The sequence below is a fragment of the Malus sylvestris genome, chromosome 13 (genome assembly GCF_916048215.2).
Source record: "Malus sylvestris chromosome 13, drMalSylv7.2, whole genome shotgun sequence".
Lineage (NCBI taxonomy): Eukaryota > Viridiplantae > Streptophyta > Magnoliopsida > Rosales > Rosaceae > Malus > Malus sylvestris.
In genome coordinates this window covers 19,403,282-19,506,566 of record NC_062272.1, presented here as the reverse complement: position 1 = coordinate 19,506,566, position 103,285 = coordinate 19,403,282, and the positions used below count along the sequence as shown (strand labels likewise).

General features: G+C 36.1%; 4 protein-coding genes, 1 long non-coding RNA gene and 2 pseudogenes across 13 annotated transcripts; 1 reads left to right on the top strand and 6 right to left on the bottom strand.

The window, feature by feature from the left end:
• Window positions 1-15,789: 15,789 nt before the first annotated feature.
• Window positions 15,790-23,118, bottom strand: LOC126596126 (casein kinase 1-like protein 10). 4 transcript variants are annotated; one of them, XM_050262608.1, is made up of 14 exons: window positions 22,296-23,116; window positions 22,107-22,147; window positions 21,185-21,254; window positions 20,929-21,077; window positions 20,751-20,846; window positions 19,362-19,432; window positions 18,185-18,246; window positions 18,015-18,078; window positions 17,831-17,915; window positions 17,267-17,393; window positions 17,064-17,137; window positions 16,891-16,951; window positions 16,512-16,645; window positions 15,790-16,389 (listed from the first exon to the last, which is right to left on the bottom strand). In XM_050262608.1, the coding sequence occupies exons 1-14, from the start codon at window positions 22,369-22,371 to the stop codon at window positions 16,111-16,113; spliced, it is 1,389 nt and encodes a 462-aa protein (XP_050118565.1). In that variant the 5' UTR covers window positions 22,372-23,116; the 3' UTR covers window positions 15,790-16,110. The 4 variants fall into 4 exon arrangements, with proteins under 4 accessions (XP_050118565.1, XP_050118566.1, XP_050118564.1 ...); XM_050262609.1 differs by having other exon boundaries at window positions 16,512-16,642; XM_050262607.1 differs by having other exon boundaries at window positions 17,831-18,078; window positions 22,296-23,118.
• On the bottom strand, window positions 18,768-30,827 carry LOC126596125 (putative pentatricopeptide repeat-containing protein At3g23330). Of its 4 annotated transcripts, none has more exons than XM_050262604.1 (3): window positions 28,029-30,827; window positions 27,107-27,463; window positions 18,768-18,798 (listed from the first exon to the last, which is right to left on the bottom strand). In XM_050262604.1, exon 1 carries the CDS (start codon window positions 30,614-30,616, stop codon window positions 28,277-28,279), a length of 2,340 nt encoding a protein of 779 aa, XP_050118561.1. In that variant the 5' UTR covers window positions 30,617-30,827; the 3' UTR covers window positions 18,768-18,798; window positions 27,107-27,463; window positions 28,029-28,276. The 4 variants fall into 4 exon arrangements, with proteins under 4 accessions (XP_050118561.1, XP_050118562.1, XP_050118563.1 ...); XM_050262605.1 differs by lacking the exon at window positions 18,768-18,798 and having other exon boundaries at window positions 27,073-27,295; window positions 27,376-27,463; XM_050262606.1 differs by lacking the exon at window positions 18,768-18,798 and having other exon boundaries at window positions 27,073-27,276; window positions 27,376-27,463.
• A 1,209-nt stretch (window positions 30,828-32,036) lies between these two features.
• LOC126596128 (uncharacterized) lies at window positions 32,037-45,575 on the bottom strand (annotated as a pseudogene).
• Window positions 45,576-59,192: 13,617 nt separating this feature from the next.
• On the bottom strand, window positions 59,193-63,931 carry LOC126595984 (probable methyltransferase PMT8). 2 transcript variants are annotated; one of them, XM_050262393.1, is made up of 5 exons: window positions 62,236-63,931; window positions 61,909-61,979; window positions 61,624-61,784; window positions 60,276-60,397; window positions 59,193-59,986 (listed from the first exon to the last, which is right to left on the bottom strand). In XM_050262393.1, the coding sequence occupies exons 1-4, from the start codon at window positions 62,512-62,514 to the stop codon at window positions 60,375-60,377; spliced, it is 534 nt and encodes a 177-aa protein (XP_050118350.1). In that variant the 5' UTR covers window positions 62,515-63,931; the 3' UTR covers window positions 59,193-59,986; window positions 60,276-60,374. The 2 variants fall into 2 exon arrangements, with proteins under 2 accessions (XP_050118350.1, XP_050118349.1); XM_050262392.1 differs by having other exon boundaries at window positions 59,194-59,986; window positions 61,602-61,784.
• A 635-nt stretch (window positions 63,932-64,566) lies between these two features.
• LOC126595985 (uncharacterized) lies at window positions 64,567-72,113 on the bottom strand. Its single transcript, XR_007613793.1, has 2 exons — window positions 65,678-72,113; window positions 64,567-64,775 (listed from the first exon to the last, which is right to left on the bottom strand). It is a non-coding gene; the product is annotated as an uncharacterized LOC126595985 (long non-coding RNA).
• A 9,670-nt stretch (window positions 72,114-81,783) lies between these two features.
• On the bottom strand, window positions 81,784-86,709 carry LOC126595983 (protein LIGHT-DEPENDENT SHORT HYPOCOTYLS 4-like). 2 transcript variants are annotated; one of them, XR_007613792.1, is made up of 3 exons: window positions 85,808-86,709; window positions 85,537-85,630; window positions 81,784-84,630 (listed from the first exon to the last, which is right to left on the bottom strand). XR_007613792.1 is itself a non-coding variant. In XM_050262390.1 (2 exons), exon 1 carries the CDS (start codon window positions 86,408-86,410, stop codon window positions 85,811-85,813), a length of 600 nt encoding a protein of 199 aa, XP_050118347.1. In that variant the 5' UTR covers window positions 86,411-86,709; the 3' UTR covers window positions 85,264-85,630; window positions 85,808-85,810. The 2 variants fall into 2 exon arrangements, 1 of the variants encoding a protein (XP_050118347.1); XM_050262390.1 differs by lacking the exon at window positions 81,784-84,630 and having other exon boundaries at window positions 85,264-85,630.
• A 3,287-nt stretch (window positions 86,710-89,996) lies between these two features.
• Window positions 89,997-96,093, top strand: LOC126595326 (uncharacterized; annotated as a pseudogene).
• The last annotated feature ends 7,192 nt before the right edge of the window (window positions 96,094-103,285 follow it).

Genomic DNA, 103,285 nt, shown 5'->3' with positions numbered 1-103,285 from the left:
GGTCAAATTGGAAGCAAGCAATCCAAGTTGAACACGATTCGTGTGTGAAACGTAAGGTGTTTGGACATGTAGCTTCTGCTCCTCCACATATGAAGCTCATTGGCTACAAGTGGGTTTTCATTCGGAAGCGTAATGAGAAAAATGAAATTATGCGTTACAAAGCTCGTCTTGTTGCGCAAGGCTTCTCACAATGTTCTAGGATTAACTATGATGAAACTTATTCACCCATTATGGATGTGATTACTTTACCTTATCAATTTGGTAATTTTCGAAAAATTGAGTATGCAACTGATGGATGTAGTAACTGCATATCTCTATGGGGATCTTGATACTGAAATCTATACGAAAGTTCTCGAATGACTTCCATTGACTGGATCAAATATTTCCAAACCCCAAAACACGCTCTCAGTTTGGCTAAGGCGTTCACTCTATGGTTTGAAGCAATCTGAAAGAATGCGGTATAACCATCTAAGTGAGTATTTGACTAGTTAGGGATATGTGAACAACGAACTATATCTTTGTGTGTTCATTAAGAAGTCACATTCTAGTTTTGCGATTGTTATACTTTATGTCGATGACATAAACCTCTTCGGAACTCCTGAAAAGCTTGAGAGAACTGTCGTGCACCTTAAGTCAAAATTTGAGATGAAAGATCTAGGAAAGACTCGATATTGTCTCGGTCTCAAGACAGAGTATCGTTCAGATGGAATCTTAGTACATCAATCGAACTATACCCAGAAGGTGTTGCACCACTTTAACGAAGATAAAGTGAAGCCTTCCAGTACTCATATGGTCGTTCGATCACTTGATGCAAAACGAGATTTGTTCCGTCTGAATGAGGATGATGAAGAGATATTAGTGCATGAAGTTCCTTATCTAAGTGCGATAGGCACTTTATTGTATTTAGCTCAATGCACTAGACTCGACGTCTCCTTCGCTGTTAATCTTTTGGCAAGATACAGTAATGCACTAACACACAAACACTGGATTGGTGTTAAAGACATCTTCCGTTATCTTAAGGGTACTATGGATCTGGGTTTATTCTATCCCTACGGATCCTTGAGTAATATTGCACCGCCCTTATCTCGAGTTGATTCTCGCCTTGTTGGTTATGTCGATGCAAGATACTTATTTGATCTGCTCAAGGCACATTCTCAAGCGGGTTATGTCTTTATTGTTTGAGGCACCGCAATCTCTTAGAGGTCAACTAAACAGACCTTAGTTACCACTTCGTCTAACCATGCTGAAATTCTCACCTTATACGAAGCAACTCAATAATGCTTGTGGTTGAGAGCAGTTGTGGGCTATATTCGAAGCTCCTACAATCTTTACCCCGTCATTGATGTCCCAATGATGATCTATGAAGATAACACAACATGGATCGAACAACTGAAGAAGGGTTACATCAAAAGAGACAACACCAAGCACATTGCGTCGAAGTTCTTCTTCTCACATCAACAGCAAAAGCATTAGAAAATTGAAGTCATGCCAATCCGTTCATAAGACAAACTGGCCGACCTCTTCACCAAATCACTAACGAATGCGATGTTTCAGAAGCCTATTCAAGGAATAGGTATGCATAAACTTTCTGAGTTGTAACATTGTTAGTTCTTTTTTGAATTATGTCAAACTCAGGGGAAGTATCCTGAAGTATACTTACTTGATCTTAATGTACTCTTTTCCCTGATATTAGGAACATTTTTCCCTTTGGATTTTTGCTACCTAACGAGGTTTTGACGAGGCACCCACCTTAGGTTGATCATATCCCTGATGACGTCCCATAGACATTTCATTTGACTTTGCATTTCTCATGCATTTTTCCTTAGACTATGGATTGTCTCCCTACTTTGGTTTTTGTCATAGCCATTGGTTTTTTGTGACACTTAGTTCCATATGCAAGTTCCTACCTTATTTAAAACTAGCGTGTTCCCAGAATTAGTGCCGACGAGTCGACTTCCTCAACTATATATGATGCCGAATCTACCTGAGTATTTACACACTCAAGGAGGAGTGTTATAAAATTTGTATTTAAGTATGATTGTGTAAATCATAGATTAGATTTTATTCTAGTTATTCTCCCTTATAAGGACTTGTATTCCTTGGATGAGAAAGATTCTTCCCTCCATTATTACTATAAACAAGGGCACTGTGTAGGGAGAATAACAAATCCTCTACACAACCCTACAAAAACATCTATCTCCATTCTCTCTCTCTGCCATGCCCTCTCTCTCCCTTGTCAGTTAAATATAGGCGACAACAATTAATTAGTTGTTTGTATATACATGGTGTAGAGTTGGCAACCACATCAGCACAAATGCGAAACCACATGTGCCACGTCATCACTTAACGGTAAACTTAACAGATTTTTGAATGGATGTAGGATATTGAAGTAAAATGTAAGTAAATGTATGTGATTTAAATGTTTTTAAACATATTGTATTAAGTTGCACCCAAACCTGATAAGGTAAAATGTAATTTACCCTAATATTTAATTAAAGTGCTTTAAAGCCTAAGAGCTCGTTTGGATGTGCTTTTAAAATAACTAAAGGCACTTTTGGTGAAAATGTTTTTGGAAGCAATCCTTAGTAAAATGCAAGTAAATTATAGAAAAACACTTAAAGTGCTTCCTGGAAGAAGCACATAACTGGTGCTTCTTGCAGAAAGCACTTTAAGTGCTTTTAGAATCAAAAAACATTTTCTCTTAAAGCACTTTCAGTCATTTTCAAAGCACATCCAAACAAGCCCTAATTAAAGTTCTTTCACCTTTATCCATGTCATTTTTTTTAACTTCTAACTCAACATTTTATTATAAACAAAAAAAAGTTCCTTTATAATTAAAACTGAGATCTAAACTAGAGAGCCTAAATTCATGCAACCGAAAGTAAATTTGAATTTTCGACAACTTATAGTAGAACCATGAACTAAGAGATTTCATATTATTATTTTTTATTTAAAATGAGTCCTTATGCCAATAATTGATTACTAAGAGTTGACAAAATATTTTTTTAGTACAATGTTGTAATGTGAAAAGTTATAATTCTTTTGGGTTACACAACTTACACATAACATGCCATAAGTTTTTTACATACTAAAATAAAGATAACACAATGTACTAATAGCTTGGTATGTATCAAATAAAGAATTGCATAACGCACCAAAAGTTATATTTTATAACGTACCAAAATACTAATAGGTAACCAAATTAGATTTATATAACGTACCAATAATTCGGTACGTTATATTTTTTATATATTTGCATGCATATATTGTATCTCATAATTGTATGTTAATAGGATGTTTGATATGTTTTAGAATTTAAAGCAAAAAAAGTATTTGAGTAAGGAAGAATTTCTTTTGAAACAAATTATGATAAGATAAGATAGGGTGTTTGTTGTGATTTTAGGAGTTTTGTGAACTAATTGATAAATTAAATATAATAAAGAATCATACGTTTTTTCGTTAGAAATTAGTAGAAAAATGTTTGATAAAAAGTTTAAAAGCAATAGATGTTTGATTCAAAAAATTCAAAATTGAGGCACTTACATCAAAATGTCCCATAAGATAATTCATAATACAAAACAAGGGGATTGCACAAAAAGATAACTTCAAGAAAGAAAACGGTCACATTTTATTGTTATTATAATAATTATAATAATTATTATTGTTATTGACATCACATTAGTCCCTATATGTATACAACCCGTTGTATTGTTTGTATACGATTACAACGAAGAATTACTCTGATGTCTACACTGGAAATTCAGGAAGAAAAAAACGGCTACAATAAATAGTTGTTCATGCATGATTTAGAGTTTCAGTGCTAAATCCAAATTATCGAAATTGGCGTTACCACTAGCATCCAACCCAAAATTAATTGACGGAATAGGGCGCTGCAACTGACTGAGGAACGGCCTGGTAGAATCACTATGGTTCTCCTCCCTCACCACATGTGCCATTTGATTACCATATGGCATCATCATGTGATGTGATCCAGCAGCTCCTGAGTTAACATTAGGATTTCTTGGCAACAAATAATGAGGAACTTGTGGTTGTTGTGGATGTGGAGATTGATAATGAGTTTGTGATGGTGGAGGCGGCGCCGGAGAGGGTACAAAACAAATTTGGTTATTAACACCATGAAAAAGGCTTCTTTGATGAAAAGGGTTGGTCGATGGACGTAGCGGAGCGTTGGAGGAGATGAAGGGGTCGGTGCTGTTTGGAAGATTAAGTTGCCTTAATCTCGCGGTGGTGGAGAGGTCGTCATCAGCTAGGTGAGACTCGATGTGGGCTATGAGGGCTTTAGTGCTCATAAACACACGGTCACATAGTTTGCATGCAATTTGTGTTGGATCAGTTGCCCTAGGTGGTGCAGGATTTGATGACCCAAACATATTTCCTTGCCTCCAGTTCCAGTTGTATCGAGACATGGTTGTGCTTGAAAACCCCGACTCGAAAGATACGAAAACTGGAAATAGGGTTTCAGGTTTTCTTTCCTTCTGGGAGCCCTAGGATTTTGGGAAGGATTGGTGCACACAGGGCCATGGGGGTACGAAGGAATTTATACGCAGTTTTTGCCCATTCCAGAATGGCATGTAAATTGTGGTTGCATGCAAATTAATTACATTTTCCATAAAAGGTTTTGTCGTCTATGCAGAAATTTAATGCATTCTACAACAAAGCTTTGACTCTTGAATTTGTTACCAAAATATATAACCTCAGTGTTAGGTTTATGCATGAGAAAAAAATGAAAATTTAAAAAATATAGCCTGTGTGTTTTTATTAAAAAATCTATGGGGGTAGCCAAACGAGTGTTTTGTTAGATATTGTTTTAAAGAAATGAGAACAATGATGGATATTAGTTAATTTCGAAATTAAATTGGTGGTAAGTACTAAAAAAATTTTAACCTAACCCGTTTTTCTTCCATATCCTCTGCTGCTAAATATTCAAATAAAACTTTTTAAAGAAAGAAAATCAATTTGTGCATGGTATTTGTCTGTGTGCTCTGCTCCTCTCTCCCAAATTATCAGTGACAGTATCTGCTTATCTGATAGTATATATGGGATTTCATTCCATGTATGAAAACAAAGACTGATTTTTAATTAATAATACAGATAATTATTAGCAGACGCCTAAGCAATATGATAAACTCCAATTAATGATTCGAGTTGTGTTTATCTCGTGTGGGCAAGGAAGGCATGGCACTGTAATGATTCAAAATGGATTTTATTAAACCATTAATTTCTTCAGCCAAGAAAGTTATATATCTTTAAGGGAAATGTAACCACTTTCGTTATTTGAGCAGTTACGTAAGGAAGGTACAAGAATTACAGCTAAACTCTCAAGGTGGCAAAATCTACTGATTGGGCACTAATAAGTTAATACGGTATTAACTACTTTTTTGGGCCCACTCCATAATGTCATTTCATAATTTGAACCATTTATAATTGGGAACTTTAACGAAAAGCACCCGGTACTGTTCACTTTAACGAAAAACCACATTTTTACACTAAAAAGTCAATCCTGGTACTATTCATTTTACCCTTTATTTTGTCCTTATCATTAAAACTCAAAGTTTTCAAGCCCTTTTCATTAGTTTTCCTTTTATAATTTTATAAGACAATGATCATTTCCTGATCTTTTAAGTTCGGAGCCTCTGGACGTCTAATCTCAATCGTTCACATAAACCGTGCGGCTAGGAAAACCATTTGCTTCTCTCCTCTCACATCCATCTTGAGTCTCTCCTTTCCTTCATGGACTCTCTCTTCACTCAAAGTTCTCTCTTCTCCATCTCTCTGACCCTATTTTATTTCAATTCTAATCCCGAAATCAGTTTATTGGTACTCAAATTAGATATAAATTTGAAAACAAGAAGACTATAATTTGGTCTCAAAAGCAATGGCGTAGCCAGGAATCATGCGGTGGGTGGGTTAAGCTAAAATTATTACTACGAAATCAATTTTTTAATCTTTTGTTGCCTACGTAAAGCTATATAATAGTAAAACTGAAAGTAATAACTTGAAGTAAGAAATTTATACTATGTTTTTCAAGCTTCTCGCCTTCAAAAATTTCAAGTGAATAAAATAAGGAACCCTTTTTGGAGCGAGGCGCCGAAGTCGAATACTAGTTCAGATTAATCAAGGGCTGAGACTGAATACCACTTTTCAGATTAATCAAATAAGGCCGAGGTTCTGAAAGAAAGCGTATCAACGACAATAGCATGAAATACATAACCCTATATATGTCATTATTATGTATAGTAGGCCAAGACAAGAATAAAACGTAGTAAAGGAGTCCTAATTCCCTTATCCTTTTCCGGCACGAATTCTCTATCTCTTTCTTCGCAGTGAAACAAGAAAACCCCTCTTCTGCCTGCCTTGCAGTGAATGAATGAGCCCCAGGCCTCTTATACCACTTTTGGACAGCAAACAAGTAACAACACTTTAACGGAAGAAATAGAGGTTTTTCTCGAGAAGGTTCTGAAAGAACGACTGCCCGGGTAAAATAGACTTCTTTTCTTTGATAATGGCACTAATTACAGGTAAATTAAGAGCTTGAGCATGAGCTTAGATAATATATGTCTTGTTCTCTGCACATGTGCACTGCGCATTACTTGCAAGGCTGGCCGTAGGCCAAAGCCCCTTTAGCATAATCTAGGGACATAATGGTAACTTCCACTGCTCAGAAGTCACCTGCGAATTATGGTCCCACACCGTCAAAGGGGTCCATTTTTCGCGATTGAACGACGAACGTCACGACACACTTGGAAAGTGTTGTGGCGGGACCCACGCATGAGAAACTTGGATAAGAGATAGATAGCGGCCCAAAGGAACGGCCCACGGAGCCCTGTGAGGCCCAACTGACAAATAAATTATTGGACTTAGAGCTCGACCAGAGGCACTGAACGCAGTGAAGTGGGCAGCGAAGAAGTGAGGAAGTGGGGAAAGGTACTTGCCAAGATTCGTAGTAAGAGGAGAGCCACAAATAATAGAAAGACTTGAAGCCAGGTCTTCATCAACATTTGGGGAGCAAAAGAGCCTAGATTTGTCATAACTAACCTCCTGACAGGCAAAAAGAATCAAGACAATCCCTCATAGCATCGGCTTGATCCATAGAAGCTCCAGAAAAGAGGATTAAGTCATCTGCACAGATGAGACACACAGGGGCCATCTTTAGATAGCTTAACAGGCTTCCATCCCCATACAAAGAACAAAAAGGTAAGATTCTGAAAGTAAAGCTTTAGAAACCCTAAATTTTTTCGGAATCTCTTGAGCCACAACTATATTATCAGCGATATGGCGCCCAGGCACAAAGCTCGCCTGTGTAGGAGACACCAATTTAGTCAGCAGGGGTCTCAATCTTCTCATAATCATTTTAGACACAATCTTGTACAAGGTTCTGAAAGAACGGATTGATCTAGGTATCCACTTTAGGAAAGAGATTAAAAATTGGTATGAAAACTCCCACAGTCCACTTCTTACTAAAAAGACCTTTCATGTCACGCCCCGATCCCAACATACGTCCAGGATCGACACGCAATGTCACCAAATACTCGTATATCTAACATACCTTGCCTCCTGGATATGAATAAAGCACCACTCAAGGTCCAAATTGCGTAGTAATTTCCATATATTTTATGGCTGCATCTAACCTTCTCGTTAGACTGCCTACATACCATTAACAGGAATCAAGCCATTCGTAGTTCGTCACTCACTACCCATCTACATTTACCATAGTACATTCAAGCTGAAAGATATAACATTCCTCAATCAATCATTAGAACTTGACAAGTATGGAAGTACTACATTCAAGGCTACATAACAATCCAATATGACAATCAAGGTTTCCATTCCACCCATAATATAAGTCACTATGTTTTCAACATAATATCGCAATCCAGTCATGTAACATATCAAGGATCAACCAAGCACACTATTTTTCTCTAGTCACATTCATTAACTAATCTAATAGTATTAATAGCAACTATATCCAACGTCATTCCACAATCCCGTCAATTAATCAATTCATGAATCAAAGATGCACGATTTTAACTTTTAACTATATTAATCAACCAATGAGATAACATGCCATTTCACCAATTCAATTAGAGAACTCTGTATAATTCTCTACTTAGGTTATGAGTAATAACATGGTATATAAATTCACAAGGTCTATTATGGGTAATTCCCATTCACTCGAATCTAGGGTTCTAGACTAATCTTATGGGAATGAGCGAAAGCAAGGATTCTGGACCACTCAACGAAATCCAACAACATCGGGTTCTGGACCCCTCAACAGAAACAAAATATCAAGTATAGAATCATGCTTTATGAAATCATAATCAAGTCGTTGAAAACTGCAAAGGAGTCACCTAGACATCCAACGACTTTTCTAATTCAAACCACAAGATTCCCAAAAACCATTGTTCATATGTACATTAAAAACTAGGCTAAAGGGACGCAGTTTGGCCGAAGCCTACATCTTGGAAGCTATCTCAATCCAACTCAATGAAACCCGAGGTGGATACAATCCCGGACCATCACTCAACGGAATCGCGGAGTAGGAAGTATTCCGCACCATCTCTTAACATAATCCGAGTGGATACAATTCCGGACCATCACTCAATGGAAACGCGGAAGGCCAACAACCATATATACAACGGCTCAAAGAAATGAGACAAGCACAAGTTACTTAATTTACAAAAGCTCAACCAAGGGAAATAAGGCACAAATACTAAATTTAGAACGAATCAACAAAACAGGAGATGAAACCATATCGAAGCAACAAATCCCCATCACCATGGGTTAACGGTCTACCACTAGTCCTCACATTTCATCACAACATGTCAATCAAACCAATCAAACCATATTTCAATATATATATGTCAAATCTCATTTCATAAACTTAAATCATTGGCTAAACATTAAAAATAACAATTCAATAGAAAACATATTTATAAGACCAAGTCATATCCACATAGGATAACAATTACGAAAACAAGGTAATCACCAATATCACATATATTAAAGTCACTCACCTGAGGTCCACACTAACGCACTCTAGCATGGAATTCAAGGCATCAAGCTCTATCACCGCCAAAAACAAAGCACAAGTCCACATTTAGATTTCTCTCAATAAATTCACATACCCAAAACTCTCATAAGTCTCCCACAACGACATTTAATGAGAATCAAACCGTCGATCAAAGGTATGGTCCATGATCTTACATCACTTGCTCCATAAGATCCAACCACTAGATTTTCACTAGTAAGTTCCTAAGGTCCAACAACTGATAACTGGGGTGCTCACAAAATTGTACGACGATCCAACAATCGGATTGTTGTCAATCGTGCAAACAAGTGGTAGTCCAATTTGATCACCACACCAAACAATTGAATTTCGGGAAACCGAGCTAGACATAGGTTCATAGGGTCACTAGAAGGTATTTGGTACTTAGACAACATTCATGGACGGTCCCATGCACCGCCACACACGATGCTAGTCATGGTGAAGGGTTTGAAAACCCAAATTTTCAACATTAACTAGATGAGCTCAAATTTATGTGGTAACTAGAGCTCAACAAGGGAAACATTAATCATAACTAGACCAACGATAAATTCTAACCGGAAACCATCCAAATTCATCGGGGAAAACCGAGTTTCTAGGGTTCTAACACCCAACTCTAAAACGAATATGAAAGCACAAACCAAGCATACCAACTTGAATATTATGAAGAGTAGATGAAGTTTCATACCTCACTCGAAGGAAATGATTGCCGGAATCACCGGAAAAATGATAAAACCGCCGGAAAACCCACGGAACTTTGCTGCCTCGAACTGGACAAATGGATAAGAAAATGGAAATCTAACACTACAAAGAGTTAGGGCTCGTCAAGAGCTTTCCATGGACACCAAGATCACCCAAAACGGAGCTCGGATGAAGGAGATACAAGTGGTTCAAGTTTGTGGGTTAAAAGGTTGAAAACACCCCAAAAACGGGTCAAAACCAGACCCCTCCTTCCTTTTTTTGAAAACTTTTTTCTTTCTAATTGGTCCCTCACTCTTTTATTAAGCTCACTTAACCTTTAACCCACATGTGGGAATTAAATAGTTCACACAATCTATAGTTCACAACTTCAAACGTCTGTAACTATACCGTTATAACTCAGACTCGCAAACTGCTTTCTCCTATGCACTCGTGGCTTCGAGACCTATTCGAAAACGTTACTTGTGACCTCAAAAGGTCAACAAATTTTAAATAATTATTTTCCAAACTTCACTTTTCGTAACTAGTTTAATTAAAATCTAAATCCAAACAATTTAAAATAAATTCTTGAGAAATAATATAAAATTTCAATGGTACAAATACGTAGATTATAACTAAGGGTGGGTTCGGTACGGTTACCGTACCAAAACCCTTATACCAATTACCGTACCAAATTTTCGGTTTGGTAAAATCTATTACCATTACCGTACCAAACTTTCGGTATACCGAAGTTCGGTATTGCCAAAAGTTCGGTTGGCATGGTATGGCAATGGTAATTGCCATTTTATTTTGGGACAAAATCTGTTTTTGTTTTTTTAACCCAATTCAAGGGCAAAACTTTTTTTTTTGTACCTTTATCTCATACATTATAGATTAAATTCATCTATTATTCATCATTCACAATTCACACATAATAATTCAAATGAAGCATCAAGATTCATCATGAAAATTAAGCTTACAATCCAAATAGAAGTTATGAACCAAAACAAATAGAAGTTAACAATCCAAATAGAAATTAAAGTTTCAAACCAAATGAAAATAGGAAGTAAACTTCAAAAAGGAGAATTCATTGATCAGTTATTCAAGCTTGAGATGTCGAAGCTTTTGGAGGAGGCATTGAACTTGTAGAAGATTGAGTTTGTGTCAAGCCTACATTACAAACAAAGAAAAAAAATTAATTAGTAGCAAGAAGAATTAAAGTTGAAAACCATTTAATAACAAATTTACTAAAAAAATTAAAGCATATCTTTCTTGTTTTCTCTTCTTCCATTTCCTTGTAAAATTGAAGCATATCTTCCGTTGGTCCTTGTAGAAGTTTACTTCATCTGCCCTAAGCCAACCACTAGTACAAACTAGTGCCTCCATTATTTTAGGAGTCAAGGATACTCTAAAAGGGTTCACAACCCTCCTCCCTAGGCTAAATGCATTTTCACTAGCAACAGTAGAAATGGGGGTTACAAAGATATTTTGGCTATTTGTGAAAGAATTAGGAACTCTTTTGTGTTTGATTTCCACAATTTTAAGAGATCAAAGTCACCAACAACAATGCTAATATAAGTAGGGTTTTATTTTCAAATTATTGGAATATTATAAATATGTGTTATATAATTATCTATTATATAATTTACAAATTATAAATTATATTGTATTTTCGGTATGGTACGGTAATACCGTGGTAATGGTATCCATTACCAATACCGTACCATGAAATTTCGGTATGGTACAATACCGTACCATTACCAATTGGTACAAAAAATTTGGCACAAAATCGGTATGACACGGTTGGCAATTCGGTTGGCACGGCAATTTGGCAAAAAAATCCACCCCTTATAACAGTTAAATCCGGGAACGGGATTTCACATTTCAAATAAGAAAGAGCAGTAGCCCGCGAATCACTTTTATCAGTCTTCCAATTTCCCTCATCATCATTAAGGCCCTCTACTTCGTAGCCTTCTTTGAGCCAGGTATTCCCGGATTTCTGGAGCCAACGTTCTTGCAGAACCTCTTGGGCAATAACCTCATTATATTCCTTAGTCAGTTCATGCTCCAAATTGACAAGGAAGGGAACACATCTCCTACATAAAATCTTTTTCAATACCCTCCTCTTTTTCCTTCTAATTCCCAAACACATCAACATTCAGCTTCTGATATGGAAGTTTTAGTTTATTACTATTAAATTATAATATTGCTTAAAGTGATGAGTTTATTGAACATTTATTAGCTCTTATTTTCCTTAAAAGCAACCTTAAAATTTAAATTTTCATTTGCTAAGTGGAATATGACAATTAAAATCATAAAATAGCCCAAAATATTAATATTTTTAAGCTTAAAGATTTACAATTCTCCCTATACCATAGCCTAAGGGAGCCTTGTACTTCACTTCGCTAGGGCTTCGAAGCTTATGATGTGAATGATAAAGCTCAAAGCTTGAAGCTTTGCAATGAAGAAATGATGAAGATGGAGGAGAGTTTAGATTGGAGATATTTTAAATGTTGGGTGTAAGAGCATCTCTAAAGAAAACGTCAAATTCAAAACATTAAATTTCAATTTGATAGCTGACTTGGCAATTTAACATATTGTCAATATTTTTCTTCCACCCGATATGCCAAAATTTATTACTTCATTTTGGTTTTTTTAAAACCAAGATAATAAAAGTTGGGTTGTTGTTAGTTTAAAAATAATAAAATAATACTTAAATATTCTAGTATTTAAGGTAAGGCAAGTAGAATGCATTTAGAAATAACAAAAACGATATTTTAAGGCAATGTCAATTTAACATCTCTTTATCCATGTTAACTTAGTCTTTTTTTTCATATCAGCTTTGACATTTCGATTGAAGTAAATGGTATGTTATTTGTTACTGTTATATATCTATATGACATTTTTGACATCTCATTTGAAGATGGTATAAAATTTGCAAAGATTTCAACTTAATGCAAAAGCAAATTTCGTTGATTTTTTCTTTTAATTATCTTGTTTAAAACTTGTTGCTTGAGTTAGTTCTGTAAAGGAACCGTTTGATGTTTTTCTAAGGCCTTGTTGCGTACAAAGTTTCTCAGAGCCTTGTTTTATGTATGGGGTTACAAATTGAGAGAGAGAGAGAGAGAGAGAGAGAGAGAGAGAGAGAGAGAAATGAAAATACGAAATTGCAGATTTTTTTCTGTTCAAAATTAGTGGAAGGATAGAAAATATTTTAGGATTTTCAGCCATTTTGAAGCTCTGGGTCTTTCTTCAATAGATAGATTAATGGGAGAATTGTTGGATAGGGAGATAGGAGAAGATAGAAGACGGTGAACAGGGAAGGGAAAATCACAGAGAAGAGAAAATGCAAGGAAGGAAAATGTGGAGGAGATGCATCGGTTGTTGCGAAAAAGGAAAAAAAACTGTTAATGATTTTTGGCTGCATGATTTGGTGTGAACGGAGGGAATTGATTGATCCCTACAAATCCCGAAGGAAGGCTCCGGAGAGGATTTCATTCCCCACATATAAAATCATTTGAACAAATTAAGCCAAAACGAAGTGGATAGTGACTTACCTCGGAAAGCAATCATGCTTTATACGGGTTTAATTCCCACCAGTTTTCCTCCCTTTCAACAACTAAATATTTAACCAACTAACACAATTGCTTGTAATTATAGTATCATGAAAATTTTCGTTTTTATAGGAAACATTGTGTTCATCTGTTTGGTTTATTATAGTTCAATCACAAAATGTTGTCTGCTTCAACTACTTTTTTGTAGAGATTATATTTTAGGGATAATATTTTTTCAGGCAAAATGATAATATTTTATTAAATATTAAAAAGATGAACAAGCTTTAAAGAGCACACTGCGGATGGCAATCTTCAAACCAAAAAGACTTCAACTTAATAAACAAGGCCAACTTGGGCAAGCTAGTTGTGGAACCATGATTTTTCAGGCCTGGAGTAAGGATGATCATAATATAGTTATCTCAGAAGTCCGGTCACGAACTCAACAGCTCTGAGTGGTGCTGGATTAGACGGAGTAGCAGTGCCACCATCACCATGTTCTGGGGCAATAGGCGAAGTCCAAGTGAATCCGCTAGTATGACCATACTTATTCCGCCAGACACGATATCTAATAAAGATACAAAATCAATCAAATTCTTCATATGTCTTGGAGTTTTTACAATCTAGGAATTGTCATGCACTGAAAGTATTCACACCTCCGAAGAGGGTGCAATAGCTATTTCTAGTTCGTCTTTGGTAACGCAATCTCTATACTGTAATTTTCTCATCTACTAGTTCAGTCTAAAACTTTCTTACTAACTTGACTGTCGGAGGGCCTTTAGTCAGCAGCACACTCCCTACCCCCCATCCCAGCGCCAGTTTTGCAGGTTACTCAAACTTGGCCATCAGAGAGGCTTTGGCCAACATACTCTCCCTCGGTCCTAGGCTTACTCACGATTGTTCTCTATTTTGCAAGTTACTTGAATTTGTGCCTCCACCATTTGCGGCGGTGCGCAAATTTGTTTCCAGTAATTAGTGATTTAATTGAAAACGAACTCATATTCCTCTTGACTAGATCACTCTACCACAAGCACAACTACTGTAGAAAGCTTTGTTAACGCCAATGCTAACCCTGTTATTTTCCAATGCATCCACTGTCCCAAGAATGGGGTAACCCACTACCTGAACAACTCTGCCACTCCTAGAGCAAGTAACAATCCGCAAGAAATGATGGTCACTATTTTTTTTAGGAATTGTTATTAGCACTCCAAAAATATCATTCTACACTCCTCACAAGTGTATTTTTCTTTCTAATTATGGAAAGTTTGGAGTGCCAAATGAGATTTTTGGAATGCTAATAACAATTGCCTTTTTTTATGCAATATAAATATCAATATTCATGGATTATACCTTTCATTCCACTTCTAGTTCCTATCTTAATTGGAGCAGGACTTCTACTTTTTCTAACGGCAATGGAATTTGTGGTGTCAACCTATAGGGTTTATCATTTTTATTATTTTCTTCCGAACGCTACTTCGCTGCTGAACATTTTAGGAGGAGGTCCTGCTTACAACCAATCTCGGGTGGACATGTGTCCAAGTTTTGATTTTTGTCCACCCGAGATTGGCTGTAGGCAGGACCTCCTCCTGAAATTTTAGCAACCAAGTCTTATTCTTTTCTTCCCTAGCAGAATGTGAGAGATTACATTTTGATTTACCAGAAGCAGAATGAGGGTCCTGCCAGTAGACCCCCTCTTCCATGGATCAGATTTGTGAGACCCTAATGAAAATCAAAGTGACAACTTGGGTGGAGAGTTACTTCGGCTTCATCGACATGGAGAATCGCATGAAGAACCTGGTGAAAGAGAGCCCATAGTGTCACCCACTACTCCAACTTCAACAAACATCACTAATCTAAGAAGAGGTCCTTGAAGATGCAGCCAAATCTTTCCAAAATATTCGTCATGCCTCCTTCCTTCCCTCTCGGTAGCCACTTTCAAGCCATGACATCCTCCAAATCATAAGCAGCATCTCTAATATGGGCAACCCATCTGCATCTTTCAGAAAGTCCTGCATTAATTGTAGCTCAGTTTGTGCAACCTCTGTTTGAGCTTCAAGCTATTTGCACCACCTACAGCTGATTAATGAGATGGCACCACCGGCACAGAGGGAACGCCTTAACCACCAACAAAATCTACCATTACACATATCAAGTTTAATAGTGCGCATAAGATCGAAACACTGTTTTGGTCATGACTCATGAATCCAAGCCTCCCACGCAAGTTGGAAAAATAAATTCTTCCTGAAATGCTTTTATCCATTGCTCCAAATAAACCGAATACCGCTAGGTATACCAATTATTGCCGCATCATTTGGTGCACAAATTTAGTGTATGTAACACCACTTGTAAACGATTTACATGAATGTCATGGACAATTCATTCCACTGGCACCTAAACCAATTATAGCAAGATTACTCGGGCAAACTCGGATACAAAGATGGCACCAGATTTCAACTTAGAAAATTAAGCGAGCATAATAGCACTTGACGGCACGCGTTTTAAGCAACGGTATATTTTCAGGTAAGAAAAATGACAAGAGTTTTATTATAGCCATCAGTATCTCAAATACATAGACAATCCCCTGACGTGAGATGGTTAATCTCTTCTTTGGGTGAGTCTCCGATGCATCGTAACGGTGAGAATCCATGAAGATGGTAAAACAGAAGGGTAGTAGTGTCTAAGGAGAAACTTCATTGAGCTTTTCAACAGTGAAAATGAACCCAACAATGGATACACATATACAGAGTAAGCTGTTGCAAAACCATTTTAGTGCCGAGACATATCTTTGATAGATAATACAAAAGGAATCTTGAGACCTTACTTCCTCTTTCCTGTGCCGATTGAAAGGAGTTCAAAGCTCCGAAGTGTGTCATCACGGCCACCTCTTGCAGCGGATGCTCGGGTGAAAGATGTTTTGGGTTCATACCCAGGTTGAACCCTTTGGGTGGTGGACAGGCGGCCACTACTTGAGACCAGCCGGCTTGACCGACTCTCGCTGGGCTCACCAGATGAGCTTGGCCGGCTGCTTGATATGACTGGCCTCCTTGAACTACTGCCATTTCTAGATGAACTACGAGCCCTTTCTGAATCAGCTTGCTGCAAGAAACATGCAAAGAATGTGCAACTTCATTAGGCTCCATAGTAAGGAAATATAACCTGCATTTAAAATCATTTGAATACAAAATCCAAGACATAAATGAAAACATTTGAAAACTCACGACGTCTTTGGACGATGGCGCATCATCGGTCGACCTATGTCTGGAGTGATCGCCATAACCATGACCAGAACTATTCCTTCTAGAAAATGCCTCTACTGCACCTGAGAGTCTTTCTCGAAAATCTTGTGCCACTGCTAAAAGATATAAAAATACTTGAAAAACCCTAACATATATAACAAGAGTATAAAACAAATAAATAAAAGAAAATAAAACACCTGAAATATAAAGTTCATCCAAATTATTTGCATAAAACAAATAAAAGACCATACTTGAGAACTCAGATACAAAGACAACATATAAACGAAACTGTAAGGCATCTATAAGAATATAAGTAATTAAAAACCGAACCATTCAAGCCTTGCTCGAGAAAATAACCAACCTGTAGGTCTTTCTGTTCTTTCTGCAGATGGTCCAGGGTTTAAAGCTGGTTTTGTACTTGGCTGCAAGAAAAATGGCATCCATATGAAAGCCAGAATCATTACCCAACACACATATGAATGTGAAGAACTTTTCTTCTTTACATAGAAAATCCTCAATAAATTAGGTACTGACTCGTGTTCTGGAACTGGAGCCAATTTGCGGATACTTCAATATAGTCCAATCAAATACATAGTCAAATTGATACCCTGCACCAATTACAACCAATTAGGTTTCAACAGTTTTTAAGAGCCAATTAGATTCATCATGAAGTTTAAAGAAGAATGCTTCCACGAGATACAAACTAAAATTTGGGCTTAAAACGCCTACAAGCTAACCTTCTCGAATAAAAAGGTCCCGGAAAAGCCTCTTCAGGTACGAATAATCTGGTTTATCTTCAAAGCGTAATGATCGACAATAATGGAAGTACGATGTAAATTCTGAAGGATATGATTTGCAGAGCACCTGCAGAGAAAAATATCAGTAATTCATATACATTCGTTAAACAGCATCAGAAACAGTAATTGGAAAAATAGAACAGGATCGCAGAAAATCATGATTTCATAGACAGTGAGTCAGTGACTGCACAGTTACAACTAAATACCATAACACTTTAACGGCTATAAATCCTCTCCATTTCATATGCTTCCTACCTTATCTATTAGGGAACTTTAACGAAAAGCTCTCGGTACTGTTCACTTTAACGAAAAACCACATTTTTACACTAAAAAGTCAATCCTGGTACTATTCACTTTACCCTTTATTTTGTCCTTATCATTAAAACTCAAAGTTTTCAAACCCTTTTCATTAGTTTTCCTTATCTATTATTCCTATTCTCCTTCGAACCAATATGGTACAATTGTTAGTTGTTATACACCACACATAAAAGCAAGTGTTGATACCTCAACTGGAATTAGCATCTTCTTCTCACTGATCTTGTCATATTTTTGCTTTTTTGTACCTGCTTTCAAGCCCTGCCAGGGAAGGCTGAAACAGTAATCGTACCACCAAGTTAAATATGTGAAGTTCAAGAAATAAAGAAACACAAGATACTGGTGATTTAAGCTTCTCGGACAAGAATGCAACCTCCCCCTCAGAAAATACATGAGTACATAACCAAGAGACTCTAGATCATCCCTTCTGCTTTGCTCTGCAAATAAAATTAATATTACAATTAGATATATGTAAAATATTTGTAAATCCAGAACACAAGACCTTCCTGAAGCATCAACTCCAATAGCTTTAAGTTGACTAACCAACGCCAAGGTGAGTGTTAACACTAGCATAGCGGGCTGTCCCTGTCAGATTCTTGTTTTCCCTGTCAGAAATGCCACAATGTCAACTACTTCTAGAAATGAAAACCGAAAAGTAAAGTAGAATAGAAAGGGACAATCTTTATATTTTGATAATCTTAGAAGGTTACATAAAATTCTATCCACATCGATTGGATCAAATCAAGGAAAACACAGAAAGGATAACTTAAAAAATACGAACATTAAATTGCCTATTGTTGAAAAACTTAAGTAAGAATTTAAGAATTGGTATATAAGTGTAAAGCCATTTTTATGTTCAGTAAAATTATAGATGTAGTCCTTACAAGGACGTAACAATTTGGATGTAAGAACCTCATAAAAGAGTTATCCGATTATGATTTTTTTTTGTCTCTAAATAATTCAAATATTCCAGCAGAGAATACAGTCTGTAACACGAGAGCAAATATTTTAAAGGGAAAAAAAACACAACTATAACAACTTATCAATGTTATAATCGAAAAGATACTGAAACAATGCCCAAGATACCCCAGGATAAAAGTACATAAATATTGAAGAACTATCTTTATAAAGCGGGAGCCTTGTGCACTGGGTACGACCTTTTTTATCTTTATAAAAACCCATCCAGTGATATTTTAGTTTTTTATTCTAAAATATTAAATAAGCAGAAAACAGAGACACAGATGCGTGTGCAAGCGGCATTTTCCCCTCCCCCCAACATGACACAACCAAGATGAAGAATGTTGATTTCAGTTAAATATCAATAAAACTTCAGGAGCAAAAAATAAAATCATAACAGGAAAGTCTCGATAAAAATTTAGGATCCATCAATAGTGGAACAGTTAAACATGTAGGTTCACACATGATATGACCTTTAAACCCGTCTCTAAGCATCTCTGAATCATATCTGTGAGATGCCAGAAACTGATTCCCTTTGTTTGTTTGGTGGAAACCCAAAATGTGTTGTTCAACATTTTGAACACTAGACACAAGTGTAGTGAATAACTTTCAGTATAAGATACCCCAACACTGCAAGGCTAGCTTTTTACAAAATACAATAAACGGGGAGGGGAAATTTCAACTTCCTCTTTAGACAAGATGTAGTACAAACTAGGGATGCACGATAAACTAAAATACTACAAATATTTCTTGTATCTGATACCTGTATGGTATGTGCTTGTGCGTTTGAAGATCTCTGTACTTTTTTGCAAGGCCATAATCAATGATATATACCTGTGGCAGAAACAAAATCCAGAAAATAAATGTTCAGTGCCTGTTCTGCGACAAAGCGAGTAGTTAATTTAGTGCTGTGCGCACTTTCATCTGAGCTTGGCAAGATGATTAATCTAGATAAAAGCAACAATAAGATACAGGTGTTTCAGTCCCTAAGTTTCAGTTCCTAAGAGCAGATACCATATGGAAAGGACAGACATGAATAAATACAGTATATTTGTGACTGTGTAAGTAAAGACCTAATAATCAAAAGTGGTGTCAGCAAAAAAAAAAAAGACTCATCAAAGATACTTCCATGACAAATGAAAGAACAAAAGCCAGTTCTCCATCACAGCACAATAGATGGAAGGTAATAGTTCTAATTTGATGGCTGGCAACATTTAAAGATAAATTAAAGTTAGAGGTTTGTGACATTTATAGACTGGTTATCCTTCCAAGCGCATCTATTTATACCATTTTTAGAATGGAATCTGGTGTGAAATTTGAATTCCTCCACTACTTAAATGAGTTCAAGCTTTCAATTAATTTACACTAGCGCATCAAGGGCGTTTATGTTATTAAAATGTTACAAATCCCTGTAAACAAGCTATGACCTTATGGAAGAAAGATTTGACCACGTAACCTGTTATGTATATCATGCAAAATAATATGTCCATAATGTGGAGACATAAAATCATAAGAACCAATTAGCATACCTGACAGACCTCATTAACTTTACTGTCCTATGGATGAGCCAGGTTTTAAAATAATATATTAACCTGTCTTCACTGGCTGCATCTTCTGCAAGCACTCGACTCATAACTAGCACTCAAAATTTACTATAGTTGCATCGACTTTTAACGAACTCAACTAAAGAAGCCATTACCAACAACAACAACAAAGCCTTTTCTCACTAAGTGGGGTCAGCTAAAAGAAGCCATTACCAATTTATTAAAAATAAATAAATAACACTTATCTGTAGAACTAGAAGAATATATTAAACGGCTTATAGCTTAAGAGATTAGATCATATCATTTTTGTAGTATAATATATTCAAGGAGAATAACAGCCACAGAACTTGCAAATTTATGCATTCATACAATAATCACCATGCGCAATACCCATGACTCTCTTACAAGGTCTACTTTCGGTTTTATTAGGTATTCAGATTTTTCCCCACAAAAGTAAGTCTCAACCATCCAAAATCTCAATGGAAGTGACAAAAAAGAATCTTAAGTGGAAAAAATGATTCACAATGCATATATATTCATACAGAAAAATTTCAAAACATAACAAAGATGACCATTACAGACAAAAGCAGCGTAAAGTCTACAAGTACCTGATTAGCTTTGCGTCCCAGGCCCATTAAAAAGTTGTCAGGCTTTATATCACGGTGAAGAAACCCCCGTGAGTGCATGTACTCAACTCTGTTTATCTACAGAAGATAATGTAGAAGCATAAGCATGGCAGCCATGTTAACAACATAAACCTACATACAAAATAATTTGATAACTTACTAATTGATCTGCAAGCATCAAAACTGTCTTCAAAGATAACTTCCGATTGCAATAGTTGAACAGGTCTTCAAGGCTGGGACCAAGCAGGTCAATAACCATGACATTGTATTCACCCTCAACACCGAACCATTTAAGATGGGGTACACCCGCTAAATAGATATTCAAATACAAGCGTTAAGTTAGGCCTTTGAAAGTAAACATTCACTTGAATTCACAACAAAAGAAAAGAAAAAAGAAACGCAGTAGAGTAACCCACTTCCTCCTTGAAGAAGCATGTACAACTTTGACTCATAATGAAGCTGGGGGTGTTTTGTCTTCACTGGTTCCTGAGAGAACAAAAATATAAAAACAAAATGTTTAGGTGTAAGTACTCAGTTTTGTGCTAGGTGAAGTTTAACTACTATGAAGAACCATCAAAAGACATCTGAATCGTAATAAAGGATACAAGATAAAAGTAGAGCACCTACTCCAATTTTGTGTTATACTTCAAAATTCAAATACCACGGAACAATGTGGTCAAATCAATTGCTTAATGAGGCCTATTTGGTTTCTTAACCTCAAAACTAATATTACACATCTCAGTAAACTAAAACAAAAAACATAAAAGCATTTAAACTTGCTCCTTCTATCTTTCCACTATTTCGACATCTGTCAGCTACGTTCACCAGCATGAATATCCATCAGTATTATAATACTCAATCCCATGCTAAATAAACCACTCAGAAGAATAACTCTGAGGTCATTGCATAGGGTGTCTACAAGTATATGCTAATGCAGATTTTGGTAAAGAAAAACTCTAACAAAAATTTGGATACTACAATTTCTAGAACTTAAAATAGCACAAAATGAATACGTTTTGCTCTTACATGCATATTAACTCAGAAGTAATGGCGGTGAGCAAAATGCTAATCCAAGTATATGAACATGCTAACTGTATTCAGATTATTAAAAATGCAACCAACTCCATATGATCTAACAGTGCTATACCAACTTTCTTCTATGATCAATTACTTTTAGTACATTCACAACCTCATGTCAAGGTCAAATATAACCAATTACATTACCAAAAACTGATCATATCATTCAATGTGTAAGAGCTCAATACCATCAACGAGAATAGTCAACCTTCCCCACAATTTTTCATTTAAAACTAAGAACAAAGCATGTCCAAGACATACCAGCTTGACAGCTACCTCGTCTCCAGTTTGTACATTAACACCTGAAACAAAGCAAAACCAAACCAACATAATTCTCAGAAACCCGAAAAACAAGGCCACCATCTAAAAAAAAGCTAAACAATCAAGCAATGCCACTAAAACAACAATTTTTTTTCTCCAACAATCGAAATGGTGATACAAATTGCATACCCAAATAAAGCTCTCCAAACGATCCACTACCGATCTTTCGCCCTAGCTTAAACTTCCCACCAATTACATGCTCCATGATCTGAACAATCCCAATCAAATACCATACAAAAAAAAAAAGTCTAAAACCCCACACCCCCACTTCACCCCCCTTAACTTACAACCCAATCCAGCACTAAACTACGAACCAAATCTGCTCCAAAAGCTCATCCGCTATCAGACTCGAACTCCTCCTATTCCACTCAACACTCAATTCCTCTCATGCAATCTCAGATCCATCAAATTTTAGCTCCAATGCAACCCCCTAAAAAATCCTTATTCTATATACGAAAAATTTGAAATGAATGCTTGAACCTACAGTCCAAAATCCACAAAATTGATGTGAAATTTGAAAATCCAAAAGAAACCCACTAATCAGTGGAGCCAAAAACTGGACTTTTGGGCCTTTTTTCTTAGGAGAAGAATTGGAGCAAGAATGCGAAGAGAGGGCTACTTCGGGATGATTATTTTCAATTTCTCAGACGAAATGGGAAAAAAATTCAGCCTGGAAAAAGAATGAAGTAGGAGAAGAATCTATCGCTTGCGACTATTGACGGTGAGAGAAGGAAAAAAATATGAATTTTTGGAAGAAAGAAGGGATCTTTGGATCTGGGTTGAGGATAAATGGTTTTGGGTTTTCTGGGAAAGTTATGATTTTCTCGGGAAAATTTGGACGGTGCGAGAAAGGGGGAATATTTGGGATGATAGAGAGGAGAGAAGGGAGAGGGGAAGGAAGGAAGGAAAGAGGATTGATTGATGCAAGGAATAGGAAAAGAGATGGATTCGTGGGTACTATATGATATCATACTATTACATTTTCTTATAGCTACATAAACTTTGTTTATTTAACTTTATCATTTACATTTATCTATGTAAATATTTGTTTTTATTTATTTAATTTTGTTGGATTGTATCTGATATGTGAGAAATAAACAAAAAAAGAAAATGTTAATTTGGTGAATGATTGTCCAACTACCATCTTTGAGCTCTTCCAAGCTTCAAATTCCACTTGAGTTGGAACTTGTACAAGTTCACTATTTTCTTTCAACATAACAATCACTAAAAACATGAGTGTGTAATGCGTGTTTATGTAATTTTTCTCACAATAAGTGATCACGCAGCTTAAATTTGATGACTTGTTCTTAGCATACAAACCATTACTGATTATTTTTTCTTGGAAATAAGCTTTGATTTTATACACATTGTCATAGTGTCGTGAAATTCACTGTTTTCTTACATATAAAATGAACAAAAACTGGTATGTGTAACGTGTGTGTGCACCCTTTTTTCTCCTAAAAACAATGAGCAGGACTGGATGACAAATTGTCAAAGCAGACACTTGTTCCAGATAAATTTTTCTTGCAGTTATAACCGTATGCATTGTAGCGTGATGTGACATATCTAATATTTTTATTTTTTGAATTTTGAGAGTACCGTTGTCCTCGATGCTAAAAACACTTCCAAATAATAATTAAAGCATTTCTTATATCGTATTTGCAGAAATAGTAGAGCATTCTTGTCAGTTACAAGAGCAATTTAAATCCTTGTTGAAACAGCAGATGTAAGTGTTTTCACTTATGCTGATTTGCTGTCTTCCTAATAAGTGCTATTATAGAAAGTGCTTTTACCTGAACAATCTGTGACTGTTAGGCATACAGATCACTCATCAAGAATTCCGTGTAATTTGAATTTAGTAATCAAATTTTCCATTATTAAGTATTTGGTGTAAGATTTCAGATTTGGGAACCAATCATTCCGGATAGCCACCAACTGGATTTCGATAACTTCTTCAGGTCTTTTTCATACTATAATAATATATATACATATTTATATCATAACAGGCGACAAAAATGTCTCTCTATTATTATTTTTGTTTTTCTTTCTTAGTTATGTTCAACATTAAATATTTAATGCAGGTATGAGTTTAGCTAAGTTAAATAGAATCTCAAGTTCTCATTATCGTTCAACTTACTTTTTTTGGTAAAATTTTCCCGTAGTCCAACTTTGAGCAATTACCCATGAAAACAATATGACTTTCAAAAAAATCTGTCATTAACGTGAAAGCGTATCAAGAAGCTAGTAGCCTAGTAAATTGAAATGAAGTGGTAACATTATTAAACCATGGAAGCAATCATTTTGTGCATGAAAGATGATTTTCATATACTATTTTTAGCTTCTCACACTCTGAATTTTGACCAACGAATTTGGATAAATCAAACAAAAATCAATGGATATAATTTCAAGAGAGTACGTGAAAAGCTAAAAAAAGAGTATGCGTTTATAATTTCTTGTACAAACAGTCACATATTTTGAGAAATTAACATGACAACTGATAGTTTTGGTACGCTTAAGTCATTGCTTAAAATCATTAAAACTAGAAAGTGAAATCAATATTTACTTTGAAAGTTTCAGGTGAGTGAGTAAAGTGTGTCTCACTCACTCACAGAATTGTATTCAAGGGTGGCTTCCAGCTTCCAATCCATATTATTAGAGTATTAGTGCAGAACAGATAAATAGTTGGTGACTGATTTGACCTTAACAATTGTTTATTTATTGGATTTGGAGACTGGAATTGTAGTTTTGTGGATCAATGGGAGATGGTGGCCTCTACCTAAAACCACAACTACTCAATATTCATAATATATCTGTACAATACGAGCAAGAAGCAACTCTCTCTCTCTCTCTCTCTCTCTCGAAATATATATATATATTTCAAAGACAAAGACACTACTCCAATAAATTTAATTAATGAATGCATACAGTATACAGAATGAAACAACAACAACAACAACAACAACAAAGCCTTTTCCCACTAAGTGGGGTCGGCTATATGAATCCTAGAACGCCATTGCGCTCGGTTTTGTGTCATGCCCTCCGTTAGATCCAAGTACTCTAAGTCTTTTCTTAGAGTCTCTTCCAAAGTTTTCCTAGGTCTTCCTCTACCCCTTCGGCCCTGAACCTCTGTCCCGTAGTCACATCTTCGAACCGGAGCGTCAGTCGGCCTTCTTTGCACATGTCCAAATCACCAGAGCCGATTTTCTCTCATCTTTCCTACAATTTCGGCTACTCCTACTTTACCTCGGATATCCTCATTCCCAATCTTATCCTTTCTCGTGTGCCCACACATCCCACGAAGCATCCTCATCTCCGCTACACCCATTTTGTGTACGTGTTGATGCTTCACCACCCAACATTCTCTGCCATACAACATCGCTGGCCTTATTGCCGTCCTATAAAATTTTTCCTTGAGCTTCAGTGGCCTACGACGGTCACACAACACGCCGGATGCACTCTTTCCATCCAGCTCGTATTCTATGGTTGAGATCTCCATCTAATTCTCCGTTCTCTTGCAAGATAGATCCTAGGTAACGAAAACGGTCGCTTTTTGTGATCTTCGCTAGATTGCTCCGGTCATTAGTGTGGATAAGTATATAAATGGATAGAGATAGGAAAGCAAACACAAGATGTACGTGGTTCACCCAGATTGGCTACGTCCACGGAATAGAAGAGTTCTCATTAATTGTGAAGGGTTTACACAAGTACATAGGTTCAAGCTCTCCTTTAGTGAGTACGAGTGAATGATTTAGTACAAATGACATTAGGAAATATTGTGGGAGAATGATCTCGTAATCACGAAACTTCTAAGTATCGGAGTGTGGTGTCGTCTTGACTTGCCTTATCTGTCTCATAGGTAGATGTGGCATCTTCTCTGGAAGTACTCTTCCTCCATCCAGGGGTGGTATCTTTAACTGGTGGAGATGCACAAGGTAATGTATCAATTTCACTTGAAGCTTACTTGTAGTTTCAGGCTTGGTCAAGCGCGATACAAACCATGTAGTAGGAGTCCCCCAAGTCGCCGAGCTAGGGGGTCTGCTGAAAGAGGTGACAGACAAGGTAAGCAATCAGAGCTCCGACTGATTGTTCACCTTCTCCCCATCTTGCAGCAGCATGAAGGATAAAGAGAAGAAAAATGAGAAGAGATGATATGAGATACTTTTGCTTTTGAAGAAGTAACTTTCCACAGGCTTATTCTTGAACTGAGCTGGAGGGTTTTCTGGTTTCCTCCAGAGTATAAGGCCGACTGAAGAATTTGAGGGTCAAAACAAGTCCATCAAATCTAGAGTACGTTCCACCCTGCTGATATGGGATACTTTTGCTTTTGACAGAGTAATGGATGTATCGGCACGTGTGCTGTTACGCTTGTCTCCACATGCTTCCTTGTATCCTTCGCACTTGCCCTATCTGTTCCTCAAGCAGATGCGGAATCTTCCCTGGAAACATAAGATGATGAAGATGAGTACTCGAGAGCAATGTCAGGTAAGTAATCAGGTAAGGGGTTCCAGGCAGTCAGTTCCTGGCTGGAAGCTTGATTCCAAGTGCTGACATATTGCTCTCTTTCTCCTTGTCTTGCAGGTAAAAACAAGGCCAAAAGAAAAAACAGGGAAAAAGCATGATATGGGATACTCTTGCTTTTAACCCTGATGATATGAGATATTCTTGCTCTAGTATAGCTTGTTTGCAGAGGTATTATCGGGGGGAAAGAAAGCTGAATATTTCGAAAGGCTTTGTTGGGAGTGCCCTCTCAGATATGATGAAGGGTTGAGCATTTTTGCAGGTCTGCCTGTCCGTTGGGATGGAGGTCGACATATATAGGAGTCTCCCTAACAACAAGTAGTAATGCTATTCCTTTACCCTGCTTGGTCATAGCACGGTAGTGGGAGCTGCCAGTTAGTATACAGAATGAAAAACAGAAACAAATATTTTTACTTTACTACCAAGCCCGCCTCATCGTTTGAATTTTGGTCCGGCCCCATTCCAACCAATGAGTCAGGGCCGGTATTGCCTTTTAAAATCCTAAAAAACAAATAAGACGACTATTTATCCTGGAAGCAGCAACAGAGCTTGAGGATAGAATTACCGCCAACCTCTACAAGTAGACTTCTCTCTGCTTTCACATGCACAAACTATATAAAACGATACACTAAGGCCAGTGAAGAAAAATTCAATTTGATTGAGGAACATGTTCGAATGGATGAATGTATACCTGGCCTTCCCCAAGCATCTCTGATTTCTTAAGCTTCGTAACTGCAGGTACATGATCAGTTGCTTTCTTTCTCCCTGTAGACTCTAACCTGTACGAGTGGAGAAAGAAATAGGTAACACAAAGACAAAGACAAAGAAAAGGAAAAACCAATATGTTGATTACAAATTTACAATGTAGTAAGGCATAATGCAATAATGCTACTTTTGTTATCAACGCTAACTAGAGCTAACATGACAGATGGAACTAATTCCAGCACAGGCATGGTAATGTGTTTTGCAACTCGAGACCTAACCCACGCACAGATGCCACAACTCCTAAACTGAATCCACAATTCAACTAGAGCTAAAACGTTTATTATCCTAACCAGCGCTCCCAGAATCCGTCCATCAATTTACAATAACTAAAAAGCAATAGAAATGAAATCCCAGAGGGACAAAGTTTAAGTTTAAGTTTTTTTGCATCTCTTCTTTGTTTGGAGGGAGGTAGGAACAGCGTATGCAGTATCTATATATAGAACTTAATCTGCAGTCGTGAACTATATTGACTGCAAGCGCTATTCATATGGTCAAATATAATAATATAACAGGTCGTGGTATGTGGATGCAACCGGACAAAAATGATACACTACTTCATTATCAAAAGAAAACGTGTACCTCTCCAAAGATCATTGGCAGTTTACTTTGTCTAACACCACCACTGTAAAGAGAGATGAAGGAAACTCATACTGCTCCTGTAAACTTCTTATTTTTTTTCTTGTAATGATCGTCTGTATATTGATTTGCAGCTGCAACCTTCTGCTTGGTGGCATTTGAAGACACTTCTTCTGCGTTGGTGTTTTTTACCCCTCTTTCCTCCTCTTTACCTAAAAATGTGCCAATGACTGTGTCTGGAAAGAGATTCCTTACCAGTAATCTCCACAGGAACACTCTCCACCCTTGAAATGGTGAAACCGGCTGTTATCTCTGACAATGAACTCCCTCCCAACGATCTTTGACATAAATTTTATTGCTATGTGGCAGTCCACACATACCCTAATGTTCTTTGTTACTCGAATTGTTGTCCCAGCAGGAGTGCTAATGATGCCAAATCCTATGGCAAGCCTTTCACTGTGGTGACACAATAAGTACTTCTTTTGCTCCTCTTCAACATCATGGAGCACCTCATTTGTGTTGGGCGCATACCCTTCTCGTTCCATCTGCTCCAAAATGACTCCTAGAGCCTCAATTATTCGATCATAATGTGGGTGGGATTTATCTCCCGCCACAAAAGCATGAACCTTGCTTTTAACTTCAATCCAGCTGCAGGCTGGCTTCTTTTTCAATCCCTTATCCCTCATAGTGATCCTCAATTTTGCTGCATCTTTCCACCTCTTAGCAGCAGAATATGTGTTTGACAATAGAACATAAGCACCCATGTTCCCAGGATCAACTGTAAATATTTTCTCAGCAACCTTCTCAGCTAATTCAACATTCTTGTGAACTCTACAAGCAGCCAACAATGTTGACCATACACTTCCCGTTGGTAATATATGCATGGTGGAGATAAACTGATAAGCTTCCTCCAACCTTCCAGCTCGACCAAGAACGTCTGCAACAGCAGCATAGTGCTCTATACCGGGAGCAATCCCATATTCCCCAGTCATACTATTAAAATACTTCCAAGCTTTGTCTACCAATCCAGCATGGCTACATGCGGTCAATACAGCCATGAAAGAAACATAGTTGGGCTTTACAGCCTCTTCTTTCATCTGCTCAAAAGAGGAAATGGCATCATGTGCATGACCATGCAAAGCATATCCCATAATCATGGCTGTCCATGACACCATGTCATGTCTCTCCATTTTGTGAAAAATCCACCTTGCCATCCTAATGTTACCGCATTTGGCGTACATGTCCACCAGTGAGCTCGCTACATACACATTATCCTTGAATCCACCCCTAGTTATGTATCCATGGAGCTGCTTTCCCAAATGTAGAGTTGTCAGGTGAGCGCAAGCTGGAATAATACTTGAAAGGGATACATGCACAGGCTTAACTTTATTCATCAACATCTGGCGAAAGAATGTCAGTCCTTCATCAAACATACCGTTCTGCACACATCCTGCAATGATCGAGTTCCATGAAATGGCATCACGCTTAGGTAGCAGGTTGAACACCCACAGGGAATCTTGCACTCGAGTGCAATTGGCATACATGTCAATTAAGCTACTCCCAATGAATACATCTGCATCAAGCCCACGTCTTATAGCATACCCATGAATCTCCTTTCCCTTGATAACATCTACATATTCTGCAAAAACTGGAAGGACACTAGACAAAGTAAAAGCATCAGGCTGCAAGTCAGCATTCCCCATATGTCTGACCATTGCCAAAGCTTCTTGAAACATCCCATTCTGTGCATTCCCAGCAATGACTGTATTCCAGGAAACAATATCTCTTTTTTGCATCAAGTTAAAGACCTTTCTCACACTATCCACTCTGGCAACTCTTTTCCCTTCCTCTTGCTCAAAAGCTTTATGACACTGATCATTGAATTGCCGGTATGCACGAAGTGGAGGGTCTACATCTACAGATGCAGTCAAACCAACAATCCTATCAATACCATTACCCTGCATCTGCAAGTCATTAACCAGTTTATTTGATTGACTACTACACAAAGCCTCACCTTCTACCTCCAAAGACCCAATTCTACAAACTTGATTTCGTTGAGGCATTCTATCAAACAACTTGGGCGCACCAAACCTCTGCCCACCAATCCCCTCCAAAGTCTCTAACTTTGCGTACATATTCATAAGTGCATTACAAGTATACAAATCACAATCTATACCGAACCGTACAGCACACCCGTGGACGGACTCGCCCAACCTCAAGTCCCCAAGCAATGCGCATGATTTGAGCACAGAAGGGAACACATTGTGGTCTGGGTATATCCCAAAACCCATCATTTCCACAAAGGAGGCCAAGGAACGGTGGTAGAGGCCGTGGGAGGCGTAGCATCGGATAACCGACTTCCAAGCGAGAGTGGGGGGAGGAGAAGGGAGGGAGTTGAAGACGGTGAGGGTGTCGTGTAGGAGGTTCAGGGTGGAGTAAACAGAGAGGACAAAGGAGAGGTCGGGAGCCGAAGGGCCGCAGTTGGATTTGAGGATCTGGGCGTGGAGCTGTTTGGCATGGGATTGACATTTGATGGTGCTGGGGTTCTTGAAGCGGGTTTTTAGCAGTGTTTGGATGGAGGTGGAGCTCATTTCATGGGGTTTAGAGGTTTTTGGCGATTTGGTTTTTTTTTGGAAACTAGGGTTATGAGATCAATGTTGTTCGTTAATCTTCCTTACGGAGATGAGAATCTGCCTCCTGGATTTCCCGAGTCATGGGTGGAGCCGCCGTGCCGGAGAGGGAGAGAGGGTGGCGGGGAGGAAGTGACTTTTTTGTTTTCAAATTTATGTTTGCCTTAAAAATTTGACTCACGTGCTTATAACGTGACATTTTAACAATTTTTTTTCTCCTCTCCACACCCGAATCATGTATGTTTTTTTTTTATTATTATTATTATCATTATTTGTGTTTGATTTATCAATTCAGTCACCATAAATAAAAAAGCGGGTTGTAAGACGCTAAAAAAGATTTGTGAGAATCAGTTCTTGGGTTTACACAGTTGTGCTTTTATCATCTTTATAGGCAGAGCAACATAGCACGAACACACTACATTGTGACATTTTATGCTAATAATACAGCGCAACGTAGAGAAAATTTAACATATAACGTTAAATCATTGGCACAAGATGTACAATAACAATATAATCATGTCATCAAAGTCCTTTATATAAGAGTTGTTAACAACGATAAACGTGTGATTTTCATCCTAAAACATTTGTTCAGGTTTTAGTTGGTGAGGTTTTTATTATTGTCCTTTTGTTGAAGGACTAAAACGTACAAGTTTGTTGAGGGCAATGCAGAATGCACAGCAGAGTCCACCTTGATGTATGTAGGACGTTAAAGACATGAAGCGTTGCCGTAAACAAAAATATAAAGAAAAAAAGGTTCAACTTCATCCCGTTTATTGACGTAGTTGATTTCTAAGCTTCAATTTTAGACGCGAAGTAACAAATTTCGGGCTAAAAGCCTATCAATAAAAGGTTTCAAATTACTCTTTCTTTATATATAGCATTAGTATGATAATCATCAACAAAAGTTAAATACATGAACAAATATGTAACAATTGGACGCGGATTTTTGAATCTTGACAAAAAAGGGGGTAAAAATAAAGAATACACAACCATTTCCAAAGAATATATACTTTGCAGAAAATATGTAACAAAAACCATTTGTTTCCGAGGCCTTTGCCCCTCATCTACGGATCTACAGATAAATTAATCACCGGAAAATATTCTGTTTGGTTGGATCTCTACAGCAGCTGAAAGTTATGAGATAAACTGTGTACTTGGCCCGGATTCACTCTCTTTGTTTCTCAGGGACTTCTAGTTGGGGAGGAAGGACTTCAAAACTCATACAACTGAAACTAATAGTACCAACCTTTCTCCATGGACCAGCTCTCGTTGAAGTTTCAATCTGGTTGTCTCCCTACCACCAGCAAATAAGGGTAAAGGGATAAAAAGGATTAGGAAAAACATGCCCCGAGAATGGCTAATACCGCTATGCATACATACACAAACATACAAGAAACTAAATATCTACCTCATCATTGACCTCGGGGATAAATGCAGCCTTCATTTGATACAATTTGTCCCATTCAATTCCTTTATTTCATCTGCCCCTTTTGTTCCAAGCCTCTGGTCAACATTACATAAGAGTTTACTAATGAGATCCTTGGCTTCCGGAGAGAGTTTGGCTTCTTCAGGAAAATTCAGATGAGTTCTCCAATTAACTATCTGGATAAACAAGAAACAAGGTACTTTTCGACCATAAATGCCAAAACAAACAAGAATAAATTGAGATTAAACGTGTGAATAAAAGCAAGAAAAAGAAATAATTAGCCATAGACCCAAAAAAAAAAACCGATTTTTTTCCTTTTTGATAAACCGACAAGGATTGAAATTTTTATTACAAGTCGCAAAGCTGTAGCAAGATGGCAATTATGAGATAAATTGAAGGGAAAAAGAGAACAAAGTAATATTTAAAAGAGACACAAGGAAATTGCCATTAATACAAACAGGAAAAACAGGGTTTAAGAAGAAAAAATGTAAATTAATACATAAATATGAAGAGACCATAAGGATCAGAAGACAACGAATAACGACAGCTTCATGTATGGAGGTAAATGTGACGAATTGAGATCAAATACAGGATCCCATCCTCTACACAGCGCCAATGCAAATCTGTTACTCCAGGAACTTCTCAAATCATAACAATGACCTCACTTATCCTAAGCCTGTATACAGTAATCAGTAAAGATGTAACCTCCATACACTTCTAAAAGGATGGGCAACGTAACAAAAATGGGAGAAACATTTCCCTTGATATACAAGTCATATATTACATTGAAAGTACCCTTTCATTGTGTGACGTAATTTTCAAACAATTCTGTGGGAATAACTTACACATGCCCCAGAAAATACCTAGCACTAAACCTTGACAAAAGCACCATATGTCAGGGACCTCAACGAACAAGGAAAAATAAAAAAAGTAGACCTCATAAAAGTTAAGATAATTTTGCTACAAGAGTAGTATCAAAAACTATGCTACCCAAAGACAAGGTCTTTAGAGTTTGTTCGATGTTTGTTATTTTCTTGTTATTCAAGTAAACTTAATCAGAATCGACACTGACCATCACCCGAAAGAAAGTTCCATATAATGATATATCTATGAGGATCATGATAACAAAATTGCATCCTATCAGTGCCATGTCTATGACACATATCCCCTAAAGGCATAGCATGGTATTGCTGACATATCAAATGAAAAATAAAAACTAGTACTCTTGATATTACCTTTCTACAAGTTGACATGGGGTCATCTGAATAAAAGGGTGGATATCCCACAAGCATTTCGTACATAATAGCCCCAAGGGACCACCTGGGACTGTATTAACAATATCTCAGCTGAAAGTACAACAAGAAATACAAAGTTGAAAAGGATAGCCAAGTCTTATACACTGAACAATCACATTCCATTCCATATCCTTTCTTCAGCAAAACTTCTGGGGCAATATAGTCTGGGGTTCCAACCATTGAATAAGCCTACAACATGAAAAATGGTATGAAAATTCTGAACACAATGACATCACAAAGAATGAACTCGAGATATCTCTAGGTATATGATAATTATAAAGATATTTCTGTATATTGATGAGAAAATGAAGGAATGCCATTTGAGTTAGACCAGCTCAGGTGTAACTAAGACCTAAGGATGCACTACAATTAAGTATCAATATGATCATGAGTTGTCAATTGAAATGATAAACTCTAGAGTTTAAACATTTACGATAATGGCATAGGTTACCAATAACCAAGAGCATGCTGAATTTGTATTAACAATGTCAGTACTATAGTAATGATAACCATATCAAGAACATGTTATTAGAACTTACAAGCATCCTCCGGTTTCTCTGCCAATGCTGCAGTTGCTCCTGTTGTGTACGCTTTGGTGGTGCAGGCCGTCCATCGCTTTGAAGAGCCCCGCTAAGATTTTTTCCCACAGAAAAATCCTTTTCTTGAAGTATACTACAGTCTAATGGTTTGCATAATCCAAAATCTGATAATTTCATGTGACCATTTCTATCCAGCAGCAAATTGTCAGGCTTAATATCTCTGTAACAAATTAAAAAGGAAAGGATCATTCATCATTAGGCCTGGCAAACGGGTCGTGTCATTTTCGTGTAACACCTGTTATCTTAATGGGTCGTGTCGTGTCACACCCGTTATCTTAACGGGTCCTTAACAGGTCGTGTCACTTTACCCAACGGGTAAAGTGACCCGACCCGTTATGACCCATTAAGAAAAATATATTTTTTTTCTTAAATTTGCACATACCACACATTGCCACATAAATATTACTTCAAAACATTAAAACACATTTGTCGTTTAAGTACTACATCTACACTCGAAAATAAAAGCCTAATAAAAAAATAATACATACACTACTAATCTATTACAAATTTTAAATGTGCAAGGATATGCAAAATGAAACAGTTTTTGTTTTCAAGGTTGTGAAATCTTTCTCAAAAGTTTAAACCTCAATTTACAAAATCCTCGATTTACATCGATCATCATGAAATTGCATTGGAACTTTGGCTTGATCTATTGCCTTCAAGAGTTATGTTGATGATGTTTTCAGTAAGGTTTTCCACGTCATAACTATCTTCTGCATAAACTAAGCATAGAAAAACCAAACATTAAAAATCATTCAAATTATGAGAAGTTTACCAAAATAATTATGAAAAAAAATAAAACAATAGTACTATACCATACTTTTATTAAGTATAAACATAAGATTTTGTGGTATCCACTAGTGTAAATATTTTAAATTGAAGATCGAATTCAATCATTGTATTCATATAAGGTCAAGGAGTGTAGTTGTAAAAAATCATCAAAATCAAAGTTAAATTAACCGTTAAATCGTGATTTTTCGTTTATAACCGTCGAAAAGTTTTGTCCCGTTACGTGCTCTCTGAATGTTTGTTTTTCGCAATTTTTGGCGTATGCGATCTCAAAATATATACAAACATGTTTGACGGTTGGATCATTGAAACTAGTTTTGTAGAATGAGTATCCCATCAAAACAATAGATTCACTAATACTTAAGAGTTTATTCGTACTTTTATTAAGTATAACATAAGATTTTGTGGTTTCCACTAGTGTAAATATTTTAAATTGAAGATCGAATTCAATCATTGTATTCATCTAGGGTCAAGGAGTGTAGTTGTAAAAAATCATCAAAATCAGAGTTAAAATGACCGTTAAATCGTGATTTTTCGTTTATAACCGTCGAAAAGTTTTGTCCCGTTACTTGATCTCTGAATGTTTGTTTTTTGCAATTTTTGGCGTATGAAATCTCGAAGTATATATAAACATGTTTGACGATTGGATCATTGAAACTAGTTTCGTAGAATGAGTATCCCATCAAAACAATAGATTCACTAATACTTAATAGTTTATTCATACTTTTATTAAGTATAATATAAGATTTTGTGGTATCCACTAGTGTAAATATTTTAAATTGAAGATCGAATTCAATCATTGTATTCATATAGGGTCAAGGAGTGTGGTTGTAAAAAAACATCAAAATCGGAGTTACAATGACCGTTAAATCGTGATTTTTCGTTTATAACCGTCGAAAAGTTTTGTCCCGTTACTTGATCTCTGAATGTTTGTTTTTTGTAATTTTTGACGTATGCGATCTTGAAGTATATACAAACATGTTTGACGGTTGGATCTTTGAAACTAGTTTCGTAGAATGAATATCCCATCAAAACAATAAATTCACTAATACGTAATAGTTTATTCATACTTTTATTAAGTATAATATAAGATTTTGTGGTTTCCACTAGTGTAAATATTTTAAATTGAAGATCGAATTCAATCATTGTATTCATATAAGGTCAAGGAGTGTAGCTGCAAAAAATCATCAAAATCAGAGTTAAAATGACCGTTAAATCGTGATTTTTCTTTTTATAACCGTCGAAAAGTTTTGTCCCGTTAATTGATCTCTGAATGTTTGTTTTTTGTAATTTTTGACGTATGCGATCTCGAAGTATATACAAACATGTTTGACGGTTGGATCTTTGAAACTAGTTTCGTAGAACGAGTATCCCATCAAAACAATAGATTCACTAATACTTAATAGTTTATTCATACTTTTATTAAGTATAACATAAGATTTTGTGGTATCCACTAGTGTAAATATTTTAAATTGAAGATCGAATTCAATCATTGTATTCATATAAGGTCAAGGAGTGTGGTTGTAAAAAAGCATCAAAATCGGAGTTAAATTAACCGTTAAATCGTGATTTTTCGTTTATAACCGTCGAAAAGTTTTGTCCCGTTACTTGCTCTCTGAATGTTTTTTTTTTGCAATTTTTGGCGTATGCGATCTCGAAATATATACAAACATATTTGACGGTTGAATCATTGAAAATAGTTTCGTAGAATGAGTATCCCATTAAAACAATAGATTCACTAATACTTAAGAGTTTATTCATACTTTTATTAAGTATAACATAAGATTTTGTGGTATCCACTAGTGTAAATATTTTAAATTGAAGATTGAATTCCATCATTGTATTCATATAAGGTCAAGGAGTGTAGTTGTAAAAAATCATCAAAATCGGCGTTAAATTAACCGTTAAATCGTGATTTTTCGTTTATAACCGTCGAAAAGTTTTGTCCCGTTACTTGCACTCTGAATGTTTGTTTTTTGCAATTTTTGGCGTATGCGATCTCGAAATATATAAAAATATGTTTGACGGTTGGATCATTGAAACTAGTTTCGTAGAATGAGTATCCCATCAAAACAATAGATTCACTAATACTTAAGAGTTTATTCATACTTTTATTAAGTATAACATAAGATTTTGTGGTATCCACTAGTGTAAATATTTTAAATTGAAGATCGAATTCAATAATTGTATTCATATAGGGTCAAGGAGTGTAGTTGTAAAAAATCATCAAAATCAGAGTTAAAATGACCGTTAAATCGTGCTTTTTGATTTATAACCGTCGAAATGTTTTGTCACGTTACTTGATCTCTGAATGTTTGTTTTTTGCAATTTTTGGCGTATGCGATCTCGAAGTATATATAAACATGTTTGACGGTTGGATCATTGAAACTAGTTTCGTAGAATGAGTATCCCATCAAAACAATAGATTCACTAATACTTAATAGTTTATTCATACTTTTATTAAGTATAATATAAGATTTTGTGGTATCCACTAGTGTAAATATTTTAAATTGAAGATCGAATTCAATCATTGTATTCATATAAGGTCAAGGAGTGTAGCTGCAAAAAATCATCAAAATCAAAGTTAAAATGACCGTTAAATCGTAATTTTTCTTTTTATAACCGTCGAAAACTTTTGTCCCGTTAATTGATCTCTGAATGTTTGTTTTTTGTAATTTTTGACGTATGCGATCTCAAAGTATATACAAACATGTTTGACGGTTGGATCTTTGAAACTAGTTTCGTAGAACGAGTATCCCATCAAAACAATAGATTCACTAATACTTAATAGTTTATTCATACTTTTATTAAGTATAACATAAGATTTTGTGGTAACCACTAGTGTAAATATTTTAAATTGAAGATCTAATTCATTACTTGTATTCATATAGGGTCAAGGAGTGTTGTTGTAAAAAATCATCAAAATCGGAGTTAAAATAAACGTTAAATCGTGATTTTTCGTTTATAACCGTCGAAAACTTTTGTCCCATTACTTGATCTCTGAATGTTTGTTTTTTGCAATTTTTGGCGTATGCGATCTCGAAGTATATACAAACATGTTTGACGGTTGGATCATTGAAACTAGTTTTGTAGAATGAGTATCCCATCAAAACTATAGATTCACTAATACTTAAGAGTTTATTCATCCTTTTATTAAGTATAACATAAGATTTTGTGGTATCCACTAGTGTAAATATTTTAAATTGAAGATCGAATTCAATCATTGTATTCATATAAGGTCAAGGAGTGTGGTTGTAAAAAAGCATCAAAATCGGAGTTAAATTAACCGTTAAATCGTGATTTTTCGTTTATAACCGTCGAAAAGTTTTGTCCCGTTACTTGCTCTCTGAATGTTTTTTTTTTGCAATTTTTGGCGTATGCGATCTCGAAATATATACAAACATATTTGACGGTTGGATCATTGAAAATAGTTTCGTAGAATGAGTATCCCATTAAAACAATAGATTCACTAATACTTAAGAGTTTATTCATACTTTTATTAAGTATAACATAAGATTTTGTGGTATCCACTAGTGTAAATATTTTAAATTGAAGATTGAATTCCATCATTGTATTCATATAAGGTCAAGGAGTGTAGTTGTAAAAAATCATCAAAATCGGAGTTAAATTAACCGTTAAATCGTGATTTTTCGTTTATAACCGTCGAAAAGTTTTGTCCCGTTACTTGCACTCTGAATGTTTGTTTTTTGCAATTTTTGGCGTATGCGATCTCGAAATATATAAAAATATGTTTGACGGTTGGATCATTGAAACTAGTTTCGTAGAATGAGTATCCCATCAAAACAATAGATTCACTAATACTTAAGAGTTTATTCATACTTTTATTAAGTATAACATAAGATTTTGTGGTATCCACTAGTGTAAATATTTTAAATTGAAGATCGAATTCAATAATTGTATTCATATAGGGTCAAGGAGTGTAGTTGTAAAAAATCATCAAAATCAGAGTTAAAATGACCGTTAAATCGTGCTTTTTGATTTATAACCGTCGAAATGTTTTGTCACGTTACTTGATCTCTGAATGTTTGTTTTTTGCAATTTTTGGCGTATGCGATCTCGAAGTATATATAAACATGTTTGACGGTTGGATCATTGAAACTAGTTTCGTAGAATGAGTATCCCATCAAAACAATAGATTCACTAATACTTAATAGTTTATTCATACTTTTATTAAGTATAATATAAGATTTTGTGGTATCCACTAGTGTAAATATTTTAAATTGAAGATCGAATTCAATCATTGTATTCATATAAGGTCAAGGAGTGTAGCTGCAAAAAATCATCAAAATCAAAGTTAAAATGACCGTTAAATCGTAATTTTTCTTTTTATAACCGTCGAAAAGTTTTGTCCCGTTAATTGATCTCTGAATGTTTGTTTTTTGTAATTTTTGACGTATGCGATCTCAAAGTATATACAAACATGTTTGATGGTTGGATCTTTGAAACTAGTTTCGTAGAACGAGTATCCCATCAAAACAATAGATTCACTAATACTTAATAGTTTATTCATACTTTTATTAAGTATAACATAAGATTTTGTGGTAACCACTAGTGTAAATATTTTAAATTGAAGATCTAATTCATTACTTGTATTCATATAGGGTCAAGGAGTGTTGTTGTAAAAAATCATCAAAATCGGAGTTAAAATAACCGTTAAATCGTGATTTTTCGTTTATAACCGTCGAAAACTTTTGTCCCATTACTTGATCTCTGAATGTTTTTTTTTTGCAATTTTTGGCGTATGCGATCTCGAAGTATATACAAACATGTTTGACGGTTGGATCATTGAAACTAGTTTTGTAGAATGAGTATCCCATCAAAACTATAGATTCACTAATACTTAAGAGTTTATTCATCCTTTTATTAAGTATAACATAAGATTTTGTGGTATCCACTAGTGTAAATATTTTAAATTGAAGATCGAATTCAATCATTGTATTCATATAAGGTCAAGGAGTGTGGTTGTAAAAAAGCATCAAAATCGGAGTTAAATTAACCGTTAAATCGTGATTTTTCGTTTATAACCGTCGAAAAGTTTTGTCCCGTTACTTGCTCTCTGAATGTTTTTTTTTTGCAATTTTTGGCGTATGCGATCTCGAAATATATACAAACATATTTGACGGTTGGATCATTGAAACTAGTTTCGTAGAATGAGTATCCCATGAAGTTCAATGGTGTGTGTGTGTATATATATATATATTTATTAAGTAGATTTAAATCTATTTATTTTGTATGTATAATTATTATAGTTTTTAGGGGTATAAAATTTAATATATATATATATATATATATAATTATTATAGTTAATATTTTGGGTATAATTATTATAGTATGTATAATTATTATAATTATTATAGTTAATTTAATATATATATATATATATATATATATATATAATTATTATAGTTTTTAGGGGTATAAAATTGTTAAATTAATATATATATATAATTATTATAGTATTTTTTAGGGTTATAAATTATTAAATTAATATTCTGTTTATCGTGTATTGTGTTACCCACGTGTATACCCGAACAAACTCGTTATCTTAACAGGTGCTTATCGGGTTACCCGATAACGACCCGTTTCGTTATCGTGTCGACCCGAACACCTGTTAATTTTGTGTCGTGTCATGTCAGGTTATCGGGTCGTGTCAGGAATTGCCAGGCCTATTCATCATGATAAGACATAAGAATTAGATAACAGGGCATCTACATATGTATATATCATGTACAACTGTACAATTAGATAATCAAACTAACATCAATGTACCTATGGATGTAATTGTGTTTATGAATGGACTCAATAGCTAGGACGGTTTCCCCAATATAAAATCTAGCTTCATCTTCTGTCAATGTATCCTTGCGCATCAATAACGTCATCATATCCCCACCAGGAAGATATTCCATAATTAGATACAAGTACTCTTCATCCTGGAACGAACAATAGAGCTTGACGATACAATTACTGTCAACCTCAGCAAGTAGATTCCTCTCAGCTTTCACATGTTCCACCTAAACAGAAAAAAATCAATTGTACTAAGCCCAGTGAAGAAAAATTAAATTAGATTAAAAAAAAAGGTATGAGAGAATGTAAACGTGGCCTCTCTGAAGCATCTCTGATTTCTTAAGCTTCTTCATTGCATATACGTGACCAGTTGCTTTCTCCCTACAGATTCTAACCTGTATCAGAGAAAGGAATAGGTCAGATGTTGTAAGGCGTACATAATGCATTAAGGCCACTTTTATTTCTCAAGATGAGTAATATATGCCAAAAACAGTCAGAAGATCCACCAAGTTGCAATGCAATCTATGCATGTGGATGCTAACTAGAGCTAATACGACACATGAGAACCAACTCCAGGTATCATGATGTGGTTTGCTGCTAACCCAAAGTTGAGATGACATGTGAGACCTAATCCATCCACAGATGCCACTTCCAAAACCATAACCATAATGCAACTAGAGCCTAAGAGCATCTTCAAAGGAGATGTCAAATTTTAAACATAAAATTTAAATTTGATAGCCTCTTCTAAAATTTTGGTCTCTACCCAATATGTCAAATTGAACTATTATTTTATTACATTATTTTCTTTTTATCATTTTAATTTTATATTTATATTTTACAAATATAAATAACTTCTACAATTTCAGCAAAAAATATAAATAAATAATGAATCATTTGGCTTTCATTTTTTCCTATTTATCAAAATTAACTTTTACAATTGTGAAACCCTAAGTCACAATTCCTTCTTGTTTCAATCTTGTGTTGCAGAAATTAAACTTTCGTGGTTGTGTGGATCAAGATCGAAGAGAAATCCCACCCGACCTCTTCGAAGGCCCCCAAATCCGATCTTGACCCAAATCCCAGCCTCTTTCACTTCTTCCCTGTTGACCTAAACCCTAACCCTTCTCGATATTCCAAACCTCACCCCACCTCTTCGAAGGCCCCCAAATCCCATCTTGATGGTGGAGACGAGCTTGACTGGCTGACATTGTAAGTGATCAAGCGGAGGTGCAGAGAGAAAAGACGACGACGAAGAGGGAGAAGGGGCGATGAGAAGGGTTTTGGGGGGATTCTGAAAATGGTTAGAGACGAAGAAGTTTGAAGGTTTTGGAATTCCAGGTGAAAGGAATTAAAAATGATGAAGAAGATTTTTTTTTCTTTTTCAGTTTGCTTTGAAAGAAGGTGGATATGCGACATGGAAAAGTGTTTAATAATGAATTAAAAATATTTGACATTGCTGTCAAATTTGACAGCAAGGGTGTGGGCTGCTATTCCATGTCATGCCACATCAAATTTGGCTTCTTGGTTGGAAAATTTTGTTGGTGCCTTTTATGACTGTTAAAGCTGGTTTGGACATTTTGACAACTCCTTTGGAGATGCTCTAAAAGTTTATTCTCCCAAGTCCTGACTATCACTACAAGAATACCTTTAAAACATATATATACAGAACTTAATTTTCAGTCATGACCTATATTGACTGCAAACACTCTTCAAATGGTCAAATATAATATGCACACAGAAAAGACGTGTCATGGTGTGTGGATACTTCAGGACAAAATTGATAGAGTACTACATTATTAAAAAGAAAAGATATACCTCTCCAAATGCACCCTTTCCTATCATTGTCAGTGGTTTAAAATCATCAGCACCCATTTTATGCCTCTGAATACGCATATATTCTGTTTCTTTCTTCTCCAAGTACTTTAGCAAGTTGTTTTGCTCTTCCTTAGACACATCAGCATCAGCCAACTTCTTTTCTAGTATATTACGTCTGTATTAAATTAAAAGTATGATCAACCATTACTCCAAGTCATAAAAATGGAGAAAAACTCAACAATCAGGCACGACAATCAAGATAAGCATCAAGTAGTTTAGCAAGTGGTGTCAGACAGTTTACCCTGTCCAACACCACCACTATAAAGAGAATTATTTAAACACATACCGCTCCTTCCTCTCCTGCAAACTTTTCATCTGCTTCTTGTAATGATCCTCTATATACTGCTTTGCAGCTGCAACCCTCTGCTTGGTTGCATTTGAAGGCACTTCTTCCGTTGTTGGGGTTTTTGATACCTCTTTCCCATGTCCTGTAGTGTCCTTGTTCTTTGACGACTTCACTTTCTCCTTGGACTTGAATCTTTTAAACCATGACCTTGCAAACTCCATTTGTATCGCTCAACTAACGTCAAACCACTTAACCAGTGTATTATATGTGCATTTTATCTCCCAATCACTAAAGCAACCAAAATTCAGCAAACAAGAGTCTCATAAAAAAATTTCCATTCCAATGCATGATTGATTACCACATTGAGGAATGCAGGCTTCCTGCATTGACAAAAACCAAAGACCGGTTAATTAACCAATTCTATCTGAAATTGCATCCTCAATAAGTATCTGTTTTAACCAATTATAAAACTAAAATGCACAGCATTTGGTTTCCAATGCCAGGTTCTCATTCAAAAGATGTCAGAAATTAGAAAATCACAAACATGAGAAAGAAATGACATTTTACTGCTAATGACAATAAAATTACACAGGTGGACAAGATGTCAGCGAAGCAAAAATGAAAGCCTCCTAAAAAGAAGCGGCTATGACAACTTATAAAGGTAATTGATAGCAGCTTTCTAGTCAAGCCAAATAACTGAGAAGGATAAATCTTTCAAATCTGACAAAACCAAGCCCATAATGAAGACCAAAAACGAACTTTCTCCCATAACTCCCCTCTGCTGCTATTTACAAAATCCTCAAAATCACCCAATTCCTTTCTGTCCAGATTACCAATAACGCAACCAAAACTATACATCCCCATAAAGTCTTCGCTTCTTTCCATTTCCTGATAATTTATGCTTCTTTGGCATAAAAGCAACGCAGCCTTTGGATATGACCCAACTAATTCCGAACTCTGTAAAAGTTGCAGCCAAAGAGTCAGTACCACTGGTAATGTAACCAGATATTTAACTAACATCTGGGTTCATAGATTAGGGCCCGGTTATGGACCCAAGATAGCCAAAACTATACATCCCCATAAAGTCTTCACTTTCCTTCCATTTCCTGATAATTTATGCTTCTCTGGCATAAAAGCAACACAGCCTTTAGATATGACCTAACTAATTCCGAACTCTGAAAATTTGCAGCAAAAATTCAGAACCACTGGTTATGTAACCAGACATTTAACTAACATGTTCATAGATTAGGGCCCAGTTATGTACCCAAGATCCCTCATTATGCCGCCAATGTAGTACTTAAAAACTACTCAAAACAAGCACGTGCTAAGTATCACATGTACAATTGATAAACTTCCCCTTTGTTGTTTTCAGAAGGATCGTCAGATTAAGAAAACAAATAAAAAGTACCTACAAGTGGCTTTGGCACAATGTTCTTGACATAAAACTAGTCAATACAAGCACGTGACACACGTGAACAATTCATAAACTTTTTCAAGGATCTTTAGGAAAGCAAATAAAGAGTTCCTATGAAGTGACTTCAACACAATGTCCTGGAAATAAAACTAGTCAATACAAGCACGTGTGAAGTATCACATGTACAATTCATAAACTTGCCCTTTTATGTTTTCAGAAGGATCACTAGATTAAGAAAGCACATAAAAAGTTCATACAAGTGGCTTCGACACAATGTTCTTGAAATAAAACTAGTCAATACAAGCACAACCGAAGTATCACGTGAACAAGTCATAAACTTGCAACCTTTTTGTCTTCAGCAGGATCACTAAATTGGGAAAACAAATAAACAGTTCCTACTGGCTTCGGGGTGTTCTTGAAATAAAACTAGTCAATAAAAGTAAGTGCGAAGTATCATGTGAACAATTCATAAACTTGCCTTCTATTTTCAGAAGGATCACTAGATTGAGAAAACAAATAAAGAGTTCCGACAAGTGGCTTTGGCGCAATGTTCTGGAAACAAGACACAATACGCACGTGTGAAGTATCATGTGAACAATTCATAAACTTGCCTTTTTCTGTTTTCAGAAGTATAAAACAAATGAAGAGTTCCTACAAGTGGCTTCAGCACAATGTTCTAGGGAAAAAAAGAAACATCGTTACAATATGCCTACATTTTACAGTTGTAACTTGTAACCAACCAAATAAGCTCTTAAATCTGCTTAAAAGCAACAACAATAAAAAACAGCAAATCTATTGTCCGAAATTTACTATTTTCTCACATTGACACTCCAATCAATCAATCAGATGAGCAAACCCCAAAACTCAACTCACCAATTCCGAAAACTCCAACTCCAAGCTCAACCAGGAAAACGAATCCTACTTTACGATCCAATAAATTTAGCACCAAATTTTACCCAATGACAAAAAGTAAACAACTTTCCACCCACAATTTCTCGCCAAACAAACCCATAAATTTGATCAACCGACAAACTAAAATTAAACAATAATTAAAAGGCAAAACGAAGCAAATCAACCAAATTAGACAATGAGAGACAGTGACAGAATCACATCAAAAAATCCCAAATTTAAGTAACGCAAAGCAAATCAGAGTTCGATTCAAGAGAGAGAGAAGCGCACCAGCAGGAGAAGTGCAGTGGAGGCAATGGTGATGTGGGAGAGTGAAAACCCTAGAGAGAGATGGATGGTTTGTTGGGTGTTGAAGAAGAAAGTGGGGAAGTGAAGAGAGAGGAGCACTTGGTGTGTTCATGTCATATCATGAGAAATAGGACTCTGATGCCTCCCCGTTCCATTCATCCATTCCCCCTCTCCTCTCTCTCCTCTTTCTCTCTTTACTCTCTCTCCTGTTTTTTTTACTGTTTTTTTCGCCTTTTCCAAAGGGTTGCAAGTTCCTTTGACTCTATATCATTCTCTTTTAATTTATATAATATTTTCACTTTCAAGTTTAGTTTTTTAATATTTATTGCTTCAGTGACTGTCTGACTGTCTGTCATTGTTTTTCTTTCTTTCCTCTATCTGTAAATTTATATTTCTTATCCAAAATATTCAATGTATTTTAAAGAAAAATTCAGTTTCTGGGTGGTGCTTAAGCTTAATGAGGAAACAGTTGCCTCAAGTTTTACCAACGTAAACACTTGTCGGATCAAAAGCTTAAGTAAATCAAACATTCTTAGTCGAACAAATTACAAGATTAGGAGGAGAGAAGCGGAATCAACAACATAAATAATACCATTATTTAAGGCAATAGCACGAACTAAGTTTTCTCCTTTTCGACTGTAATCTTTTCTATTAATATATGATCGGATTTCTCTCAAAGAGAAAGACCATACTACTAGTCTACTAGTTTAGTTGGTTTCAATGTTTTAAGAACGAAGTTAATTCAACGTTTTAATATAAAATTGTTTGGATTTGAGATACCAGGCTGGGGCCGAGTGTAACTGTGGGCTCGACCCAGCGCGAAGATCTTTGACTCATGTCAAATTTCTAAGACAAGCTAACCCAAGGTGGGATGGCCGAGTCCTAATAAGTGAAGGACTCTTGGGTAGATTCGGCTAAGTCCTAATGTGAGTAAAATTGTTTAAGGATTAGGATGAACATTGATAAGATTTGTAATATTCCAGGAATCAAGGTTTATGGCTGATTAATATTAGAAGTGGATTAAATATAGAAAAGAGACTGGGTTCAAGGTCCTAAGTCCGATAGGAGTGACTGAGCTATACACAGAAATCAGGATTAGATCAGGAAATGCTGAAGAAGTATAATCTAGGTGGGACTATACTTCGACATAAGAAGATCAGCACTAAAATCACTCATATAAATAGAAGAGGTTGTGCAACACTCAAGGGATCTTCAACAAAACACAAATCTGCCTTGCACAATTTCTCCCTTTATGCGAAACCTTCTTATCTTTGACAAAAAACACTAACCTTCCTAACTTTGTCAAACACATCTTCAATTTGGATTAACAACATTGCGGTTGACAACCGGCGACATCTTTAGCTTGGATTAGCAGCACTGGAATCGTAGAGTCAGGCAATCGAAGAGCACCTTCAGTTTGGATTGATAGCATTGCTTCAAGTTTGGTTAACTATTTATCCCCGTCTTTGTCAACAAGGAGTCTTTGTTGGAAGAGTTTATCTTATTAGCCTCTCGGCGAGTTGAGACGTTACCAGGTTACGTTGTCGGGGCATTGAAAGTCGAATCCATTATATGATTGGATCTTCTCAAGTGCATTATAGAGTTCGGCATTCCAATTGTTGAACCATATTTACAGTCAAGACACATATCTCATGTGAGTATTTATGTCCTTATAATTTGATATCGATTCGACAGACTTATATTTTCACAAATATATTTGAAGCAACCAAACAAGGTGCAAACAATTCCTAAACTTCACAGTGACTAAAAGCCTTGTTTTCAAGCTCTAGAACCCATATGCCAAGACGAGTTCATTCCTCGATTGTGATCGCTCTAATACAGAAGTTAGTAGCTCGTTTGACACCACCACCACATTCATTTACTCACTGACCGAGATCAGTCGACGAGTTGGGACTATGGATGGCAACTGGGTGGATTGGGTTTGAATCTGCCATCCCCATAACTGAACCCGTTTGTTTTCCCCATACCCGAAATCGTAAAAAACCTAAACGGGTTGTTGATGCACAAAACCGGAGGTCTTGGTACAATGTAATTCCGACCATGAATCTGCATGAATGTAAATAACACAAGATGTATCGTGGTTCACCCCCAAGGTTTGGGCTACGTCCACACTGATTATGTATTCATTTGAGAGTATTTGTGAAGGAGAGAGTGTGAGAGCTTTACTCTAGATAAGAGAGACTTAGGGTTTATGAGGGTGAAGAGGCCCTTTTATAGAATAAGGGCTCTTCCCCTAATTACATATTTGCCCCTTCCTTTATTACATAATTACATTTAAGTCCCTCGAGTATTTATACGAGGCCCTAAATATGGTATAAACAATAGTCCCCTAAGTCTTCAGTCATGAGAGTCTTTTGGCTGGAGACTTGAAATTTAGTCCATGTGTAGACTGAAGTAACTAGATGCTATCTTGAACTGATGCTCGATATAAGGCAATGCTCAATCTGAAATGATGCTCAACTAGAAGTAGCACACGCTGCGAGGCTACTCGGCTCGTGGCTTTTGTTGCCTTGGTTGGCTCGGCTTGCGGCGTTTGAAGGTGAGGGAGTTCCTTTTATAGAATAAAGGCTCGCTCCTCAATACATGAATGATGGGCTAGAGTTGATGCTCTCTAATGATGGTGAGGGAGTCCCTTTTATAGAATAAGGGCTCATTCCTCAATACATAAATGATGGGCTAGAGTTGATGCTCGCGGCGAGGCGGTTGCTTAATAGGCGGCGATGCTCTCTAATGGTGGTGAGGGAGTCCCTTTTATAGAATAAGGGCTCGCTCCTCAATACATAAGTGATGGGTTAAAAGTGATGCTCGCGGCGAGGCGGTTGCTTAGTTGGCGGCGTTGCTCTCTAATGATGGTGAGGGAGTCCTTTTTATAGAATAAGGACTCGCTCCTCAATACATAAGTGATGGGTTAGGAGTTATGCTTGCGAAGAGGCGGTTGCTCTGCTGGCGGCGTTGCTCTCTAATGATGGTGAGGGAGTCCCTTTTATAAAATAAGGGCTCTCTCCTCAGTACATGAATAATAGGTGCTCTCCTAATGAAAGTGAGGGAGTCCCTTTTATAGAATAAAGGTTCGCTCCTCAATACATAAGTAATGGGCTAAGTCCCCCGAGTATTTTTCCTGAGGCCCAATATATGGTACATAATGTAGTCCCCTAAGTCTTCGGTTAATAGAGTCTGTTGGCTGGAGACTTCAAATTGAATCCATGTATGGGCCGAAGTGGCGGTTGTTCGGAGGCGGTATTTGTATACCCTGCACTGAAGCTTTGTAGGTGAAGCTTTGCAAGTGAAGCTTTGAAGCTAGAGCTCTGTAAATGAAGCTTTCGAAGCTGGAACTTTTGTAAATGAAGCTTTTGAAGCTAGAGCTCTGTAAATGAAGCTTTTGAAGCTAGAGCTTTGTAAATGAAGCTTTTGAAGCTGTTTGACATGAGTGATGCTCATGAATGTTTATGTTGATTGACATGAGTGATGCTCATGGATGTTGTCATGGGTGATGCTCATGAATGTTAACATGAGTGATGCTCATGAATGTTGACATAAATGATGGTCATGAATGTTTATGTATGATTGTCATGAGTGATGCTCATGAATGTTTATGTATGAATGACCTGAGTAATGCTAATGTATAATTTGGAGTACTGGGCGTACTTTTGATCACCTGGTTGGTGGCATGAAGGAAAGTACAGGTTGTACATTTCATTACCTGGTTGGTGGTAATAACGGCGGGTTGTCGAATAATTTTAGAGTATTGGGCGTACTTTTGGTCACCTGGTTAGTGGTAATAGCGGTGGTTAGTGGTAATAGCGGCGGGTTGCCGAATAATTTTGGAGTATTGGGCGTACTTTTGATCACCTGGTTGGTGGTAATAGCGTCGGGTTGCCGAATAATTTTTGGTAGTATTGGGCATACTTTTGGTCATCTGGTTGGTGTTATTTTGGGCTCATGGGCTTTCGCCCTCCACCCAATGTTCCAGCCCATTTATTTTGGGCTTTGCCGTTTTTTTTTTACCCTCTGATGGGGTTTATACAGATATCTCCAAAAGATAGGAAAAAATACATCACATCATACAAAAACAAAAAAAGCAAATCACATTATTCTGATGGGGTGTTTATTCCTTGCTTTTGCTTTCTCTTTTGCTTTGCTTTTGCTTTTGTCTCTGTTTTCCACTGCGCCTCTTTTTCTGTCTGTCTGTGCGCTGCTGTCATGCATGTGCACCTAATTAATCTTTACAGTGTCTTTGAGTCGAGAGGAGTGAGTAGAAACAATGGAGTCAAATTAGAGACCCCATCGCACCAAAAGCTGCAGCTTCATTGTCACCTCCATGTGAAGCCCATCTTGTATTTGATACTGGAGGCTGATGAATAAACCATTGGATGCTGAGGCCTGCACACCCATGTAGAGTGAGATATTATCGGGTCAGAAGGGATGAGGATGTTGGACCAATAGTCGGCCCACCTGGGGTCGTTCTCTTAGTCGTAAGTCGCTGCTCTCTTGAGCTGTTGTGGGTTCTGAAGCTCCTCAGAGCCGAGAAGAATTATCACGCCGCATTCGCACTGCTCGACTAAGAACCGAGAAGAATTCCCACTGCCATGATTCGCTGCTGTCACTGCCAGGACCTGGCTCAACAACCGACTTCTCCTCAGATACATTTGGAGGCCACACGCAGGCGACTGCAGCGCTACGCACAGCCGACGCGCCACCAGTACAGCTCGCACTCGCCTTCTCCGACGAGGCCAAGAGTGGTCGTTTTCTGGGGGATCCTTCCAGAGCTCGATTTGAGCTCGTTCCTCCGAGTCGATTTGATTTAAACCTCTGCTGGATTCGACGATATTTATCGTCGCGATGTCGAGCTGCGACGGTGCTCGTTGATTTCCCGTTCGATTTTCTCTGATAGACCTCTTCGTCGTCGTCTCCGGTGACGGAGGTGCCCAGACAACACCCCATTTGAAAAGATGCGTCTGATGGAGGTGGACCATTGGAGCTTCACGGTGCAAGGAAGAAAGAGGTGGAGAGAGAGCAGCGCTCAATGTTTTTTCAAAGCTTAAGAATAGAGATGGAGAAGTTGGGTTTGGGCAGAAACTTCGAGGGTTGGGCCTGGATTTGGGCTAGTAGATCCGGCTGCGTCAAACGAGCTAGGATAACTATGGCACTGGGTCAGCCTGTGGCATATGGTGAGCTTGGTGAGAGCTAAACCTGGGCTTGCTGTAGAATTTGACTAAGATTGCTTTGCTCTATCCAAGGAGACCACATACTTAAAATCGAACAAGGCCGTAATCTGTCAGTATGGATTTCTGGATGTGAGCCTGGGTGGGCTTGTGCTTCTGCTGAGCAAGTTGAACTGAAAAATCAAACGTATGTGCCTGGGCTCACTCTCTGGTACCTCATTATCATCCGATTTTGTCTGTTTTGTCGGTGCTCAGTTTCGAATTTTCTAGAAATAGGGAATGGCTGATGAGAGATAGATCTGCGAAGGTTTTTTTTTTTTTTTTTTTTTTTTTCTGGAAAAGCCCCAGGGGGAGGTTCTGGGTTTCTGCAGATTCACGACGGAGGTGAAAAATTGAGAGAGAACCGACATAACTTTTCATGTCTTTTCCCATAGACAGCGCCAAATGTTGATGCACAAAACCGGAGGTCTTGGTACAATGTAATTCCGACCGTGAATCTGCATGAATGTAAAGAACACAAGATGTATCGTGGTTCACCCCAAGGTTTGGGCTACGTCCACACTGATTATGTATTCATTTGAGAGTATTTGTGAGGGAGAGAGTGTGAGAGCTTTACTCTAGATAGGAGAGACTTAGGGTTTGTGAGGGTGAAGGGACTCTTTTATAGAATAAGGGCTCCTCCCCTAATTACATATTTGCCATTTCCTTTATTACATAATTACATTTAAGTCCCTCAAGTATTTATATGAGGTCTAAATACGAGACCCTAAATATGGTATAAACACGGGTATTCCCCGTATCCGAACTTGTTGGGTAACGGATTCCCCATCAGGTAACGGTTTTTCCATTATGAATTTATATATTTCTTTCTTATGAAAAATTAAGCAAGTGTTACAACACACTTGCTAAAATTTAATTGATTAAACAATGATTCTTAAACAAACAAAATGGACACTATAAAGATCATATCCAAAACATCAATCACTTTCAAATTGAAATCTTAAAAGCATAACAACAATACTTAGATGTTTTGGAAAAGTTGATCATAATTCAATATACTCCAACAAAAACAAGAAATTCAATAGCGAAAAAGAAAAGAAATCCAAAATGCTCCGGTTAATGCCTTGCCCACAGTAACTCAATTTCTTATTGTTATTCTCCATGTTGCCCATTTCTTGACCGAGTTGTACTGTGTCTATTAGGCGCATGCTTCTTCTGATGGAAACATTAATGGCGGTGCTGTAGAGTTGCTGAGGGAATCAAAAAGTAGTAAGAAACAAAGAGGGAAGAAAAATATAAGATTTGTGGGTGACTCTGGTGAGAAGATTCTAAGAGAATGTGAGTGAGTGGGAAATTGGGGCCTCTAGTTATTGTAGTAGTCTTTGAGAGAGAGAGAGAGAGAGGGAGAGAGAGAGAGAGAGAGAGGAATTTGGACTTTTGTGTGAAAACGTGGCTGGAAACTAGTTTGTTGGGTTCTTGGCTTTGAATTCTTCCAGATTCTATGAAACTTGAAAGCATTAAAATTTTTGGAATAAAGATAAAGAACTTTGAAGTCTGCACTACACTGCACGCTTAAGACCTTTGGAGTCTCCCAATGAGTATTAAAGTTGCTGGAGAAAAAAAAATAGGGATTTCATTATTTTATAAAAAAATATAAATAATAAATAATTATATTTTTTTATTAAAAAATAAAAATGGGGCAGGTTCGGGTACTGGTTCGGTGTAGATACCCTTATAACCATAACCGATCCCGAAACCGAACAATTTACCCAATGGTTACCCATAACTGTAAAAAACCCGAAATTTGATCCCCGAAACCGAACTGTTCAGGTCGGTTACTCGCGAGGATCAGATTTGACGGATTAAATTGCCATCCCTAGTTGGGACGCCCAACTTTCAACCGAATGATGTAGTTAGTTCATTAGCTATTCGGTCTGCACGCCATGTAGACTTAGGGTGTACAATAATACAAGCAAAATGGTTGTGCCTCTCTTCCTCTCTCTCCCTCTATATTGAAGAAAAAACCCCAAATGCCAAAGGGAGGAAGGCAGAGCGTCTTTGCTTCCCTCCCCTCCTCCTCTATTTCTTTCTTCCTTCTTGTTTGTGCCATCCTTCAATTGAATAATATTCTTTTAATTTCTAGAGATTTTATTGCGGTAACTTCTTATGTGGTGGCTTAGATTTGAATTCTATATCATTGTTTCCTACTCATTCGTCCTAAGTTACCCCTAATATAATTTCTTTAATATCTTATCACTAAATGCAATTTGAAGAGCTGAGCAATCTATTTGTTTAGACCCCATGCGAAATTAAATTGATTTTATCATCCAAGTACGGGCACATAATTTTAGACGAACACAACAATTCAATAAATTTTGAGATTTTCGCAAGAATAATAAATGGTCAAACAATTTTTAGTTTTATAGATTTTATGCAATGATGCTTTATTACTAAGTTCTAAATATAAATTGTTCAAATCGTTGAATAATATTATAAAGTTACTTCATCAATGCAATCTTACTCTCATCAAAAGTAATCCCTCTTAAACAATGGTACTTACTAAGGTACTTTACAAGTGAGTCTAGATGATGATAGAAGTTTCTCTTCATTGTTGTCACATAACGAGAGAAATAAGAAAGATGACATACAATGCATATATAAAAAAATTTCAATCAAATGATGAGAAAGATAAAAATAAACGCATGACATGCATTGACTTCCAATTACGTACCTGTGCTCGAACTTTTATTTTTGAGACTCAAAGAACCTTAAAATCTCTACACATCACAATACAAATCCATTTTACTCCTGTCAAATGTTCATATAGCAAAGTACCAAAAGTACAACTAAAACGGTGCCTAATATGGCGTGCTTAGCTGGACCACCAAGAATACTGACATCTCCATTAGCAAACTGTCTAGAATAATTGCCAATGACTTTTTATTAAGTTGCTTCACCTAAACTAAAACTACGATTTTCTCTCAAACACATTCAAAGCCTTGACTTCCGCCCGAAATGCTACAAATCCCTTGCCATGGGTGAGGATGGATGCTGGGGCACCCCAAAACATTTCCTTGCTTTCACTACCTTTTTGGGCTTAGCTTTTTTCTAAAACTTTCTTACCAGTTATTGATACAATTCACATTAAGCTACACAATGAATTAGCCTGACCATATAATGAATCAACATATTTAAGGATTAAATTCGTCAGTCGTGAGAGTTGAATCCAAAATAATACACTTATAAACACCAACAATTCTATTGTAGTATAGAATACTCCAAACTTTTTCACAGTTAAATCTTTATTTTTTTTGTTTTGACCAAAGATCTAACGGTTAAAAGTCGAATATTTCGAAGTATTATAAAAAAATCCCTACAAATAAAGAATAGTACCATTACATTGTAATACTAGTGACAACTTTTTTGCTAAATATTACAAAAGGGATTTGCATGATAAGGCAACCGATAACAATGTCACTATCTAAATCACATGAGGTCATATGTTTCATATATATAGTATGCTTTTTACCATTTGTGAAGTGGGACCATCTCACTTTAGTATTGGAAACCCTACACTCCACGTAATATATGGATCTTAGTCCTTGATTCATTTTAAAATTTGTAACGTTTTGGTTCATATCATGTACCCTTTCAAATGCCTTTTGGTCATTTTATGACTTATATTATTGCGCTAATGGACTGTTGTCATAATTGAGGATGGGATGGTGCTGATGACCAAAACCGGACATATCATAGTCTCGTCCCTTGCCGTTCTGGTTAAGATGATAGTAACTTAACTTCTTGTTAGTAAAGTCCATATATGTTTTAGGGCTGTTTACTTACAAAGAATAGGAATTGAAATTAATTTCTTTGAACAAATGATATTATCTACAGTAAGCGGGAGGGGGAATAGGCTAAGCCTCACAATAAGTTAGCAATAATATGGTTCAAATTCGTCTTTGGCGAGAATCAAATCTAAAAGCCCACTTGCCTATGATGAGTGCTCCTAGGGTTTTGTGTATAGAAAAGATTTCTCACTTTTGGTGGAGAAATAGGGTATTTATAGAGGACGTGGCCAGCCATTTAGGGTTGATTTGGTGAGAATATTCCCAAGATATTGTGCAAATAATATAGTGGAAATAAAGGTAATTATCCCATAATAAATGTGATACCTCTGACTTTTGGTGCAGTGGAGCTCTGAGCAGTCGTAGTTTGCTATGTTGAGGTGAGCGTGGGACGCCCTGCTCGTTTAATAAGAGCAATCATGTCTTTCGTGGCTAAAAAAACCATGTGTTGCCTCCAGGATTTTTGGGAGTATTTTTGGCCCCACAAATACCACTATACGTACTAATTGACAGAATTGAAATCATTTTGATTATTAAGTTTTATAGGTTTACTAAAATATGTTAAGGGAATCATTTCACTTCTAAGCTTTCACATGCATTTATTTACACGTAAAGAATTGAAAAAGTATAAATTTTCTCTTAAAATCCGTAAATAATAACAAAAATTAAGATATCGGATCGACTAGGAGGACTAGTGGTTTAGATTCACTTTCCTTACTTCTCCTATTTTCAAGCCTTTCGGTTTATTTCTTCTCCCATTTCTGTTAAGTAAACATGTTCAAGTACTTGTGGCGAAATAAGGATTAGAAATAAGATAGGTCAACAAGTCTGACTTTATATGGTCCATCTGAAAAATTAATTTTAAAGGGGAGGACCTATATTTCAATATTTGTTCTATTGATTCAAAATTCTACTGAACTTGACCAATATTGGTTCTAAATTTTTGGAAAAAAGTATAAGAATATTAGATATAATATATCTATTCCTTCTAAATTATATCCATAATAAAAAAAATTAAAAAAAAAGTGTGATTATGTAAATTAGGAGTAGGGTTAGACATGGACTAGATCCATATACTTATTGTATTTCTTGTATGATTCTTAAGCTCCAGAAGGATTAGCACAAATAAATATACCGAGAAGGAGAAAACACACATAAAAAATATCTAGGCGCCCTTTTATCTTTCTCTACCGTACCCTCTCTCTATATTCTTCTATAACAAATACAAAATATTACATATAGTATCTACTAATCATAATTAATTTTTTTAGTATAACGATATATTTTACATTATCAAGAAGTAGAGTTCGGCTAAACCATACAATGGAAAACATAATTTGGAATCGAATTCCCTATCCACGAGATTTGAATCTAAGATTTCTCACTTATAAGTGAAAAGACATACCACCAGACCGTAATACTAAATAACAACTAATCACAATTAATTTAATTCAAAGGTTAGTATTATTCTTCACTAAAATAATTCCTAAAAGTTGCCTGCAATATATAAATCATTTTGGCCGTTAACATAAAAATCTTAGACCTTGCATACGACTGATCCCAATGAAAAAGTGCATTGAGAAGTAGATTAATTAATCAAAATTTATAACACGTAGAGATTAATTCGAATGAGGATCCTCCTCGGATTCTCTTTGTAAAGATTCATGAGATCCTTTAATCATATCCGTTAATTGTACATTGTATGATCAGAAATCATTGTAAATTTTTTTATTTAAAATTGAATATAAATAATATCTGACGAAAACTGATCATACGATATACAATCAATGAACGTGATTGAAAGATCCTCATAATCCTCACAAAGAGGGTTCGGAAAGGATCCTCATTTGTTTAATTCAACAAAGCTCATATATAATTAGTGGATTTTTTTCTCAAAAAAAAAAAATAGTGGATTTTTATTCAAACTAACAGATGTAAGCAGAAAATATGGTTTGACTTTAGGGACAATCCTTCTCTTTGTATGGACGTGACATTTTCTTTTCCTTTCTAATTTTCTTTTTATTTTCTGGATGACTTTCAAACTAAACATAAAAATTATAAAATTGCGAGTGAGATTATTACTATTGTTATTATAATGTAATTAATTAGCATATACTACTCACTCAATCATGTTCTACAGACATGCAATCAGGCAAAGATAGTCCCACAACATGGTTTGTCCCACAAACATTGGTTACTTGATTTGTAGTGGTCGAGTAGGTTTCCTTAGAACCAGGGTACCACTATGGACACTATTTTCACTAGTAAATCACTGCATACGTACACTATGACTATATGTGTGTTAAGATTTATTTAGATCGTCGTTGTAATGGTAACTTATTCAAAACTATATATAAATATATGTGCATTAAGGATAATTGAATGAGTCACTTAGTACTACAATCTCGTAGGATTCTTTTTCATTTATAACTGAAAGTTCGTAGGTTCGACATTTATGCATATCGAATTTGATACCAAAGAAAACTCATTGTGCAACTTAACCCAAATTCTTACTCCTTGATGTAAATATACCATTGTATTACAAGCAAAATATTGTTTAAATTCAAAGGAACGGAATGGAAAGAAATACGTTATGAATGCTATGTAAATTAGTTTATCACGTTTTGTTTTAACAAATAACAGAACGTAGAACAATAATTTGTATATTATGTTAGGCATATGGAGCATTTTTTTAGGGAAGAAGCATCGGGCCAAAGGTCTTTGACAATTAAATTTGTCACATTATCCCGACAAATTACTCAGGTTATGGATAAGATTGGTACCCATTTCAAAACTTTTCTTAGCATTTCAACTAGGAGCATCATACCTGAAGGCTGAAGCCATATTTTTTATGTTATCATTAATTTGTTTGTGATTTGGAGGGAAGGAGGGAGATCTTAACTTTTTGATTAATTAAGGAGGGAGCTGGAAGCTTAAAATTTAGAATCTCTTTAAATATTGAAAAAAGAAATATCACTAGATTAAGAGATAGTTGGTAAGAAGATTTAAACTTGAGCATTCTCATCCTCTCGAGCGCCAATGGAGCTGAAACTTTGCTACAAAACATCCAACAACCATAAAAAGGTGCTCTTAAAATTTCATGTAATTCTAAGCACATTAAGGCACTCTACACAACACAGTAAGTGAGTGCGTAAATAATACATTTCTCCTACTAATGCATCTGTACTTTCCAAGTCAAAGTTACCATCCTAAACTTAAATATTATAACTTAGTTATGTTAGAACAACTAACATTGCTTGGACTTGCGCTTTGATTGTCATCTCCAACATGATAATTTATTTAGCACAACCAATTTTAACATTTAAGACTCAACTTACTAACATAGTTCATTACACATAAACATTTAAGCTAAAAAAATTACCCATTACAATCAGTGTTTTATTATGTTTTCCTCTGTGAACCAACTACCTTCTAAAAAGAGGAGATTTGAAGGTCGATTATTGACCACAAAATTTGAAATTTACTTGGCATATACATATACATTATATATATATATATATATATATATATATATATATGAGAAATTAACCAAATAAAATATTTCTAAAGTATTTTAGACCCGAACCGGCCCAACTCAAATCATATTCATATTTTGCACCTGGCCAAACAGTAGGACAAATCCAAAAGGCTGTAGTTTCCTTGCCACATTTGTTACATGGCAGTTGACAACAACACTCTCAATTCAATTTCACATGCTGTCTTTTGGAAAAATTGAATTCCAACGACATAACAGAACAAAAATGAAGGACAAAGAGAAGTGAGAATTAGTGTAGCCCTAAATAGAAAGGGCCATGAACCCAAATAAGGGGTCCTCTGTGTCCTACAAAATGGTAGAAATTCAAGTCAAAAGCATGATATATGTTCACATAAATGGAGTGATTGTGATCCATCTTAGAGAAGATTAAACATTACCACATGCAACAGCCAGAGCTTGTGTTTTTGGGCCTTTGGGCGGTGGAGGATATAAATGATTATTCAACATCTTTTCACACATGGATAGCGATTTTCGCACATTTTTTTTCCGTTTGACTTGTTTCTTTTTTCCTTGTAATAAGAAACAATAAATTACAAATGCTTAGGGCAACCAAGCCAATGAGCCTCATACAGAAGATTCTGCATCCAAACACGATTACATGAGAATAAGATGAGCAACATCAGCCAAAACATCTGCCACAAAATTACTTATTTCCTTATACCATTATGAAGTTCATAGTTCAAAACATATAAATTCCTTAATCTTAAACTTACATAAGGACGAGATCAACACACGAACGATGTTGGTATCAAAGTTGGGTTACAAATAAAACCAATTGTTGTTCGTTGTGCGGTTGTGGTTGATCTTGTAGAATTTTCTTTGTTGAATGTCAAAACAAATGTAAAAGATGAGCGTAACATATCCGTTTTTGCTTTATGTTGTTTATAGCTACTTTGTTGATTATTTTGATCCAAACAAGAACAATATGTCATGGCAATTAACATTATGGTTGGATGAGGTTGGCACATTACTTACACCCTTGACATGGGATGTCTCCTCAACTTGATAGATTCCACAGATATAGATCAAATACTAAATGCTAACTTAGGTTATTTGTTTTCTTCTCACTTGAGCTTAACTCATTCCCTAAGTCACAAATATTTTAGTAGGATCTTAAAATCATACATTTCAAATTCTAATTGTAGAAATATTACAAAGGGAAAAATTTCCTAAACCTGACACAAGACAGATTATAAGTACACTCTAACGAAGCAAAGCCATATTTGCAACGCGATATTGCTTGATGAGCGTGCATGTCTTATAGCCAAGTGTAATTGTCAATTGCTGATAACATTATTTCAAAACTCCAAAGTATAATATAACATGTCTTTCCATGATCCCACAAATAACAAATAGAAAATGTTGACAAAAAAAACAAAAACAAAATATATAATAAAATAACTAATAACAAACAAAAAGAACATGAAAAAAATAAATTTCCATAATTTGGAAGCCAAAGCAGAACATCCATGCATATTTTTTTTAGAACAAACAATAGTATCTACACTAGTGATCTAAGCCTTACAATGGGCTTGCCATAATAATGTGGTTCAACTTCGCCTTTGGCGAGAATCGAACCTAAGAAGAAGAAGAAGAAGAAGAAGAAATGATGTAAACATCATTGTAATGCCACAAAATGTAGTGTTTACCAAATCATTGCTTGGGACCATGGTTTTAATCCCTTTGGGCAGCAGATAATTAAGGAGAAACCGAAACGGGGGATTGAAGAGGCACTTTCCTATTTTGAATCCCTGAGGCTTTCACTTGTCAACCATATTTTCTTTTGGATAATAAACACAACGTCATCTCCATCTTAGTCTGAACTAAACTGGCGTTGGATACTGCCACTACTTCCCAGTGCAATGCCGTTAGATACTTTTTTACAAAATCTACTACTGATTGTTTGTCGTAGATTATTACAAAGCCAGTGGGCCTGCGTATGCGATCCATCCCAAGCAGTAGATCCTCAGCACTGCATTCTTTCATTTCTATGTCTGAGAATACAGTCCAACCATGGAGTAAATCATAAGTCTGAGGGTACGTTGAATAGGCTTCACACACCTTTCAAAGTAAAGAATCAAGTTACTCACTAACACAATATCAAATGCATCAAAACTTCAGTATGGATCTTTTTTATCCTATATGGTCATGATTTTGATTTTGATTTCTACAAGTTTTATGACTTGATGCATGAAGAGCATGATCGATGAACATACCATAAACGGACAAAATATTAAGTGAATTGCTTTATCAAAGTGACATGCTCAACATATTTCAGTAACTTGATTTGCATACTAGCATATATCAACTTAAGTGTATTTGGTCCATCTTCAGAGACAACATTCATTACCCAAACATCCTTGTCCTTCAGAGCAGATGCAAATGATCTCATGTTTCGTTCCTCATAGTGTTTGGCTTGATCTTTTTACTCATGAGATTCCAATAACTCTCAACTCTGTGTCGCCAAACTTCCTGCATAACAAGAGAAATGCTGAAGCAATACATTCATTTAAAATGTTTATGAGTAGTGCAATTAGTTAAAAATTACAATCTAAAACATATATAAAGAGTGTTGTCATTTATATCGTATCATTTTCGAACATTTCATTTAAATAGCCAAAATCAGCAAGTTGTGGAGGAAGAGTTGTCAATCTATCTAGCCACGGAGCTAATTCACTGCCCTTTTCTCTATGATTATCTGATTATATTGAGAAAAAAAATTGTTTAGCAAAATAGTTCGTAAACTACCAAATTAATTGGCAAAGAATCACCTTAAATGCACAATGATATTGCTAAGAGATTGATATTAGTTTATTTCAACAAAGTCCCACTGCGGATAAAAAAGACATAGAAGAAAGAAATACTCATGACCAGAGTATGTTGAGATGAAAGCGTCCATTGGCACACCCCATACTGCATCCGATCATCATCAAATTGGCAAAGAAGAGGTTGAGTACTAGGTTCTCTTTCCACATAACAATCATTTGTTAGTGGTTTTTGCCAAACGACAGTTTGTTTCTGCTTCGCAACTATTCTCTAACACATGTGTTCCACAAGGGCACTCATCTTTCTCCATATCTTAAGATCATCCCTCATCCTGTGCATATGCTTAAAGAGATGAGTACGCAAAGTGGCCTCCTGGTCTGATCAACCTATCCAGCTTAAGAAGGAGGATTTCATCTTGTTGAAGCCAATCAATTCTACAGCGGGAACAATGAGCAAGTTCAAAGGATTTGCTAGGGTAAGGAAGCCTTTTGATTCCTAGAACACCAAAAAAGGCTGGAATTTCTATTTCTAAAGCAAATTGGATCAGGTTTTGATGCCCATCATTGGGTGCTAATGAAATTGCTATAATATCAAATGAAAGTAAATATGCTCCAAAACTTGCAACTTCATAGCCAACATAAAAAACTGTTCATAACCTTCATTCATTGTTCAAATTGCTTTTTGAAAAGTTGACCATCTACCAATTGAAAACAACATAAAATATTAAGGCTTCATTCATGCAACACAAAAATACAAAATATCATTAAATCCGTCAAAATGGGTAGATAAGAGATCACAAAATCCTATAAAGTACTGCCATGTTCAAGTGGAAATTTAACAAAATTTGTAAAGAGAAAATATTATCCACCAATACTTTTTTTTTTGGCACACTAAGGGGAGGAAACCTTACATTTGCAATTGAAGGAATATACCTATCAGCTCCACAGTGGAAATGTGTGCCTCCCCTAGGAAACTATATCTTTTCACCTTTTTTAACCATCTAGTTCTGATTGGATTTCTCATGTGCAAGGTGAGTATGAGGTATATTTGCTTTTGAAACTTCATCTCTGCTTTGGGGCCATTTGATTGGGACCTGTAAGATAAACAACCATAATGTTTACTATCTGCAGAATTTGGGAATAATAGATAACTCCAAGAACAAGAAGCTAGTAAACAACAGTCTAAATATTTAGCTTTGACAGAATAATACCTTGTACCTTGGTGGAGGAGGAATCAAGCAATTGAAACGCCTTTCTAGGGTAGGGCAATGTCTTTCATAGTGCTCCATCTAAGATAGGTCAAACTTCTGTCTCATTTGATATATTAAATTTATGTCTAAGTAAGGAATAAGTTCCAAATGACTATCATCACAAACCTTACAAAGTCATGAGTAAACAAATGAAACAAGGTGAGTAGATGTCAAACAAAATAGGCCAAACCTGACACGTTAAAACTAAATATTTTTATAAGAAGATAGAGGGCGTTTGGAGAATTGGGGTAGGGGAGAGGATTCAGTGTTCCAAGTTTAATAATATATAACTCACAAGGAGGTTCTTCAATGTGACATCGTCCTCTCCATTTTCCTGCCCATATTTTGTTGAAGATTCATCTTGCTTCTTATTGTTATCTTCATCCTCACCCAAACAAGATGAACCAAGCTTTCTCAAAGATCTGCTACCATATTCTAGTGCTGATGCACCGTGACTTTGAGAGCTAAAAAGGGATCCATAATACACATATAGGAAACCAAGAAGGATTGCCACTATACACAGAGATGTGATTATACACTTCTTTTGAGCCGGATCAGATCTCTCTCTCATCATTTATGTAGTTTTGAAGTTCTTCTAACTAAAATTGTCTTATGTCTAATTATTACAAATGTCAAGTGTTGTCTTTCCACATCTCTAATACGAAAGACAATAGTACAAATTTTCTTTTGAGATCCATTAGACTAGATACAACAAACAACCTGTAATAGGTACCAAACAACACTATTAAAACTTGTAGTGCATATGAACATATAAATAGAAGGTGTTAGTTCTTTTGTTGCAAGCATAGGCAATTCAAAAGCTCAAAGATTAAAGGTTCAATCTATTGTTGCAACAAAACAAAATTCTCGCTCATTCTTGGCAATGAAAATATTTAGACCGGAAATCAAGATACAATAGTCGAGTGACAAAGTAGTCATATAAAACATGTAACAAACAATTTAAGGCACAAAGAAAAGAAAAATGAATCCTACACTTAATGTACAAAGCAACTAAGATAACCATTCCAAATATGACTGGTTCAGAAAGAAAAAGACTGAATGGATGTGAAAGATCAAACACCATCCACTTTTCTGTTAACAACTACCTAATTGCTCTTGATAAGTAAGCACTTATGCAAATACAACCCTCTGGTAGAACATAGTATTGCTAATATGTTTAAATGTAATCTCCCGGCCGAACATGGTATTGTAAAATTTCCATGTTAAATGTAAAGATGTTAATTTTCCTTGCCTAACAAGAGTTCAAACATTAAGTCAAATATGTAGACCATCAATTGATAAAGCAAGAAACGTTATTGGATGTCGACTAGGTACACTTGCATCCAATAAATTGGCAACCAAGAAATGTAAGTGATTGATCCACTAAATTGTATAAACCAAAATAAATGTTGAAATCAATGTTTCTCCACTAAATTGAAATCGAAACAATGACAACACTTAATAGTTAAATTCACAGATCTGGGATAACAATTCAATCGAAGGGAAAACATAAAAACAGAATCATGATGAACCCTTCATTCTTCAACTCAAGAAACTATGAAATTCATACTTTTTTTCCTATTAAAACTACCAAATTTGGAACCAGTAAGCATTAAACCCAACAAATGACCAAAACCAATAGGGTACAAATTCAGCCAGATCCACCAAAAGATTAATAACTTATACAAAAGATTGAAAATTGATGCAAATAAGATTGAAAATTTATGCAAAAGAAAAGGTGGGAGCAGAAGCTTACTTGGAATAACGAAGTGGGTGTTTTCTAACAGTGGTCCATAATGATCCCTTCTTTGGTTTGAAAGGATCTAAAGTGAGAGGCTTTGGTACTTTTATAAAAACAAAGGGAGGGAAGGGAGCATAAAAGAAAGAAAAGTGGGAGAGATCGGATTTCAAACAATTTTTTGGTAAGATATTTGCGAGAATCTGAGTAAACGAGAAAGAGGGATAAGTAGTGTTCAACTGTCCTGGTCACACTGAAATTTTTTTCATCGTTATGGTTCATGTACACGTCCTATTATTGTCTTTTCAGTAAAATGCAACTGAATTATAGCTTAATTAGTTAATATCGGGTTCTATTCTCAAACTTTGTTCGTAATATTTTTTATATTAAATTTTGATCACTTAAATAATTGGAATTTGATTTTTGATTGTCAATTTCCAAATAAAATGTCGTATATGGCCACTTTGAGGTTTAATGATTTTAATGGTAGAGGAGGATAAAATTTAGGAAAATTGATCAAAATGATTATTTACTAAATTTAAATTACTAAAATCAAGGGTACAATTTCAGTAGGGTCAAACCAAATTCGTCCATGTTCAACCCATTTTCCAATCAGATCAAACATATTAAAAGAAGTAAATACTCACCCAAACCTAATCCGATCATTTATTGGGTTGGGTTATTGCCTTGCTAGCCCATGTTAAATCAAACTCAACCTGATTTCTAGCCCGAATTAGCTCATTTACACATTACTCATCTTACTTCTATTATATAAGCTAGGTATAGTGACACACCCCGACCGAGATTAAGGTATGTTGGCCGTCACGTGAAAGTGACGTAGCCATGTGCATAGTGCGGAAACGAAAAAGATAAGAAATATACGAATAATCAAAAACCAAATTACTAGAGTGCACTACTAAACAGGGAGTGATAGGAGTTAGTTACAACAGTAAACACTCATATTCAGAGCATAAAAATCTAGGTGCAGTCCAATAGAACAAGCAATAGTTATACAGTACTAGGAATGTCCTACTATTATTTAGATAAGTCAGAACTGCCGACGTCCTCAAGCCACCAACAGCGAGCTTACTTAAAACCTGGAAGGGAGCAAAATAGAAAACATGAGTGGGCAAAAACAAATGTTTACAAAACCATTTCATTTATCAATATACTAACCCCTCACTGTAAAATACATATAATTTTTTTCCCAGAATCAATATGCAAGCATATGCATAATATATATATATATATATATATATGTGTGTGTGTGTGTGTGTGTGAAATCATATCAATTCAATTCATGCTTCACATAATCATATTCAAATGTATGCCATGCCAAGATATAACAGAGTAATCAATTCATGTAAGAATAAATTCACAGAAATATGATATGTTAGCCGGAACCCCTGTGGTAGTCTGTACGGCTGAATTCATAGCTCAAAAGTCAATCTAGCCAGAGTCGCTACAATGACCTATACGGCAATATACTGCACATAAGTCGGAACCACTAAAAAAAGGTCTATACGATAATATTGGGTGTAATATAATTATGCTCAATTTACTCTCTCATAATAGCTAGGTGATAAATCATTAGTCACCTACGAGTTGGAACCATAAATAAGGTCTGTACGACAAGACTGTGCACTTAAGTTGGATCCAATATGAGCATATAGTGCGGGAGGTGATGTAAATAAACAAGCATGTACTTCATATCTCTAGCTAAATCACAATCACCCTAGGTGCAGTTTTATGAGCTCAACATTATTCAATCACATATCACATCATCGATGATTCACATAGCCAAACATAACTTACCTGAACTTACCTGTGCCTCCACAGCACCACATTTATATATATATATATATATGCAACCATGAAATGTATATTCAGAATATAAAAGCGTTTGACATATTATTTCAAACCATACTTTCCTTAAAAATGCATTTCTGGGAAATATATCAAGTATATAAATATATACTGAAAACAAAAGCCTACTCACTGGTATGTCGAAGGGTTGTAGCCCCCGAGTCGCCCGTAGATACGCTCGTCCTCGGGATAAGTCTCACCTATATGCGAATTAACTATAAAAACGTTATTTAAAGCACATAGACAAAACTAGTTAATAACTTCTCATACAAAGCTCAATTTTGGTATTTGAATATACCAATGTAACCTACACAACCTCACAAACATCGTGATATTTTTAGATAAAATTTTATGTGGCTCACGCGCCCCCATGCGCCTGGGAGGGCATGGCCTCACACGCATCATCTTCAACCTCCAGATGCCGGAATAGTGTCACCGGCGTCGGATTCGGGGCAGACCTGCAACTGCTTATTTCTCGCTCATTTTTGCACCATTTTTCACACAATTTATACCAAAATGAAGCTCTTAACTTATAAAACACAACCATACTAAGTCAAAGTTCTAAAAGTCACGGGATCTCACCAGAGAATTCCAATAAAAACTAGCCAAACTTCGTCCACACGATCCCGACGTCCAAAACCTTCAAACGGAGCACTCCGAGCTTCCTTGGGACCTCATTAAGCTTCCTACAAGCTTCAAATTCCCAAAAACATCCATAATTACGTGTGCATGAACAGTGCACAAGTTGGGGGTTATGAAAAACTAGGGTTTTCGAAGGTATCCTTACCTGAAATGGGTACCAATCGACTTGTCTAAGCTTCACGAACACAATGGTGCCAACTTTGACCACTATCCGTGAAGTTTCAAGGGTTTTTGGGTGTTTGTCCATACGAGTTCGAAGGAGAAAGAGAGAGTGAAACTGAGAGAGAGTACGGGAATGAGAGAGAGAGAAGGTGATGTGGATGTGTGTGTGTGGTCTTATCTGCACATCCACCAATCAAACCAATATTTTCCTTACTTGCAATTGGGTCCAACATACTAGGGATTCATCAAATTGGTCCTTAAACCAAAACTTAGTCACACCACGCCATCAACGCTCAAGGGTAATTCCGTATTTTCACATCATCGAGAATAAAATAATGTACATCTTTGGGATGGGCTGTGACAATAGGTTTTGGAATAACTATACTTGAAGTTTGTTGTTAGTTTTCATGTGAAATGGTAGAGCTGTTTTTACATTTCATTTGGTTGAAGCTTTGATATTGTCTTATAGTTTAATTTCCAATTCGCATAGTTGAAACATTATAAACGGTTTCCATTTGGTTTAACTTTGGTGTGGATGATGATGTGTACAATTAAAAATTTTAATTAGTATTGACGTTGATTGGTTCAAAATTGAAAAATCCTACAAATAAGATGATACAAGATTGATCTTGATAAAGTTTGGCAAACTCGAACTGTACTCGAGCAAACCCGATTCAATTAAAAAATGAGCCCCGAATGAACATGAACCAAACTCCAAGTCCAAATTGTGAAGGCGGGGTTAGGGTTGGGTTGACTACCTAACTCGCCCGAGTTGCACACCTAAATGGAATGATATATTTTTCTATATGTGGTTGATATTTGATCGTTATATTGCCAATATCTTATCGTTATCTTGTCAAGTAGTTTAACAATTGAGATTTGATTTCTGATCGTTTTAGTCAATTTATATATAAAAAATTAGGAGATATGATTTACAATTTAGAAATGAGTTTATGAACCCTACAGGTTCTGCCAAATAAGTTATTGTGTGATATTGAAATACTCAACATAATATCACAACTTACACGAAATAGGGATTATTAAAGGTTCCATGGAGGGGGAAAAGCTCCAAATGAATCGTTAAGCTTACATTGTGCTTTAGGATAAAATTGTTTATTGTATTACAAATGTATAGGGCTTCTTTATTGTTTAGATCTTTCAATGTGTTTTCAATTGGCACACTCATACTTGGTGTGGCTACTCTTGACAATGATTCTTCTCAGTTTTTTTTATTTTTTTATTTTATTTTAAAGAAACATTAGTAGGTTGTATTGATTGAAAGGAGATATTACAAGCAGTCAAAATTAATTCAAGCTAGCCTCCGCCTCGAGTAAATCCTAGATTATACTAGGAGGAGACTCTAACCAGGTATAAATATGACTAAGAGTAAGGCCTAAAAGAGCAAGTCTATGGACAATTTCGTTGGCTTGGGGTAAACGTGGGAAAAAGAAGCTTCAGTGATTGTGAGAAGGAAAGCCTTGTTGTCTTCTAGGATTTTTCCAATAAAGGAGCTATTGGTAGATGGATCTCTTAGTGACTCCACAATCTGGAGCGAATCACACTCAAACAGAATAATTTGATATCCCTTTTCGCTCACCCAAACCACTGCCAAACAAGCTGTTAGAGCCTCTGCCTGGACAAGAGAGAAAAAAATGTCAATGCTTCCATATCTGGCAGCCACAAAGGAACTAGAATCTATGCGAATCACACATCCAAAGCCACCTCGTTTCGTGATATCATTCCAAGCACCGTCGATTTAAGAACCCCCGAAGGTGGTGTGATCCATTTGGGAAGAGCCACCAGCCTCATAGTATGCAGAGAGATAAGAGCAGAAGTATGAACAAAATTATGCCACCAATTCATACAGCGGGAAGCAACCAAGTCAGGGGTCTCACACGATTTGTTCCAGAGTTTGTTGTTTTTGGCTCCCCAAATTGCCTAACAAATCATGAGAAACGCCTTAAAGTCATGCTTGGGAATCTTGTTAGCAACATCAAATGCCCAACATGAGAAAGAAGGTGGGTTGTGATCCTTAAGAAGATTACCCAAAGTGGAGGGCAACCAAGCTCACTTGGCAAAGGGGCACAACTTCAGGAGGTGGATGACAAATTCGTTAGGACCATTACAGAGGACACAAGAAGTATCCACCACAATATGCTACTTGGAAAGAATAGCTTTAGCAGGAACCAAATCATTGAAGAGGCGCCAGAAGCATATTTTTACTTTGGGTGGAATATTAGCATGCCAGACCTTAGACCATAATTGAAGATAAGGATTCGTGGTTGCAGACGAAGAGGCCCCCAAATTATGTTGTAAGGCCTGAGCTCTTGCTAGATGGTAAGCGTTTTTGACAATGAAGATGCCTTTTTTGTCATGGTACCAGACCCAAAGATCTCGAGTTTGATAATAACTGATAAGGATGGAACAGATGGTGCATGATTCCTCCATCGAGAAAACATATAGTAAAAGATCAGTGTTCTAAGATCTGGTTATGGGGTCAATAAGCTCATTTATGTGGGTTAGGGAGCATCCCTCCGGTTTAGCAGAGAAGAGACAAAATGTAGAGGGTAAAGGTACCCATGGGTCTTCCCAGATTCTAACAGTAGTCCCTCCTCTGATTTGCCATCGAGAACCCAATGTAAAGATGCACCAAGCGGCTCAAATACTTTCACAACAATAAGAATCAGTGGGGTAAATAGAAGTCTCAATGAAAGACGAGTTAGGAAAATACTTCGCCTTTAAGATCGTAACCACTAGAGATTGGGGAGTAGTGAGGATACGCTAGCCTTGCTTAGCTAGCAATGCCAGGTTGAAGGCATGCAAATTAAGAAACCCAAGTCCACCTTCTAATTTTGAGGTGCAAAGTTTGTTCCAAGAGCACCAATGAAGCTTTCTTTCTCCCTCTAAATTGTTCCTCTAGAAAGAGGCCACAATTTTATTTAAATCTTCACAGAGGTGTTTTGGTAGAAGAAAACAGCTCATGGTGAAGATAAGGATGGACTGAGCAACAATCTTGATTATAATTTCTTTTCCAGCAACACTTAAGAGCTTCCCTTTCCAACTCTGGAGTCTTTTGCACAGTTTATCCTTAATAAAACCAAAAGTTCGTGAACGGTTTCTCCCAACAAAAAAGGGCATACAATATACTTCTCGTGGTAATTAACCACCCGTACACCTAAGAGGGTAGCCAATCTTGCACGGATAGGAGATTTGATGTTGCGACTGAAACAAATTTCGCTTTTTTGGAGGTTAACTTTTTAGCCAGAAGCTAATTCATAATAAAAAAGAACCTTGGCAATTAAAAGGCAATCTGTTTCATTAGCTCGGCCAAAGAGAAAACTATTATCTGCGAAAAATAGATGATTAACTGTGGGGGCACCTGGACAAATAGAAATACCAGTGAGGAGATCGTCCCTTTCCGACTTTGCCAGTAATGCCGAGAGGCATTCGGCGCATATGAGGAATAGATAGCGTGAGAGGGGGTTACCTTGCCGAAGGCCATGAGAGGAGTGAAGGTAACCACGTAGGCATCCATTTATGATAAAGGAATACAAGACTGTAATAACCATAGCCATAACCAGGTTAGTCCAAAGAGGAGAAAAGCCTAGCTTAAGAAGAACAACCCGAAGGTATGACCACTCAATGCGGTCGTACGCTTTACTAAAGCCAAGCTTGAACGACAGGAAGCCATTCTTCCCCTGACGCCTCTTAGCAAGGAAGTTGGAAATTTTAGATGCAATAATGATATTGTCTGATATATGCCTTCTAGGGAAAAAAATGCCCTAAGAGAGGGAGATAATATTCGGTATGATGCCTTTTAGTTTGTTAGCCAAAACCTTGGACACGAACATTGCAAAAGTTGATAGGGTGCAATTGGGTCATATCCTTTGGAGTTTTCTGCTTGGGGATGAGAGAGACAAGTGTGTAGTTGATTTGTTTGAGTAGTTTCCTAGTAGAGAGGAAGGAGAGGACCACAAACGTGACATCAGAACCCACAATGTCCCAAAAGTGTTGGAAAAAAGAGTGGTGTCATCCCATCAAGGCTCGACGCCATCGATGGCTTCATTTGGAAAACATCAGTTTTAATTTCCTCTGCAGAAAAACCCCTGATCAGTTCCTAATTCATAGTGGACAAAACTTTGGGCTCAATACCAAATCAGGGTTATGTGTTGGTGAAGAGGTGAACAAATCACTATAGTAATTAAGTATAGTATCCTTAATACCCTTGTCATCCTTCACCCAGAGGCCTCGGGCATTTGTGATTCCCTTAATATGATTTCTAATTCTCCAATTATTAGCCTTTTGATGAAAGAATTTGGTGTTTCTATCACCATCCCGTAACCAAAGTAAGTGAGATTTAACTATCCAAAAAGACTCCTTGAGCCCCAACAATTCATCAAGATGAGCCAATAAATTTGATCGTTCCGCTAAGGAGTTCTCTGATAAGAGTTGGGCTAAGATGAAACCCAATATGGCCGTCATTTGAGAGATTTCCTCCTATCTTCCCTTAAAACACAAGTTGTTGCCATTTGAGGAATCCCACCTCAACGGCTTTTATTTTGTTGATAATGTAGAACATTGGAGTACCCACCGTATACTGAGCCCAAACATTGCGGATGACTTCCTCGCTTCCATCAGGGTTAACCCAAAATTCCTCAAAATGGAAAGAACGATGGCGATGAGACTTATGAGCTGACGCACCATCAATAGATAGGAGGAGAGGTACATGCATGGTCGGACTTGCTGGGATCAAGGTGAGTAACAGTGGCATTGATGAAGGGATGATATTGAGGGTTTAGGGTTTAGGATACATGGACAAGAATCTTGTTTCAATTTTTAAGTCCTCTCCGTTAGGAGTTAATGGGTTGTACTATCAAGATATGGGTTACTAATATACCAGTCCTTTGTAAAGAAAACTAGGTGAAGCACTCGAAGCGCTACATCCCAGTTCAGTTAGCGTAGCAAATGTAGTCACCGTCTACATGGGGTTTCACATTAGAAACACAATAAATTTGCAGACATTAGTGATGAGATGTATGATTTATTTTACGGATCGAGGATTTTATGGATGAAGACGAAAATTAACGCTCTAAAGTGTGGTATTATGAGTTATCTCTATACCAATTGACATATGATATATCTTTTTAGGAGAAATTAGGTTCTCATCCTTTCTTTTGCTACTCCATTGATTAAAATCCTATTCATTTTCAAATTTTTATCAAGGTCCTTGGGTATTAATAACATCATTAATTATTTCAATAATAAAATATTTTTTTATTTCTAAATATATTCATTTAATGTTAAAAATGTTACAATTAGTATATTTATATTTATGACTAAATTTTTTCTCATATATTTTTAGTTTTAGTTTGTACCCATTTTTAATTTGTAATTTTTTTAAATTTGTACCAATTTTCTTTTCACTTTTAATTTGTACCCATATATTAATTTCTTTTTGTGCCCATATTTTTTAAAGTTTATTTGTATTTGTACCCATTTATTTTTTTTATTTGTACTTTTTATTTTGCTAAATGTACCCATGCTAATTATATGTACCCATTCATGTAAAACTTTTTAATCTTAAAATGTACTCATTCTTAAATATACCAATTCGTTATATCTAAAATGTACCATTTTTTTTAATATAAAATCTATTCAATTTTTTTTTTCTAATCCATTTTTAAACTTATATGGGTACATTCTTTTTTCTTTGATTTTAAAATGTATCCATGTCAAGTTTAATCAAAGAAATTTACTAATGTTATTAAGCCTAATATCTTTTTTTTTTTTGTGATTTTGAAGAATGTACCCCTGTTTTGATACAATAATTTATTTGGTTAATTTTGATGAATGTACCCATGTTTATATATATACACATACACACAATAGTATATTTATATTTTAATATTTTTAATCCCACAAATTATGATTTTTTTATTTAAAATCTCATTTATATAAACAACTAAAATTTCTAATTTTTAATTTAAAAAATATAGTAACGTACATAGAAATAAATTATCACATTAATTTCAAGGACCTCGATAAAAAATTAAAAACTAACAAGGTTTCAATCAAAGAATTTTCATAATTAAGGACCTAATCCAAAGTCTCCCATCTTTTTATGTCCACGACTATACAGCCTAATTTCTACAAATAATCAAGAAAGTTTTAAATCTTCATAAATCCAAACCAGCTATACAAAGAAAAAGAGTACTCCAACTACTTCAAAGCAAAAAAAATCGCGATATTTGTGATGAAACAATTAAGAACATGCACTACCTCACTCATCTATGCGATGAAATGTAACAATATGGAACCATGCATACGATTTGTCCTGCTCATCTGAACGATGGAACTTGGCTATTTTGTGCTTGCATAGATTGAAGACAAGAGAGGTCGCACTTGGTGTGATGGCAAGTGCCTTCGCCCATGAGCGGTAGGTCTCGGGTTCGAGACTTGGGAGCAGCCTCTCCATAAATGGGGGTAAGGCTAGCCGACATTCATCTCTCCCAGACCCTGCGTAAAGCGGGAGCCTTGTGCACTGGGTACGACCTTTTTTTTTTTTATAGATTGAAGACAAGGATTAATGCGTCCCTCGGTGTTGGTCGAGAAATTTGCTCGGATTTTTATTCAACTGTGGTTTTTTATATTTTAGAACGCGAGCCTCTTGTGTTGTAAATTGAAAGAACTTTTGAATACAGTCAACATGAAAATCTTGGCGAACGTTCCTGTTTTCTTGGTTGGTAGAAGGGAGATGTCAAGAATTTTGGGGGAAGAAGAGAAGAATCTTCCAAAGAGCCTGTTCTTGGGTTAACATTAACTGAAGATGATTCGTCAACTATCATCAGCGTTGCATGTTGTTCTCAGAGAGAGAACAACATTGTAACAACCCAACAAACTCGGCATTATGGTTAAGCATAGCGATTGTGTTCGGTTTGCCAAAGATTTTGACGGGGCAATCTTTGCTCATGATCAACGACGCATGTGTGGTTTCAGCTTGAAGGTATGGGCGAAGAACTGGAAGCAAAATATTAAGAAGGAATGTGTCAAGCGAAAGGTTACGATTATGATGTTAGCAGCGACAATGGTAAAATAACTGTAGCAGCACCAAAGATTAACCTATCACTTACATCACTTTATACAACCAGAAATTTGGTCATAGGCATTACCAGATAGACATTGGATAAATTAAGATTCGATGTGTTAGTTATTATGGTATCAAATTTATAAATAACGAAAGGTAGGAAATAAAATAAAATAAAATTAATCTCAAACTTAACAATCTCTAATACTTTATTTTTTTTCTTATTCTTCTACACATACTACATACCTTGCCTCATGCAATGCAATACTTTTTTTTTAACATATAAATAACATCTTTCTCTCAAGATTTCAAACATTCTGGTTCAGTTAATCAACACTAAGCGCATCATAACTCTTTTGATTGATGTAGTTAAATTCTGCATGGTGGGCTTCACCGAAATACCGTTTACAAATTTGTAGATATGTTAATGATGATATGTTTGATTTGTTTTCCGGCGCTAGGATAGATTTGCTTAGCCTCTCAGCCGGTTATGGAGCCTTCGAAAGCAAAGCACCACAAGGACGGTATGAAACTAAATTTGTGAAATGGCAAACACGGTATAGAACTTCTTGCCATAGCACTCTATAATTCCCCCCAATTTAACCACTTTGTAATTAATTTGGAGCACCGACTAGAATCACTGACTTCTCTAAATTAAGCCGTTATGGGTAGATGTCAAAATGGTCTATCTATTTTACTTATTTAGCCAACTTAGCTAATCTATTGTTTTTGTTGGCCTATATAGTCCCTTTTATCGGTAAATGTCATGAAACGGCTTAATTAGTCTCTGCATTTATCTATTCAGACAATTTAGTCTTTGTGTTTTCATCGAAAAATATAATTTCGGATCTATATAACAATATTACGGTCGCAAAAAAAAATTATTCACTCCTTTAATCCTTACCATTTTGGTGTAGTATTTTAAAGGGTAAGTTAAAAAAAGTGGAAAATGTTCTCATGAAACGGCTTGAATTGTGGTAAGCACTCTATTATAATACCAATTGATTAGTAGTTTAATAACACTCTTTAATAATATAAGTTGTATAAACAATATACTTGAAAAAGTCATTAATTAGGGTAATATACAGTAGGATGAAGATTATCATTAAAAAGATAGGCCGACTTCCTTCTGGAAAGCTAGCATGCATGTGACTTGCCAGTTGCCATGCACCATCTTCGGTGTGGTGTGAACTGCTGGCCGATTCGGAACCTGAGATAAGGTTTGATTGGATTTATGATTAGGACCCTGCCTAACAATAACATGTATAGGATAACTCCATATCCACCAACTTATCAATTTAAGATTGAATACCTAAAACTCCTAACCTTTTAGTGTCATTTCCATTTGATCTCAACATTTCTTAAAATTCCAAATAAGTACCCAACCTATTAAACATGTCACATCCGTTATGTCCTAGTGGCTTTGTTTCGTTAAATGTACATGTGGCAACAATGAGTCCCACTTATTTGCTTACTTTGGCACTAAAATAATAATAAAATACCTTCAAAAAGACATGAAATGAAAAAATAAAAATAAATAAACAAATCCATAAATAAAATGGAAAACAAATATGTAGATCGGGTAATCTCCTAACAAAGAAGAGGGTTAAGAATTCATACAGGATTTCAAATAGCTTGTTTATGCTCATGTGATTTCCTCATTTGCCGAGTTTTTGCTAGTCAAGCTTCCAGTTCTTTATTGTGGGCAATGAAAATATGTTGGTGGCCATATCATGGTAGTCCATACCATTTCAGTAGGCTCTATTACCTTATTCTCAATGTTGGCAGCTTGAGTTGTAGGATGGAGTTTGTGATTGTGCTTTGGGTTAGAAGTGATGGCATGAAGGGTGTGATGGTGAACATTACTTGGTGGAAGCCATGCTTCCATGACCTTCTATTGATGATGGAGACAAACTAAGCCCTAGTTAATGTGACAAAAATTTATTGGGACTTAACGGACGTGACATTTTCAATAGGTTGAATATTTGTTTAGAATGTTTAAAAAGGTTGACACCAATTTAGAATGACACTAAAAAATTAAGAGGTTTTAGATACTTAATCCAACAATTTATGACATGAGTATATATATTGTTACCGTTCCGTCTTGCGCTAAAGATATAACGATATCTTGACAAAATAACACGGTGCTAGTATGCTCCTATCATGTAAATTACTCTTGTTTGTACCATACTTGGCCAATCCTGAAACTACTGAGCACCGGTTAATGTTATATCGTCAAGGACCCAGAAGAGTTTCCCTCCAACCAGGAGGCCAATCACAGCGCGATACGTGTCGACATCAGAAGCCAATCATAGCGCGACACGTGTCAACATCAGAAGCCAATCACAACACGATACGTGTCAATGTCAGAATGAAACTAGAAACTCTCTTCTATAAATAGAGATCATTTTTTCACAATATTTCCTAATGTCATTTGTACTAAATCATTCATTAGTACTCACAAAAGGAGAGCTTGAACCTATGTACTTATGTAAACCCTTCACAATTAATGAGAACTCCTCTACTCCGTGAACGTAGCCAATCTGGGTGAACCACGTACATCTTGTATTTGGTTTCCTGTCTCTATCCATTTACATACTTATCCACACTAGTGACCGGAGCAATCTAGCGAAGGTCATAAACTTAACACTTTCTGTTGTACCAAAGTCCTCACTGATTTTTTGCATCAACATTTGGCGCCGTCTGTGGGAACGACACTTATTCCCACTCTCTTCAGCTTTGCCAAGCTGGTTTCCACCATTCGTACACTCTCTTTTGACCAGGCATCCCTCTCCAACATGGGGAGCGAAGGAAACCACAGCACACAGAATGACACCCCTCCTACACCTAGTGCGAAGCAACGAAAGAAGGAAGGAAAGAAGGTTGCTCTTCAAGCTAAAGTCGATGAGCTAGAAGCTCAAAACAACAAGATAGCAATGAAGAATGAAGTCCTCTAGGAGCAGTATGAGAAGCTCTTTGAGATGCTCCACGAAACTAGGTGTACTTAAACACGCGAGCTCGTTGCCCATGTGGACATCAACCATCATCTGGGTGCCCTCCAACACAAAGGGTCACCTCCCTTCGACATGGGTATCCCTGATGAGGAGCGAGTTAATCATCAAAACATTGATCAACATGAGACTTCTCTCAACCCAGATGCTTCGACCCGAAGTAGAAGAAATGGAAAAAGACACCTCCTTGCAGAAAGGTTGGAAGGATCGAAAGCCGTTTATCGTGACTGCCGAGACTTCCTAAAGCAACGTTGAGAGAATCCCCTCCATATATGCTCGAAGATCAATGACCCAAGGGTTTCTGAAAGACGCGGTCCCCTTCCACGACCCAGGCCAGCTGTCAATTTAGGGAAGGAACGACAGGTCCTAGAGGAACATGAAGGTACGAGGGACTCTGAGGTATTTTGAAAGATTCGCCCTAGAAGTCCGTACGACGAGTCCAAGCAAAAACCACACGCCCTTGCTTAAAATTTCCTACTTCCAAGAGGCGATGGAGATTTACGAAAGAAAATTCCAGTGGTACATGACTCCACTCAGGACCCCCTAGTCCTACAGCTCTTTGAGGAAGTAAACAAGTTGAAGGCCGAACGTCAGGCCGAGATACCTGATTGGAACCAACCCAGGCCTGACCTTCTCACAAGAAGGATCATCGACACCTCCTTCAAGTGAAGACAAAACAAAAGCTTGGTTTACAACTCTATACTGGAAGGGAGGACCCAATTGAAAACCTTAACCTCTTTGAGTCTACCATGGATTATCGGATGCACACCGACGAAGAGCGATGTCTTCTCTTCCCCTCCACCCTCTCTAGCGGAGCTCTAAACTGGTATTGCCGTCTTCCACTTGAGACAGTAGACTCATTTGAGGAATTGAGGCAACTGTTTGTCTCTCAACACATCTTCCAGACCGATCACTTGTATTCTGCAGATGACTTATACACTATTTGCCAGAAGTCGGACGAGTCACTACGAGAGTATGCCAGTCGCTTCAGCCATAAATATTCTCGTTGTGCTGAGATAGATGACAAGACCACCCTCAAGGCCTTCATGGCAGACCTACATGATTGTTTCTTCAAGTACATGATCAATGCTAACACTTGGAAGACTTACTCTGAGGTGATGACACAGGCTTACAACCACGCATCCGCCGAAGCAAGGACATACCAAGGGAACCCCCATATGGTTAACCCTTATCAACAAATGGGAAGTGGAAGTCAAGTTCTACCAAGTGAGGAGATATTGGCCATTCAGACACCCATTGCATCATCTCCTGCCTCATTTAGCTACTCACTAAGTTACCAAACGTATCTATCTCTTGGTAAAAGGAAGGATTTTTACTCTCAACAAGCCCATTACAACAAGAGTGATAAAAGTTCGTATCAAGATAACCAGGGGTGAACATATCGTCGACTATTATGACTATGGGGTTAAGCCTCACTCTTTCAAAGTGGAGGACTAGGTACTGAAGGAAATGCTATTATAAGAAGGCATACACATTACAAATATTTTGACTCTCAACCGTTTGAGATCTTTTGTCACACAAGCCATTCGGCAAATATTTAAAGAAGAGGGAATTCAGACAACTTCTTCTGAGTCACTGGAACACTTGGTCTACGCTGACCTACCCTTATACTCCAACTCAGAGCTTCAACATGCGTACTTTGACACAAAGTATGCGATACTAAGTGTTACAACCAACATGGTTCACATATCAAAAGCATGGATCCTTTCATGCACAGTAAAACATTCATAAGCATCACTCATATCAATCAACATAAACATTATACATTCCAACACATTCATACATAAACATCATACATTCCAACACATTCATACATAAACATCATACATTCCAACACATCCATATATAAGCCAATTGTGCTTCGAAAATGTTCAACATACTTTGTGTCTTCGACACTTGCTACAATGTGTCTCGACACCTTGCCCTTATTCTCACCAACCAGGTGATGAAATGTGAAGAAGGAACTCATCTTTATGCCACCAACCAGGTGATGAAATGTACAACCCGTACTCTCCTTTATGCCACCAACCAGGTGATGAAATGTACAACCCGTACTCTAATATCATTTAGCAACTTGCCACTCATGCCACCAACCAGGTGAAGAATGAACTCATCTTCATGCCACCAACCAGGTGATGAAATGTATAACTGGTACTCTCTTTCATGCCACCAACCAGGTGATGAAATGTACAACCCATACTCTAATATCATTTGGCAACTTGCCATTCATGCCACCAACGAGGTGATGAAATGTACAACCCGTACTCTAATATCATTTGGCAATTTGCCACTCATACCACCAACCAGGTGAAGAAGGAACTCATCTTCATGCCACCAACCAGGTGATGAAATGTACAACCCGTACTCTAATATCATTTGGCAACTTGCCATTCATGCCACCAACCAGGGGAAGAAGGAACTCATCCTCGTGCCACCAACCAGGTGATGAAATGTGATGAAAGGTGATGAAAGAACTCACTTTTGTACCATCAGCCAAGTGATGAAAGCAACTCACCATTCATTCCACCTACCAGAAGATGAGTGGTACAACTTGTACATGTGAACTCCTAGCATTCCCAAATAATCAAAAACCCTCAAGCTTGACAACTCAATTAGGGGAGCACTTATGCCCAACAAGAGTTATAGTCACCAACAAAGTCTTATTGCAAGCCAACAACAACTTCAGTGCATGGCATACGAAGATCAAGCTATTCAGCCCTCTTGCATCTACTTCAAACATTTCCCCTCTATAACAATGCAAACACTATAACTCGTAGAAAGCTTCACACACTCTTGATCAAGACAGTGTGAAGCAAAACCAATTTATGATGCTAACAAGAGCTTCATTAAAGAAGTTCAACCACAATTCTCAAAAGCTTCACACATTCTTGATCAAGACAGTATGAAGCAAAACCAATTTATGGTGCCAACAAGAGCTTCATTAATGGAGGGCAACCACAATTCTCAAAAGCTTCACACACTCTTGATCAAGACAGTGTGAAGCAAAATCAATTTATGGTGCCAAGCAGAGCTTCATCAAAGGAGTTCAACCACAATTCTCAAAAACTTCACACACTCTTGATTAAGACAGTGTGAAGCAAAACCAATTTATGGTGACAACAAGAGCTTCATCAATAGAGGGTAACCACAATTCTCAAAAGCTTCACACACTCTTGATCAAGACAGTGTGAAGCAAAACCAATTTATGGTGCCAATAAGAGCTTCATCAAAGGAGTTCAACCACAATTCTCAAAAGCTTCACATACTCTTGATCAAGACAGTGTGAAGCAAAACCAATTTATGGTGCCAACAAGAGCTTCATAAATGGAGGGCAACCACAATTCTCAAAAGCTTCACACACTCTTGATCAAAACAGTGTGAAGCAAAACCAATTTATGGTGCCAACAAAAGCTTCATCAAAGGACTTCAACCATAATTCTCAAAAGCTTCACACACTCTTAATCAAGACAGTGTGAAGCAAAACCAATTTATGGTGCTAACAAAAGCTTCATCAATGAAGGGCAACTACAATTCTCAAACATTCGAAGCAAATTCAATTTATATGGTTCATCCAAACCTTCGACTACTACAAGGTATGGCTTGCATCACAATCTCTTGCTCAATAGTATGAAAGCAAAATTTGTATATGTTGTCTCTCCCACATTTTCAAATTTCTAGTTTCCCGAAAAAAAAAATTTAAAAAAAATAAAAAAATAAAAAAAAACTCTCATTACAGCTACCATTAAAATGAGCAATATACGATCGTGTTTGGCAAGGCTCTTAGATTTTTTAAGAGTTTAATATGGTGATATTGCCTTTTTTTTCTTTATACTGGAGACTTACCCCGAGTCTACTTTAATCTAAACTCATTATTAATTTTACACTTTCTCATCGCTTGCACTAACCATGCAGGCATGCACAAAGGTTTTGAGGTGAGATTGTTTTATTTGTTTGTTCATATTCATAGTTAGTGTAAATATGAATGGCTTGTTTGGACATTTCATTTATATGACTTAAAGCTCTTTTAAAAAAGAAAATTTGAAACCTATGTTTAATAAAAATACAAGTTAATCCTATAAAGCCTTTGAAGTGTTTCTTGTAAGAAGCACATAATTTGTATTTCTTGCATAAAACACTTGAAGTGCTTTTGCAATCCAAGAATATTTTCTCTAAAAATACTTTCAGTCATTTAAAAACACTTCTAAAAAGCTAGAAGTTATTCAATCGATAAAATCCTTAATTTCCTCTCATTTGTTTCATAATATTAAGCAAAATCATTATCTGCTACGAGGCTTTTTTTGTTTATAGGTTCTTGGCAACTCTTTTTATTGATTATTGGCAACTATAAAAGGAGACCAAAAGGCAAAGACACACTAGCACAAATCACTTCTTGTTCCTTATCCCTTGCTTCGAATAAAAAACTTTGGCTGAACTGGCATAATCCCTTCATTTTGTAATTAGCCAGAAAACTCCACACTGATCTTCTCTTCGAATTTTCCTATCCAAACTAGATAGGAGATACATATGGTGTAGGTTTATCAGGCGACACACGACTCATACCACATGCTTCTTTCACTAAAAGAATACCGCACAGGAGTCCCCAAATGGTTAAGTACCAATTGTTGCTTAGATAGAAGTTTGCCATGCATCATTTTCTCAACAATTTATTTTAGTTTTCCAACAAAGAATGAACATTTTATTGGATTTCGTAACTTGACTATTTGGTTGTTCACAAGAGAAGGATCGATGCTTTGTGACCATCAAACGAAGAGTGCACATAGCAAAGAAAAAGTGTTGCATTTTGCAAGATCCAGCCAGATCTTATAAAGTTGTACCTATTTATTTGAGCTTAACTTTTATAACCAAATGTGGTACACAAAGCCCAAACTTATACAGATTCTATTTCTCATTGACATAAAGACATTTCTTCTTTTGTCTTAACTGCAAAAATTATTGCCTTCTAGTTTCCATATCGGTTTGAACTTTATGATTATATTCGTAAACTTAGAGTAACATTAGATGACTGCAATTTATATTGATAGGAACTTAAATTCCAGTTAACATCTCGGATCATCGCAATTTTACACTATTCATTACTTGCATTGGGAAGTTAGATTGGCTTGACCTGGCCTATTGATTCTGTGTGTTCTGAATGGTAGTGGAGAGCTAGTCCTGCCCCACTTTGATCATGTTTTTGAAGAGGATTTATGTTCGATTATCGCCAAAGACGAATTTGAATCATATTATTGCTAGTTCATTGTGAGGCTTAGCCCACTCCCCCACCACCTTAGTATAGATACTATCGTATGTTCTGAAAAAAAAAAAAAAAAAAAAAAAGGTAATCTAACATCCACGACTTAAAGAGCAACCTTGGTATAGTGATACCAAAGTCATTTGGCATGATTAAATATCACATTAAGATAATTATGTAACTTTGGAGTGAAATTTGAACGATTACGTTGTTACCCAACATCAACACCGTAAAGGGCACCCTTGGTATAGTAATATGAACGTTATTTGATGTAACTAAATATAATGTTAATATAATTATGTAACTTTCGACTGCAAATTTGAAAGATTAAAGTGTAACCTTAACTTAGACCTTGTTTGACATCATGTTGTAACACAATTACGATGTTGTGTAGGTTATCATAATGTTCCCTACTAATAACATACGTCTATACTATAATCATACTTCATTGAAATAATAATAATAAACGTAACTTTTGTAATAAAATCATGTTGAAGTACAAAAACCTACATTGACAAAGTAATAGAACGTCCACAATGTAACTACCAACCTTGCTATAGTAATGATCACACTATTCTCTGTCATTAACTTGAAACTTATCCAAACAATTATATAACCTTGGAGTGTAATTTGAATCATCATAATGTATCTTAAATGGTTTTTTTAAATAAGGTACCATAAAATCTCCCTACAATAATATGTCACTATATTCTATAATGCATGCTAGCTAGGTTTTAAAGCATTCCGTTTTTGAGCTATAAAAAAATGTAAGGGTTAACATAAATACAAAATTGAAGTTCGATCGTCCAAAAGATTTTCCAAAGCTATCCATGACAAAACTTATATTATTAATGGTTTTTTTTTAATTTTTTTAAGCTCAGAAACAAATTTTATTTTCCGAAAACAATTTACATGATACGAATACACTGTCAATATACCCTTTATATCGTTTTTCGTTGTAAATTTGAAAAATCCAGGCAGCTAGCGGTTTTAGTGATTACTCTTAAGCTATCTAATTAACAGCCTAGCTAACACATTTCACGCACACAAATTTTGCACATGTTTAATGATTCCCGAGTATATACTACGAACTAAAAACTAACCAAATGCACTATCAAAAACGACAAGATAATATAAAAATTTCTTGTTTGGTGTCTAGGATTAAAGTGAAATGGATTACCTTCTAAATTCGAAGTATATCGAAGGTAGTGGACAATGATTTTTCATTTGAGGACCTAAAAAGGGATTAGACATGAAAGAAACTACTCCCTTCCAATTGTACCATTTGGGGGAAGATTGGAATGGATAAGCTTTCTTTTTGAGTAATCCATCTCCTACCTCTATGTTGGCCACAATTTTTTCTTTTCTTCCTTCAAAATACCTGAAAGTAGTTGCTTTTTCATTCCAATCAAATCCTATGAAACGAGGCTAAAGAAACTTCCAGCCAAACTATAACTGAATGCTTGTAGTTGACAATAGCAACCGCACAAAGCTAGAGATTTCTTTCAATATATATAAGATCCACTGATGGAAATGTAAGGGGGAGAAGGGATACATACAGTTTTGCCACTGTCATTGAAGAATTCTGTTTTTTGCCAACCGTATTACCAACAATACAGTGATATATGAATAGCATGATTTCAGACCGGAGCAAAATGTAAAAGAAAAAAGAAGATCAATTTTTGTGAGGTAGCTTAGCTTGTAATAATCTAATCCCCAAGTTAGCAACAAGGTAGCTTTCTTGGGGTTCTAGTTTTTACCAACACTAATTTTTATATAAATATAGTAAGCATACATAGTCAATACGATTGACATGCTTGCAATCTCTTATCTGTATTCAAACAAAGGGGAAAATTCAGACTTAAAACTTCCGTTGAAATTAAAAATAAACAAAACCCTAATAGATGGATCTCATTTAACAACGACTTAACCTAAAAGTCACCATTTGAATGTGTTTACATGCATGTTTAACAAACAATCATGGCTCATAAACTAAGTTGAAATTGTCCAAACAAAATTTTATGATCAAAGAACCTGAAAGTCCATCATACAAGCACCAGAAAATAAGCTTCCTACTTTCTTATGTGCACTGCACATATCTACATGAGGAGTAAAATTAACCTTCATAAGACATTCTACACCCTGACTTAAATATAGAACCTGGTTGCAAAATAGTCGAGAAAACTTAGCTGCCTTAATTAACGCTCAATTGTGCAAATAACAACAAACTATTAGAATGTCAGCATTCAACTTAAAATCAATTGATAATAAGAGGATGTGTTAGATCCAATTATCATCTCCCTAATAATGTGGTGGACTTAAACCTTAATTTGGCATTCTTGATCACTACTCTAATTATCATGTCCCCGATAGCAAATATATATATCATACATAAGTCTAAATTAATCTCCCACACATATAAAAAAAATATCATAATGCACAGCTTATATTAAAAATGTAAACAATAGCACGGCAGAGAACACTTCAATCCATGCAATGCACAACTTAGTTAAAAAATCAAACAAGTAGACAAGTGCAAGTATATTAATGCTTCTGTTACTATGAGCAAGGTTGTGAAAATAAGGTTTGATACACGCGTTTATCAGATGCTTGAATAATTAAGTCCATCTCATCCTCCTCATGATTATCACCAAGTAATTAAATTCATCTCATAAAATCTTAACTTGGCTTGAAATATAAATACTTGGTATTATTATTCTCTCATGCAGCTCAATCTATTATATATTTCTCTAGATGTTTTAAATTTAAATTAACATGGAGTTTGATAATATAAGACTTAGTACTAGTTTATATATTGTACCTCTCTCATGCAACTTTTTCTTCTTTTTTTAGTTTGCATTTTGTCCATATACAAACGATGTTGAGAGATGAGAGAATCAAATCGACGACTTCAACTGCAGGGTAAACTATGTCAGTCTATTTGAGTTACAAGCCCTAACACCTTCGTCTGACTTGAATGGTACATTGAATATTTTAAATGAAAGCTAGCTCGCTTGATATTGTTTATGACTTGAATATATACACACTATTTAACGATTATAAGACTTCACTTGTTTAATGTATTTCTCCGCTTTCGGTAACAAATGAAGCACAAAGAGTGATATGACACATTCGACAAATGAAGGACACCCCATATTGGCAAAGACCCATCTTCCCACATGCATATATATATATATATATCGAATGAATATAATACATTCATAAAGGTTTACTTGCAGAAACTCCATCATCTACCGATTGCATATTTGCATTAGTAATTGAAAGGTTTTGTTCTCAATTCACTCTACTTCCACTTCCACGGTGACGATCGAAAAGCTAACAATCCAATCCAATGGAGGAAACAAAAGAAGAAATTTGACCTTTATATGTCGATACCAAAAATAAACAAGTAGAGACTGTATATACATTGTGCTAGACAAATCTGACACAGGATCGATCCCCTGAAAAGTTATATCTACCAAACTGCTCAATGATTTGCCAACACGCATTTAAAGAATATGAAAAATTTCAAAAGGAGACATAGAACATGATCTGCAAATCTATTACTTCTCACCAATTGACCTTTTTATAGTACAAAGCTATGACATGTTTTATGCTAAGTCATACTGCTAATAATATTCATTACTAGAACTAGTACTTATAATATTCATTACTCCCAGCCCAACTGCTAATTTGCTTATACTACAACAGTGCAACTGCTGTCTGCTTATCAATCCAATTGTTCAATATCTGACAGTCCAATTAAGCATGCTTCTGAAGCAAAAAAAATAAAAATAAGGCCGGTAGATATATAAACTTACAAATACAAAAGATGACGACAAAAACTCCTGTGATATCACATGACTAGAGACGGCACGAAGGAGTATATATCCAGTTGTAGATAAGTTGTTCCGTCTGATGAGAGAAAGACAATAACAATTAATCTTTCTATAGAGTGAGAATAACGTACCGCCCTAATAATACTCATTAACATAGCTAGGGCAAAGAAAATTATATGTATGATAGAGATAATTAATTAATCAAATGAAGATTTTGATACTAGACCAAAAACCCAAACAGCTTTTTACTGACTTATTAGCTTGCACTACGAGGAGCTGGAGGCGGTATTGCTTGAACTGGAAGAATAGTACTAGTAGTAGTACTACTACTCTGTGGTGGGCGCTTCCGCTTCTTCTTTTCGTAGCTAATTCCTCTGGCTTTGGCCTGAGAATCTCGAACCTCACGCAGGTAAAGCCTCACAGCACGAGCCCCAAAAGGGTTTGCCTCAGGCTTCCCGCCGTGCTCTTCAAAGGCGGCTCTGAGGCGGCCAATGAGGGCATCGAGGCTTCCCCAAGCTTGCCGCAGAGGGCAGGGGCACGGTGCAGGAGGGTTAGGGTTCCCGAAGAAGGGACACATCTGGATGTGCACCTTGGTCTTCCCAAACTGGTCTAGGTACTTGAGGAATTCAAGCACGTGGGCCCCACTGCACCGCGAGAGGGACAGCGGTGGCCTGTGATTGCGGAGGTACTGCCCGAAGGTGTTCCAGTCTCGCCGCTTTTGGTTCTCATAGCGGCTGAGAGTGGAGCTCGGTGACAATGAGGAGGAGGAGGATGAGTTGGTAGTGATGGTGGTGTTGATGTTGATGCTTGAAGTATTTGATGAGTTGGAAGGGTCAAATTCTTCAAGTGAATCCATGGATGGCTGATTAGAAGAACTCAAAGAACAATTGAGCAGGGTTTCCAATTATATGGTTGAGGAATGAGGATGGGGATATTATATAGATAGATCAAGTGAGAAAAGTGGAGTAGGGTTAGCTAGCTATATATATAACCTTTTGTTTTTTATTTTTTACAATATTTACTACTCTTCCGAGGTTTCTTTTAGAATCCTTGTTTGATCAATACTAGAAACCCTTTGAAAGAGGTTATGGTGTGGGGTGGCTTTTGTTTATTACTTTGTTTCATGGGAACATTTTATCATGCTGCCAGAGATATATATATATATATATATATTTTTTTTTTTCCGAAAATCGGGGAGCAACTCAGTTCCTTCCAGGCCTACAAATTGAGAGAGGGAGAGAGAGTGTGTGTGTGGTAAATGGGTACTAAGTGCGAATGAAGTCTCTCCTCAAATAGTAGGGTTTCTGTAGAAATGGAAAGGGGTTGACAGTGAGAGAGAGAGAGAGAAGGAGAGATGGGATGGATACATGATAAAGGTCATGGGGTCAAAAAATATGAGGGAATAACATGATTTGTTTCTTTACCTTTTGTATTGATTGACAACACCTTTTCTTCAATTACCACTTTGCCCTACATTCATTTTTTTTGGTTGAGATGACCATCTTCTCCTGATTTGGTATTCCTCCCGTTTATAATTAAATGAGAAGCACAGTGAATTTGATATTAAATTATTATTAAATTTAACTAGAGCAATGATTTATGAATTTTATATTTAGTTTATTTGAATCCCTGAATTATCATATTAGTTTCATTAATTCTCAAACTCAATAATGTGTTGTACCACTAGTCATTTTCACTAACGTCGTCTACTTTTCCGTTAAATTTAGGAGTATATTAGGAACTTCATCCCGCATCACTAAAAATGAATTTAAAAATGAGAAATGAGAGAAAAAAAACCTAAAAAGATCAAATTTTGTGTGCAAAAGAATTTTTATTTATTTTTTTTTTTTGTAGTTTAGTATGTGATTTGGTTGTTTAAGTCCACCCACAGTTTGATTTACTACTACCTTTGAAATCGCATTGTCTAATATTTACAAGTTGCTAAAGTCAAACCATTTCATTTGTATTTTTATAGTTCAAATTTCATTTTGTTTTAAGTTTAGATATTAATTTATAAATTTTCATTTGTTTCAAAATCGAAGCCTAAAATTTAAACAATGGAGTTGTAGAGTCAATTTGCCTTAGGAGTCTCGACTGATTGGTTAGACAGGAATTCTCTCAAGTCTGATTGATTATTTATCTTAAGTTTTAACCAATGAAAAGTCTTTGATTCTTTCGCCAAAAGATGTTACTTCATCAGCTTTCTCAGTGAAGGGAGGTGTTACTATGAGGTTACTTTTAGAGTGTGGCATATAGATAGCCAAACCATTATTGAACTTCATAGAAATTGGCATAACCTTGTCTTTAGGTTATAGAACCCAAGACCAAGAGTGTTTCTTTCTCAGCCGAAGTCGCTCAATTCAGAAGTCAACAATGCATTTCACAACATTTATCACATTTAAGACATTTGTCCGACTGAACTCGATAGCGAATTGGCACGCTCGAATCAGCATTCAACCCACTAAAAAATGTATTTAGCTCATTGTTACTTAACTTGTGCACCACATATGCAGTGTAATTTTTAGAGTCAACAGTTATATACCAACGTTGCATGCTTTCAGCTTAGGGATAACTTTTTTTTTTGAATTTTTTTTTATCAAGCTTAGGGATTATATTTAGCAGTCAATGACTTAACTCTATCAAATATATAAGAGTAAACTGTCGATTTGCCCCCTGAACTATCACCCAACTTTCAATTTCCCCCCTGAACTTTTTAATTGGAAAATTAAGGACTTAAACTAATTTTTTTTGGCCAATTTCCCCCCTACAGTTAGTTTTTCATAGATTTCATCCAAATTAACGTTAACTCTTATCATGTGCAAACCACGTAACTCTCATTTGTGGACAAAAGTGTCATTTCACTAGACCTTTAGATACAAAAGCTATAGAATCACACATATTTGCATAGGTTTATATTTTAGAAATCTAAGGTTTTCAATTATTTTAAAGAATGAAGCGACCGGAGTACCCACACATGTTGTGCATATGCTTCCATTTAACAAAAATTTGGATGGAATGAATGAAAAATTGACAGCAGGGGGCAAATCGGCCAAAAAAATTAGTTTAAGTCCTTAATTTTCCAATTAAAAAGTTCAGGGGAAAAATCGAAAGTTGGGTGATAGTTCAGGGGGCAAATCGGCAGTATACTCAATATATAACGGCTTTCCTGGAATTGCCATGTTTATGCGGTTAATTTTCTTCTTAGTGTCTGATGATAAGTCATGTCATCTGTCATGTCAGGATCCACTATTTTGAATGAGAAAATGGCAATGTAGGAACCAGACGAACATAGACAGTCAAGCACGTACAAGTCATTCTCAAATTGAAAAGAGTTGCCACTTACGGTCATTGGATTCAATTAATCACAGAGGATGAAGGTGATATTTTTCGAGGATTAGGATTCTCTTCTTTCTTTTTTTTATCTCTTTTCATTTTCTTCTTTTACGTTATTTTATTTTATCTTTCTTTTGCTATAAAAAATTAATAGAATATTAACATGACTTAATCGTGATCATTCAAATAGGAAAGGAGAGAAGATGAGGGAAAAAAAGAAAGAAGAGAATCTTACTCCTTTTTCGTTACAATAATTAGAAAAGTGATCTCTAAATTCTAGTTTGGAGCTTTGATATGTGAATTAAAAAATTGTGAGCATTTGTTTTTGAATTTGTTATAATTTAGAGTAATGATTCTTTTGGACAACTTCATTAGAACAATTCGGTCCATTTTTTGCTTATTTAAACACTTTATTTTAGATCAAATTTCTAACAATGTTACACAAAATGAACATTGCTTCATATTGTGATAAGTTTAGGGAGTACTCATTGACTTTTAGTTTAGAGGACTAATGTCTAAGGACCATTTCTAATGCAAGATTATACTCTTAAACCCACATTATATATTCGAGTCTAAAAAGGATGGTGAATTTGAAAATTTCAGATTTTTTTTTGGTCATATGCAAAGACGCTCTCTTAAAAATCAAATCAAATCATTTGAACCAAAATAAAAAATCTTAAAAATCATTCTGAGTTTTGATTCGAGTCTTTACAAAGGAAGAGAAAACACTATATTGAAAACTCAAATTTGAGTTTAACAGTACGGAATGGATGCGTAACGATCTCCTGTGCATTAACATTTCTTAACCTTTGTGGGCATATAACGACTTAATCTACCTATAAATTGAAAATAGAGCACCCACCCATGATCCCATCACACTGCTCGCCAGTTGCTACCACATGTTGCACAGTCGGCAACTTTATTCAATGCTGCACTCATATTCTTGTGAAATCTGACAACATTGACTCCCCCCACACATTCAAATTAGGGACAACCTCACAAATATAACTTCCCACTACCATCTCTCGTTCAATTAACTCGGAGTCTCGGAGTGCCCAAGGTTTCTATAGTTCCTAAATCATTACACTGAAATTATTATTTTTGGAGATATGTTGACACTCAAGTTCACTTCAATAAAAACTGACAATGTGACACTGGTCACAAAGAATGAGGTGAGTAAAAAACTTGAGAAATGTTGAGGGAATTTTCTTAAAAGTGGGATTTTATATGAACCATCTTTCACCTTACAGTTTAATCTCAATTCTCATGCCAACATAATAAAACATTGTACCAAAAACACATGACGCCAAAAATATTGTGCCTTTATTTATTTTATTTAGTGCAATAATGTTAGTGATTATTAGTAGTTTTATTATTGCAATAAGTCATGCAATCTTGTAACCAAGAAAAATGTCATGCATTTTTCAAAGTGTTATTTCTTCCTTATTACATATGATTGTAGAATAGCATTTTAAAGTTTCAATAATATTGTTTTTGGCATAATGTGAAGTACTATCTTTGTTTCTAAATCCTCAACTTATTACTGTTTACTTTTCTTTTGTAGCTCTACTTTTTCTAAGTTTTTTAAGGGTATGTTTTGGTGGAAATTCTAAATTTCAAGGGATTTAGGCATAAGGGAGAAATAGATAACAACAAATTAAATAGGATAAATTAGAAACACACCACATGGGTATTAGGAAGGAATTTCTAAATGACACATTTCAAGTAGTCATTCCAAGTAATCATTTTTACATTATTCTCACATGCCCTTATAATACTCATGTAAATGCATTTCTAATTTCTTCTATTTAACTTTTTGTAATCCATCTCTTCATTACTTTATCTAAGTTCCTTGGAATTTGGAAGTTCTTCACCCAAAAATACGAAAAATGATTAATATCCCAAAAGTGAGGTGAATTAAAAGAGTGGATGCATCAACTACATTCTTATTCTCTTTTATTATAATTCCCTCTATCATTTACAGTCTAACAGTAACAAGTGAGGGTAGAGAATTAATTTGATTACACGCCAATTAATTAAACATGTAATCGTGATTATATTCGAGTTCGTACAAACATGATTGAATATGTTTCTTCTTTAATGAAAGGGGTTAAAACTTCAATCCTACTGCAAAGATTGATCAAAATCTCACGATCCGGCGGGGGCAGCGGGCAGAGAGCATAATATATGTGTTAGCTTACCCGCATTTTCCCTGTTTCCTTTTCTCTTTTATTAAAAAATATAGGATAAATTACAGTTTGAATCCTCAAGTATGTATGTAATTACAATTGTATATAATATGTTTAAAACATTTCAATCTCATACATTTACCTAATATTTCATTTCAATGTCATACATCTGTTAAGTTTTCTGTCAATATAGCCGTTGAATGATCACATGGCAAATATAGTGTGACAACCCGTCCCAAATTTTACATTTTTATTAATTTTAAAAGCGTGATTTTACGAAAATGCCCTTAGAGGCGAGGGTATTGACTTTCGTTGATCAACGTATAGTGAGGTGTATGAATTAATCCTTTAGCGTTTTCCTGAAGTACTCAACATTACGGACTCGTAGACGCAAGTAGAAGAGGATTTAGGATTATGGTTAAAGTTTTACGGAGCTGTCAACTCGAGAAGTACTTTTGTTTTAGTCACTATTTATATATTTTTATATAATGGTTATATCATTTAGTTATTTTTAAAGAGGAAGAAGAAGAGAAAGAAGAAGGGGGAACGGAATAAGAGAAGAAAAAAAGGGCTATTGCCCAATCAGAAAGAAGAGAAAGAGAGGGTGGACGAATGGGGAGAGGAGAGAGGAGAAGGTGACCAACCAAAGAAGGGGGAAAGGAGGGAAAGAGGGAAATGAGGGAGAAGAAAATGAAGGGAAAAATCGGGTTTCCCCTTGACCCGCTCAACTCGACAAGCTTAACGGCCAAATTCGGTCATTTTTTCGGCAAATCAAAGCAAACAACCACCTAGAAACAACTTCCTAGCCTTCCCTTTTCCATTTCCATCCAAAATTAGAAGGAATTTGGTGGTAATTTTAGGAGAAATGCACCGGTGGTGTGTGTAGGAATACATCGGCAATCCACAAAACATGAAGCTAACTCAGCCAATTACAACCACTAGAGCACTCCCCTAGAACCCAAGAACAAAGCCCAAGCAGTGGTGGAGGCGTCAGAGCAAGTTTGGAGGTCGAATTGAGCACACCTAAGTATAGGGTTTCCAACGGGTTTTAATGAAATTGAAGCTCTTCCCGACCTATTTGGCCTTGGTCATAGGTATCAAAGTTACTCTACTCATTGAGATCTTCATTCCTGTAAATTTTGGTAATTTTTGGAAATAATTGGATTTTCCAGCGAGTCGGGGCGGCCGACCGCCACCCGCGGCGGCGCATGGCCAGGGGACCGTCGATGTTATCCTTAGGCTAAATTAGATGTCTTGAGTTCAATTTTGGCAATTATATATCGTAGGTTGACTGTTTGGACCTAAACTCATTAGGATACGCTACTTGGTAAAGATATGAATCGATGATCCGACAGTTGGATTGTCACCAAACTTTAATATGTTATAGTACGTAATATTTGAGGAACATAGGAACTTACGGATCGGGAATCTGATATATGGATCTTCCCGAACTAGATTTTTAAGTTCATAAAATAAAAGGTTAACCGCCACTTGGTTTTGGCAATTGGCGGAGATCCGACCGTTGGATCGTAATGGACTTTAGGATGTTGTTCTAGAAGTATAATATGGATCTTTGGAACGGACTGGAAATCTGTGATGCAGATCTTCTCAATTGAATTATGTAGGGATGTGTTTTATATGTATTCTATCGGTAAAAACTCTAAGATGTGATTTGATCATTGTTCTAGGCGACGATGGTTCGTGATGTCTCGATATACGTGCTAGGGAGTTGTAGCGCAGACCTCAGTTGAGTGGGTCTCTTCCTTTCTACCGTATATATATATATATATATGATTGATAATTCCACAAACGGTTATAAATTGATTATTGCATATAATTATTGTGAATGCCTTGAAGTACTAATGGGAACTACGAATGGCTTGATCCCTATTTAGGGTACGTAGGTAGTCTAACGAAACTCTAGATGCAGCCATACCATAAATGAGACTAAATAATTGAGACAATAGCCTTGTTTGGGAAATTGTGCAATGTGAAGGACATTGGTGGAAAATGTGAGGTTTAACCTTATGATTTAGTGATTGGATGTTGGTCATAAATCATTGTGTGAAGGATCGAGAAATTGAAGTAAAGAATCGTAAGTATTGATAGTTAGTCAAATTAGTGTTTAGTTGAGCTTGTCACCGATAATTATTTTCGACAATTAATAGTTTGGGAGTAGGCCGTTATAGATTGTGCGTTTTACGCCACATTATTGATATATATATATATATTTGGAAGCACTATGATATGGTTAAGTTTTGGATTGCATCAGGGCAAGTCCATAAGTATATTATTGCGCATAATTATTGTGAATGCTTTAAAGTACGAAGGTGAACGCAAGATGTACACACTACAAGAAAAAGGCCTTTTTGCGACACGGTTTTTGCGTCAAATTACATTGCTGTCGCAAATAAAAGGAAATTAGCGCGGTATTTGTTAGCGCGAAAATATTTGCGACACTGCTATAAGTAACGTTGCTAATAATGTCGCAAACAGTAATATATGTCGTCTTAAACAGATTGTTTGCGATGCCCCTAACGACGGATAGAATTTAAGCAGGAACAAATTGGGCGATTAGGGTTTGAGCTCGCACGCTCCTTTTTTCTTTTTCCCAACGCAGCCTTAGTTATCTCCCTCAACCATTTCCGTTTCCTTTTCCTTTTCTCTCAGAGATTCAATCAAAAATTTTGGAGTTGTATCGGAGATTACGGAGCACAATCGGAGTTCTGGTAAGCCACTACAACCATCTCCATCTTCTTTCTTTTCTGATTTCATTAGTCTTGCTAAGTGATTTATAGGTTTCTGTCAAAGGCGCACAGATTTGCTAAATGTCTTCCAAAACCTGGGTCTTTGGCATCTGGGATTGGGATGTTTTTCTTTTTTCCACCCATTCTGCTTAGAATCGGTTTGATGATCTTCCTCAGTACCTTGTTAAACCCTAACCCACGCCTTTGATTGCTAAGTGATTCCATAAATCTTGCTTAGTTCTCTCCCTCAACCTTAGTTCTCTCCATCAACCGTTTCCGTTTCCAATTATTAATTTGGACTGGACAACGCCTGCGTTTTGGGCCGCAGGTTTTCTTAATATGTTTACAGCACGAACAGAAAATTTTAGTTAAAAACAAACCCTGTTTTCTTATTATGTTTACAACGCAAATGGTAATTGATTTTTATGGCGATTGTGCTTGTTGATAAATATTTGGTGTCTTTGTAGATACTTTATCTTTAGGGGGATTGTGCTTCTTGATTTTCTATGTGCCTTTATTTTTTATTCGTGGACATATTGTCCAATTTTGTTTTTCTTTTCTTTTGTAATTTTGTTGTCATTTGCAACAATATTTCGCTTCTTCTTCTTCCTTATAAATATGGTGAATGATTAGAGTGTATCTTTTACAGGCGTTGCTTTTCCATAGATTGGGAAGATCTTGGAGAAGGCCCTCGCACAAGTAAGGTGGATGATGTAGGATTGTTTTTTTCTGTGCTGACTAAAAGTTTACTTTGGAGTAATCTCTTATTTGTGATACTCCTTGAAATTCTAGATATATTTTCTCTAAGTATCATATGCAAAAGTCAAAGTTGCCCAAAGTTCAGAGGATACATAACTCTGTATGTGTATCGCCTATTTCGAGCTCACACATTATCATGCGTTAATGCATATTCTTTTGTGTTAAAGTAGAAAAAACAAAAGTAGAATACTGTTTTTGGAATAGTTTGGATTGACAACTTATCTCATATTGCTTAGTGTTTGACATTTCTCTTGTAGTTCAAATATTTTGGATTAACTATAGAGATCAGATCAAGGGTGCTTAATTCTTAGCTCGGTATGTTTTCTATCCACCTTTTAAATAAAATTTTGATTAATTTTACTTACTTTCTTTGTATTCTTTTCTACATTTGTTGTTGTTTTTCTTGTTAAACATAACTACCCTTTTTTAATAGATGACATAATGTGTTGTTTCTTTATTTTCGGATGACATTAGGTATGGACAAGAGTTGGATAGATTTAAATGATAGGTCATTTGATCAATTTAACTATGGGCTTGAACTTTTTTTGGAGTTTGCATTTGATAACAACAAGGGTCATACAAGGATTTATTGTCCTTGCAAAAAATGTTACAATTGATACTTTGTTACAAGGGAAGTAGCAAGAGCTCATATAATAGTTGATGGGTTTATGCCAAATTATAGAAATTGGATTCATCATGGAGACACAAACCAACCATTATATTCAGAACAAGGTATTGGGAATAACATTCCATCAGCTTTTGTGGATGATATGTTTGATCAGTTAGTTTATATATTTTTCACTAAAAGTAAAATCTTTGCATATTCACAAAGTAAAAACTTTGCATATTCACATCGTTTTAATTAGTTGGATTGTGCATTATTTTTATCTTTTGGTCATTTGAACTGGTTGGGTAATGTTTTGTAGAATCAATTTAATCAATGCTTGGAAGAAAGGGAAGAGCATGAGCAAGACGAGGATTATCGAGAGGAGGTGTTTACTAGAGTTATGGGACCTGATGCATATGGACCTGTTCGCATGTATGGAACAGAACTCCATCTCAAGTATTTTATCAAAGTTCAAGATCTTCCAATGTTAATGAGGACACCATACGAGAAAAGGTAGAAAGACAATATAACACTAAGATAGATGATCTTAAGGCTAAGCATGAATCTGAAATTGAAGATCTCCGATCCAAGTATAGTGAAGTCAGTTCGAAACTCCATCTCGTGATGACTCATATTGGTTTCCATGTTAACACGACACCAAGCGGAAGTGGACAGGTATATACATTCGAATGTGATTTTGTTCTCTTTTCAATTTATTAGAATAAATTAGTGTGAAAATTTGAGCAATTTTGATTTCTATTTGTCCTATTGGTGTTAAATATAGGCTCCAAATATATCAAGCCATCTACAAGAAACATATGGGAGTAATGAGCAGCAACCTCAGTTAGACCCAGAAGCATAGAAACAATTGCTTTCATAAAAGGTTTGTAAAGAAAACATTATACTAAAGATTAAGCTTTCAATTGACACATGTTATTGATGGTTGTGTAATTCTTATTTTTCAAGTTTGCATGGAGATTGTGATGAAGAGTTGATCATAATTAAACTCTTAAACTATGTTGGAGCATATTTGAAATAAATAAAAAAATATGTTCATAACTTTTGAGATGAGATTATTTATATTTGACTCTAGCAGGATTATATGTATTGGGATATACGGATGGTGTACTTTCAATGTTATGAGGAATTCTAAAAGCACAATTCTTTGATTCATATATTATTTTACTTTTGAACTTAGGATAATTGTGAATAAGATTATAAATTGCAACCCAATCTTTCATTGAACAAATATCATTTCCAACCATTTTGTATTTATAACAAAAAAATTGTAAGGATAAAAGCATTTACGACGTGTCAAACATGTCCCAAATATTTTGTTTAATTCCACCATCAAAGCAGTTGCGACGCTAACTATTGTGTTGCAAAGCTGTCATAAAATAACTTCGCGACGCTTGAAATGCGTCGCAATAAGTTCTGAAAACTTTTGCGACACGGGTTTGTTGCGACACAATCACAAGCGTCGCATGAGCGTCGTTAAAACGCATAAACGACGCTTTCATGACTTTACACGACGAGTTTTTAGCGTCGTATTTAACAAGTTTTTTTGTAGTGACAGATAAGTTCAGGTGAGTATATGTTGTGAAACGTGGGATGCATGGTTATGATTACATTTTATTTGGAACGATTGAGTGATGGCATGACTATATTTATGTTTTAAGCAACTCAGACATGGTCGTACAGGTTGTCTATAAGTCGTACATGCTATATTAGATACGTTTAAAGCTCATAACCCTACACCCTGGTGTTAGTGCTCTCGCCTGAGGATAGGGCCCAACCTTCACGTGATCGTTCACCTCTCGCACCACACACTTACCATGGATTCAAGGCAGGTGCCAGCCTATCGTACATACCACATTAGGTGATTCCGACTCGTAGGTGACTTGTGATACTTCGCACAGCCTTCACGTAATCATAGCACTTGAGCGTAATTATTTACACTCAGCCCGTCGTACAGACCACAAGAGGTGGTTCCAACTCGTGTGTAGGGATATGTGATGAGTTATGTGTTCAGCCATACAAGCCACAAGAAGTGGATCCGACTGACATATTACTGGGATATTGATTAATGAAATATGAATAAGTCGTATAGGTCACTATAGGTGACTCCGACTTATGTGCTAGTGTTGATTGATGAGATATGGATAAATCGTACAGGTCACTATAAGTGACTTCGACTTATGTGCTAGCGTTGATTGATGAGATATGGATAAGTCGTATAGGTCATTACAGGTGACTCCGACTTATGTGCTAGTGTTGATTGATGAGATATGGGTGCAGTTGTACAGGTCACATTAGGTGACTCTGACCTGCGTGCTAATATAGATTGTTGAGCACATGATTATTTATATTACTGATGAGTTGCTGTGTCGTGGTATATTTATGGAATTACCGTTGATATATTTTTTATTTCACATTGATACAGGATATGATTTTCTGGAACTATACATGTGTTGCATCGAGGGGTTATAACATTTTAGAAGGTTTCTATTAAAATTTTTATTTCTAGGGCCATTCACCCTTGTTTTGTTTTCACCCTCCAGGTTTTATTAGCTGAGCTTTCTTATCGTCGAGGATTCGAGGAAATCTTAGTATTGGAGATTTCTTTCGAGGTTATGATTCTTAATCCACTATATTGTACTTACTTTTGCTCTAACGTCATGTGTGGAGTGGGTTCCTTCCCGCTCACTAGCGCACTCTGGTTTTTAGGCACTCTTAGGTTTAAATTTATTCACATTTTTCCACATCGTCATACTTTATGGCTTCACCACCTTCCAGGTGTCGACCAGCACAGCTCGATTCAGAGTCCTAGTGGACATCCCGGGTTAGGGTGTGTCATATAGCACATGCATTTTTGCTGATATAAATGTCAAGTTTGATTCGCATGGACAAGAAACTAATAATAAATTATTATTATTATTTATGGCGGTGTTCAATGCTGCAATCTTCACATCAGCGCTTGGTGAGTTCCTCATGTTTAAAAAAATTGCAGTGTACAATTCCTTGATGTGCGGTAGAGCTGTGTATGAAATTTCAAGGGCCCTATGATGAATTATAAAGGGGTGCTTCTTAAGATAGTCTTGCAAAAAAGCTTGAACAATGCATTGATGCTAAAATTGAAACAAACTTTAAAAATCATACTAATTATCAGTTTCCAAATATCATTGAAGATAAAGAAAGTTACAAACAAAAAAAATCATAATTATTAAATAATTAACAATCAATTCAATCTTAAGAAACAAAATGAACAAAAGTTTTTTTTTTGGAGAAATTAGGTTCTCATCCTTTCTTTTTGCTACTTTATTGATTAAAATCCTATTCATTTTCAATTTTTGATCAATGTCCTTGGGTATTAATAACATTATTAATTATTTAAATAATAAAATAATTTTTTATTTCCAAATATATTCATTTAATGTTAAAAATACAATTAGTATATTTATATTTATGGCTAAAAATTTTATCATATATTTTTAGTTTTAGTTTTTAATTTTTAATTCTTTTTTAATTTGTACCAATTTTATTTTCAGTTTTAATTTGTACCCATATATTAATTTCTTTTTGTGTCCATATTTTTTAAAGTTTATTTGACACATCCCGACCCGGATTGTCCACTAGGACTCCGAATTGAGATGTGTTGGCCAGCACCTGGAAGGTGACAAAGCGATAAAGTGTGGTAATGTGGAATATGTGAATAAATTTAAACCTAAAAGTGCCTAAACACGAGAGTGCGCTGTGAGCGGGAATGACCCCATTTCACACATGACGTCAGAGTATAAGTAAAGTACAATAGAGTGGATTGAAAATCATATTGTCGAAGGTAATCTTCAATACCAAGACTTGCCACGAATCCTCGTGGATACGAAAACTCTACTACTAGAACCTGGAGGGATAAAAACAAGAGTGAGTGAGCTTGAATATAATGCTTTAATAAAGACATTTTAAACGATATAACCCCTCGCTGTAATCCTGTATAGGTTCCAGGAAATCATACTACATATAAGTATGAAATCAAATGTAAATCAATAGTAAATCCAAGAATATTCCAAATCACTACATATCGTCAACAACAATATACGACTCATAAATCAATCCATGATAACACCTGAGTCGGAGTTGCCTAATGCAACCTGTACGACTCATAAATCAATCAATGATAACACCAGAGTTGGAGTTGCCTAATGCAACATATACGACTCATAGGCAACTTGTACGACAGTGTCGGAGCTGCCTATTATTGCAACCTGTACAATAGTGTCGGAGTTGCCTATCATTGCAACATGTACGATAATGTCGGAGTTGCACAAAACACTAATATAGTCATACCCTAACTCAATCATTTCAAATAATACTATAAACTTACCTGTACGTCCCGTGTTCACCTTAGCACTTCAAGGCATTCACAACAATTATATGTAGATAATATGCATATGGTTATACCATTATGCAATCTAAAACTCAATCATATCATAGTATTTTAGAATATACAAATATATATATGACATGGAATAAAATGCATAAATCAATTTAAAAGTGTTTTATGGAATTATCAATGATATACATACGATAAAAGGAAAAGACCCAATCACCTGAGGTCCGTGTTACGACTCCCTAGCATCAATATCGAGACGTCACGAACGATCCTCACCTAGAACAATTATTTAGTCACGTCTCAGAAATCTTATCAATAGAACACATAACTTACATAAAACACATCCCAATGACATTCTAGAATGATTTGAGACTCATTGACCAAAAATCAATTGTCGGTCAAAGATCAACAGTAGGGTCCACAAACCTACGTAACTCAATCCGAAATATCCACACTTAAGATTTCAGATCTGTAACTTCCAAAGATCCACATTGTGCTTCTAAAACATCATACTACAGTTTCATTACGATCCAACGGTTGGATCTCCGCCAATTGCCAATTCAAGTGGCAGTCAACGTTTTATTTTACGCAATTACAAATCCAATTTGGGAAGATCCATAGATCAGATTCCCAATCTGTAAGTTTCTAATATCTTCAAATATTACATACTATAATGTATTAAAGTTTGGTGACGATCCAACGGTCGGATCGTTAATTCACATAATGTTCAAGTAGCGGTCTTTATCAAAACTATGCTCAAACGATGAGATTTCATCAATTGGAATTCACCTATGGAATTGGGGTGTCAAACTTAGCTTAGAAAGGTCAAGGGGTGACTCGGCTCACACGCTGCCGCACATGGCAGTCGACCGTCCCGATTCGCCTGAAAATTCAACTATCTCAAAAAATTCTCAAATTTTACAAAAATAAAGATATCAAAGAGTAGAGAAAATTTGTATACCTATGACCAAGTCCAATTTCGCCGGGAAAGGCTCCAATTTCATTCAAACCCACTGGAACCCTAAAATGGGTGAACTTCGATTCTCCTTCCTCGGTGTTCCAACGTCTTTACCACTGGTTGGTTCTTGTTCCTGGGTCCAAGGGAAGTTGATTATGGGTAGTTTTAGGTGGTGAAACTCGCTGTAATGGAGGAATTGTTGTCAAGCACCTCTAGTGCTCCGGTGAAATTCCTCGCAGGTTAAGACCTAAAAACCCTTAAATTTGGATGGAGATGGTAGAGGGAAGGTGGTGGAGTAGATTGCAAGTGATGGATATGCGAAATTCAACTGAAAAATGGTAGAAATTGGCCGGATCATACGTGGGTTCATGGAGTGCATGGGAATAGGGGAATCCTCCCTCTTGATTGGCTACCCTCCTATTCATCTAATTGGTCCCTTGCCCTTTTGTCTGATTGGTCCACTCCTTCCTCCCTAATTTCTAATTGGTTACAATTCCCACGTGGTTGAAGTTTATTTTCCTTTAAATTTATAATTTAGTGAAACAACTTCAAATGTCAGTAACTATACCGTTATAATCCGGACTCGCGAACGGCTTTTGCCTATAAGTTCGTACCAACGAGTATTACACAAGTACGCCAAAAGAATAAGTCATACGTTCCTCTAGACGATGGTCAACAGAAGTTAAAATCCTTGCCTCTAGGGGCATTTTCGTCAATTCCCTCGATTAAAATAAATAAAAACGAAATTTTAGGGACAGGTTGTCACATTATTTGTATTTGTACCCATATATTTTTTTTATTTGTACTTTTTATTTTGCTAAATATACACATTCATGTAAAACTTTTTAATCTTAAAATGTACTCATTCTTAAATATACCAATTTGTTATATGTAAAATGTACCATTTTTTTTTATATAAAATGTATTCAATTTTTTTCTAATCCATTTTTTAAATTATATGGGTACATTCTTTTTTCTTTGATTTTAAAATGTATCCATGTCAAATTTAATCAAAGAAATTTACTAATGTTATTAAGCCTAATATCTTTTTTTTTTTTTTTTGTGATTTTGAAGAATGTACCCATGTTTTGATACAATAATTTTTTTTTGGTTAATTTTGATGAATGTAACACACACACGCACGCGCACACACACACACACACACACTATTGTGACAGCTCGTCCTGAAATATTTTATTGATGGTGTGAAATGACTTATATACCCTTGGACGTTAGATGGTGTTGTGTGACATGCACTTTGGTTGTGGACCAAATATGTTAAGTTCTAATTGTTTGGACCCAATTAGAATTAGGTTTTTCTTTGTTTTTGGGAGTCCCAAATCTGGACCACACACACACCCAAACACCCGTTGACTCTTTCTCTCTCCTTCCTTCTCGGATTTTTCCATTCATCCGTACACATATACGGTCAATCTTTCATCCAGCTCTTTCATGCACAGATCGAGGCTGTGGATGTTGTTTTCGTGTTCCTTGCAAGCTTAAGAGTTGTTTTATACCTTTGGTTGGACGTGGAAGCTTCGAAGACTCAAGAATCAGGAAATCCCCGATGTGGTGCACAGTGATCCCGACGTGATCGCAAAGATTTCATTGAGTTTTAAGGTCTTAGGGAGCCTTAGAACTTGTTCACGATGCTTAAGGAAGGATTTTGAAGGGTTTTGGACGTCGGGAAATCCAAGTTCATGGAGTTTCAGAGGTGGTCGGATTATCGTGATTTTTTCGGCGAGATTCCATGGGTTTTAGGACCTTAAAGAGGTAATGATTTGTTCCTCTCATCCTAAGCATCAATTTGGTACATATTTCATGGATTTTGGTTGAGAAATGAAGAAGATTTAATGATTTGAAGTTTTTCCCAGTTTCCGGCAACTCGTCGGAGAAGAAGGCGAATATTCCGTCAAAGTTGCAGAATATTCCTAACGGCGTCAGGTATATTTAACAACATATGCTGATTTTTAACGGAATATTCCCTAACGGCGTTAACTGTTTCGTTTGGTGTGCCAGGCCTGCGTGTGGCTGCTCGTGTGGCGGTGCCTTGGCTAGAGCGTGAGGGCGTGTGGATGCTCGAAAACATTTTCTAAAAATATAGGGTTTTTCGTGGGGTTGAGTAGATCACATTGGTATATTCAAACACCCCAATTGAGCAATGTATGGGGTGTTAGTACCTAGTTTTGGTTATATGCTTTAAAATAATGTTTATATAGTTATTTCGCATATAGGTGAGACCTATCTAGAGGACGAGCGTAATCATGCGAGACTCAGGGGCTACGACCCTTCCACATATCAGTGAGTGGGCTTTTGGTTTTCAGTATATACTTATATACTTGGTATTTTTCCTAGAAAATGTGTTTAAATGAAATTATGTTTTGAAATGCCATACCTATTGATTTATGCTTAGACTATGAATTTATATGGTATGCATAAATGTGATTTGACGCTGTGGACGCTCAGGTAAGTACCAGGTGAGTAGTAGATTGTTATTGTGAATTGATGATTATGTGAGATGTGTTGAGAGCTCATAAATCTGCACCCCGGTATTAGTGCTCTTGCCCGTGGTTAGGGCACAGTCCTTCACGTGATGTTCACCTACTGCACTGCACGCTCACCTTGGATCCAAGTTAGGTGCACAGTCTTGTCGTACAAACCACTATAGGTGGTTCCGACTCGTAGGTGACCCACGATTATTCGCACAGTCTTTTGATAAGCTCATGTTTATATATATTTTACATCAAA

Bases quoted from the DNA above. Each gene is read 5' to 3' on its own strand.
- LOC126596126 (XM_050262607.1), bottom strand. From the start codon at position 22,371: ATGGAGCATGTAATTGGTGGGAAGTTTAAGCTAGGGCGAAAGATCGGT. The intron at 21,078-21,184 runs GTGGGTTACTCT...ATATCTATTTAG, and splicing joins CATGCTTCTTCAAGGAGGAA to CGGGTGTACCCCATCTTAAA. The intron at 17,394-17,830 runs GTATCAACACTT...TTTTCTCTGCAG, and splicing joins AGATGCTAATTCCAGTTGAG to GTGCTCTGCAAATCATATCC.
- LOC126596125 (XM_050262604.1), bottom strand. From the start codon at position 30,616: ATGAGCTCCACCTCCATCCAAACACTGCTAAAAACCCGCTTCAAGAAC.
- LOC126595984 (XM_050262392.1), bottom strand. From the start codon at position 62,514: ATGATGAGAGAGAGATCTGATCCGGCTCAAAAGAAGTGTATAATCACA. The intron at 61,980-62,235 runs GTGAGTTATATA...GACCTATCTTAG, and splicing joins TCACATTGAAGAACCTCCTT to ATGGAGCACTATGAAAGACA. The intron at 61,785-61,908 runs GTACAAGGTATT...TTTATCTTACAG, and splicing joins TTGATTCCTCCTCCACCAAG to GTCCCAATCAAATGGCCCCA.
- LOC126595983 (XM_050262390.1), bottom strand. From the start codon at position 86,410: ATGGATTCACTTGAAGAATTTGACCCTTCCAACTCATCAAATACTTCA.